Here is a 118,600-nt window from a genome sequence, read left to right as displayed (position 1 = left end):
CTTAAATTCTTATAACTCATTCATAGGCATTTCTTCAATCTTTATTTTTTTTCCTTGCAATTTATTTGTTAAAGAAGCTGGATTGTTTGTCGTATAGGGTTATATTTCACATGTTTTTATTGCCCCTGTGTTTTGTTACATTGGTAATTAAAGTCAGAGGCCAGAAAAAAAATAAAAATGCAGAATCTCAGGCCCTACGCAAACCTGAGGAATCAATCTGTATTTTAGTAAGATCTTCTGGTGATTCATAGATTAAAGTTTGAGAAGCACCAGGTCAGAATACAGGCTGAGAATCAGAAAAATCTAGGTTGGAATCATTGCTGTATCACATACTGTATGACCACGGACAAATCAGCCCCTTTGTATTTATTTGTTTCCTCAACTGTGAAATAGGGATAATTGATCTCCTCACTTTCATACTTTCATCCAACCCATTCTCCAGAGAACAGCACAAGTAATCTTAAAACATAAATCAGCTCACATTACTTCCTTGCTTAAAAACTTTCAACGGTTTCCCTAGAACCATATCCAAGCTCTAACCATGACCCCTGCGGGCCTGGCACGATTTGGCTCCTGAAACTCTCTCCAATCTCCTCTCTTCACAAACACATTAGTCTTTCTGTTTAGTTTCTGGGACACTGTAAGTTCTTTCTGGCCTCTAGACCTTTACGAGTGCTATTCCTCTGGAATGCTTCTGCCCCACACTCCCGTTCTTCCCACAGCCAGTTCTTGAGGAACTGACTTTAAAGTAAGACCCCAAATGGCTCCCCATGGCAGCCTACCTAAAGCTGGTCTAACTGTTATTCTTCTATTACAGTACTCTGCTTTTTTCTCTCATAGCAAGTATCAATGAATATAACTGGGTTTGATTTTCCACAGTGTTAAGCTCTTAGCATCTAGCACAGCATCTTACACATGATAGGTTCACATACCTTTGAGGAATGGAGTTCAGGAAAGAAGTATGCCTTGAGGGAAAAAACCTGTGATTGTCAGCATATAGAAGCATATATTGTGCTCATGGATAGGAAGAATTAACATCATTAAAATATCCATACTACTCAGAGCAATCTATAGATTCATTGGAATTCCTTTCAAGCAGGCTGACAGCTGTGGTGGGGGTGAAGGGCGGGGAGAGCCCTGAGCGATGGGTGGAAGGGTTTGAGCCAAAAAGAAAATAGAAAGTGCCCTGGCCCAGAAGTCAGGACACATACGAGAAGCAACCTATGAATGCATAAATGGGTGCAAGAGCAGATCACTCTTTCTCTCTTTCTAAAAAAATCAATAAATTTAAAAAATGCCCTCCCCTTTAAGAAAGAAAGAAATAATTGATATGGCTAACAGTGTGGTGTTTGCGGAGCGGGGAGAGTGAATAAGTGGGGATGGACCGAGAATTAACTTGGAGTGGCGAATACACAATATAGATGATGTGTTGTAGAACTGTGCACCTGAAATCCATATAATTTTATTAACCAATGTCATCCCAATAAATTCAATTTAAAAAACAAAGAGAAAATAAGAGCTCCCCAAGTGATATGTTAGTATCATATTAATTTAACTATGGTTAAGAGCCACTGTCTTTTTCCTTTACTAATCAAATGCCCTCTCTCTTATTAGCCAGTCGCTTGTTCAAGAAACCCAAGCACTTCGGATGGTGAACACACAATACAACATACAGATGATTTATTATAGAATTGTACGCCTGAAACCGATATAGTTTTATTAACCAATGTCATCCCAATCAAGTCAATAAAAAAAGAAAAAAGAAACACAAGCAATATGGCTGTCTCATTAGACCTTCTAATGAATTATTTTCTATAACTATATGAGCTTATAGCCTCTCAAACATGCCCCAAGGATTCAAGGGATAAAGAAAGCTAAGTGGGCCCCTTGCAGAAACTGAACAGCTAGTTACCACTTAGGTGGAAGATTTCAGAAAGCAGTTCAGCCCTGCCTGGTGAGCACTGGCTTGCAGACTAAAACCTCATGGGTTTGATTCCCATTCAGGGCACATGCCTGAGTTGCAGGCCAGGTCCCCAGTTGGGGGTGTGTGAAAGGGAACCCAGAGATGAATCTCACACATCAATGTTTCTCTCCCTCTTTCTCCCTCCCTTCCTCTCTCTATAAGAAGTAAATAAATAAAATCTTTTAAAAATGAAGATAGTCCAAAGTTAACTCTCCATGAAACCTCTTTAAGCTTCTCTCCACCCTTCATGATAACAATGAACACTTATTAGTTGCTTACTGTGCCAATTATGCCAAGCACTTTACTACATCACTTAATCTTCTGAGGTTGAGTGTCATTTACCATCTCCCTTCTAAGCTCTTTGTCTAATTAACCAATGTCACCCCAATACATTTAAGAAGAAAACTGCTTTCTCCCAGTACACACCTTTATTCCTTGCACATAGTAGGGACCAAATAAATCTGTTAAATAAATTGAGTCCCTATTTCATAGATACAGTAAGGGATCAAGAGGTTAAGTAACTTGTTAAAGTTATACAGCTAATAAAAAGTTTAACTGGTATTAGAACCCAGATGTTGGTTCCAAAGCACACATTTAACCACTGTTCTGTGACATCTACTATACACTTCTGCTTTCAGGGCTTTGGCCTGTTCTCTCTATCCTCTCTAGAGCCTATGTCAGGCATAAAGTTTCTCCTTTAGTGTATATGTTAAGATTCTTGTTTGTAAGTAATAGGAACCCAATTTGAACAAGCTTGAGCAAAAAGACGAATTTATTATATAAATGATGATGTCTCACAAAACTCAGGGATAATGCAGATGGGCTTCAGGAGCAATTAAATCAGGTGCTTGAATGTAGCCACAATTTTTCATCTCTCTTCCAGCTCGATCCCAAATTCTCTAAAAAAGGTACGTAACGGATGGTTCCTGCTGCAACCATGAGGATAAAGTAGAGAAGGTGGTAGAGAGGGGGTCCTGGGGAGACAAAACAAATTGTGTTTACCTATAGTTCTCCTCTTTACATCGCGTAAACACATATGCCATTTCTTCCTTATCTACAATTCCAAAAATGCCCACACTTAACATAACCCATGGACAACTGCATGTCACATGCAACTACTGATCCAGAAGCAACAGCATGGCATGGACTTGGACATGCCCCTCCCTCATCTAATTCAGTGACAATCTAAATGTGGCTCCTCTTGATCCTAAACCTTTGATAAACTTAACTGCCACCAATAGATCTAATATTCAACAGAGAAATAATTAGATTGATCATGACAAAAAATTCCCTTTTAGGAAAGGAGAGGGGCACACCATTATCAGCCACCAAGTCTGAGTATGCACCATCTCCACCTGGGTAGGAATAAAAGAACTAAATCACAGGTATAGAAAAATGTGAGGGAGTCAACTTATTGATGCACCTTCTTGCTTACCTAGTCTGTACTTGGGCCAGGGTATGCTCTAGAAGAGCAGTGATTCTCAAACTTAAGAGTGCTTTAGAACCACCCGGAGGGCTAGTGAGACCTGCAAAAACTCAACACACTCAGTTCAAACATCTGCACTGAGACTTGACTAAATTTTCGTGTGACTTTTAGCAGCCTAAGGCACAGTTCACATCTGGAAAAGGCTGTCAAAAGAATTTATGGTATCTTTTTTCTAGTAGACAACTCACTTAGGCCCCCGACCTCTCCCTTGCTTAGAGCATTTACTAAAAGAGGATAATAACTGATTTCTTTCCCCATCCCTTTAAGATGTAGATTTATCTCTCTTGGAAAGTTCATTCCTTTGAAATGCAATCATCATGAAGTCCACCCCTGGGCCTCTATCTCCCAGTCTGTTTGGGAGGATAGACACCTAACTTCAATAATTGACAGCTAGCAGACACAACTCGCATAACCGCACTTACACTGAACAACCCTTTGTAATTTTTCACTTACCCAACTCTACTGAGCCCCTGCTTGCTCCTCTCCCTTCTTTAAAATGCCCAGTCACATCCTGGCCAGGTGGCTCGGTTGATTAGAGTGTCATCCACACACCAGCAGCTTGGGGGTTTGATTCCCGGTCTGGGCACATATCTAGGTTGCAAATTTGATCTCCGGTTGTGGAGCGTACAGGAGGCAACTGATCTGTTTCTCTCTCACTTTGATGTTTCTCTCCCTCTTCCTCTCTCTCTAAAATCAATGAGCATATCCTCGGATGATGATTTTCTTTTAAAAAAGACTTTATTTATTTATTTTTAGACAGAGGGAACGGGAGGAGAAAGAGAGGGAGAGAAATATCAATGTGTGGTTGCCTCTTGTGCACCCCCCTTCTGGGGACCTGGACTGCAACCCAGGCATGTGCCCTGACTGGGAATCAAACCAGCGACCCTTTGGTTTGCAGGCTGGTGCTCAATCCACTGAATCATACCATCCAGGGCTTGGGTGAGGATTTTAAAAATAACAATAAAAGGCCCAGTCAGCCCTGACAAATGGGAATGGGGCTCAGCTCTTTCCCTTAATGTCAGTAGAGACTGAATAAAATTCGTCTTCACTGCTTTAGCTACTGCCCAGCTTTGTTTATCTTTGACACTGAACCACAGATTGCTGGCCCGCACCCACAGTTTCTGATTCTGGAGGTCTGGGGAGAGGCCTGAGAATTTACATTTCCAGTAGTTTGTATATGATTCCGATGTGCCTGTTGAGAATCACTGCTCTAGCTCCTGATCCCTATTTACCAGATATGATTTTCTAGTGCTACAACTTCCTCAGAACATTTGACTGCCTATATATTTCATTCGAGGGGATGCTAATCACAAGTGCCAAGAATCTTGTCAAGTATGCCCTTTGAATCTTCAGATCTGTTAAAGGGAATAACCTGGCTCATGCTGTTGCAGCTTCCATTTTTGAGCACTCTACCTAAAGTAAAGGCATGGCTCATTTTCCCTGCCATTCTGTTCCACGTCTGCAGTTCAGAGCTTGGACAGGAAATAACAGGCTTAGTTTAAGGCTGTGAAGCCTCTCTTCCTGAGGATGTTACACTTACCCTCACCTCGTTGCACTCCAGCTGAGACATCATCACGTTTGGGGGGAGCTGAAGAACAAGGAATAGCTTATACAGATAACCCCATTCCAATTGCTTGTGCCAGTTTTTTAATCAATGAAACTTTTTATGTAAGAGTTCTACTTTAAGTCAGCAAAGCCCACGATTGTCTGACCCTCAGCAACAGGGTATCTCTTAATACAGGCAGAAGGTCTGCTGTGTTTTGAGTCCCAAGAACAACAAGCAACAGCTTTACTGCCAGATAACAGAATGCCAAGTTCCCATTAACTGATCCAGAAGATCTCCAGTCTCTGCCAGTTCTATATTTGAGGGTCTCTGATTTGCCACACTCCATTTCTGGGTACCAGTTTCTGAATAAACATTTTTTTGTTTTAAGTAGTTTCTAACTGAACTATCTTAAACAAAATTAGTAATAGTAAGCATGTAGGGCTGCCTCAGGGAAAGCAAGGACAAGAATGCCTCAGAAATGATCTAGAACCAGGGACTTAAGCAAAATGACGACCTCCTATCTCTCGTCTCTGCTTTGGAGTCTACATTTTTTTTTTCCTACGGCCCAGCATCTGTTACTTCTGTCTCTCTAGTGGGAAAATTGACTGGTGACAGCTTCCAAAATTTACACTTAGAGGAACACACATCTCTGGTTCAATTCCAAATTTCTAGGGAATGAGATTTTGATCAAGCTAGCTTAGCTTATTTGTCTACCTTTGGCCCAATCAGCCCTTGTTATAGAACATGACAGGTTTTGCTGTAACTCTGTAAACTGGAGGAAGGCTGAACAGACAATCCTGCAGGTGTCTTATTATACTAGAAAACCTTTATTCCTCCCCTTCTCCACCCCTTCCAACCACTGCTCTCTCCTTTCACTGCTAGTTTTCAAAAGGGTTACTTATGCAGACTGCTTCATCATCTACTTATTCATTGTCAATCTGACTTGTTTTATCTCCACTATTCTTTTATGATAAACTCCTTTAAGGAGATTAAAGCTTTTGCATACTATTAAACTATTCTCAGACTTCATTCTTCTTGACTACTCTTGGGTTCTGCACTTTTCGGTTCTAATTCTGCCTCTCATCATCTCCCACTTTCCATTAAGTTCCATGCCAGTTTCAGCTACTACTCACTGTTAGAGAAAAGATTTTTTTCTGCCCTTCTGGTGAAAGAGTAGGCCCTAAATGTCAGTCAGAAGACTGGTGCTACATTGGATTCAACTGAACATGCTGAAAATATATTTTTTCAAAATATGGATTCTGTACATTTGTAATTGGAATCTTTGTGGTTATTTTGCTAGACCTCCCTGACAGATCGATTCACAATGAATTGTAAAAACAGAGGTCTTAACTATAGGACACTGTAATTCAGTGAATACCAGAAAAGTACAACTTGCAGTTTAATTTGTGTTGGTGCTTATCTCCTTGATCAAAGAGATCCTGAGGACAAGGGATATTAAATTTCACTTTTTCTCTGCATTGCCTTGGGCAAATAAACAATGTAAGTTTCACCATTCATTAACTGGGGCCAACAACCCTTCTTTAATGAATTGCAATAGATAAAAGTGGATTGCTACAGAAATGGTGGTTATTATTTTTATGTTCCACAACCGCCCTTAATTCTCATTCATTAAAAGCTATATATATTACTTTTCCCCTGAAATGAAAATTGCACCTCCTGGAGAATTTTAGCATACTTTAGTATAATTGACTTAATCCGCTCCACTTCCTTTCCCATGATGCATCACTCCTTTCCCCTTGAATCTCTTTTCCTGGGAACGGCAGTAAATAGCCTGAAGCAACTCGGTGGATGCCAGGAGTCGAAGTGCAAATGCGAAACACATATCATCACACCCCACCACTTGCGCCCTGTGAGCGCAAGGGCTGACATGGGTGGTAATCTTGTTCCTCGACTGTATCCTGAGATCGCAGAGAACACTACAACTCCCAGGATGCCTCTCTGCCCCGCCCTGTCCCGTCCCCCTTTCTTCATCTAGAAAGTGTGTACCACCAAGACTAGGCAACATGGCTTCCGGAGGTGGAAGGAAGAGGCTTCACCACTTGTGAAACGATGAAAAGCGGCTGGAGAAGGAAAAAAAAAGAGAAGTGACTAGAGCCCCCTTAACGCTTTTATCCTACCACTCTCACCTATATCGGGTTGGCTTCATCCCTCCTCTCCACCCAAATCCAGTCTGTGGTCTCTTCCCCACCCCGCCCTCACTCCCTCTCTTGCTTACCCCTCCTCTCCGGAATCCTTTTCCCGCCCCCTCGCCCCCCGCGGAGTGCGCACGCGCCCGCCCCCAGCTTCGCGCCCAGATTACCGCCTAGCCTGCTCGCGCAGCCGCCGTCTCGTCTGCCCGCCGACGAAGCATGGGCGTCCAGGGCTTCCAAGAGTTCCTGGAGAAGCGCTGTCCCGGGGCCGTGGTGCCCGTGGACCTTCTCAAACTCGCGCGCACGGTGTCGCGCCAGCAACAGCAGTACCAGCATCGCCAGCTGCCACCTACAGCAGCCCTAGCGCCCGGGGCTCCACGCGTCGCCAGGGGCTCCGCTCCCCTGCAACCGCCGCTCCCACCCGCTGCCTTGGGTGCCTACTCCGGGGGCGCGGGGCCGACTCGGCACCATCACCCCGCTCACCATTTCCACCACCACGGCCAGGGGCATTCCGGCCTGCACCCGCAGCCGCCGCCGCCGCCGCCCCCCCCGCCGCCCCCTCAGATTCCCGGGGCCCGGGTGCTGGTAGACGCGGGCTCGGCGCTGCCGCGGCTTTATGGCGGCTACCAGACTGATTGGGTGTGTGGCGGCCAGTGGAACGCCATGCTGGGCTACTTGTCAGCGCTATGCCAGGCTTGTGCCTGTTCCGGCGGCGACGGCCTGGAGCTGGTGGTCATGTTCCCCGGGGGCCTGGGCAAGGACCGGCTGGCTGAGTGGGGCCGTCGGTGCCAGACTGAGCGGCAGACAGCGCAGCTGATCGTGGGACACGTGGGCAACAAGGGCACCCCTCCTCCACGGGCCTGGTTCCTGCCACCGGCCTGCCTGAGCCACTGCGTGAGGCTAGCACTCATCCGCTTCCGGGTCAAGGTGAGGGAGGGGCCGGATCTTAAATAATATGCCCCACACCTATTCCCTCCCAACTAAACACCTAAATTACCCACCCACTTACCTGCCTCCCATCTACCCACTTACTGCCCAGTCAACTAACTCATTTGCCTAACTACCCTCGATTATTTTATCCATCTACTCACCTCCTACCTATTTGCTCACCTATTTAACCACATCTCTACCCGTATCATCCCACTAACTCCCTTTACCTTCCACTTATCCAATTGACCTATCCGTAGGTTTTATAAGAATTTCTTTTGTAGCCCCATCTTTGTCTTCTGCCTAAAGCTGAAATGCCTTTTTTCCAATTTTTCCAGTTGGCATCTCTTCTGTATGTCTCTTAACAACCTTGCAGCAAATCAGTTAAACAGATGTTAATTGAACACCTTTCTTATGCAATATTTTTCTCACTTTGACCTAGTGCTTTTTTTTTTGCCCATATGTCCATTCAACCTTTTTTTTCCACTTCAACATGCTTCTACCTCCTCCTTCCTTAGCCTAAACACAAAAAACCCCACTGATTCAGTCACTGCAGCAAGTATTAGCTTACTGAGAGTAAGAGGTTTAAAAAACATGTGAGACATGGTCATGCCCTTGGAAAATCAAATATGTATATACATGAAACATTTAATGGTATAAATGTGTATGTGATTATGCTTTATGGTACATACTGTAAGTACAGTACCTGTTTGGGGTATGTGTGTGTGTTGGGGGGAGATATTTGTGGGCTAAAGTGGTCACGGGAGGTTTCCTTGAGGCTCCTTTAAGTGGGAAAAAGAAAGTGAGCAGAAGCAAAAAGGACTATTAAGCATGTGAGGCCCAATGGGCAGTTAAGTCCAATTTCCACATGTAGTTGGTCACTGCATGTGGAGCCTGGAGAAGAGCTTGGCAGCATCCCCAGTTCTTGGCACTACTGCTATTGCTCTGTTGCTTTCCCATGCTCTTAGGTTGCAAGTTCCTACGTGTGGGGAATAGCAAGGCTTGAAAAGTAAATGAGGTGGGCAGGAAGAAGAAAAAGAAAAGTAGTGCAGGGTTGTGTAGGACAAAACCTCAAACCCATTCACAAACTAAGGCTCCTGGGGATGTGCTCACAGGCAAAAGATGGGACAAGGGAATTGTGAGAATCATGAACTAAAGAAATGGTGCTGCAGGGAGTGATGAAAAAACTTGCTGCTGAGAGACTGAAAGACCTGCAGAGAAAAGTTTGCAGTGGTCATAGAATTTGTGACTAGAGTTCAGTTATACTAGACTCCTCGTGCCCAGCATCAAATCTGTGCCTAGGCTTGGTAGATTATAGGTGATTTTAATAATGAAAAATCCAATCATGAGTTATGTCAAATATACAAAGTAGAAAAAATATATATATAACATGATCATTTTGCTTGCTTTCCTGACTTAACACTTTTCGGTAGATTGATCATTCATGGCCATTCTTTCCACTTTGTTTTCACTGGTACCACCCCAGGCAGGAGTGTCCAACTTGCAGACCGCAGGCTGCATGTGACTCAGGATGGCTATGAATGCAGCCCAACACAAAATTGTAAATTTACTTAAAACATTATGAGATTTTTTTTATGATTACGTGTCTCAATGTATTTAATGTGTGGCCCAAGACAACTCTTCTTTCTTCCAGTGTGGCCCAGAGATGCCAAAAGGTTGGACACCCCTGCTAGGACTTTTTAACTCATTGTCATTATTAACCTGGTTGCTGGCAACAGTGGCTAACATTGATGGAACACTTATTATATGCCAGGAGCTAATTTATGTGCTTTAACAAAAAAGAGTTATCTCATTTGATCCTTGTAATAACCTGTGAAGCAGTAGGATTCATTTTCCAAATGAGGAAACTGAGGCACAGGAAGCTTAGAAAGTTACCTAGAGTCACCCATCAATAGACAGCAGAGCTGGGATTCATGCCCAGGCAGTCTGGCTCCAAAGCTCATGCTCTTAACCACAGTGCTCTCTAGAAGGAATCTTTCTGAAGTGCCAATTTGATTAGGTCATTCCCACACTTGACTAAAATCTTCCCTGACTCCTGGGTAAACACCGGTCTGGGTTATTAATTTACATTATTTATTGAGTGCTTGCTGCATAGGCTGGGTACTGTGCTGGTAGCTGAGGATTCAGAAGGAACTAAGAGGAGCCCTCAAGGAGGTCAGTTTAGTAAAAGAGCCTGACTGAAAACAAAGTTGCAGATACTTTGGGCTAATTGTAAATTATGGGCCTTTGTGTGGGACATGGTTAATTCTGGGTGAAGGTGTGAAAGTTGGGGGTGGCTTCACAGATTGATGCTGAGACTTGAAGGGGTACAAGGAAGAATAAATAGTTCAGATAGTGCACAAGGATGTGGAGACCCAAAATGACTGGTTGTGAGCTCTGAATAGGCTTTGACTGGAGATTGGCAGAAGAGTTGAACACTGAACATGGGTTTGTGGTTTCCAAAATTTTGGGTTGATGCATCCCATCAATCAAAAATTTTGAGAAACAACCCTAAGATGGCCTACCGAAATTCTTCATGATGCGTAGTCTCATTTTCTTTTCTTCTTTTTTTTTTTTTTTTGGCTTTAAAAAAATTTTATTGATTATGCTATTACAGTTCTCCCTATTTTTTTCCCCTTTGCCCCCCTCCACCCAGCACCCCCTATACCCTCAGGCAGTCACCACACCGTGTTCATGTCCACAGGTCAATGCATAGGCTCATTTTCTAAATCCCAGTAGTTCATCAAAAAATAAGGTGGACAGATGGATGGATGGATGTGTGAGAAAACAAGTATAGTAAAAATAGAATTTGGTGGTGAGTATTTGCATGTTCAATGTACAGTTATTTTAACTTTGCCGTATATTTGAAATTTTTCATAATAAAATGTTCAGGAAAATATAATGCCAGCAGTCCTCTTCAGTCCCAAGAATCACTATTTGGGGAATATATAAGTCTTATTCCTCATGCCAGATTATAAACAAACTCTTTCCTCTTTCATATTCTTTATAGTGTCTTGTATATTTTAGATGCATGATACAGTTTTTTCCCTGAATGATTAAATCTGCGATCCTAAGAGAATGGAATGTAAGAGTAACTTTTAAAAGTGTGTAATGTGGCTCTTAATGTAGTGGATTTAAGAGTAGTGCCAAAATTGCATATGTAAAATATCTGTAGATGTTTCTCTCTCCTGGTTCTGGTCAATGATTTTGTTGTTGTTGATGATGATGTTGTTATTGTTACAGAGAACTTTCTGGTTTATAGCACAGACTTGAAAGGTATTAGTTAATAACTGATTCTGGCTTGCCTTTTTGGAGGAGTGTTCCACTATCTGGTAATAACAGTTTTCACTTGGATGATCTGCATGCCTACCATTTCTTTTTTTAAAATGTATTCTAGGTCAGCCCTGGCTGGTGAGGCTCAGTGGATTGAGTGCTGGCCTGTGAACCAGGGGGTCGCTGGTTCGATTCCCAGGCAAGGCACATGCCTGGGTTGCACGCTAGGTCCCCAGTAGGGGGCATGTGAGAGGCAACCACACATTGATGTTTCTCACCCTCTCTTCATCCCTTCCGCTCTCTCTAAAAATAAAATAAATAAAAATCTTTTTAAAAAAACAACAAATTTTGCATTAAGCTTGGAGATTCCCATGCGGAAACTTTGGATGATTCAGAAGACCGCAGCTATGGGCAACTGGTGATTGGCAGCTTCATCACAACAATTCGCCCATTCATGCATCATGTCTCCTGCAGTTTTTTGTGAAACATCAAATCACCCAGGTGACTCAGCTCCCCTACAGCCCAGATTTGGTGCCCTGTGACTTTGGCTTTTCCCAAAACTAAAATCACCTTTGAATGGGAAGAGATTTCAGACCATCGATGAGATTCAGGAAAATACAATGTGGCTGCTGATAGCAATTGGGAGAGCTGTGTGATGTCCCAAGGTGCCTACTTTGAAGAGGACTGAGGCGTCATTGTCCTATGCACAATGTTTCTCGGATCTTGTATCTTCTTCAATAAATGTCTCTATTTGTCATAGTTCATGGCTGGATACTTTCTGGACAGACCTCATACATTAGAAAAAAGATAATCACATCAAACTGACTTTTTCACAGCTATACGTCTTCAGAATGGAGCCAATTAAAGAAAAGCGAGTTGATTTAAAGAAATGTATTAAGATGCAATACTTGGATGTGGCAGAAATCACATTGGTGGTACGTAAATAACCAAAGTTTGAGAAGTCTCACCAAGAACTGGTGTCATTTTATGTTTTCATTCTCAAGAATACAGTATAGTAATGGCTGCTATGCCTCTGATTATTTACTTATCCTCAGTCATAGACACATTCTAAAAAGTGACTTTCTAAGTGCTCTAATGGGAAGAAAAATAATTATAATAGTAATAATTACTACTTTAGCACCAAGTTGTATATAAAGTGCTTTTAAAATGTCTTGTTTAATCTTTTTAATATATATTTTATTGATTATTCCATCACAGTTGTCCCATTTTTTTCTCCCCTTTATTCCCCTCCACCCTGCACCACCCCACCCCCCAGCATTCAACCTCCCTTAGTTCATGTCCGTGGGTTATACATATCAGTTCTTTGGCTTTTCCATTTCCTATACTATTCTTAACCTCCCCCTGTCTATTTTGTACCTATTATTTATGCTGCATATTCCCTGTACGTTCTCCCCCATTCTTCCCCCTCCCCTCTGTTTTACTGTTCATAGTTTTTGATCTTCTTTTTCTCAAATAAGTCCTGTTAACATTTAATATAATAAGGGCTTGGTGATGATGAACTCCTTTAACTTGACTTTATCTGGGAGGCGCTTTATCTGCCCTTCCATTCTAAATGATAGCTTTGCTGGGTAGAGTAATCTTGGATGGAGGTCCTTGCCTTGATGACTTTGAATATTTCTTTCCAGCCCCTTCTTGCCTGCAAGGTTTCTTTTGAGAAATCAGCTGACAGCCTTATGGAAACTCCTTTGTAGGTAACTGTCTCCTTTTCTCTTGCTGCTTTTAAGAGTCTCTCCTCATCTTTAATCTTGGGTAACTTAATTATGATGTGCCTTGGTGTGTGCTTCCTTGGGTCCAACTTCTTTGGGACTCTGAGCTTCCTGGGTCTCCTGGGAGTCTATTTCCTTCACCAGATTGGGGAAGTTCTCCTTTGTTATTTGTTCAAATAAGTTTTCAATTTCTTACTCTTCCTCTTCTCCTTCTGGCACCCCTGTGATTTGGATGTTGGATCGTTTAAAGTTGTCCCAGAGATTCCTAAGCCTCCTTTTTTTTGAATTTTTGTTTCTTCATTGTGTTCTGGTTGAATGTGTATCTCTTTTTTCTCCCAATCATTGATTTGAGTCCCGGTTTCCCTCCCTTTACTGTTGGTTCCCTGCATATTATTCTTTTATCTCACTTTGCATAGCCTCTTTTTCCTCCATTTTTTGACTATTCTCAACCAATTCAGTGAGCATCCAGATTACCAGTGTTTTGAACTGTGCATCTGATAGGTTGGCTCTCTGTTCATCGCTTAGTTCTATTTTTGGAGCTTTGATCTGTTCTTTCATTTGGGCTATATTTCTTTGTCTCAGTATGCCTGTTATGTTGGAAGGGGTGGAGCCTTAGGTATTTGCCAGGGCGGGGCAACCGAGGTCTCTGAGTTGTGATGCTCTCTGTGGAGGAAGGTTCTGAGAGGGAACAAGGCCGCTTGCTCAGCTCTCAGCCGGCTTTCAGTCACTTCCTCCGCTACCCCAAAGCAAACTGGGCTCTTCTAGTGCTGATTCCTGGGTGGCCGGTTTTGTGTATGTTCTAGGCCCCTATGAGTCTCTCCAACAGACTCTGCTGTGAGGCTGGGAGTTTCTCCTGCTGTTGCAACCCCCTCAGGTTTTTACCTCCAGAGGTTTTGGAGCTTTCTTTTCCCACACTGGAACCCTGGATTGCACGGTCTGTCTTGCTCCCCAGCTGTTCCTCCGGTTTATCCTCAGGCAAATGTGGGACCGTCTGGGTCGCCGCCTTGCCACGTGGCCTCTCTGCCCAGGCTGCCCATCTCCTCCCTTCCTGTTAGTCTTGATGAATGTTTCTTCTTTCGCTCCTTGGTTGTTGGACTTCCATACAGTTCAATTTTCTGGCAGTCCTGGTTATCTTTTGTTTTTTAATTTGTTGTTCCTTCTTTTGGTTGTGCGAGGAGGCAAAGTGTATCTACCTTGCCTCCATCTTGGCCAGAAGTCCAAAATGTCTTTTTTAATCTTGAAAAGCTTGTAAGAATTGCATGTTACTCTTTCCCATTCAACAGTTGAATAACTGAGGTACAAAGAGGTGAAATTATTTTTTACTGGTGTGGATACTAGTAAGTGGTGGATAAAAATCCTTGTTCTGGGTCTGTGTGGCTCAAAGTCTATTTCCGCAATCCTGCCACACTGTTTCCTTCATTTTGTACATTCTTGTGTAAGACTGTGTATTTTATTAGCCAGATCATATGCATAGAAATACAAATAAAAACAATAATTAGATTTATCAAGCACTTAGTTTGTGCCAGCATTGCTGAATGTATGATACTGCCAGTGCAAGGCAAATGTGTAAGCTGAGTGCCAAGTGAGTGAGCCATAAAATGATGTTATAGGAATTCAAAAGTAATAATCTCTTCTCTGCATTTTCACTCTTTCCATCTCTAGGTTCTTTCATTTATAGCATTCACAAATAACCTTTAAAAAAACAAAAACTCTACTTTGTAATTCCTTTAAGCCATTATCCTTATCCCTATACTTCCCTTTTAACCATTATTCTTGAAAAAAAAAGAGACTGTATTAATTCCCATTCCCTAGCCTATTGCCACTTGGTATCTGATGTCACCATTCTGAAGCTGCCAAATCCATTTCCATTCTTACGCTCTCTTGGTCATATTTGAGATAATTGACACTATTGAATGATCCTTTCCTTAAATTTCTACTTTGGATTTCATAATGCTGCTCACTAGTTCTTCTTCTTTCCTAAGTTATTCCTCCTCTGCCTGTTTCCTTAAGCATTGGTACTCTCAAGGCTTTTGTCCTAGTCATATTCTATTTATTTCTTGAACAATCACATCCATTGTTATGACTTTAATTATAAGCTATATTCTCATGATTCCTAGAGCTCTTTTTCTACTCCCAACCTCTTGTGAGCATTTGTCACATCTTTTCAACTCTACTACTTGTTGTCTTACAGGTCACTTAAACTAAAATATATGCAAGGTGAAACTCAATATTTCCCCCCACAAACGTACTCTGCTTTCCATATTATCTTTTTTTTTTTTTTATGAAAGGCCTTTATTGAGGCCCCAGGGTCACAGGAATTAGGCAGAAGATCACTCTAGAGGCCAGAGGAGGTGATGGAGGGGCCTTATTTAACCTTGGGGCGCAGGTTGTTGGTGTGGCCACACTTCTTGCAGCAGTTGACATCTCAGGGGTGCAGACGGGCATAACACTTGGCGGCAGATCATCTTGTCACAGTTGTACTTCCGAGCAAGCTGGTGGAAGGAGGGCTCAAGGATATCACCCTGCAGAGGAAGTACCAAGTGCAGAGTGGACTCTTTCTGAGTGTTTTAGTCCGAGAGAGTGCGGCCATCTTCCAGCTGTTTGCCTGCAAAAATCAGTCGCTGCTGGTCAGGCGGGATGCCCTCCTTGTCTTAGATTTTACCTTTGACGTTCTCAGTGGTGTCACTGGGCTCAACCTCAAGCATGATGATCTTGCCAGTCAGGGCCTTCACAAAGATCTGCATCTCTTCCCTAGCTGGTGTGGCTCAGTGGATTGAGCGCCTGCCTGCGAACCAAAGGGTTGCTGGTTCGATTCCCAGTGTAGGGCACATGCCTGGGTTGCAAGCCAGGTTCCCAGCAGGGGGCGCACAAAATGCAACCACACATTGATGTTTCTCTCTATTCCCCTCTCTAAAAATAAATACATAAAATCTTTAAAAAAAAAAGATCTGCATCTTCTGGGGAGGCAACTTCAGCCTCCCTCTTTGTTGCCCAGGCCCCTGGGTCCCCTGCTGCCTCCCACTTGATCCAGGCCCAAAGCAAACCAACATGGATGCCACAGCCCTGTATTATCTTTTTCTATGAATGTTGTCTCTCATCCATTTCAAGCCAGAAACCATGGAGTTCTCAATTCTTCACTCTCCTGTACCTTCCCATATCTACTTGGTCACTAAATCCTGTCACGTTTTACCTTAAAAATGTCTCCTGGGTGCAGCCACTTCTGCCCCTGTTGCCTTAGTTCAGGCTGCTATCAACAGAACAAAAAGACAACCAACCAAATGGAAGAAGAGATTTGCAAATGATACTTCGGACAAGAGGCTAATATCCAGAATATAAAAACTTAGACAACTCAACAGCAACAAAACCAAACAATCTGAATTAAAAAAAAAATGGGCAGAGGCCCTGAATAGATACTTTCCAAGGAAGACATACAGATAGCCAACAGACACATGAAAAGATGTTCAACATCACTAGTTAAGAGGGAAATGCAAATCAAAACCAGAATGAGATACCATCTCACAAATTTTAGAATGGCTATTACCAAGAAATAAGTGTTGGAGAGGATGTAGAAAAAGGAACCCTTGCACATTTGCTGGTGTGAATGTAAATTGGTGCAGCAACTGTGGAAAACAGTATGGAGGTTTCTCAAAAAATTAAAAATCAAACTACCATGTATGATCCAGCAATTAGAGTTCTGGGTATTAACCCACCATCACTTCTTATCTTAACCGTGAAAGTAGCCTCAACTTATTCCTTTATCACTTTGGACTATAATCTATCTTCCATGTTGCTGTCAGAGATGCCATCCTGAAAACCAAAGCGACTTTGTGTCCCAAAGATAACCACTGGCGACTTTTTGCCTACCGTACCAAGTCCAGACTTCTCAGCATGGCAGACAATGCCTTTCACAGTCTGATCCCAAACTCTCATCAGGCTTACTTCATGCTTACCCTCACTCATACCTGTTCCACGCATTGGAATGTCCCAAACATTCTGAACTTTTTTGGTTTCCGAGACACACCGTGTCTTTCCACGTATATGTTACTCTCATTTTTGTATAGCAAATTCCTACTTACTCTTCCTCAAAAGTTATCACTGTGAGTCCTGGCTGGGTGGCTTAGTTGGTTGGAATGTTGTCCCGTGCACCAAAAGGTTGTGGGTTCAATTCAGGGTCAGGGCACATATCTAGGTTGTCAGTTCTATTCCTGGTCAAGGTGCATACAGGAGGCAAGTGACTGATGTTTCTCTCGTACATTGATGTCTCTCTCGTTCTCATTCTCTCTCTCTGTCCCTTCCTCTCTCTCTCTAAAGTCAATAAACATATCCCCAGGTAAGGATTTAAAATAAAAAAATTACTGTGAAATCTTTCCCAGCCAAGGTGATTGTTACTTTCCCTTTTGCTACCAGACAGCTCTTTTACCTCTCACATGTTTTTCTCTCTCATACTATTTTCATATCACATTATAATTCTCTTTCCCCTCTCCCAATCCTATACATTACATCCATTGAAGTTATTTATCATATAACTAGAAGTTGTATATATTCCCTTGTTTTCTAAAAATTTTATTTATTGATTTTAGAGAAAGAGAAACATCAGTTTGTTGTTCTACTTATTTATGCACTCATTGGTTGATTCTTTTGTATGTCTTGACTGGGAATTGGACCCACAACCTTGGCTTATTGGGCTGATGCTCTAAGCAACTGTGCTACCTGGCCAGAGGTGTAATTGTCTTTTAGTTGAGTTCCAAGAGGGCAGGGATTTGACACATTATATACAATAGTAGTTGGAGAGAAAGAGAGAGAGACTGAGACTGACTGTAGAGGGCTTTAAAGATAAGGTAAGGAAGAATTCAGAACCAGTGTTTTATAATGTTATATGTTAATTCCATGTACATCAACTTAGACTCCAATTGCCAGACTCTGTTAAGAAAAAATAAGTTCCGTAGCTCCTTAGTAGTACATTTATAGAACAACTTCTCCTATGGTGGTAGTAATAATAGCTACCACATGGGCTTGGGTGCATTATATAGACTCATATTATTTAATCCTTAGAACCACTCCTCGCGATGTGTATTAATCTCCATTTTTATAGATAAAATAAAAACAGGCTCAGTGGCCCAAGATTGCATTGCTACAACATGACTGAACCAAATATGAACCTAAATGTATTTGACGCCAAAGTCCTTTCTTTTGTAACATATCTCAGAACAGTACAGTTGCATTTTAATAACTCTTTTCCAGAATGTTTTTCTTGTATTTAGTTTGTGTAGCATAATGACCAGGAGCACAGACCTTGGAGCCAGACTGCCTGGGTGTAAATCATCGTTCTTCCACCTATTAATTGTATAAATATAAACTTGGGCAAGTTAACCTTTCTACCTCAGTTTCCTCACCTGGAAGATGAGGATAGTAATAATGCCTATACCGCAGACTTTGTTGTGAGTGGTGTTTTTTTTTTAATATAAGTACAGTGTTTAGAACACTATATGGCACATAGTAAATGGCAGCTACCATGACTTTGACCAAAATAGCTTGTGTTCCAAGTAGGTTGTACATTGATCATCCCACACATGCTTTAAGCTTAGCATAGCACGGCATGCAGGGTCCTTCATGATCTGCCTACCGTTCTCTGGTCTCATTTCAGCCAATTTTTCTTACCAGGATAATGAATACTCTTCAGTTCAATTAACATTTTTTCAGCACCTACTCCATGTGATATCCTGTGCTAAGTACTAAGAACGATGGAATTCATTCATTCAATAAATAATTATTAGACTTCTGCTATGTGCCAGGCACTGTTCAAGATTGTGAGGAGAAAGCAGTGAACAAAACAGATTTCTGACCTCATGAAGTTCATATTCTGGTGGGGAGGACAGACAAGATAAAAAGAAAGTCTATAGTGTTTTAGGTGATACAGTAAGTGCTGTGTAGAAAAATGAAGTAGGGAAGTAAGATAAGGGAATGTTGAGATCAATAGGGTACTCTATCCCTCCAGGAGCTGATAGTACAATAGTAGGGGAGTCAATTAAGAAAATACTGGCAGTGTGAATCCCTAGGATGATATCTCTGGCCCTCTTCATAGGCCCAAGGACATAGGGGAAGTGGCAGAACTAGGATTTGCATACCAGACAGCAAAACCCTTGCTTTTCCATTTATACTGCAAAGGATATTACAAATGTTATGGCATCTATGGCAAACTGGCAGCCCATAGGCCCACACATTTTTTAAAGAAAGTAATTGATTTATATTTATCTGTAGTGTTTATCAATCTGACATCAAGTAGTGGATTTGAAATGAATATTAAGGCATCATGTAGTTCAATAAGTTTTTATTTGCCTCTATCATTTAACTTGCATTATATGAACATGTTTCTGTTTTGACAAATACAAGTTTGTTGCCAACATTTTTAAAATTGTGAAATGTTACCAAAAACTCTGATTTTTCCAACCACTCTTGAGATATCAGATCCTCTGGCAACACTGGCTGCACCCTTTTGCTGAGCTACATGGTCTTCCTTTATTGCTGTCTCTACCACTCTGTGGTGTTTCCCTGACACACTGTCCAAGTGCCACTTACCATTCATGATAACCATCTTCTACAATGGCTCCCAATGATTCCCGCCTCCTTGTATTTATACTCTTGTGTAGTTTCCCCCTGACCCCCTGCTTGTGGGCTGGACTTAGTGATTTGCTTCTAATGAATAGACTACAACAAAAGTGACGCGATGTCACTTCCAAAATTAGGTTAAAAAACCTGCAACTTCTATGCTGTTTGCACTCTCTCTCTCTGTCTCTCTGGCTCTTCTTGCTTGATCACGTTGATAAAACAAGCTGCCATATTGTGAGCTGCTCTATGGAAAGGCCCATCTGACAAGGAACTGAAGGCAGCCTCCAACCTACAGCCACTGAGGAAGTGAGGCCCTCAGTGCAACAATCCACGAGGAACTGAATCCTACCAACAGCCATGCGAGTGAGCTTGGAAGCTGATCCTTCCCCAGTCAAACCTTGAGATGACTACGACCCTGGCTGACACCCTGATTGCAGCTTGTGACAGACTCTAAGCCAGAAGACCTAGTTAAGCCACAGATAGTGAGATAATAAATGCTTTTTATCAACATTTTAGCTAAGCTAAAGTTTGGGGTAATTACCACTAAGTTTTGGGGTAATTTGTTCCACAGAAATAGATAACTAAAACAGCATTAATTGTACTTTTTAAAAAAGATTTTATTTATTTATTTGACAGGAAAGAGGAAGAGAGGGAGAGAAACATCAGTGTGTGAGAGAAACATCAGTCGGTCACCTCTTGCATGTGCCCCAGCCAGGGACTGGGCCCTGCAATCCAGGCATGTGCCCTGACTGGGAGTTGAATCAGCGACTTTTTGCTTTGTGGACAATGCTCAACCAACGGAGCCATGTCGGTCAGGGCTGTGCTTGTACTTTTTATAGCAGTTTTGATGAACATGAAGTATTTTTCGTACCCACATCTATGAAAAGTGGGAAAACAAGGTTATACAAGAAAGTCACATATTTAAAGGGAAATTGAAGAGAGCCTATTTCTTGTTTGAAGTGATGAGTATTCCTCTATATCTTATAAAATGCGTCTATTGAAAGACTACAGTTTAAGACACCATTTTGAAATGACACCATATGAAATATGACCAGTGTACAAAAATGATGAGTACTGAAACAAAAAGAACTTTAAAAAGCGCTTTGAATTTCAAAAGGCTGTGTTTTTTAATACAGACAATAAGTGAAATGCAGTTATGTAGTAAATGAAAAATTGCAGGTCTTGAAAGCCTTTTGTAGGTAGTAGTTTAAAAAAAGAGTGTCCTTTGAGTACAGCAGAAATTATGCCATAAACAAGCAATTGCAAGGGTAGGAAATACTGTTGCTGAGATACTAAAGATTGGTGGCCAAACATTTTTGGGACAAACTGGGTCAAGAGGTTATTTGAAGTTTCAGATTGCAACTAGTTAAAACAGATATAAGCACTACCCATATTAGCTATACACTTAACTATGTGCCTAGCCAGTATTTTTCAAAGTATGGTCCCTGAAAACAGCACTCTACCACCTGGAAACGTGTTAGAAATGCAAGTTCTCAGGCCCTATCCTAGACCTACTGAATCAGAATCTGGAGCTTGTTAATCTATTTTCAAAAAATATTTTGATAAGCCCTGGCTGGTGTGGCTCAGTGGATTGAGTGCCAGCCTGCAAGCCAAAGGGTTGCTGGTTCGATTCCTGGTTAGGGCGCATGCCTGGGTTGCAGGCCATGTCCCCAGTAGGAGGCACACAAGAGGCAACCATACATTGATGTTTCTCTTCCTTTCTCCCTTCCCCTCTGTCTAAAAATAAATAAAATCTTTTAAAAAATGTTTATTTTTAGAGAGAAGTGCAGGTAGGGAGAAAGGGAGAGAAACATCAATAGGTTGTCTGTTGCACACGCTAAACCAGGGATGTGGCCTGCAACCCAGGCATGTGCCCTGACCGGGAATCGAACCAGCAACCTCTGTGGTTTGCTGGTTTGCGGGATGATGCTCAACCCACTGACCACACCAGCCGAAACTGTACATCTGTTCTAACAAGCCCTCCAGCTGATTCTGATGTACACTGAAGTTTGAGAACCACTGCACCTTGGTATAATTCATGTGTTAAGAATTTTGATGCAATCTCTTTTGGACTTGTAGCCTGTGACAAGTACATGCAGAAATACCTGGATTTTGTGTGTTGAGGAAAGTCTTGAAATTTTTAGTACAAATTGGTCAAAATTAGTGAATATGACTACCTGTGTGCTTCTGCAAAAGCATTTCTATTGGGCTTAGGAAGCCTCAATTTGAAGCAGAAACAATACACATGGACTTAAAGCTAGTTGTTGTATCACTCCTTAGGATTCATTTTTTTTTTTGCACAAAAATATTCAAAATGAAACGTGTCAGGAACTAGTAATTAACATTGTGGTTTGCACCAAACACAGTTGAATGCTTTGTGAATTACTAGATTCATGTTATGGAAATCTGCCCTATTATATGGGAGATTGCTTGGCTTAGTTGAGGCATGGTGCTGAAGAAACCACAAGAAATGACATATTTGGCATCCAAAGAGCATTCAGCACACTGATAATGATTGAAATAAAATATTTGACCTGTTCAGTTGACATTTCAATGCAACTAGACACTTTGAATTAAAGCAAGATTGTTCAGAAATACCTTCACAAATAAATGTATGGTTGTATTTGCTCATTCCTAGCAAAATTATGACTTTGGGAAACTCATTTGCCAGGAGATAAACTGGATGACTTCCCTTTGCTGATACGAGTTTCCAAGAAATTAAAGTGAAGCCTGAATTACATTCCCCAAATTATGGAGCTGTTTATCGAATTCCAGAAAAGGCTCTCTGACATTCTGTTTTATGAAAATGAACTAATATTGTTCACTGGGCCTTTCTCAATGTTCATGGTGTGAAAGAAGAGCTGCAATGGAGATACTGAATTACTGTCATATGGTACTGAAAATGAAGCACAAAGTCAAGTGAAATGCCAGAATTCTACAAGTATCTTGGGAGTAGTTACCCTAAATATAAAAAACACTACAAAGTATCTATCTGTGCTTGGCAATGCCTACATTAATAAGCAGCTGCTCTCCTTAATGAAAGATGATAAAATTAATCATTCCCAGTAAAAAAGGATTCAAGGCTAAATTCTTCACTGCACATTGTAACACAAAAATATAAAACCTAACATTCACCTCTTGGTACATGAGAAAGGCATCAAACCTCCTGTTCCAACTCAAAGGATAACAGATCACACATACATTTAATGGTAAAGTTTTTCTATTTTTTGACTTGTATGTTCAGTTTTGAACTTAAAATGTAATTGCAAAGATTGTGCATATTTATATTGTTAACACCCACAGTATAGCCTAGTTAAAAAAAGTTTACATTACCAGCTGTTGATTTTCTTAACTCAACCCTCTTCACTTATGTTAGTTTCCCAGCTCCCAGAAGCATTTGCAGTCCCTGGTTCAAGGATTCATAGAAATACCTTGCTGTCGTTTTCCTTTCTGCAGTTCCTGTCTGTCTTTCCAATGTAACCCAAAAGCTCCCTTGGACTTTGTATACTTCTTATTCCTAAGGATACCTTTCATCGGGCCTTCTGAGTTTTCAATCCTGCAGATTTGCTTTGGGAAGAACAAGTGCCTATTCTGGTGGTTACTTATCTCAAATGATTTCTGATGACCTGCAGACAGTGTTTTATACCACAGACTTCATCTCTGCAAAATAAACAGGCTATGACTTACTTTGTAACCACTTCCTCAGAGCCTGTGTGCCAGGTATTTTCTAAGTCTTAAAATCAGGTAGGAATTAGCAAAATCTTCATTTTACAGATGAAGTAACTTGCCCAAACAGTTGAATTTGAACAGAGGTCCACTGGAGGTCAAAGTTCCAGCCGTAGTCACTGATTATAAAAGTTATTCTTAGAATAGCCCTGGCTGGTGTGGTTCAGTGGATTGTACACTGGCCTGTGAACCAAAGGGTTGCCACTTTGATTCCAAGTGTGGGGCACATGCCTGGGTTTCTGGTTGGGTCCCCAGTGGGGCAGCATGCAGGATATGGTCACACATTGATGTTTCTCTCCCTCTCTTTCTCCCTCCCTTCTCTTCTCTAAAAATAAATAAATAAAATCTTTTTAAAAAAAAGTTATTCTCAGAATAGAGTCTCTAGCCCATGGATGAGCCACAACAGACTAAAAAACAGAAGTTTTTCCTTTTGTTCTCACATGTAATAGGCAGTTTCACCTATAGAAATGGGCTAGCTCCCGGCAGCCTAAGAGTAATTATGGATATGAAAATTGGGTATTCACACATTAAAATTAGCACCTTAATAGCCTTTACTGAACACTGGATCCAGCTTGACTGGGATTTAATGACAAAGATGCTACCATGCATATGTATATAGATAATTGAAATTCCTACAGGAAGGAAACTTTTTTAGTATTGCCTTGAGTTGGCTATGGTTTTCAATTGCTGCTATTTTTACTTTTTAATTCTACATTATTCTTTCATCTTGTGATTGTAATTTAGTCTCTTAATGGTTGTTGAACTCCATAGAGTGTAATAATGTAAGTTTGCATCAACAGTAGTCTTGATCTGATTTTTCAGTTTAGACTTAAGTCATATAGACCTTGCAGTTGAAATATAAACCATCCATATTTCTATGGTTAAAGCAGAGTGATACATAATCTACTCCTCCCCTTTTCTGAAAAGGTAATGCTTCTTTTTCATCTCTGATTTCTTTTTGTTTTGGAACTGAGAACAGGTGGAGAAGGTAGACATGGGCCCTGTATGAGTCAGACACCAGTTTGGTGTCTTTAACATGGTAGATGGGAGTAAGGCTAGTATCCCAACGGAATTTGAAACAAGATGGAGAAAGTCAAGTATTGCAGAGGTCAGAAAGCAGTAGTGCCTCTGGATAAAGCTCCTTCTATGCTTCAGTCAGGGTTCTAGAGACTTGGATGTAACTGAAACTAACATGCTTACAATCTAGTTATCCTTTATGGCCATGTGCTTATTGTATTACTTTATGAATTGATCTGAAGTTAGTGTATGCTCGGTTTTCTAGTTGCTTTTATTTGAAAAACAACATGCATGATGGAAAGAGGGTTATTTTATTTTTCTAAAGATTTTATTTATTTACTTCTAGAGAGAGGGGAAGGGAGGGAGAAAGAGAGGGAGAGAAACATCAATGTGCGAGAGATCCATCAGTCACCTCTCACACACCTCCAACTAGGGACCTGGCCTGCAACCCAGGCATGTACCCTGATTGGGAATCAAATCAGCAACCTTTGAGTACACAGGCAGGTACTCAATCCACTGGGCCAAAATAGCCAGGGATATTTTGTTTTTTTTAAATAAGTGTGTGTGGTTTTTAGGCAAGCAGTTTTTTCTAACTTAGAGTAGGCAGTTTTCAAAGCATTACTTTGTTAAAATGAGCTTAGTGAATGATAATTTGCACTATATTTAATCTAAAATTCAGCCAAAATCAACTTGGTATTTTCCTGCGAGCATTGTGCTATCCTGCTGCTCTTTAAAGACAATTAATTTTTTTTCTTTTCACCCATTGCCCCTCCCCTTTGGCAATCATCACCTTGTTCTCTGTATCAGTGGGTGTGTTTCTATTTTGCTTTGTTTTTAGATTTCACATATATATTGAAATTATATGGTATTTGTCTATCTCTGTCTTACTTGTTTCACTTAGCGTAATACCTTCCAGGTCCATTCATGTTGTTACAAATGGCAAGATAACATTATTTTTTATTGCTTAGTAATATTCCATTATATATATTTGTATGTATATATCACATCTTCTTTATCCATTCATTTATCAGTAGACACCTACATTCCTTCCATGTCTTAGTTATTGTAAATAACATTGCAGTGAACATGGGATGCATATGTCTTTTCATATTAGTGTTTTTGTTTGCTTTGATGAATACTCAGAAGTGGTATTGCTGGACCGTATGGCAGCTCTCTTTTTAACTTTTTGAAGACTGTCCGTACTGTTTACATAGTGGCTACAACAGTTTACAATTCCACCAACAGTGTGCAGAGGTTCCCTTTTCACCACATCTTTGCCAGTTTTCATTTGTTGATTATTTTATTTCCAGTTACAATTGACATTATGTTAGTTTCAGGTGTACAACATAGTGATTAGATATTTATATAACTTACGCAGTCATATCTGTGGTGAGTCTTGTACCCATTGCCTTTTTAATAATTTTTATTTTTCAATTACAGTTGCCGTACAGTATTATATTAGTTTCAGGTATACAACCCAGGGACTAGACATTTATATAACTCACAAAGTGATCACCCCGGTAAATCTAGTATATCATCTGATACCATACATAGTTATTACGATGTTATTGACTATATTCCCTATGCTGTACTTTATATCCCCATGACTATTCCGTAGCAACCAATTTATACTTCTTAATCCCTTCACCTTTTTCCCCCATCCCCTCAACCCCCCTCCCATCTGGCAACCATCAAAATGGTCTCTGTATGAGTCTTTTCTGGTCTCCTTGTTCATTTCTTTTGTTTTTTTTTAGATTCACATTTTAAGTGAAATCATAGGGCATTTTTCTTTCTTTGTCTGTCTTATTTCGTTTGGCACAATACCTTCTAGGTCCATCCATGTTGTTGCAGATATCAAGATATCTTTTTATTTTTTATGGCTGAGTCATATTTCATGCTATATGTGCACCACCTCTTTATTATTTTATCCATTGATGGATACTTAGGTTGCTTCCATATCTTGCCTATTGTAAAGAATGCAGTGAATATAGTGTTGGGTTTTTTTTTTCAGATAAATAGCCAAAAACAGAAATGCTGGGTCCTTTGTTGTCTCTTGATACAGCCTTTCTTTTAAAGTCTATTCTGGACTTCTCGTCAAGATGGAGGCTTAGGTAAACACAGCTTGCCTCCTTGCACAACTACAACACAAATTATAACTAAACTAAAAAAGAAACATCACCCAGGATCGCCAGAAAATTGAACTGTATGGAAGTCTGATAACCAAAGAATTGAAGAAGTCACATTCATCCAGATGGGTAGGAGGGGCAGAGAGGTGCAGAGATGTGGAATAGGTGGTCCCACACCTACATGTGGTGGATAAAATTTCGGAGGGATACCTTGGGAGCAAGGGATCCCAACCCCAGACCAGACCACTCAGCCCAGGCCAGGGTTCCACTTGCCAGGAATATTAAGTCCTCATAACTTCTGGCTGTAAAAATCAGTGGGGTTTGGGTGGTGGAAGAAACTGCAGGATTCTCAGGAGTCTCATCTTGAAGGCCCACAACAGACTTAGGATTTCACTCACTCAGGGTTTCAGCACTGGGGCAGCAGCTGGAAGGGCACCAGTGGTATGTGGGGAGAAATTGAAGTGTCTGGCATCAGGGTGAGTGCTAGGGGACAGATTCCTCCCAGACAAAACTCCAGAAGCCAGGTAGTGGCATTGTCCCCTTTCTGAGCCCTCTCCCACACAGAGCCACAGAGCAGTGACACCATATTGGAGACTCCATCAACCTGGCTCACACAGGTTGCCCCACCCTGGCCATTACCTAAGGCTCCACCTCATCCAACTTAGCAGTATAGTTTTCTACAATAGGTCACACTACTAAGAAAGGAAGTGAAAGTGGCTCAACCTATTTGCAGAAACAAACACGGGAGACTGCCAAAATGAGGACACAAAGAAATATGGCTCAAATGAAAGAACAGGACAAAACTCCAGAAAAAAAATAACAAAATGGAGTTTAGCAATCTATCAGATGCAGAGTTCGAAACACTGGTTTTTAGTATATTCAAGGAACTCATTGGGTACTTCAATAGCATAAAAATGACCCAGGCAGAAATGAAGGTTACACTAAGTGAAATAAAAATTTACAGGGAAGCAACAGTGGAGTGGATGAAGCCAAGAATCAAATCAATGATTTGGAACATAATGAAAAAAAAACATTCAGAACAGCAGGAAGAGAAAAGAATCTAATAAAACAAGGATAGGCTAAGGAGACTCTGGGACAACTTCAGATGTACCAACATTCAAATTATAGGGGTGTCAGAAGAAGAAAGCAAGAGCAAGAAATTGGAAACTTATTTGAAAAAAATAATGAAAGGAACCTTCCCTAATTTGATGAAGGAAATAGACGTACAAGTCCAGGAAGCACAGAGAGTCCCAAACAAGATGGACACAAAGAGGACCACACTAAGATATATCATAATTAAAATGCCAAAGGTTAAAGATAAAAAGAGAATCTTAAAAGCAGCAAGAGAAAAGCAGAGAGTTAGCTACCTTCAAAGGAGTTTCCATAAGACTTAACTGATTTCTCAAAAGAAACTTTGCAGGTTAGAAGGGATTGACAAGTATTCAAAGTGGTGAAAAGCAAGAACCTAAAACGTAGATTACTCTATTCAGCAAAGCTATCTTTTAGAATGGAAGGGCAGATAAAGTGCTTCCCAGACAAGGTAAAGCTAAAGGAGTTCATTATCACCAAGCCATTATTACATGAAATGTTAAAGGGACTTATCTAGGAAAAAGAAGATGATCAAAACTATGAACATTAAAATGACAACAAACTCACTACTATCAACAACTGAATCTAAAAAACAAATTAAGCAAACAAGCAGAACTGAAACAATCACAGATATGGAGATCATTTGGAGGGTTATCAGGAGGGGGAAGGGGGAAAATGGGAAAGGTGCAGGGATTAAGAAGTATAAATAGGTTGTTACAGAATGGACGGGGGTGGGGGGGTGTTAAGAACAGTATAGGAAATGGAGTAGCCAAAGAACTTATATGCGTGACACATGGACAAGAACTAAGTGGGGGGATTACTAGGGGGAATGGTACGAGGTGGAGGGGGGAAAAGGGGGGACTATTAGGACAATTGTAATAGCATAATCAATAAAATATATTTTAAAAATTAATAAGGGTTGTCTATTTTGTCTGGTATATGTATTACTACTCCAGTAATTTTTTGTTGTTGTTGTTTCCTATTTCACGAAATACCTTTTTCCATCTCTTTACTTTCAGTCTGTGTTTTCCTATCTGAAGTGAGTCTCTATAAACAGCATATGTGAAAATCTTGTTTCATATTCAGTCACTGTATGTCTTTTGATTGGAGTAGTTAATCCATTTGCATTTAAGGTAATTGTTGATAGATAGGTATTTATTGACATTTTATTGACATTGATAATTTTTTCATATTTTGGTGAACTCCTTTTACTTTTCTTGTCTGGGAAGCTCTTTATCTTTCCTTCGATTCTAAATGATAGCTTTGCTGGGTAGAGTAATCTCATTTGTAGACCCTTGCTTTTCATCAGTTTAAATATTTCATTCCAATCCTTTCTGGCCTGAAAATTGTTGAGAAATCAGCTGAGTCTTATGGGAGCTCCCTTGTAGGTAATTAACTGCTTTTCTCTTGCTTCTTTTAAGATTCTTTTTTTGCATTTAACCTTTGGCATTTTAATTATGATGTGTCTTGGTGTGGACCTCTTTGTGTCCATCTTGTTTGAGACTTCCTTTGCTTCCTGGATTTCTATATCTGTTTTTTTCATCGAGTCTTTTTTTAAAAATTAATTTATTTTTTCAAATACATTTGTCTCCACCTCCCCCCTCCACTTTCCCCTGTCCCCCCTCCCCCCTCTCCCTCCCTCAATCTTTCCACACTTTGGCTTTGTCCGTGAGTCCTTGCTCTATGTTCCTTGACTTGCCCCTTCCCTTCCTGTTCCCCCACCCACCCCTTCCTCCTTCCCTCTTGTCTCTGTTGGTTTCTTTTTCCTTTCAGTGTTGCTGGTCTTATTTTCCTTGCATCTTTGTATTGTTGGTTAGGTTCCACTTATAGGTGAGATCATATGGTATTTGTCTTTCACCCCCTGGCTTATTTCACTTTGCATAATGCTCTCTAGTTCCATCCATGCTGTTGAGAAGTGTAGCAGTTTTTTTTCTTTCTACTGCGTAGTATTCCATTGTGTAAATGTACCATAATTTTTTGATCCAGTCATCTACTGATGGGCATTTAGGTTGCTTCCAGCACTTGGCTCTTGCAAGTTGTGCTGCTATGAACATTGGGGTGCATAGGTTCTTTTGAATTAGCATTTTGGAATTCTTAGGGTATAGTCCCAGCAGGGGAATCACTGGATAAAAAAGGCAGTTCCATTTTCAGCTTTTCGAGGAAATTCCACACTGCTCTCCACAATGGCTGTACCAGTCTGCATTCCCACCAACAGTGTACTAGTGTTCCGTTTTCTCCACAGCCTCGCCAGCAGCTGTTGTTAGTTGATCTGTTAATGATGGCCATTCTGACTGGTGTGATGTGGTATCTCATGGTGGTTTTGATCTGCATTTCCCTGATGGCTAGTGATGCCGAGCATCCTTTCAAATGTCTCTGGGCCCTCTGTATCTCTTCCTTGGAAAAACGTTTGCCCAGGTCCTTTATCCATTTTTTGATTAGATCATTTATTTTCTTCGAGTGGAGTCGTGTGAGTTCTTTATATATTTTGGAGATCAAACCTCTATCTGATGTATCATTAGCAAATATATTTTCCCATACGGTTGGCTCCTTTTTCATTTTGCTGATGTTTTCTTTAGCCGTGCAGAAGCTTCTTATTTTGATGAGGTCCCACTTGTTTATTCTTCCCTTTCTGTCCCTTGCTTTAGGAGACATATCAGTGAAAAAATTGCTGTGCGGGATATCTGAGAGTTTCCTGCCAATGTTCTCCTCTAGGACTTTTATGGTGTTGTGACTTATATTTAAGTCTTTTATCCATCTTGAGTTTATTTTTGTGTATGGTTTCAGCTGATGATCCAATTTCAATTTTTTGCATGTAGCTGTCCAGCTCTCCCAACAGCATTTGTTGAAGAGGCTATTATTACTCCACTTTATGCTTCTGCCCCCTTTGTCAAATATTAGTTGCCCATACAGACCTGGGCTTATTTCTGGGCTTTCTATTCTGTTCCACTGGTCTATAGGTCTGTTCTTGTGCCAGTACCAGATTGTTTTGAGTATAGTGCCTTTGTAGTATAGTTTGATGTCTGGTATTGTGATCCCTCCTACTTTGTGTTTCTTTCTCAAAATGGCTGCGGCTATTCGGGGTCGTTTATGGTTCCATATAAATTTTTGAAATGTCTGTTCTAATTCTGTGAAATATGTCATTGGTATCTTAATAGAGATTGCATTGAATCTATAAATTGCTTTGGGTAGTATGGACATTTTGAGGATATTAATTCTTCCAATCCATGAACATGGTATATGCTTCCATTTATTTGTGTCTTCCTTAATTTCTTTCTTCAATGTTGTATAGTTTTCTGCGTACAGGTCTTTTACCTCCTTGGTTAAATTTATTCCTAGGTACTTTATTTTTTTTCTTGCTATATTGAATGGTATATTTTTTTCTGATTTCTTCTTCTATTTCATTGCTGGTGTACAAAAATGCCTTTGATTTCTGAATATTGACTTTGTATCCTCTTGTTTTGCCAAATTCACTTGTTAGGTTGAGTAGTTTTTTGATAGTGTCTACAGGGTTTTCTATGTACACTATCATGTCATCTGCAAACAAGGATAGTTTACTTCCTCCTTTCCTATTTGGATGACTTTTATTTCTTTTTCTTTATCGAGTCTTGATCTCATTTAGCTGAATCTGTTTGGACACCATGCACTCAATAAGTGTTTAATATATTATTTTTATTCCCCTTTGGGAATTATTCTGACTTTCCTGTGTTCTCTAATTTTTCCATCATTATTTTTTTTAAATAAGTTTTCACTTCCTTGCTCTCTTCTCCTTTCAGCACCCCACGATGATAATGTTGGTGCACTTGAAGTTGTTCCAGAGAGCCCTTAAATTATCCTCATTTTTTTGGATTCTTTTTTTTTTTTATTTTGCTGTTCTGATTGGGTGTTTTCTACTACCTTGTCTTCCAAATTGGTGATGTGATTCTCTGCTTCATCTAATCTGCTGTTGATTCCATCTAGTGTATTCTTCATTTCAGTTAGTGTATTCTTCATTTCAGTTATTTTATTCTGACTGGTACTTTTTTATGTTTTCTATCTCCATTTTTATATCTCCTATTTCTTTTCTTTTTAAGTTCTCTCTGAGTTCACCTGTTCTCTTAAGTTTCTTGAGCATCCTTACAACCAGTGTTTTAAACTCTGAATCTAGTAAATTGTTTACCTCCATTTCATTTAGTTCTTTTTCTGGAGTTTTGAGCTGTTCTTTCATTTGGGCCATGTTTCTGTGTATTAGGTAGAACTGCTTTGTCTCCCAGTCTTGGTAGAGTGGCCTAATACAATAGGTGTCTTGTAGGGCCCAGTGGCACAACCTCTTTGGTCACCTAAGCTGGACACTCCAGGTGCACCCTGTTTGTGGTCTGTGTGCACCCTCCTGTTGAAGTTGAGCCTTGATTGTTCTTGGCACATCAGTGGGAGGTATTTACCCCCAGGCTGAGGAGCTGTGTGGACTAGCAATGGCAATAACAGAGGGGCTGCTGTGCAGGGGCCAACCCCACAGAGCAAGACTCACTTTAGTGGAGCTCTGGTGCCTGATGAATTCATCCTTGAGTGTGGCACTAATGTAGGTTGTTGGGTGGTGCTCCAGTGTGGTCTGAAGCTGACCATTTGATGTGCCGCCTCTGGGGTCATCCAAGAGGTGCTGGCCAAGGTGAGTTCTCACCTGTGCCCCACCCTGGGCCATCCCCTACAAAGCAATGTTAAAATGGCTGTTAACTTTTGCTGGGCTTGGAGGTGCATGGGAGAGGCCAAGATGTGAACTGAGGCTGGCTGCCACTGGTGTTGGGCCTGGGACCACATAGCACACCCAGGCCCAATGCTGCTTCTTTGAGAGATTTTAGGAAATTTGTACCATGAGCCAAGACAGGCTGTTTGTATGGAAGAGTCACTGGGAACAGCTTGGGTGGGACTACAAGTTGAGTGGGGTGGGGTCTCAAAGAATCACCAGATCAGGCCTAATAGTGTGAGCCAGGTTGATGGAGACTCAGATATGGTGCTTGCCTGCCTGCCAGTTCTGTGAGGGGAAGGCTCAACAAGGGAACAATTGCTTCTACCAGCACCTCTGTCTGGGAGATGGGAGAAGGCTGCCTCTCTAACTATCGCCCTGATGCCTAAAAGTTCAGTTCCACTCCATATGTCCATGGCCCTTTTTGAGCTACTATCCCAGTGCTGGATCTCAGAGCGAGTGAATTTGAATAAGGCTGTGTCTGGGCCCTTTTAGAGGAATACCTCGGACTACAGCAGCCATCTGTCTCACTCAGTTGCAATTTCCTGCAGGTTTTTTAAAAAAGATTTTTATCTATTTATTTTTAGACAGAGGGGAAGGGAGGGAGAAAGAGAGGGGGAGAAACATCAGTGTGTGGTTTCCTCTCCTGTGACCCTACTGGGGACCTGGCCCACAACCCAGGCATGTACCCTGACTGGGAATCAAACCAGAAGCCCTTAGTTTGCAGGCCGGCACTCAGTCCACTGAGCCACACCAGCCAGGGCTCCCTGCTGGTTTTTACAGCCAGAAGTTATGGGAACTTTTCTTCTCAGGACTAAATCCCTGGGTAAGTGTCCAGGTATGGGGCTGGGACCGCTTGCTCCTCAGGGGGTACCTCTGCAGCCAGGATACCCCTCCTGATTTTTATCCATCACATGTGGGTGTGTGACTAGCCTGTTCAAAATCTCTGCCCCTTCTACCAGTCTCAGTGTGGCTTCTTCTGTATATTCCTACTTATAGAACTTCTATTCAGCTAAATTTCAGGTGGTTTTGAATGATGGTTGCTCTTAAGTTTAGTTGTAATTTTGTTTGTTTGTTTTCCCACAGTTTTTTATTGAAACCTTTTATTTTGAAATATCTAGATGCATATGCAATTGTGAGCAGCAACATAGATCCCATGTGCCCTGCACCCAGTTTTCCTGGTGAACCAGAGCCAAGGCTACCACCAGGATCAACCCTACCTTTTTAAAAAACACACAATAAACACTCAGATTCATCAGAGTTAATGATACAAAATATGCAAGTACAAATTGTTGCATTTTAAAGGCTAATTTCCCTGAACTCCCTCAGCCAAAATATTTGGCTACACTAACCTATTTTTTTTTTAGTAAGTTGTATGAGTGCCTTATATATTTTGGATATTAGCCCCTTATCAGATATATAATTTATGAATATCTTTTTCCATTCAGTAGGTTATCTTTTCATTTTGTTGATGGGTTCCTTCACTGTGTAAAAACTTTTTAGTTTGATGTAGTCTTTATTTTTTCTTTTGTCTCCCTTGCTGGAGGATATATATCCAAAAAGATTGCTGAGACTGATGTGAAAGAGCTTACTGCCTATGTTTTCTTCTAGTTTTATGGTTTCAGGTCTTACATATAAGTCTTTGGTCCATTTTCAATTTTTTTGTATATGGTGTAAGATAGTGGTCCAGTTTTAATTTTTTTTGTGCTTTCCCTCTAATATCAGAAATAAGACAAGGATGACCACTATCCCCACTTCTGTTCAACATATTGGAAGTCCTAGCCACAGCTATCAGACAAGAAAAAGGATAAAAGTCATTTGAATCGGAAAAGAAGTAAAACTATTTGCAGATGTCATGATAAAAAACCCTAAAGACTCCACCAAAAAACTATTAGAATAGTTAATAAATTTAGCAAAGTTGCCAGATACAAAATCAATTTACAGAAATCTATTGCATTTCTATACACTGGTAACAAACAATCAGAAGAAATTTAAGAAAATAGTCCCAAATACAATTGCATTAATAGCATAAAATACCTAGGAATAAATTTAACCAAAGAGGTGAAATACCTGTACTCTGAAAATTGTAAGACATTGAAGAAGAAAATTGAAGAGGATACAAACAAATGGAAGCATACACTATGGTTATGGATTGTATAGATTAATGTTGTTAAAATATCCTTACTACCTAAAGCAATAGCCAGATTTGTGACAATCCCTATTAAAACATCAATGGTGCCCTGCCTGGTGTGGCTTAGTGGATTGAGTGCCATCCTGTGAACCAAAAAGTTGCTGGTTTGAGTCCCAGTGCAGGGCACATGCTTGGGTTCCTAGCTTGGTCCCCAGTAGGGGGCATGTGAAATGCAACCACACATTGATGTTTCTCTCCCTCTCTTCCTCCCTTCCCCCCCTCTAAAAAATAAATAAAATATTTTAAAAAAATCAATGGTATTCAGAACTAAAACAATTAATCTTAAAATTTATATGGAACCACAAAAGTCCCTGGATAGCCAAAGATGTTGAGAACAATGTGGGAGGTATCATGCTCCCTGATTTCAAAGTATGCTACAAAGTTACAATAATAAAAACAGCATGGTACTAACATAAAAACAGACACATAGATCAATAGATCAATGGAACAGAATAGGGAACCCAGAAATAAGTTCTTGATTATAAGGTCAATTAATTTACAACAAAGAAACAAAAATATACAATGGAGTAGACAGTCTCTTCAATAAGTAGTGCTGAGAAAACTGGACAGATACATGCAAAAAAGAACATTATTTTGTCGTCAGACCTGTGTTCAAATTCAAGTTCTGCATGGCCAGCTCTATGATTTGCAGCAAGATATTTACTTTTTCTGCTTAAAAAAAGGGGATGGTAGTGGGGACGGGGCTAATGATACACATTTCATAGGATTAGAATAATAAATATGTCTTAAATTGCTTAGGCCAGTGCCTGTTGTGAAATTATTAATCACTAGAATGTCAGCTCCATGAGGATAGAAATTTGGGGCTCTTGTTCACTGCTGTGTCCCCACGCGTAGATCAGTGCCTGGCATATAGCAGTTCCTGGCTCAGTAAATATTGGTTGAAAGTCTAAATGGTTCATTGGTTCCCTGTACAAGTGTTCTATGCACCAGAGATACAGTAATAAACAAAAGAGATCAAGAAATCCCAGCCTTCTTGGGGCTTACATTTTAGTGACAAATACTTCTAGTTGTCTTTAATAGCAAATATTCTTCAATAAAGTATTTCTGAAAGAGCCAAAATATAAAATAGATAAAATGGTGAGTGTGAGCTCAGATTGAAGAGAAAGTAGGAACATCTGTACTGTCTGGTTATTTGGTCCAGTTTTCCACTTACCCAAATCCTGGTTTGGGGAGCACAATCTAAAAGTCACTGCTTTAGACAACTTGTGATTGGAAATAACATTAAATTTCTCTCACAGAGCTAGCCGTTTTCCCTCAGAGTTTTAGAAATGGGTGTCACTTCTGGAAAGCATACGCCACTGACTGGTTAGATACCTTTCTTCTTAGTACCCATGGCACTCTGTTCTGTCTGCATCCTGGTACTTAGTAGGCCCTCAACTCATATTCGTTGGACTAAAATTGAGTCAGTGATTAAAAGCTTTAGATAGTTCAGAGTCTCAACTCTTACTTTCTTTAAAGCTCAAATGTACTTCTTTTCTGCTTGGTTGTTTGGGTATGTTGTTTAATTTCACATAAATTGTTTTAGTCTCTTGGAAAATTGCAAGGTTGCCAACAAAATTGCATCAGTTTGGGCAGGGACTGGAAGTCATTCTGCATAGGAGGTAGCAGTCATTATAAACTCCATAGGAAATGGAGCCGAGTGCTCAGTTATTCTGAGAGGTATTGTGGCTGTAAGACTTTTTCTTTGCCCTGGATGGGATTTCATTGTCATCAGTCAATATGAGGTGAAGCACACAGGCTTGTATATTTTGAAAACACTCTCCAGGTCATTGTGATTTATTTTCCTAGTGTTGTAAGAGCCACCATGTTAGTTAAAAATTACTAGTCCTTGGCTTTCTGGGATTGAAATCACTTGGATGGTGACATAATTAGCTTTATACCAGATAAAAGTAATGTGTTATAGTTGAAAGAACATGGCCCTTGGTTTCAATCTCACCCAGATTTCTCTTTCTCAGTTCTGTGGCCCTGAGCATGACACCTCACTTATCTAAGCCTCAGTTTTCTCATCTGTAAGATGGAGCTTATAAAACCTACATAGTTAGGTTACGATGATGGGGAATATATCACACTTAGCATTATGCCTGGTACAGGGTAGGGATGCTCAATCAGTAACTTGTAGGAGAGATGTGCTGGAAGAAATTATCACCAGGGGGCAGCATAAAACTGTACTACACTAACCCATATGGAGTTAATCATAACTCTTGGCTTAACTATGTTGCAGTGCAAAGTAAGATTTCTGGTTCCTTTGCCTGGATATCAAACACAGACCTTGCTTTGCTGTCTGCTTACCAGTATCCCACCCCTTGTATGACTTAATATGTGACACGACTATTTACGGTGACTAGACGCTCTTTCCATAGCCTAGCAAAAGCTTAATGCATTGAAACTCCTGCCAGACTCCAAAAACTACCATTCCTTTACAACTTAAATACAGAAATAAGTCAATTGGGTTCAAGAAAATTATCAAGGTCCATAGGCTCTAGAGCCAAAGTCCAGGTTTATTAGTGCCTTCCAGCAATGTGACCTTAAGGATAGTAATGTAAAATGGGTATAATAATAGTAGTTTTGACCTTATAAGATTGTTTTGAGTATTAAATGAGTTAATGCATATAAGGTACTTGGAACATTGCTTAGCACGTAGTACATGTTCAGTACCTGTTAGCCATTTTTATTCACATTACTGTGTTCCAGGTCTTATGTGGGAGTCAGGAATACAGAGATAAAATCTCTGTGATCAAGGAAGTGAGTGTGATGGAACCACTGTGCAGATCATTTCAGTGTGCTCTAAGTGCGGCTGTAGAGGCATTGCAGAGGAAGGGCACTTAACCGTCTGCCTCTGTTGCATAAAATATAGTGCTCTCCTGGAGGAAGCCTGGTATAATGGAAAGTGTGTATCTCATGTCAGATCAGCTTTAGTTTGAATCCTGTCTCCACGCACTCATTATGTAACTAGGGGCAGCCAACTTCATGCAGCATTAGTTTTCCCATTTCTAAAAATGGGATGAATTTTTGGGGCCCCCCCTCCACATGTTGGAAGTGCCATCACATGGCAGGAGTGCTGTCTGAGGTGTTCCTAAGAAAGAAAGCAAGGATTTTTTAAAAGAAAGTTAGATGAACTTAGACTCAGATTCTAGCTATATGTTGTTTAACCTTTCTGTGTCAATTTTCACGTCTAAGTTTTTTCATTCATAATCTACCTACCTTGCCCGTGGTTGTTCTGACAATGAGTTAATTTATGTCTAGTATATGGGGCATATACAGGTGCTAAGAAATAAATCATAGCTTCATTATCTTTCTAACGAAGGTCTCTTTTGTTATTGTTTAAAGTAAAACTTATATACCATATTAATTTCATTGTTCTTTTAAATATGCTTAGGCCTCAGGTTCATGAAAGGAGCCAAAAAAGACTGGGCATTTGAGTGAACACATAGATAATTCTGCCCACATTTACAGTAGAGGCTTTTTTTTTTAAGAGTGTTCTGTTCAGTCTCATATAATCTTAAGTTTCAACAAACTATAAAATTCAGTTACTAGACTTCCTGACTTCTAACCAAATACAGGTTGGCTTGTGTTGCATGACCTATTCTTCTCTTCTTCTCTCCTAGGTCTTTCAGAGCCTTGAAGACCACCATTTGGAAGTGGTGGCTTTTTTCAGGGAAAATGGCTTCCATGGCCTTCTTGCCCATGACTCCGAGTATGCTCTCTACAATATTCCGTTTTACTACAGTTCCCATGCTCTGAAGCTGAGCTGGAATGGGAAGAACCTCACTACCAACCAGTTCCTGATGCAGGAGGTGGCCAAGCAGCTGGGCCTGAAGCGGGTGAATTTTCCCATATTTGCTGCGCTGCTAGGTAGGTAGTCCACAGAACAGACATCAGTGATTAGTTAAATTTTTCTTTCCAGTGTTAAGAGATGAAGACCAGAGCCACTTAGCTTATCATTATTGGTTCTGAAAGTCTTCATGACAAATACTGTGCTTCTGGGTTTCTTATTAGAAACTTAGCATGTGTGTCTTATGAATTAATACAGGATATTCTAGAACATTATTTTAATTCTTGTGAACTCTTTTATTATACTCCATAACTATTTTATGCGGAGTACTATCTTAAGCCAAATGTTTTACTAGCCCTAGACAGGTTTCCCACTCAGAACATTTCCCCAGCGTCTAAGCTTAGATCAAGAACACAAATTGCTGTTTTCCTTTTTGCTTCTGCTGTACTAACATTTTATGATGAAAATTTCTGAACATACCACAAACTTGAAAGAATTTTGTAGTGAAAAATCCTGTATCTATCGCCTGTTTTCTGCCATTAACATTTTATTATACTTGGTTTATCATTTATCTATCCATTCTAGCCATCTATCTATCTTTTAAAGACATATTTCAAAGGAAATGACAGAGAGTTCATTACGTTTTGAGTTATTTTTGCAAGTATTGACAGCATGAAGGTTAATATCTTGTCTCAGGTGTGAACTCTGTTTATTATCCCAAAGGAGTTGAGCTTGGGTAATCTAATAAAGTCAGCACAAGTTTTGGAATTAGGCCTTGGGCAAATCACTGAAGTTTCAGTCTCCTTCTCTGTGAAAGGGAATACTGCCTCATGATACTGATAAGATCAAATGAAAGGAGATCTATAAAATGCCCAGCACTTATTAGGCAGGCATAACTGGTGATTGCTATAATAAAAGACAGGGTGACTAGGTGATAGAAAATAGTATGGGCTTTGGAGTCAGACAGTCCTTAGCTTCTTATCCTGGTGTGGGCACTTATTAACCATACCACCCTAGGCTATCATCAAACTTGTCCAAACCTCAGTTTCTTTATATGTAAAAGGGGGAAAATAATACTACCATTATGAAGATGATACATATAATGCATGTGATACACAGGGAATCAACACGTAGCTACTGTAGTCATTATATTAAGAATATTGACCTATGTAGATTATTGATCATTTTCTCTCCCAGAAGCCCTTTCATGCCCTGGAGGTTGTAAGATACAATCCATAAATGACAAATGTACTTTGTAGGTAACCACATTCTCCCAGATGAGGACCTGGCTGCTTTTCACTGGAGCCTCTTGGGACCAGAACATCCCCTTGCATCACTTAAGGTAATGTGCCCCATTTCTTTTGTTTTATTTTTAAGATTTTATTTATTTTCAGAGAGAGAGAGGGATAGAGGGAGAAAGAGAGGGAAAGAAACATGGATATGAAAGAGAAACATTTTGCATGTCCCCAACTGGAGACTTGGCCTACAAACCAGACATGTGCCCCAACTGAGAATCGACCTGGTGACCTTTTGGTTTGCAGGCCGGTGCTCAATCCACTGAGCCACACCAGCTGGGGTCACGTTTCTTGTGTATATATCCATGTCTAGGGGACATCACGTTTTGATTGGAATTTTGATAGAATAATTATCTTTTATTAGGTTTAAAATATTCCAAATACAGACAAAAACTTATAATTATGACCAATACCCCTTAAAAAGGAAAAATTCAGTTTTCCACCTCTTTATAGGGGAAAACCCAGTTCTTTCCTCCTATGTCTTTCTTTCCTGTGTGTCTCCTTTACTTTCACACTACTACCATACCCACACAGAGTACATCACTTCTGATACTTCTGGTCACCAACTGTGTGGGGGATTTTCCCCACATCAAGCAATTATCTGCAATAGCAGCTGAGTATCCTACAACTGAACTCAGTTTTGACATAACCTGCCTCAAGATGATATCAGATTCACAGGTTAAGGGCTAAGTCCCACAAAACTGCCCCACCCCACTTCAGACACCAGTTGTAATCCCAGGTTATCACCTGTGCTTCTGACCAACCCACTATAGATTGGGGGTTTCCACAATCCCTGCCCCTTGGGTCTGTTTAATTTGCTAGAACAGCTCACAGAACTAATAGAAACTTACTTATATTTACCAGTTTATTAAAGATATGATAAGAGATACAAGATAAACAGCAAGGTGAAGAGATACATAGAGTGAGGTCTGGGAGGGGCCCTAGCTCAGGAGCTTCTGTCCCCCTGGAGTTGGGGTGCCTTATCCTCCCAGGTTAGATGTGTTCACCAACCCAGAAGCTCTCCGAACCCCATGCTTTTGGGATTTTATGAAGGCTTCATCATGTAGGCATGATCAGCCACTAAGTCCATTTTCAGCCCTTCTTCTTTCTCAAGAGAATGGAATTGGGGCTAAAAGTTCCAAATTATTAATCATGATAGTGTTTCCAGTGACCAGCCCTAACCCAGGAGCCATTCAGAAGTCTACTCACAGTCAGCTCAATAGAACAAGAGATGTTCCTGGTGCCCTTACCACTTAGGATATTTCAGGGGTTTCAGAAGCTCTGTGCCAGGAACTGGAGGCAGAGACCAATATGTATTTTTCATTATCCCACATCCTTAATAGCTTAAGGATTTATACAAACCTATGCAGAAAGATACTAATGCCCCAATAAATGAACTGATGAACAAAGGACAGAAACAGACAATTCACAAAAGATGAAATAAAGTGGCCAACAGTGTGACTAAATGTTGAACCTCACACGTGATCAGACATGCAGATTAAATGAACGGGTGATATTTTTAAAAACTCACAGTTGATCTCACCTATAAGCAGAACCTAACCAACAAAACAAAGATGCAAGGAAAATATGACCAGCAACACTGAAAGAGAAAAGAAATCAACAGAGACGAGAGGGAAGGAGGGAGAGGTGGGTGGGGAAAGGGAAGGGAAGGGTCAAGTCAAGGAACATATAGCAAGGACTCTTGGACAAAGCCAAAGCGGGGAAGGATTGAGGGAGGGAGAGTGCAGAGCGAGGCAGGGGAAAGTGGTGGGGAGAATGTGGAGACAAATGTATTTGAAAAAATAAATTAATTTTAAAAAAGAAAGAAAAGAAAAACTAACAGTTGAGTAAATATTTAAAAAATAATGTAGCCTTTTCTATCAAGTCTATGGTGAGATTGGTACTCTTCATACACTTCTAATGGAAGTGTAAGTTGGTGATTGTATTATATTTCTCTAGTTCTTTTATTCTCCTAGACAGTTATTTTACACCTTTTCTTCTCTCCTCAAGCCTCTAATGCCCCCTCTGCCTTGTTCACCCTCAGCTCATGACCTGGCTTCCTATTTCACTGAGACAATTGAAGCAATGGGAAGAGAACTTCCTCCACCTCCCACCATTTTATCTTCTTTCCTGCATGACCAAAATGCTCTGTGCCCAAATGCTCTGCCTGCCTCCTGTTAACTGTGGATGACCTGTCCATGTTCCTTTCTAAGTCCAACCCCTCCACTCTAACACTAGATCCCATCCCCTCTAGCTAACTTAAGGGCATCACTTCTTCAGTTCTCCCCTCTTTCTTTTGCCTCAATTTCCCTCTCTTCACTGGCTCTTTCCCATCAGATGTATAAGCAAGCACTCATCTTAAATAAGACAAAACCTGCTCTTGACCTCACTCCCTTCACCCAAGCTACTGCTCCATAGTTCTTCCCTTATATCAAATTCTCCTGGACAGTTGTCTATATTTCAACTGTTTACTATCCTCATTCCCTGTTCTTGTTTCAACCTGCTTTGCTGAAATTGCTCTTGACAAAGTCTCCAGTGACCTTGATGTTAATAAATCCAATGGCCAGCTCTGTTTTTGTCTTACTTGACCCCTCAGCAGCATATGACTCAGATGCTTACTCCCTCTTCCATAGAACATGTTCTTCACTTGGCTTTAAGGACACCCCTCTCTTCTGGTTCCTTTCTCCTTCACTGGCCATTGCTTCTGTCTCCTTTGCTGCTTCCTTGTCTTCTTAATTTCTTAACTTTGGACTGTCACAAAGTCCTATGTTTAGTCTTTTCTCTTTTCTGTCTATGATACTGCCTTGGTGATTGATTTCATTTAGTGTCATGACTTTAAATACCATCTATCCAATGATGACTCCTAAATATATGTCTCCAGCTTTAACTTCCCTCTTGAACTTCAGATTCTAATATAACCTAAATATTTCAAAGAAATATGTCCAAATGCAAACTGATCTTTCCCCTAAACCTGTTACTCACATAGTCTTCCCCATTTTCATTAATTGCAACCCATCCTTCTATTCGCTTGGCTCAGAAGCCTTGGAGTCATCCTTGACTTTTCTCTCTCTCATGCTCCATACCTCCTCTGTCAACAAATACCATCAGTTTTCCTTGGTACTACCCTGGTCAAACCACCATTCTTTCTTGCCTGGATTATTATAATAGCTTATTAATCATTGGTTTTCTGATGGCACTCTTTCCTGCTACCCCTTTCTCCCAAGTCCATTCTCAATACAACTACCAGAGTGATTCTTTTTAAAACTGGCTCAGCTCATGTCACTTCTCTATTCAAAATTCTCCAGTGATTTTTTTATGTCATTCACCCAATCTTTACCACGGCCTGCAAAGCCTTGTACTATCTGAACCCCTGTTACAGCTCTGATCTCACCTTCCCTTTTCTTTTGCTCTTCAAACCTTTGCACTTACCATTCCTTATACTTGGAAGGCTTTTTCCTCCCCCACAGCTATTTCCTCACTCCTAAAGTTTTTTGCAAATGCCGTTTTCTCAGTGAGGCCTTTCTTGATCACCCAATTTAAAATTTTGTGCAGGTGCACACATATACACTCACTAGCATTCCTTAGCCCCTTTCTGCTTAGATTTTCTCCATAACACTTATCTACATCAAGCACACTATATGTTTACTTATTTATTCTGTTTGTTTGATTCTCTTCAGCACATCCCAACACACCTACACTAACTCCCATGAGGGCAGCAGTTTATATTTATTTTGTCTGTACCCCTGGTGCCTAGAATAGTGCCTACCACACAGTAGGTAGTACATATTTGTTGAAGGAATGAATGTTACATCCTTTTGCCTAAATCATTCACATAAAAATTCTTTGAGAAGTTGATACCTTTTGGTTCAGTAATTGCCATTTTAGGAAGCTTGTAATTAAATAATTGGAAAGTATGCTACAAATTATACCTATATTTTTCCACAGCATTAAAAAACATTTATTTAAAAAATTTTCAAGCATCACAAAATTAGGTAAAATAATATAATTATATAGTGAGCTACCATTGTAATATCTTCCAGCTGCAATAATTATAAGATTTGGCCACACTTGCATGGGTTACTTTGTTGCTGTTGCTAATGTATTGTATTTTATTGATTACACTATTACAGGTGTCCTGATTTTTCCCCTTTTGTCCCTCTCCACCCAGCACCCCCACTCCCTCAGGCAATCCACCCACATTGTTCATGTCCATGGGTCATGCCAGTACGTTCTTTGGCTACTCCATTTCCTGCACTGTACTTTATATCCCCTTGGCTATTCTGTAATTACCTAATTGTACTTCTTAATCCCCTCACCTCTTTACCCATTCTCCCCCTCCTCCCTCCTATCTGGCAACCTTCCAGTAACTTCTCTTGCTTTTAAGAGTCTCTCTTTATCTTTAACCTTTGGCCTTTTAATAACAGTGTGTCTTGGAGTGAGCCTCTTCACATCCATCAAAATTGGGACTCTGTGCACTTCCTGGACTTGCATGTCTGTTTCCTTCACCAAATTAGGGAAGTTTTCTTTCACTATTTTTTCAGATAGATTTCCAATTTCTTGCTCTTTCTCTTCTCCTTCTGGCACCCCTATGATGTGAATGTTGGACCTCTTAAAGTTGTCCCAGAAGCTGTTTATATTATCCTCATTTTTTTGGATTCTTCTTTCTTTTTGTTATGTTGTGTGGTTGTGTTTTTGCTTCGTTATGTTCGAAATCATTGATTTGATTCTCAGCCTCATCGACTCTACTGTTTTTTCCCTGTAATTTGTTCCTATTTCAATTAGTGTATCCTTCATTTCTGATTAGGTCTTCTTTATGCTATTAAGGCCGTCACTAAATTCCTTGAACACCCTTATAACCAGTGTTTTGAATTCTGCGTCTCATAGATTGCTTATCTTCATCTCATTCAGCTCTTTTTCTGGAGTTTTGATCTGTTCTTTCATTTGGGCCATGTGTCTTTGTCTCTTCGTTTTGGCAGCCTCCCTGTGTTTGTTTCTTTGTATGTGGTAGAGCTGCTTTGACTCCATGTCTTGGTAGTGTGGCCTTATGTAGTAGGTGTCCTGTAGGGTCCAGTGGCACAACCTCCCCTATCACCCAAGTTGGATACTCGAGGTGCACCCTTCATGTGGGCTGAGTACACCCTCCTCTTGTAGTTGAGCTTTGGTTGCTGTTGGCAGATCAATGGGAGGGATTTTCCCAGGCCGCTCAGCTGCAAGGACTGGCTGTGACCACTGACCACCAACCTCTGCCCTTGGGGGATCAGCTAGCAGGGGCAGGGTGGTGGTGCTCCCTGTGTGGTCTATAGCTGTCTACTGGGTATGTTGGCCCAGGGGTTTCTCGGGTAGTACAAGCCAAGGTCAGCCCCCACCTGTTTTGCCCTGGGCACCCTGCCTGAGCTGTAAAGCAATTGGAGATGGCTGCTCCTTGTGCTGGACTTGGAGAATCCCAGAGGAAGCCAAGCTGTGACTCTAATCTAGCTGCTGCTAGGGCTCACTGAAACCAGCAGTTGCTTTTTTGATAGGATTTAGGAGCCAAGATCAGCCATTCTTATGGAAAAGCAGCTTGGGTGGGCCCTTAAGTTGGGTGGGGTCAAACCTCTGTGGGTCTCCAAGGTGGGTCACACAGTGTTAGCCAGGTGGATGGAGTCTCAGATATGGCACCAGCCTACCTGCTCTGTGGGGGGAGGGCTCAGCAAAGGGACAATGACCTCTGCTCACCCCGATGCCAGACACTTGAGTCTCCCCATATTCCACTGGTGGCCTTCAGGATGCCACCCCAGTGCTGGAGCTCAGAGGTAATGAGTTCTGAGTAGGTGAGTCCATGTGTGGGTTCCCCAAGAGGAACTGCTTAGTGCTTCAGTGGCCTCCTCTACTGACTGAAGCCCCACTGATTTTTGCAGCCAGAAGTTGTGGGGACTTATCTTCCTGGCACTAGAATCCTGGGCTAGGGGGCCTGGTGTGGGTCTGGGACTCCTTGCTCTTGAGATAGCCCTCTCAAATTTTTATCCACGTGGATGTGGGGCCATCCTGTTCCACATCCACACCCCTCTTACCAGGCTAGATAGATGATGTTCCTGAGTGATGGTTGTTCTATATTTTAGTTGTAATTTTGATGTGGTTGTGCAAAGAGGTAAGCCATGTCTGCCTATGTCACCATCTTTACTGGAAGCATCTCTCGCTAATGTATTTTAAAATAAATTCCGTACCTCAAGTCATTTAACTCCCCACATTCTTTGATGTACATCTCTAAAAATACAAGTATTTTCATACATAATCAAAATGCCATTACTACTCCTGAAAAAGTAATGATAATTTCTTGTCATCATCTTAATATTTGGTCCACTTTTGGATTTTCCTGATTGTCTCAAAAAGCCCTTTTTGTAGTTTGTTCAAATCAGGATTCAAACATGGTCCACATATTACAACATAATCTTTAATAGCAAAAAATTGGAAGCAGCCAAAGTGTTTCATGAGAGAAAACTGATTAATTATGGCAGTGTCATAAATCAGTGGTTATCTCTCTAGTAGGATTATGGATAATATGATTTTACCTTTCTTTAATATTATTCAGTCTTTTCGAAGTATCTTAAACTGAGAATTAGGATGAAAACTATTTTTAAAGAAAAGATTTTAACTGCCTCTCAGTGGATTTAGGAACATATAGCAAGGACTCATGGACACAACCAAAGGGGAAGGATTGAAGGAGGGAGAGCGGGGAGGTGGCAAGGGAAAGTGGTGGGGGGGAAGGCAGAGACAAATGTATTTGAAAAATAATTAATTAATTAATTTTAAAAAATGAATTCTATATTTCACTCCGACCTCACCCTTTTTCTTAAGGCCCATGTCTGATGCCAGTGTTCCTTGCTTACATTAACTCTTCTAGGTCCGAGCTCATCAGCTGGTTCTTCCTCCTTGTGATGTGGTGATCAAGGCTGTTTCCGAGTACGTTAGTTCCATTAAAGACCCCTCTAACCTGGATGTGGTTGGGAAGGATGTTTTCAAACAGTCTCAGGTGAGTTAGCCTCCCCCTTCCTAAGAGTAGCCAGTTTTCTTACCTTCATCAGTACCACCAGCAGATGTGATCTTTCCTGTGTTGGCTACCTTCTCTCCTAGCTGTTTGTCTTCTCTATGCATACAGACCAGAGCCCCAGAGTTCCCTTCGAAAAACATTGCTCGGACTAGATCGAAAGGGTTCTTTACCTTTTCCCTGCTGATTATCAAAGTTATGCAAGCTCATTCTAGAAAAGTCATGCAAAATCCCATTACCCAGAAACAACTTGCTATATCATCACTGGCATATATCCTACTCTTTTTCTTTGTTTCAATGTATATTTTAATATGAAGGATATCTTGCTTATTGGAGAATATTGTGTAATGAAAAAGACTACTTAACATAGGTTCACATAAAACAAGAATCATATTTCATTGTTTATAGTGAAAAAAGAGCTCGACTAGGATTTTTGTCTTGTGAAACTAAAAGTTAGGAGAATAAGTGACTTCTATTTTTAACAATTTAATTTATACTTGTACTCTGAGTTTTTTAGTTTTATTTTCTAAGGTAACATACAGTAAAAGTGACTTTTGTATATATGTGTGTACAGTTCTATGAATTTTTAACACATGTATAGGTTTATGTAATCACCATCACACTTAGGATCTGAACAATTGAACCACTCCAAAATCTCTCATGCTATTCTTTTGTAATCACACCCAAACATATCCCTAACTCCTGGCAACTACCAGTGTATTCTCTGTCACTACAGTTATCTTTTAGAGAATAGCATGTGACTGGAATCATGCGGTATGTAATCTTTGAGAATGGCATTTTTCATTCAACATAATGTCTTTGAGAGTCTTCTGAGTTGTTGCATGTTGCATCCATCAACAATTTATCCATTTTTATTGCCAAGTAGTAAACGTTGTGTGGGTATATCACCGTTTGTTTATCCTTAGATAATATTTGAGTTGTTTCCAATTTTTGGTTGAGCTGCTGTAGGTCTATATGTTGTTTTTTAAATTTTGATTTTATTTATTTTTAGAGAGAGGGGAAGGCAGGGAGAAAGGGAGAGAAACATCGATCGGTTGCCTCTCGCATGCCCTCAACTAGGGACCTGGCCCACTACCCAGGCATGACTGGGAATTGAACTGACGACCCTTTGGTTTGCGGGATGACGCCTAACCCACTGAGCCACACCAGTCAGGGTGTTATATATTTTTGTATGACTATAAGATTTTACTTCCCTAGTGTAAACACCTAGGAGTGGGATTTCTGGGTCACGTGGTAAGTTTATGTTTAACTTTGTAAGACCCTGCCAAACGATTTTCCAGAGTGGTTGTTCCATTCCACATTGGCGCTTATTATTGTCATATTTTTATAGCTATTCTAATATGTATGTTGTGGTAGCCCATCATAATTTCAATTTGTATTTCTCACATGACTAACGATGAACAATTTTTTCTTGTGTTTATTTGCTGTCTATATGTCTTTGGTGAATGGTCTGGTCTATTTGTTAACAGTCTTTTGCCCATTTTTTAATTGTGTTGTTTGTTTAATTATTGTTGAGTTTTGAGAGTTCTTTATATGGTCTGCATACAAATCTTGTCAGATACCTGGTTTGCAAATATTTTCTCCCAGTATGTAGTTTGTCTTTACATTTTTTTGAAACTATGGTACATTATTTTCACATGGACAGTTCAAAGGAAGTTATCAGTAGCTTTTATTTAGAAGAAAACCCACACACAAAAAACAAAACCTTGGGCTTAAAGGAAACCCATCTGTCACTAGAAGCATGGTTGAAAGATTAACATTTTTAAAAGGAAAATACAATACAGAATTCTCTAGAGAACAAAGCAGTTTTAAAATAAAGCTAGTTTGGAGGTCTTATTTCCCTGGCTTAAAGTGATCCGGGGGAGGTATCACAGTGCTAGGCGTAGGGTGATGGTCTAGTGGTCACTGCCCGGGGCCTTGGAAAGAATCTTGCTGTCACACAATGCAGGTAACAGAGTGAGACACCAAAAAGTAATCAAGGTGCCAACCAACATTTTTGGACTGAGCATTCATCATGTAGCTCAAAAAGGTCTACGTAGGCATTGGTCATGTTGGTGTAGAGGAGCTGGGAACTGTCAGCTAGTGGCACAGTCTGCAGCAATTCCCCAAAGTTTCGCCACTCTTTTGGAATAAAGCCAGCATCTTTTTGTTTCCCTTGGGGTTGGGAGGGTCAGTTTCTTCATGAGCCACACTGAGTTTCCTACATTGCACAAAGAGCTTGTGGGAAGTCAGGCCCTTCAGGAACTTGAGAAAGACTTCACCCCAGCACTGCTGGTACTCCAGGTGCAGTAGACCTTGGTCTGCATTAGGTACATAGGCTGTTACCAGCACAAATGCATCAAATTCAGACACAATCACAAATGCATCAAATCTAGCCAGTGTCATGACTTTGAGTGGGCTTTGGCGGGAGATTAGGCCCACACCACTGTACCTTCCTTGTCTGAAGGAGCTGACCAGTACTGCTGGGATAGTCCAGACAGCTCTTGAAGTTCAGCTAGTAGTTTATTCTCTGAACATTTGGTCTCCTGCAGGCACAAGATATCAGGGGCTTCTTCCTTTATCCTATCTAAACCTTTCTTAATCCAAGCTCAAAGCCTATCCACATTCCGGGAGCAGATCTTGAGTTTACCTGTTTTGCCACTGGGTAAGGTTTTCTGATCTGGGGGTGGGTCCTCATACAGGACTGGCACCTCTCCTGCTGCCTCTTTATTATTTTTCTTTGCTCCTAAACCCCAACTTACTCTCCTTTTTTTTTTTTAATTCTCACCTGAGGACATGTTCATTAATTTTTAGAGAGAGGAGAAGGGAGAGAGAAAAAAATCGATGTGAGAGAGAAACATCCATCAGTTGCTTCCAGTACATGCCCCAAACAGGGATGGAACCTGCAACCTAGGCATGTGCCTTGACCAGGAAGTCATTGTCAGATAATTTCAACATGTGTGTTGTGTCAGCATTGGCACCTATTAATTGCCTTTTTTATGCAAGTTAAGATTTTCCTGGTTTTGCCCAGGCCAAGTAATTTTGGATTGGATCTTGGACATTTTAAGTATTATCTTATGGTATTCTTGGCCTTATTTCAATATACTGGGGAATGTTGATAGTTTTGTTTTAGAATGCAATCGACCCACTTTGATTCAGATCACAAGTTCTCACCATCCTTCTGTGGGTGTGGTTTCAATGTCAGTACAAGTTTCAAAGCCTTTGCAAGCCTGTTTGGGTTGGTCCTGTGTGTACGCCACCCAGTGACCAGTTTGGGACTTGGGTTGCGGTTTCTCTCTTCAGTTTTCAGAGTCTTGTTTTCTACTGTTTAGGGTCAGATCATGTGTGTGCTGCTCCTTCTGTGTGCTCTCTTCAGTACTTCACAGATCCTCTTTGCACCCTCTTCAGTACTTAACAGTTCATTGGAACAACCTTTTCCAGTGCTTGGGGCCATGTAGCAGGAGAACAAAGAGAGAAAAAGCATTGAAGGCTCACTGTACCTATTCAGACTACTGCTTCTAGGATTGGAGAGGAAGGTTTCTGTCATTCAGTTTTAGTTTTCTGCTACTTTCCTGTTGCCACTTCTGCCACTACAGGTTTGCTATGGGCTGGCACACATAAGAACAGTAAAAAGAAAAAAAGAAAACAAGGTGTTTCCGTATATTTTCTTGAATTTTTGTAGACCCCTTACCCACTTTTCAAGCCAGAACTAGACTAGGATTTTTCCTGGAGCTCTCTCTGTCCACACCAATAGATGTTTCCAGATTTCAGGCTGCATTGTATCCTTACCAGAGGATACTCGAGGAAAAAGAAATGTGCTAAATTCATCCTTGATTCAGTGGTACTTTGAATTCTAGTCTTGTTCTCCAATCCTCCTGCTACTGTTTACTTTTCAGAGTCCTAAATAGTTGCTCCTGGTTTTTATAGCTACCTTTAGTGGGAACAAAATGGAGTATGCTGACTCTGTCTTATCCAGAACAGAAATCCCTCTATAGATTTATTTAAATGAATAGAGAATGAAATCAGTGTTTTGTTTGGAGAAAAAAAAGTTTTCTGAACAAAATTTTGTTATATCCATTACCTCACATTTAACTTTCTAGCACAATCATAAAAAGGGTTGATTTTTAAAAAAATAAAATGTATACTTGAGCCCTGGCTAGTGTGTCTCAGCGGATTGAGCGCCAGCCTGCAAACCAAAGGGTTGCTGGTTCAATTCCTGGTCAGGACACAGGCCTGGGTTGCAGGCCAGGTCCCCAGAAGGGGATGCTTGAGAGGCAACCACACATTGATGTTTCCCTCCCTCTCTTTCTCCCTCCCTTCCCCTCTGTCTAAAAATAAATAAATAAAATCTTTTAAAAAATGTATACTTCAGCTTTGTTTTCCCAAAAGGTTTACACTCTTTCGATACTCAAATCATTCTCAAGTCCCTTTCGTGCCATCAGCTTTCATAATTCCGTCTTCTACCCTTCCACCATTGTTGTACACTAAGTGCACCAGATCCTCATTGTTGGTGACTTCTAACATGGTGCGAGCAGCACTCCATTATTTTCCTTGACTTTAGGAAATCCTGACTTTCATGACAGATTTGCTTATTCATGTTGTTGCTTTGCATTGTACTTTCAGCTGTCTGCATCAGACCATTAGGAAGGGTCAAAACCAAAAACAATTGACATGTATGGTAGGGATAAATGCTAGTGTTAAGTAGAGGATATTGTTTAGATGGAGAATAAATTTTCCTTCCAAATTTTTTTATTGTGGTGAAATACACATAACATAAAATTTACCGTTGTAACCATTTTGTGTACAGTTCTGTGGTATTAAATACATTCATAATGCTGTACAACCACCACCATCATCCATCTCCGTAACTCTTTTCTTCTTGTAAAACTGAAACTCTCTGCCCATTAAATGAGTCCCAACTTTTCCCCTCCTCCATAGCCCCTGGCAACCACCATTCCATTCTCTGTCTCTATGATTTTAACTACTTTTATGTACCTCATACAAATGGAATCATACAGTATTTTTTTTTTGTGAGTGGCTTATTTCACTTATCATAATGTCCTCAAGGTTCATCCATGTTGTAGCATGTGTCAGAATATCCTTCCTTTTTAAGGCTGAATAATATTCCATCACATGCAGATAAAGGAAAAAATTTATAAGTGCTCAGTTGTATATTTTTAAAATTATTTATTTATTTATTTATTATTAGAGAGAGAGGGAGAGAGAAACATCAATGTGAGAAGCATCGATCAGTTGCCTCTTCTACATGCCCCAGGCAGGGACCGAACCTGCAACCCAGGCATGCGCCCCGACTGGGGATCAGACTGGTGGCATTTTGTTTTGTGGGATGATGCCTAACCAACTGAGCCACACTGGTCAGGGCTGACTTGAATATTTTTAATATTACATCTTTTGCTTCCCTTTGTAGCTTCATGAATTTTGGAACTTGGATTATGACTTTTCTTTGTTTTTAAAAGATTTTAATTTATTTATTTGTAGAGAGAGGGGAAGGAAGGGAGAAAGAGAGGGAGAGAAACATCAATGTGTGGTTGTCTCTCATGCATCCCCTACTGGGGACCTGGCTGGCCTTCCACCCAGGCCTGTGCCCTGACTGGGAATCCAACTGGTGACCTTTTGGTCCACAGGCCGGCACTCAATCCACTGAACCACACTGGCCATGGCGGATTATGACTATTATTGATTACAAGGATCCCCTTTTTAATTTAAAAAAGAAAAACAAAAAAATAAAAGAGACTTTGCTCCTAATTTCATCCTAAATTGTTTACAATATTTCCTTGTTTTCTATATATGTATATTTTGATGTGGTAAGGTAGTCATCTCAGTGGAAAATTTTTTAATCTGCTTTTTTTTAACTTAATATTATGTCTTAAGCACTTTTAATTGTTGCTGTATCATTTTCATAAATATCACCTTTGTGGATTTATAAAAGAAAAGGGTAGGGCTTTATTAAATACAGTCATATATCAAATACTAAGTGAACCTCTATAGGCAAGGCCTCATGCTAGACACTAGGATATAAATGTAAAGAAATCATTCTTTGTCCTCATAGAACTTGAGGTTAAATTGGGAGACAGAAGCAAATAAATAAGCACAACAAAGAAAAAAACATAATAAAGGTTTCATAGAAAGGAAAGGTTTCATACAAGTTGTGCCCTTGAAGGAAGAGTAAATGTGAGTACACAGAACAGAATGGTACATTGAGGAAAGTATACATAATTTGTATTTCAGGGGATTGTGTCATAGACCTATACTCAGTGACAATGAATAGTTTATAAGACATATTGTTAAGTACAGAAAGCAGGTTAAAAAACACATGATATGGTTCCATTTATGTGAAAAAACATATTGGTATGCATACAGCAAAAGTTATGATAGGACATATGCCAAACTGGTAACATTGGTCACTTCTGGGGAGTGGAGTGGGTGCAGAGGTAAAGATATTAGGGAAGACTCTGTATAACTTGTATCTTTTAAAAGATTGTTTTCAATTATTATGTATTTATTGAACATACTAATTAAATAATAATAATAAATACATAAATAGTGAAACCTTGATACAATGGAATCATGTAGATATTCTCTAAGTAATTTGCAAACATTCTTTAGCCATGGAACCCTTTTTTCAAACAATTATATTAAGTCCAGATTTTTTAGAAAGCTGAATGGTATTGAAGAGGATTTTTAAATTACATTAGAAAAGGCTTGATAAGGAAAAGCCCCTTCTCAGTCAGCCCCATCCCCACAAAGGTAAACAGCATTTTTACTTCTGTTGCCATAGATTAGTTTTGCCTCTACTTGAACTTTATATGTACTGTTTTGTGTCTGTATTTCACTCAGTATGTATTGGAGATTTATCCGTATTGTTGCATGTATCAACACTTTGCTCTTTTTTAGTGCTATGTAGTATTCCATTGTATACATATACTATAATTTATCCATTCTTCTGTTGATATGCATTTGAGTTATTTCCAGTTTAGGGCTATTGTGAATAAAGCTGTTGTTAGCATCTTTGTTCACAACTTTTGGTGGACAAAGGTACACATTTCTTCCAAGTAAATTACTGAGGAGTAGGATTATTGTGCCATGTGGTAAATATTGTTTATAAGACACTGCCAAACTGTTTTCCAAACTATACCAATATATATCCCCCAGCAATTTCCTGAAATTCCAGTCACTCCATATCTCTACCAGTGCTTGATATTTATAATTTTTAATTTTAGCCAATCTGTGAATATATAGGAATGGCACATTGTGGTTTTGTATATGTTTAAGTGCTTTTGGTTTGAATGTTCATTCCTTTTGAGCAAATAATTTCACTTTTAGGACATTTTCCTCAGGACATAATCTGAAATCCAGAAAATCTTATATGATATGTTCTTTGCTGCATAATTTATCAAAGTCAATGTGAGAAATAACCTAAATGTCAGATATTAGGGAAGTAGTTACATAATTTATGATATATTTATAATGATAAAATATGCAACCATTGAAAATTATAATAAAAGGATACAAAATCGTACATAGAGTAAGGCATTAACTATAGAAAAATACATGTATTAAAATAGTCCAACTATATATTTCAACAAAAAAATTATTTTAAAAGATATTGGAAGGAGGAAACACATCAAAATAACTTTGGGTGGTGGTACTAGGTAGTTTCCCCCATCCTTATGTATTTTTCTAATGATCATATTTTTAAACTTAATTAAAACAATTTTCCAGATTTTATGTTCTATAATGCTTTCTCTTTATCTAATCTTTCCTGCAACATGAAAAATTACTCTCTTGGGTTTCTTTAAATATTTGATTTCTGCTACTGTTTTGACTCTCAAATTATAAATTGCATGAAAAAGATACTCTCGTGTTGTTTCTTCTTCTGAACATCTGATGTTGCAACATCCAGTCCAGGACGGAAGATAAAATAGAGCGATTCAAGAAAGCAGTTGAGTACTATTCAGTCACAACCAAACTCCCTTCGCTGCCAGTGGGTTCCTCCTCCTTTCTAGGTAAGGCTTCCATCTGACCGAGAGCTGCTCTGTCCATAGAGGAAACTGAGGTAGTCCCTCAGAAACTGCTGTACCAGAGTAGATCACCTGCTTGTATTGCATTCTCTTAGAAGTCATTCCTGTTTGATAGACATTCTCCTTTTGATTTCCATATAATAAGAGATGTTACATAAGACAGGGCCCTGATTTCTCAAATATTTAGGTGGGGTCTCATGCCATTTCCTTAGCTTGGGCTTCTTCTAATTCTAACCCCCCACTGTGGCCTAGTATATGTAAAATAGCACTATCTGTGGTGTCAGGCCTGAGTTTGGATTCCATCTGTGCTCTTTGCTAGCTGTGTGATCTTGGCAAGTCACATTTGTATGAAAGGTGACTCATGAAACCTATTTATAGGGTTGTTATCAGATGAAATAATTTATGTAAGATTCCCGGCATGACGCATAATAGCTGTTCAATAAGTTGTTATTTATTATTAATAATTTTTCAGGTGATATGGGGTTAGCAGAATGTAATGTGGTAGGATTATTAGGATTGACTAAAATATAGTTATTTCTCTTGGCTTCAGATTTTCATAATAATCGGATTGTAAATCCTCCCCTTCCACGAAGTCAAATGTGCACTATTTCTCCTGGGAAGCCAATGGTAAGTATCTCTTAAGAGGCCTGAGACCATTTGTTAGCATTATACACAGGCGGCTTCCTGATTTTTGTAATATGAGTTAAGGAATTAGGGTGATTCAATACTGTCAGAATGTAAAGACTGTATATACCTATACCACACTCTCAACTTGAGTCTAGTAGACTATGTAAACAATACATCAGAATCAGTAACCACAAATGAATTGTGAAGGTAGATTAACTAACATTGGGGAGTGGTTCTAGGAGACATGGATTTGTCCATTATCCTGCCTCTGGACAATTCTGCCCACACGTCACTGTTAGAATTACTTGTTATTCTCAGTAGGTTCTTTGTATCCCAATAATCCATGCTACTGGCGTTGTCTGCTTTGTCACAACTTTTGAGGGAACCATCTTGGAGCCTGGTAAAATGTTAAAGACCTTTTCTGTCTGTTTTATTCTTTAGTTTTCTCACCATGTGCCCCAGAAAATGAAATATCCACCACCATTCCCACTGGGACCCAACTCTTCTCTTCTCTTCTCCCCCCATGCTTTGGGGGAATCCCATGCTTTTTCTGAGGATCCTATGCTGCAGGACAGCCCCTTTGCCAATTGGGCTGTCTCTTACGACTCCTCACCACAGTTTCCCAATTACCTGACTTCCAAAGCCTCACCTCCTCTGGGACCAGACTCTTCCCACTCTTCTTCCTCTGATGGTGATGAGCCAAATGGAGTCAGTTCTGAGTAAGTATCTGTGTAGGCACCGAAGAGAACAGACTTCGGAAACATCTGTGTTCTTTTACTGCTAACCTGGACAGGGGTGTGGGGAAGTGTACATTCCTGGTTTTTCTCTGTGGCTCTTTGCTCTTAAGCAAAGTAAGAAAACCCTTTACTTGGTCACTTCATGCTCATGGTGACCCTAAACAGGTGTCAATTTTCAGATACCTAGGCCACGGAGGTAAAAGGCAGCATAGCAGCTGGTTAGGGAAGCCCCGGTATGGGTATGCTATATGTCATGGCTGTCATCCCTCAGTTTGTGAGGGGAGTAGATTGAATATAAAAAGATGAAAAGAATTTATAGAGCTGAAGTATTGGAACAGTTGAGTAGGCAGCTATATTCTGAGTAATAATTTATACAGGATTCTGAGGATTAGAATAGTGGGATTTCGTACTAGCTCATTTGTTCTTAGATTATTCCTCTAAGAAGATAATTTCTGGGAAACAGGGCTACTTTGAAGTTTCGATTGTAACTCTTTTCTTAAGCAGAACATAAGCAGACTCTAAACATGGTCTCTTACATGATGCAAAGGATTCAGCGTGGTTCCCACAACTTTTGACCACTTTGGTTTGTGTCGGATGAAAGAAGCCAGGAGGGTGATGATGACCACTGAGTGGAAAGACGTCAGGTCCATTGCTAACCCGTTGTCCTCATTTCCAGAGGGACTGTGAGAGTACTTGAGATCAGAACAGACACCTTGAGCTGGAATATTTTTATCAACCTTCCTTCTCTTATCTACATTGTCTTTCTAAATTTTTTAGTCACTTCACAGAAACGTTTCAGCAGCATCCTAGGTGGGAGGATCCAAATGGTGACAGAAGGTCCTGGGTACAGCCCATTGTTGCTGGAGTTTCAGATGCTACCCTCAGTGATGGTGAGCCCCACATCCCATCTCTGCTTTCTATGTCTACAAGGAACCACATGGACATCACCATTCCGCCCTTACCTCCAGTAGCCCCAGAAGTCTTGCGGGTTGCTGAACACAGACACCGAAGAGGTCTGATGTACCCGTATATCTACCATGTCCTCACTAAGGTAAGAGGAAGCTCCTCAGTGCCTCCCTTCTTCCCTGCTCTTGACAGGGTACTTCACATTTCCTAAAACTGTAAGTTACCCGAGAAAATTCTGCTTACTGGTATCTGAAGGGAGATAAAAGGAGACTAACTGTGCTGGGGCCTCTCATTGTATTAAGGGTCTTAGGTGAGGTGAAACCAGCAGGAGATGTGACTGTGCAGTAAATGAGGCCCCAAGAAGAGGTGTAAGTGTGAGATTTCAAAGAATATAATACACCAACTTGGTAGATTGTGGTCTAGGGTTGGACACAATATAAGAAGAGGCTTTATGCCCTTGATCTTTGCCTCTTCCTCTGTTTCTCCAGAGCTGTTCCCCTCCACCAGTCTTACCATACAAATCCGTCCCCCAGCAAAATGTCTAAGATGGACTTTCCCCATTTAGTCAGCTAATCAGTCGTCGCAGAGACTTGAAAAATGGAACATAGCTTTTAAGCTGGCTATGGTCAGCTGGGTTTGTTGTGGCTTCCTTTTAGTCTGAAACATTATTTGAATATGTGTAGAAATTTTAGTGGCTAGGCTACAGTTCTTTACTGGTCCTTCTCAATTCAATGTCAAACCTTGAGGTAACTCATTTTTTCCTTTCCCCTGGATTGTTTTCTTGTTAGGGTGAGATTAAGATCCCTGTATGTATTGAGGATGAGTGTAACATGGAGCTGCCTCCAGCTGCTCTACTGTTCCGGTCAGCTCGTCAGTATGTATATGGGGTCCTTTTCAGTCTGGCAGAGACACAGCGGAAAGTAGAACGCCTGGCCATACGGCGACGGCTACCTGTGGAAGGTAAATATGGTTCTCGCTTTCACAGAGTTCTCAGAGTTTGATGCAGAGCAAAAATGTCTGTGCAAGCTCATTATACTTTCAGCTATAGAGCAGTCTGAGAAAATGTATAATTCACTAGGATACTAACTGGTATGGGGAATGCATTAACTTAACCTCGAATTCTTTAACCATTAAACATTCAGAATAACTACTACTTATAAGAACCATGCTGGACGTTGGGAGTGTAGGGGTGTCTCTGACACAGTCTCTCCTCAGTGAGGTTTTTGTTTTGGACTTGATCCTGTAGATAATTAGAGCCATTGTTTTAAGCTATAGAGTCATGTGGTCAAATTAGTGTGTTCAAAAGAACCTTCTAGATTTCTGCTTCTGGGAAGAGGGAATACATACCTTTCCTTAATCCTCCGCCAAATACAACTAAAAGCCTAAGATACTATATATGAAATAAGGACTAGGCACTCCAGAAGGTGAAGAGAAAAAGGCAGACTGGCTGAAGGCCTTGGGTTTACTTTGCCTCATATATCCAAGACAGGGTGTGGGAGAAGCTGGCATCCCAGAAATGCTAACAGGTGCAGACCAGTGAAAACCCCAAGAAAAGTCTACTTTCTCTAGTCAAATTACCTTAAAGGAACAACCTAGCAATGCATCAAATTTTGAGATAATGATCACTATATTTCAGCCAAACACCAGAGCAAAACTAGAGCCCGTCCCTACCCCAACCAGCAAAGACTTAAGAGTCTAAACAACTACTTGTGCCAGGCTGTAATAAGGTGGGGAGCCAGGACTTCCAATCTCACTTGAAAGGAGGCAGCATCCCCCTTCGACCACCAGAGTGGTGTCAGAAAAGACCTGCTAAAACACAGTGTTTAATACCCAAAATGTCTATGTTTCAGTTGAAAAATCCCTCATCATACCAAGAACCAGAAAGACTTCAAAATTCGATCTTAAGACCGAGAGAAAATCGATGGACACCAACATTGAGATGACACAGATGTTTGAATTACCTGACAAGGATTTCAAACCAGCCATCATAAAAATGCTTTGACAATTGTGAACATGGTTATTACAGATTAAAAATAGAAAGTCTTGGCAAAGAAATACAAGATATAAAAAGTGAATGGAAATTAAGAACTAAAAATTACAATAATTGAAATACTCCATAGATGGGTTAAACAACAGATTAGAGATATCAGGAAATATTCAGCGGACTTGGAAATAGAACAATAGAAATTCCCCAAACAGAAAATAGACTGAAAAAATGAATAGGAACTATTGGAACTTTGTCAAAAGATCTAGTATTTGTGTCATCGGTGTCCCAGAAGAGGAGGAGAAAGTAGATAGGACTGTAAAAGTATTCAAAGAAATAATGACTGAAATATCCCCAATTGTGGCAAAAAAAAAAAAAAGGCCCAGAGATTTAAGAAGTTAAGTGATTTTTAAACAATAAAAACCACAAAGAAAGTCTTGCCAAGATATATTATGGTCAAACCTTTGAGAGCTAAAGAAAAATTATTGAAAGTAGTCAGAGAGAAACAATGCTTTACCCATAGGGGAAAGTAACAGGAGTAACAGCTGATCTCTCATCAGAAACTGCAGTGTCCAGAAGAAAATAGCGGAAAAAAAAGAGCTGTCAACTCAGAACTCTACTGTATTTTGCTGTGTATAATATGCTCCCACATATAATGTTCACCATGTTTTAGTGCTGATTCCCATGTATAATTCACATTGTACGATTCACATTATACATGGGAATTAGTACTACCCATGTATAATGCACATCCTTATATTTCCATCAAAAATTTGGGCAAAAAAGTGTGGATTATACACAGCAAAATGTGGTGTATCAAACAAAAATACCCTTAAGGAATACAGGGGAAATCAAAACACTATCAAGTGAAGGAAAACTAAGATATTTTTTCACAGCAGACTTCCCTTAATGACTAAATGTAGTTTTCCACACAGAAAGGAATGATAAAAAAGGAATCTTAGGACATCACAAGAAAGAAAAAACAATGGAAAGACAAAAATACGGATTAATCCAATAGATTTTCCTTCTCAAGTTTTCTAAGTTATGTTTTATAGTTGAAGCAAAAACTAGAACAAAAATTTTAATGTGGTTCTCAATGTCTGTAGACAAAATGTTTAAGACAATTACATATGGAAGGGAGTAAAGGGATGTAACAGAGGTCAGGTTTCCACACTTCAGTTGAACTAGTAAAGTGTCATCACTAGTAGGCTGTGATAAATTATATATTCGTGTGTGTGTGTGTGTGTGTGTGTGTAGTGCAGTACTGAGAAAATGCACTGAAAAATCTATGCAGAGAGATTCACTCAAAGCACTATAGATAAATCAAAATGGAATTCTAAAATAAGTTCAAGTAATGAATAGGAATGGGGGGATCAGAAAGTAGAGAGATGAAAAACAGAACAAATAGAAAAAAATAAAATGACAAGACTTAATCCCTAACTTATCAGTAATTATATTAAATATAAATACTCTAACTACACCAATTAAAATACAGAGATAGATATGCTGGATAAAAAACATGACCCAACTATATGCTGTTTACAAAAAAGTCACTGCAAATATAAATGATATAGGTGGGTTGAGAACAAGAGTGGAAAATGATATATCATGAAAACATTAGTCAAAAGAAATCAGGAATGGTTGTATTAATACCATAGAAAGTAGACTTAAGAGCAAACAAAATTACCAGGGAAAGAGAGGTACATTATGTAATGGTAAAAGGGTCATTCCATGAAGAAAACATAACAGTCCTAAATGTGTATCACCAAACAACAGAGCCACAAAATTTGTGATGCAACAACTGATGAAACTTATGTGAGAAATAGACAAATCCACAAGTATAACTGGAGACTTCAACTCCGCTCTCAATCACAAGTAAAACAACTAGACAAAATCAGCAACAATATAGAACTCAGCAACACCATCGACAAATAGGATATAATTGACTCTTATAGAACACTCAACAAGAGCACAACACATGTTCTTTTCACACGCCCATAATATGTATGCCATGATAGAGCATATCCTCGTCCATAAAACAAATCTCAGTAAATTTCAAATAATTGAAACCATACAGGGTATATTCTCAGACCACTATGGAATCAAACTAGAAATCAACAGAAAGATAACTGGCAAACCTACAAATACTTGGAAAATAACAAAGCACTTCTATGTATAATCTGAAGGAAAAGAAAGAAATACATGGAACTAAATGAAAATAGAAATAGAGCATATTAAAAGTTGTGAGGTGGAAGTAAATAATTGCTGAGAGGGAAATTTATAGCACTAAATCTTCACGTTTTGAAAAAGAGGGAAAGCACTAAATGTTCATGTTAGAAAAAGAGGAGAAAACTAAACCTGCAGCAAACCAAAAGAAAGAAACAGTAAAGATAAGAGCAGAAATCAATGAAATTGATACACCAAAACAAGATAATTTTAACAGAAACTTGGTTCTTTGAAAAGAACAATAAAATTGACGAACTTCTAGCAAGACTACAAAGAGAAAAATAAAGAAGATACAAATTGGTAATATCAAGATGTGCTATCACCACATGGGAGTGCTATAAACAACTCTGATACATAAATTTGACAATTTAGACACAATGGACCAATTTCTCAAAATATATAAACTAACACATCTCACCTAATATGAAACAGATAATTTGAATAACCCTATAAATATTAATGAAATTTGATTTGAACTTCTTAATTGCTTTCACTAGAGAATTCTCTCAAATGTTTAACAAAGAATTAATGTCAATTCTACACATTCTTTTTCAGAAACTAGGAGAGGGCACTTCCCAACTCATTCTATGGAGCCTGTATGACCCTGATACTAAAATCGTATCAAGACAGTACCTTAAAACAACACTTTAACCTGACCAATATAGATGTAAAAAATATGAACAAAATATTAGTCAGTAGAATTCAGCAGTTTATTAATAGAATGGCCAAGTAGGATTTATTCTGTGGTTGCAAGGCTGGTTCAGTATTTGAAAATCAGTGTAACCCACCATATAAACAGGCTAAAGAATAAAAATACTATGATCATCTCAATGGATTCAGAAAAATATCTGACAAAATTTGACAACTATTCATGATTTAAAAAAAAAAAAAACCTCAGGAAACTAGGAATAGAGGAAAATTTCTTCAACTTGATAGAGAACACCTACAACACCCTACAGCTAACATTATACTTAATGGTGAAAGACTGAATATTTTTTTTTCCTAAAATCAGGAACAAGAAAAAGATGTCCACCCTAACCACTGCTTTTCAACATAGTACTGGAAATTCTAGCCAGCATAGAAAGGCATGAAAATGAAACAGAAGGCATATAAATCAGAAAGGAAGAATTAAAGCTATCCCTCGTTGCAGATGACAATATAGTCTATGTAGAAAATCACAAGGAATCTATAACAAAACTTCTAGAATTGATATATGAGTTCATCAAGGTTGTAGAATATAAAATAAACATAGAGAAATTAATTGTATTTCTGTATACTAACAATGAATATGTGTAACTGACAAAAAATGCAATACCATTTATAATCCCTCCAAAGAAAACGAAATACTTAGGCATATATTTAACAAAGGGTGTTGAGGATCTATATGCTGAGAATTACAAAATGCTGATAAAAGAAGTCAGTGGAGAGACATAGATGCCCATGAATTGGAAGACTCAACATAATAAAGATGTTAATTTTTCCCAAATTACTATACAGGTTTAACACAATTCATATCCAAATATGAGCAGAATTCTTTGTAGATATAGACAAGAATATTCTAATATTTATATGGAATGATAAAGGAACTAGAATAGCTAAAAACATTTATGAAAGAGAATAATAAATTGGGAGCAGTCACTCTACCTGATTATGACTTATTGTGTAGCTACAATAATTAAGGCTGTGTGGGAGGGGCAGGTATGTGCTGGATAAGAGACAGAGGGAAGCAAGTCTAGAGCTTTGCGTGTTTTTTTCTGCCTGTGGTGTCTGATTCATTCTTAAGGAATTGAGAGCTTAATCTTCCAAAATGTCAAAAAGACCATCTTATGCCCCACCTCCCATCCCAGTTCCTATAACACAAATGCCCAGCACAGCAGGGTTTATGGGATATAATCCATACAGTCATCTTGCCTGCAACAACTGCAGTCTGGGAGGAAACCTGAGTACCAACAGCTGGCTCACAGCATCCTTGGGTATTACAATTGCAAAAGCCCCAAAGCCACCAGATAAGCAGATAGGTCTGGGACCAAGTAAAGCCTTCCAATCCTGACCTACAGTTTTGAGAGATTAGCAATATTATTGGTGGCATGTGGTGAGATTTTACCAATAAAGAAAAACAAGAATTTTAAATGAATTTGAAGCAGAAAAAGAGAGAGTATAATGAACCTATGAAAGCCTACCATAATTCCCCCATATACCTTGCAAACATAAATGCAAAGTGTCACGCAGAAGCTGTTTTAGAAGAAGAAAGTCGACAGGCTGTCTCACATGGAGAAAGGAGAACCTTACACAAACATTCAGCCTGCTGAAGATCCAGATGATTATGATGATGGATTTTCAGTGATGCATATAGCCACTGCCCATTTCCAGAGAAACCACTACCTCATCAGTGAAGTTCTTAGAGAGAGTGTGTTGCCAGACATTCAGTCAGTGTCATAACACCTAGAATGCAAGTTCTCAAACAACAGGTCAAGTCCTCAATGGTATGTCAGCAAAAACTGGAAGCTGAACTTCTTCAAATAGAGGAGCAATGCCAGGAAAAGAAGAGGAAATTCCTGGGGAGCACAAATTCGTTTAATGATGAACTTAAAAGGTTGTGTGGTTTGAAAGGAGAAGTGGATATGGAAAAACTTGCAGCTGAAATGGAACAGGCTTGCAAAGGCAGTAGGAATGGGAGAAGGAAGCAGCAGAGCAGGCTGAATGCAGTCAGAGCAGTATTGTCCCTGAGGAATAATGAGCAGCTACTAAGACCAAAGAAAACGAAGAAGACAATAGCATTCTCAGTGGAGACCTTGAAGAAACAACAGAAAGCCAACAGAATGGTGAAAAAGGCACATTTGCTCCTGAGGACAAGGAGAGCAGACAAGAGAGAGTGGACAGTATGGCAGAGGAAGGGACTAGTGATAGTAACACTGGCCCAGAGTGGAAGAATGGAGGACAGATCAACAGATCCCATACTAGAAGATGAGAAAAAAGAATATGTGTTGCCTTGATTTATGTATTCTAAATACTTTTTTAAATGAAAAAATGTTTTTGAGTTGAAAGAAAAGGACTGGTATGGGCAGTGACATAGATACATAGATAAATAGAACAGAATAAGAACCCAGAAATAGCCCCATGCAAGTATAGCCAACTGATTTTTAACAAAGCTACAAAAGCACTTTATTGGAGGAATATAATCTTTTTAACAAATGGTACTGGATCAATTGGATATCCATAGATGAACAAGTACCACATATCACAGGGGTCCCTAACCCTCAGGCCATGGGCCCCTACCAGTCGTGGCCTGTTAGAAACCAGGCACACAGCAGGAGATCAGCGGTGGTCCAGTGAGGGAAGCTTCCCTCACATTACCGCCTGAGCTCCCCCTTCTGTCTCCAACGCTCCCTCCCACCGCCCCCCCGCCATGGAAAAAATGTCTTCCATGAAACTGGTCCCTGGTACCAAAAAGTTTGGGGACTGCTGATCTAGACTAGTATCTAAAATATATAGAGAACTCTCAAAACAGAACATTATAAAAACAATCTGGTTAGAAAATCAGCAAGACCTGCACTGACATTTTACTGAAGGGGATACGCATATGACAAGTAAAATATGAAAAGATGTTCATTGTTACCCATTAGAGAAATGCAAATTAAAACAACAATGAAGTATTACTGCATACTTATCAGAATGGCTAAACTGAAAAATGGTGGTAATACCACATACTGGAATAGATGTGGAGAAACTGATCATTTGTAAATTGCTGGTCTGAATGTAAAATGATACCGCCACTCTGGAAAGTAATTTCCTTTCAAAACTAAAAGTGAACTTATCATACAACCCATCACTTACACTTTTGGGTATTTATCCCAGAGAAACGAAGACTTCTTTTCACTCAGGAACTTGTATACAAAGTGCAATATAAAGTACAATAGCAGCTTTATTCATAATACCTCCAACTGGAAACAACCCAGATAACCTTCAAAAGATGAATGATTAAACTTTGGTACATCCATACCATAGAATACTATTTGGCAAAAAAGGAATGAACTATTGATACATGCAACAGCATGGATAGACCTCAAGGGAATTATGCTGGGTGAAAATGCCAATGTCAAAAGATTGAATTCTGTATGATTCCAATTATAAAACATTCTCAAATTGACAAAATGATAGAATTGGAGAACAGATTAGTGATTGCTGAGGACTGGGTATGGTGCTGGAGGACACCAGCTGTAACCATAAAAGAGGTAACATAAGGGAGATATTTGTGGTGATGAAATAGCTCTATATCTTGATTGTGGTGGTTGTTACACAAATCTATGCAGAACTATATACCCAGTTATGCCAATGTCAACTTTCTAGCTTTGATATTTTACAATAATTATTTTAGATATAAGCATTGGGGGAAACTGGCTAAGGAGTACACAGGGACCTCTCTCTGTTGTCTTTGTGACTCCCTGTGAATGTATAATTTTTTCAAATTAAAAGATTAAAAAAAAACACTCTAGTAGTTGTGGAGCATGGTTGTGAGGAGGACCAGGCAGGATTAAGTTAAGGCAGGGACAAGAGTCTAGAGACTTATCATGTGAAAGATTATGAGTTGTACATCTCTACAATGTTCGTCATGATGAAGGAAAGGGAATAGATATAAGAAATGATAAAGTAATAGCCCTGGCTGGTGTGGCTCAGTGGATTGAACACTGGCCTGTGAACCAAAGGGTCACCAGTTTGCTTCCTAGTCAGGGCACATGCCTGGGTTGTGGGCCAGGTCCCCAGTAGGGGGTGTGTGAGAGGCAGCCACACATTGATGTTTCTCTCGCTCTTTGTCCCTCCCTTCCCCTCTGTCTAAAAAATAGATAAATAAAATCTTTTAAAAAATTATTTAACAAAAGAGAAATGATAAGGTAATAGAATGAACAGGAATTTGGGAATAACTGGATATGTAGGAGATAAAGGAGAGTAGGGACTCTAGGATGACTTAAGGTTTCTAGCTTGTGTAACTGAGTAAATGCCAAATGTCTTAAGTAATAGAGACCATAGCTTAGGAGCTTGCAGTGTACTAGAAATAGACAGAAACCATGTTTTCCTCATCTGTTACACCTTTGTAAATTTACAAGAGATTGGCTTTTTGAGAATTTTGTGAAATTCTTCTAAATTATTTTGGGGTATTCTATAGTCCAAAGCCAGGTAGTCACATAATTCTCGACTTCTTCCCTGGATTAGGCTGGTACATCTACTTAAATGAGTTTCAGAGTAATTAAGAACTGTGTGACATTGAGTATTGATTTCTTCATCTGCAAAATGAGCATTTCGTTTTGTGATGATATAGTCATAATACTTCTTTCTCAGGATTGTTCTGAGGAGTAAATGAGATTTGATTTACATTTATATGTGAAGCACTTAACACATGTCAAGCATATAATAAATGCTTACTACTCCTGCTAACAATAAAAATTATAGCAACAAAAATAAAAAGATGTCAAAATGTGATGGGTCCTGTCCCTTGTGGCCAGCTGTAGAAATGCTCAGAGGTTCGCTAGAGCCTGTTTTTCTTCAATTTCTGTTTTCCAGTTCCTTCAGTGATCCTTAAAGAGTGGTCTGCCTATAAAGGGAAGTCACCTCAAACACCTGAGCTGGTGCCTGCGCTGACGTTTCGGGAATGGACTTGCCCAAACCTCAAGAAGCTCTGGCTAGGCAAAGCAGTTGAGGACAAGAACAGACGGATGAGGGCTTTCCTGGCCTGTATGAAGTCAGATACACCCAGTATGCTCAATCCAGCTAATGTCCCCACCCATCTGCTGCTCATGTGCTGCGTACTCCGGTAAGCCATGTGACAGGGAGGTGGCCAGTTCATTTCTCTTACTTTTTGGACATTTCCTTTAATCAACTGTTTTCATGGTGTTCTGGGGTGGGAAGGTGTTTTTGTTTTGAAGCTTAGACTTCAGAAACTTTGAAATTGATTGCTGTGATAGTCTCCTCAGTTAATGATCTTTGTCATCATCAGTTCATGTATGACCTCCCTTTTATATTTGGTTTTATATTTGGTTTTTGTTCCTTTTAGTCTTTATTCCTCATCCAGTTCCCTTTTTGCTCTCTATCCATAGTTATGCACTCTGGGGTATTTGATGTGTGTCCTTCCAAGCCATCTTCCATGTATTTATTTAGACACTATCCATGCACAGTCTATAGTATCATTAATATGTATATTTTTTTCCTTTTTTACATGAAAGATATTGTGCTATACATTTCATTTTATTTTTTACTTTTTTCAATGTTATTTTTGTGATCGATCCATATTCATGTATGGTTCATTTCTCCAGACTGCTAGATTATGTTGCATCAAATACTGGTATCAGTACATTTGAGCCTTGAACAACATGAGTTTGAACTATGCAGGTCTGCTTATATGCTGATTTTTTTTCAATAAATACTATAAATATATTTTTTTCTTCCTTATGATTTTCTTAATAGCATTTTCTTTTCTCTAGGTCACTTTATTGGAAGAATATACAAAATATGTGTAATAGACTGTTCATGTGATCAGTAAGGCTTCTGATCAATAGTAGGCTATCAGTCATTAAATTTTTGAGAAGTCAAAAGTTATACACAGAAATTGACTTGCAGGTGGTCAAAGCCGCTAACTCCTGTGTTGTTTAAGGTTCAACTGTATTTTATTTGTCAATTGATAGTTATTTCTAGTTCTTCAATATTACAAACTGTGCTGCAGGAAATACCTTCATAGATGTCTCTCTTTGTGCTCCTGTGTCAGTTTACCTGAACTGTGTTCTCCAAGTAGAATTCCTGGATCCTATAAAATATGCAAATAGGTTTTTCACCAAATACTGACAAATTGCTCTAGATTATACCTGTTCTAATTTATAGTCCTGTGAACAACTACATAAGGATTTTTATTTCTTCATATTATTACCAGTACTGATCTCCTATAACTTAATTTTTGCCAATCCAGGAGGCTTCAAGTAGTACCTTTTTATGCATTTCTTTGACTACAGATGAGGTTGAGCTTCTATTTTATACATGTAGCCATTTGTTTTCTCATTCTTTGAGGTGCTTATTTATTTACCTTGCAGATTTTCTTTTAAGTTACTTGCCTTTCTTGCTGATTACAGAATTTTTTTGTCAGGTATATGTGTATATAAACACACATATATAACAAATATCTTTTCTATATCTGTGTGTCTCAAATATCTTTTCTAACAAGTCACAAACTTTTAAAACTTAATGTACAATAAAATTTGAACAAAAGTATTAAATTTTCACCAACCTTTTATTATTTCATACATATACAAAATCTGGAAGACTAGTATTGTAAACACCTGTATGCCCATACAATTAATACTTTAATATACTTACTTTATTCCATATTACCATCCATTACTAGATATCCATTTATCCATCCATTCTGATGCATTTCCAAGTGAATTGCAGATGTCAGTATACTTCACCCCTCACCAAAAAGTATTTTTTAAAAGATTTTATTTATTTACTTTTAGACAGAGGGAAAGAGGGGGAGAAAGGGGAAGTAAACATCAATGTGTGGCTGCCTCTCGCATGCTCTGTGTCAGGGACCTGGCCTGCAACCCAGGCATGTACCCTGACTGGGAATGGAACCGGCCACCCTTTGGTTCGCAGTCTGGCACTCAGCCCACTGAGCCACACCAGCCAGGGCCCCTAACCAAAAAGTATTTAATCTTGGTTTGTCGAGCCCATCAAATTGTACCTTTATGATGTATACTTTTGGGATCTTACTCAATAAATTCTTCCCTACGCCTGGATCATAAATTTTTTTTTTACATTTTTGTATAGTTTAATGTTGCCTTCCATGTCAGGTCTTTAAATATAGTGGTTATTTATTCTGTATATGCTGTAAGAAAGGATCTAATTTTATTTTCTCTACAAAATAAGCCAATTTTTCCAACTCCATTAACTAAGTGATCTCTTCTTTCCCCACTGATATATATAACCACCTTTGATATGTACCAAGTTCCTGGATGTACATGAGTGTTTTCCTGGATTCTGTTTTGTTCCATTGCCTATTGGATCCCTCTCCAGGACCATATTGCTTCAATTATTAAGGGTTTATAGTTTGCCTTAATATCAGGTAGGAGAAATCTCCACTCTTTGCTTTTCATGTTCCATACTTGTAGCTATTCCTGAACCACATGAACCTTTATTCTTCCAAATATAATTTAGAATTAGTCCACCTTCCACAGAAATCTTGTTGGGTTTTTTTCCAATGATGAACTGAATTTGTAGATTAATTTGGAGCATCGATATCTTTATAATGTTAAGTCTTCACATCCAAGGATGATAGTTTACCTCTCTCTTTATTCAGGTCTGTTCCTTTATCTCTTAGGAAATTTTTTCCATAGAGGTCTGCTGTGTTTTAAATTAATTCCTAGGTAGTTGATATATATTATTGCAATTATGGATGGTATTCTGTTTTCTATTGTATTTTCTCATTATTTATTTGCTGGTAGACAGGAAGTAAGTTTTTATGCAAAGAAGTCGGTCCCTACAAGTCACCAGAGGGTTAGAGAACATTGAGGCTGTGAAACTGGACCTTATAAGAAATACTAAATGAAGTATTATTTTTTAATCAGTTAACCCTCAGGCTTATGTAGCCAAGAAGACAGGCTCCTTCTCCTCCCAGCTCCCATTCTTGGGTTATGGTTTCATCCTGGGAAGGGAATACTGCCATTTCTTATTAACCCCAGCTCTACGTCCAGTAGGCATGGTAAAGAGAATCATCCACCCAGCTTACATTCAGGACAGAAGCTCTAAAACAGGGATCTTGTGTCAAGAATACTTGGGGTCTCAATCATCCACACCCTGGCAGATGTATAGGATGGAGTTTCCACACCTGAGAAGATCAAACCAGAAATACCAGGGGCTGCCAACTTCCCCCTATTGCTAATGCCTGCTTGTAGAGCAGAAGCATCACTCTGGGAAAAGCAGCTTATGTTCTGGTGCAGTGAGCAGTAGTCACTCTTAGCGGGGAAAGCAGGCTGCAAGAAGGAGGAGCTCCACATGTCTGCCTGAAGGAACTGTCTTTTTTGGAACAGGGCATGGAGAATTCCTTGCCCAAGAGCTTGTCAAGAACAATAGGGATCTTGATGGTAAGCAATTAAAAGGAGGCCAATAGCACCATGATACAAGCAAAATGGCAGAGCATCCAGAAGTCTTATGTAGAGAGCAAGGGAAAGAAACAGTCAAGAACCCTCCTGGGATAACAGTCAACTCTAGATGGGGGGGGTAAGGAAGGGTGTGTGCATGCACTAGATGGCACACACTCAGGAACAACCAGGACAAGACTTGTGGCAGACTTCGAATCATTCCCTAAACTACACAAAGACTCATCAACACAGGGCAGATACGTCACTGGCACAAAGGGACTGAAGTACCACCATTGACCAAACGTTAACTGAAAAATAACCTTCTCTGACCTACAGGCAACTCCGAGGAATCAAGGCTTAAAACTAAAATGAAACTCATCACTGCCCATCAGGAAGACAGAGACTACCCAAAGCCATGACTTCTCAGTAATAGTCAGAGAAGGAACCTCCAAACTATTAGTCCCTCACCAAATGTGGGTCAAAAACATATAAACTCCTGGAACTATGATAGCCTTACTTCATACATATGTTTGAGGTAAAAATCGAACTACCTCAGAGGACTTAAGCATATTCTTTGATGAGTTAGTGACATATGCAGACTCAGGGATGACATTAAAAGATTTTATTTATTTACTTTTAGAGAAGAAGGGAGGGAGAAAGAGAGGGAGAGAAACATCAATGTGCAAGAGATACTTCGATCAGTTGCCTCACACACCCTCAAATGGAGACCTGGCCCACAACCCAGGCATGTGCCTTGACTAGAAATTGAACCGATGACCTTTTGGTTTGTAGGCCAGCACTCAGTCCACTGAGCTACCAGCCAGGGCTCAGGGGTGATATTTAAAAGATAAAAAACAAGGAGGAAAACTCTCAGTAAAGAGATCAGAGGCTACACCCTGCATATGAAATAGACTTCACAGAATTAGTGCGACCAAGTCACTATAAATAAGTAAGAAAACAACGAAGCAAACAACATCAACCAGCCCTGGTCTGGAGGGTAGGGTCAGTATCCATTGTTGTTATAATATATTACCTAACTCTCCATAACTGTTTTGTAACTGCCAACTTGTACCAGTGTTTTGAACTCTGCATCTGGTAGATTGCTTCCATCCATTTTGGTTATCAGTGTTTCTGGAATTTTGGTTAGCAGTTTTCAACAAAAACGTCCAAGACATTCTAAGAAACATGAAAGTGTGACCCATATACAATGAATAAAGTAGACTTTTGAAGAAGCCTAGATGGTAAACTTAGCAGACAAAATCATCAAAGCAGTTATTTTAAATATGTCCAAAGAAATAAGTGAAACTGTGCATAAAGAATTAAAGGAAGACATGATGACAGTGTCTCCTCAAAGAGAGAATATCATTAAAGAGAAAGTATTAAAAAGAACCAAGTGATATTCTGGAGTTCAAAAGTACAGTAAACCAATAAGAAAATTTTATTAGAGTGGATCAACAACAGACTTAAGCTGGCAGAAGAAAGAAGCACTAAGTTTGAAGACAGGTTAATAGAGATTATGTGATCTGAAGACCAGAGAGATAAAAGAATAAAGGAAACTGAACAGAGCCTCAGAGAAATTAATGGCATCATTAAGTGCACCAATATACATGTAATGGGAGTACCAAAAGGAGAGGAGAGAGAAAAAGGGAGAGAAAAAACATTCCAGAAAAAATGATTGAAAACTTCCTAAATTCACCCTGGCTGGTGTAGCTCAGTGGATTGACTGCCAGCCTGCAAACCAAAGGGGTCACAGTTCAATTCCCAGTCTGAGGCACATGCCTGGGTTGCAGGCTAGGTACCCAGTAGGGGGCGTGTGAGAGGAAACAACACATTGATGTTTCTCTCCCTCTCTTTCTCCCTCCCTTCCCCTCTTGAAAAATAAATTCTAAAAAAGAAAAAAACTTCCCGAATTTGATGAAAAACATTAATGTATGCATCCAATAAGCTCAATAAATTCCAAGTAGCATAAACACAAAGAGAACCACATCAGACATACAGTCAAAATGATGAAAACCAAAGAGAGTATCTGAATGTTATAAGAAAAAAAAAAATGACTCATCACGTGCAAGGGAACCACAAAGATTAGATTCTCATCATAAACAATAGGGACCAGAAGGTAGTAGAACAAAGTAATTCAATGTACTGAAATGTAAAATTCAACTGTCAATCTATTGTTTAACATTTTTTTTAAAGATTTTATTTAGAGAGAGGTGAAGGGAAGGAGAGAGGGAGAGAAACACCAGTGTGCAGCTGCCTTCTGCGTGCCCCCCCCCCACCAGGAACCTGCCCCATAACCCAGGCATGCGCCCTGACCCGGAATCCAACTAGTGACCCCCTGGCTTGCAGGCCGGCACCCAATCCACTAAGCCACACCAGCCAGGGGTATTTTTAATATTTTTATTTTATTTTATTTAACAATTGCAGTTGACATTCAACATTATTAATTTCAGGTGTACAGCATAGTGGTTAGACACTTATATAACTTAAGAAGTGATCCCCCCATTATATCTTATACCCACCTGACACCAGATATAGTTATTACAATATTATTACTTTTTTAAAGATTTTATTCTAGAGAGAGGGGAAAGGAGGGAGAGAGGGAGAGAACCATCAATGTGTGGCTGCCTGACACACACCCCCAACTGCGAACCTGGCGTGCAACCCAGGCATGTGCCCTGACTGGGAACCAAACCGGCGACCCTTTGGTTCGCAGGCTAGTGCTTAATCCACTGAGCCACACCAGCCAGGGCAGTTATTACAATACTATTGATTGTACTCCCTAAGCTGTACTTTACATCTCCATAACTATTTTGTAACTGCCAACTTGTACCAGTGTTTTGAACTCTGCATCTGGTAGATTGCTTCCGTCCATTTTGGTTATCAGTGTTTCTGGAATTTTGGTTAGCAGTGTTCTGTTCTTTCATTTGGGACAGTTTTCTTTGTCTCCTCATTTTGGCTGCTTCCCTGTGTTTGTTTCTATCTTATCAGGTAGATCTGCTACTTCTTCCAATCTTGGCAGCGTAGTCTTACGTAGCAGGTGTCCTGTGAGGCCCAGTGACATGGTTTCCCTGTTTACCTGAGCCAGTGGATTGTGTGTGCATTCCTCCTGTGGTTGAGACGTGATTGCTGCTGGCACGTCAGTGGGTGGGATTGACCCTCAGAGTGACTTACTGTGAGGACTGGTTGTGACTACAGCAGACAAGCTGTTGTTCAGGGGCTAGCCCCACAGAGAAGAATTTGCTTTAGTAGGGATCTGGTGCCTGCCGAGTCCACCCTTTGGGTGTGTTGTTTGTGGTACTAGTTGGGTGGTGGTCCAAAGCCAGCCACTGGGTGCCCTGGGGCTTCTTGGGAGAGCCTACAGTGCAGTCCAAGGTCAGCTGCTGCCCATGTCTGGCCCGGGGCTACCTGGCAGGAGCTACAAGTTGGTGGCCTCTTTGCTGGGCTTGGAGATGCCTAGGAGTGGTTATGCTTTTAACTAAGGCCAGTTGCCACTAGTGCCAGGCTTGGGGCCGCTTAACAAGTAGTACAGACCACGCCAAGGCCAAACTCTGCTTGAGGGATTTTAAGACAGTCTATAGCATGGGCTCAGGCCCACTGCTTATGTGGATTAGCCTCTAAAAGTGGTTTATGCTGGTCACATGTTTTCAGCGGGGAGCAGAGTCTCAGGGAATCACCAGGGTAGGGCAAGAGCTGTGTTAAGCCAGGTTGATGGAGACCTACCCATGTTTAGTGTCCACCTGCGTCTGCAGGTTGAGGGGGTAGCCGGTGGCTCAACAAAGGAAGACTGGAGCCCTCTGGCACTTTAGTTATGGAGAGACTGCCCCTCCTGCCTTCGCCCTGAAGCCTGGTCATTCAGTTCTTCCCAGTATGTCTTTGGTGCTTTTTGAACTGCTGTGCCTTCTCTGGAGCTTAGGGCTAGTGTTTCTGAGCCAGTGAGTCTGTTCTCCAGCCCTTAAAGAGGACAGCTGGGTCTCTAGCAGCCCTTCCTCTCACCCGGACTGAGTTTCTGCTGATTTTCAAAGCCAGCTATTGTGGGTACTCCTCTCCCTGGCACTGGTGCTCCAGGCTGGGCAGCCCAGTGTGGGTCTGCGACCCTAGGCTAGGCTCCTCAGTGGGGACCACCACAACCAAAGTATCCCTCCTGTTTAAAAACGCCACACTGTGGGTTTGGGACCTGCCAAAGTGTCTTGAATGCAAAGTGCATTTAGTAAACGTTATTCCTGAGTAACTTATAGTTTGCTGTATATATTATAATTTAATATATGAATATATACTAATGTAAATACTATTAATAGTAATAATATAGATGCCATCTTGTCATTGAGGTTGGGGAACTTCCTCAGGAAATTAGCAGTGCTGTAGTTTTTCCAGAGAAAATCCCCAGTAGAATCATTTAATTCAAAAAATAGCACATGATATACGTCACTACATGTTGGTTGACTTAATAATCATTATTTTCTGCTGCTCATTTGTGAACCTCTCACTCTTCTGACTCCTTGGACCCTTCACACTCTGTCTCATAATTCATTCCAGGCTGGTTAAAGAGCAGTGTTGGACAAACGATACAGCTAGCATTTCCTTTTGAATATCATGACATTAACTCATTTGTTCAGCAAACATTTATTGAGCACCCATTCTGTCATGCACCATACTAAGGTTAGAGAGACATCAAAAACTGCAAATTAATATTAAAACATAAACCAAACCAAACAAACACCTCAAATCCCTAGGAATAGAAATGTCCCCTTCTCTGTGATGTCTTTTTGATTCTCCCATGTAAATTTAGTCACTGTCTCCTCAGAGCGCCCAGAACAATCTGTTTAGCTTATAAAATCACATCCCTGCCTGTCTCCCACACTTGACTACTTTGGAGCTCCTTTAGGTGAGTTTTCTTTCATAGTGGCCAGGTTATGACTGCTACAATTCTGCTTTGTAGGATTTTTGTTGAGTTTTAAGGGGAGGGTTGTGGCGTGACCTGATCGATGCATTCAGTCATTCCCCCAATAAATATTTCCCGATACTCTCTATGCTATGTGATAAGCTAGATAGTTCATAATAAATCAAAATAATAAATAAGACAGTAGACAAGGGCAAACCAACAGGGTCCTAGAACTCCTGGGAACTCATGTGGGCACTTGAAAAGAATGTGTTTTCTTTGTACAAAATCAAACATTTGAACCTTACTTGTAGTTTTGAAATCTTCTGTGACTTTACCTATATTGTAGGGATACTTTACATGTCATAGCTTGATAGTAGTATACTAAAGTCTCATAATATAATTGAATTTCTGTTCATTTTCTCCTATTTTTGGTTCACATTTTGCCAACAGAATAAGATGGCAAAATTAAAAAAAGAATGGGCAAAGGTAAATCAAGGAACTACAATTCAAAAGAAAGAAACAATATTAATAGATAATATAGTCCTCAGTAAGGCAAAAAAAGCATTAAGGAGAACAAAAGAGAATATTTTATATTGATAGAAGTTATAAGCTATGAATTATGCACTTCATAACATAGCATCAAAAAATATAAAATAGCCCTGGCTGGTAGGCTTTAGTGGATTGAGTGCCGGCCTGTGAACCAAAAGGTCACAAGTTCAATTCCTGGTCAGGGCACATGCCTGGGTTGTAAGCCAGGTTCCTAGTTGGGGGTGTGCGAGAGGCAAGCAATCGACATATCTCACACACCATTGTTTCTCTCCCTTTCTTTCTTCCTCCCTTCCCCTCTTAATAAATAAAATCTTTTTTATATATTATATATATTTATATATAACATATAGTTATTATTTTATGTCTGCTTTATATATTTATCATTATATATTATATATTTATATTTTTCAAGTGGATAATGTGCAGACAGGAAAGAAAATAATTGTGGGCAAAGGGAGGTTTGTGTGGCACAGGAAGATTCCTGCTGGAAAGCCCAGTCATGTAGAATTTAGTTCCCAAAGAAGCAGCAGGGCTTGTTGGCATGTCCTGCAATTGTGGAACCTTCCTAGATGTTTGGACTTGTAAAAAGAATAATGGCAGTGGGGTTGCCTGCTCTGTTGTGATCATTCCAGGTGAACAACAGTAGGTTAAAGATTTGAAGTCAGGCTGTCTGGCTACAGAGCCTAGGCTCTTTCCAGGGCACCACGCTGCCTTCTGGTAGTAGTAACTGGCCAGTGTCCCCAGGAACCCATCTTATGTGCCACTCAGAAGGGACCAGCTGGTGCTTTAAATGCCAAGTTTTTGAAGTTCCAATAATTATGAGTATCTCCTTGTGGGGCCTTCAGGGAACTAAGGAGTAGACCTTGTAGTGATATACTCGTATTTTTCAGCTGTCTTTCTCTTCCTTTTTCTGCATTCTCAGTGCCTAGAATAGTAAAGCATATTCAATTCATGAAATTCAATTCAAATACTCATCAACATGTACTTATTTAATTGGGGGATTTCCTATCTTGGAGAATGACTCCATCATCTCACCATTTGCCCAAGAAAGAATTCTTGGAATCTTAGACTCTTTCCCTTTTCTTTACCCCTTCCCATAGAATCCATGACCAAATTCTATGGGTTTGTCCCCTGGCCCTCTCCATCCCATCAGCCAGTACCTTTGTTTAGGCCTCTTTGGCTACAGATTGCTGCAGTCTCTCAGCTGGTATCCATACCTCTTGTCTTTTACTTTCTGAGCCAGTCAGTATCAAACCAGTCAATATCACTCTCCCACTGCCAGTCCTTTAGGATCTTCCTATATTTTCAGAATGAAGGTCCAAATTCTTTCTTATTGTTTTCAAGACTTCATGATTGATTCTACTTTCAAATCTTGTTTCCTGTAACTGCAGACCTGCTTTTAGATCCAGCATTATTCAACCTGCTATATCATATTGAACTCTATAATTTCGTGCCTTCACTCATACTGTTTCTTCACCTTAGAACATTCTTTCCCGAGCCTTTTACCTCACTAATTTCTACATGCCGTTTAAAACTCAGCTCCTGCTGACTTTTTTTTTTCCCCAGGATGCCCTTCCTTACTCTTCCACTGGTAGCCTTCTTCTGTGCTCTAATAGCACCCTGTCCATTCTTCTTAGTACTTAACACACTGTCCTGTCATTGTTGGTGTACGTGCCTGTCTCCACTACTACCCAGACTGCAAATAACCAAAGGCAGAGATTCTTTTACTTTGTTTCATTGGAATCACCAAAACCTAGCCTAGGATCTGGCCCAGGGTAGTGTCTTAGCTTAAATGAGCTTTTATAACTTAACAATGATGCTTTTATTTTCTAGGTACATGATTCAATGGCCTGGTGGTCGAATCCTGCATCGCCATGAGCTAGACACCTTCCTTGCACAGGCAGTATCTGCCCAGCTTTATGAACCAGATCAACTTCAAGAACTCAAGGTGAGTCCTGGCTGGTGTGGCTCAGTGGATTGAGTGCCAGCCTGTGAACCAGAGGGTCGCTGGATCGATTCCCAGTCAGGGTGCATGCTTGGGTTGTGGGCCAGGTCCTCAGTAGGGGGCATGCTAGAGGCAACCACACATTGATGTTTCTCTCCCTCTCTTTCTCCCTCCCTTCCCCTCTCTCTAAAAATAAATAAATAAAATTTTAAAAAATTTATAAAAAAAGAACTCAAGGTGGTTCAATCCATCCTCATTTAAATTATTTTATGAGCTCATAGCTTTACTTCGGGTCTTTTTTTTTTTTCTGGGGCTGGGGAGAAAAATAAGTTCTACAGGTAAATGTTTGATTTACTTTAGCCAAATAGTATGTCTATTATAAAATCAAGAGGTGCCTGTAACACTGCTCCCATACTGATGGGTGAGAATGGACAGAAAAGATGGATATTATGCAAGATAAATAAGTTGTGGCCCATAAACCACGGTAAAGTTTCTGATTCTTCAAGATACACTTCAGAGACTTATCCTGGTGTCCCCTTTTTGTCTCTGAGTAAATGTCCATCCTTCCCTCTTTTTTCCAGTTTTACTGAGACAAAATTGACATAGAACACTGTATAAGTTTAGGTTGTACAACATAATGATACATATATCATGCAATGATTTACCACAATAAGTTTAGTTAACACCTGTCATCTCATAGAAACAAGGGTGAACAAAAGGTTTACAGTTGTTCGTATAGAAAATAATATAATTAATAAATAACAGTACAAGAATAAACTGTTTTGCATACTCACAACTGTAAGCCTACTTTTGCCAGCCCCTGTATTTTTCCCTTGTGGTGATAACTCTTAGGATTTACTTCCTTAACTTTCCTATCTATCGTACAGCAGTGTTAACTATATCATGTCTCTAGTACTTACTTATAACTGAAAGTTTGTGCCTTTGACCACTTTTATCCAAGTCCCTTTCCCTTATCTACCATTACCTCTGATAATGTCAAACCTGATCCTTTTTTCTATGAGTTTGGTTGGGATTTTGTTTGTTTTTTAGACTCCACACATAAATGAGATCATACAGTATTTGTCTTTCTCTGTCTGAGTTATATCACTTAGCATAATGCCCTCAAGGTCCATCCACATTGTTTGCAAATAGCAGGGTTTCCTTCTTTCTCATGGCTGAATAATATTCCAGTGTATATATACCACATCTTCTTTATCCATTCATCTGTTGATGCACACCCTTCTTTTTAATAATATTTATTGAGTGTTAGAGGGAAGTCTAGAAAAGCATAAGAAAGAAAATAAATTCACCCTATAACTGGCAGTAATAGAAATACTAGGTTAGAGGGCAGGTTCTGAAGCCTTGCTTCTTAGCTGTGTGACCTTGGGCAAGTTGTTTAACCTCTCTAGCTTTAGTTTCCTTACTTGTTGAGTTATGAGGCTATTAAATAAAATAATAGATGCAAAACACTTAGAATGGTATTTCAGATACTCAATAAATTTTAGCTATTAAGGCAGGACACCCTTTCCCCAACTTCAGTAGCCATGGACCTTTGAGGCCCTAGGATAAGCTAGAAGACCAAGTCCGACAAGATTTGCAAAATCTTAATTTAAATGGGGTCAACTAAGGGAAAGATGAAATAGGTAAAGACAAACAGTAGTTCCTTTTTTAGAGTAAATATAATAATGCTTGATCCAATAACAGTTACCGACTCCAGACCACACCTAGGAGGGGACCTGCAAGTATGTCCCCTTTTCCTATTAAAGCCATCTAGCACACTAACTTGAGGGAACCACTGTGAAAATTTTTATGCTTTCTTCCAGTCTTTCATCATGCATTTTTTACATAGTAGAGATATCGTTTACATAATTATATATTGTTTTTTTACTTAATATGCCATATCCTTTCTGTCTTAACAATTTTTAGTAAATAATATTTTACCATATAGATGAATCATTTAATTATTATAATGTTGGCCATTTGGTTTCTAGTTTCCCCTATTATATGTGATATTACAGTGAACATTTTTATGCATAGAGCTTTATTCACATCCCTACTTCCTTAGAATAGATTCCTAGAAGTAGAATTGTTGACACATTTGAGTCAACAAATGTGAACATTTACAAAGTTCTTGGTAAATATTGCTTAATTGTAATATATATTCCTCATCAACTTTGTATGAGTATGCCCATTTGTTTCACTGCATCCTCATCAGCATTGAGCATTATTTTGGTCTTTAGTTTTCATTTATTTATTTATAAAATTTTATTTATTTACTTTATTGTTCAAATACATTTATCTCCATTTACCCATCACTACTTTCCCCTGCCCCACCCACCCTCAATCTTTCCCCACTTTGGCTTTGTCCATGGGTCCTTTATACAGGTTCCTTGATTTGACCCTTCCCCTTCTTTACCCGTTACCCGCCTCCCTCCTTCCCTCTCATACTGTCATTTGGTTTTTTCTTTCAATGTTGCTGGTTATATTTTTCTTGCTTGTTTTCTTGGTTAGGTTCCACTTATAGGTGAGCTCACGTGGTATTTGTCTTTTGCCCCCTGGCTTATATCACTTAGCATAATGCTCTCCAGTTCCATCCATGCTGTCATGAATGGTACTAGCTCTTTCTTTCTGCTGTGTAGTATTCCATTGTGTAAATGTACCTTAGTTTTTTGATCAACTCATTTATTGATGGGCACGTAGGTTGATTCCAGTACTTGGCTATTGTAAATTGTGGTGCTATGAACATTGGGGTGCATAGGTTCTTTTGAATTGGTGTTTTGGGATTCTTAGGGTATAATCCCAGCAGCAGAATTGATAGGTCAAAAGACAGTTCAATTTTTAGCAGTGGAATTGCTGGATCAAAAGGCAGTTCCATTTTTTAGCTTTTTGAGGAAATTCCATACTGTTCCACAGTGGCTGCACCAGTTTCCATTCCCAACAACAGTGTACTAGGGTTCCCTTTTCTCCACAACGTCGCAAGCACTTGTTGTTTGTTGACTTGTTTATGATGGCCATTCTGACCGGTGTGAAGTGCTATCTCATCGTGGTTCTAATTTGTATTTCTCTGATGGCTAGTGATGCTGAGCATCCCTTCATATGTCTCTAGGACCTGTCTATGTCCTCCTTGGACAAGTATCTCTTGAGGTCCTTTGCTCATTTTTTAATTGCATTGTTTCTCTTCCTGGAATATTTTCCTGTGAATTCTTTATATATTTTGGAGATCAAACCCTTGTCTGAGGCATCATTGGCAAATGTATTTTCCCATATGGTTGGTTCCCCTTTCATTTTGCTGATGTTTTCTTTAGCTGTGCAGAAGCTTCTTATCTTGATGAAGTCCCATTTGTTTATTCTTTCCTTTATGTCCCTTGCTCTAGGGGACATACCAGTGAAAATATTGCTGTGTGGAATATCTGAGTTTCCTGCCTATGTTCTCCTCTAGGACTTTTATGGTGTTGAGATTTATATTTAAGTCTTTTATCCATCTTGAGTTTATTTTGGTGTATGATGTAAGTTGGTGGTCGAATTTCAATTTTTTGCACGTAGCTGTCCAGCTCTCCCAACACCATTTGTTGAAGAGGCTATTTTAATCCATTTTATGCTTCTGCCCCCTTTGTTGAACAGTAATTGACCACAGAGACATGATTTTATTTCTGGGCTCTCCATTCTGTTCCATTGATCTGTGTGTCTGTTCTTATGCCAGTACCAGACTGTTTTGATGACAGTGGCCTTGTAATACACTTTGATTTCAGGTATTGTGATCCCTCCTACTTTGCTCTTCTTTCCTAAAGTTGCTGCAGCTATTCAGGGTTGTTTATGGTTCTGTCTAAATTTTTGAAATGTTTGTTCTATGTCTGTGAAATACATCATTGGTATTTTAATAGAGATTGTGTTGAATCTATAAATCACTTTGGGTAGTATGGGCATTCTGATAATGTTAATTCTTCCAATCCATGAACATGGTATATGCTTCCATTTATTTGTGTGTTCCTTAATTTCTTTCTTCAATATTGTATAGTTTTCTGCGTACAGGTCTTTTACCTCCTTGGTTAAGTTTATTCCTAGGTACTTTATATTTCTTGTTGCAAGAGCAAATGGGATTTTTTTCCTGATTTCTGATTCTGATATTTCATTTTTGGTACACAAAAATGCCTTCGATTTCTGAATATTGACTCTGTATCCCACTGTTTTGCCAAATTCACTTATTAGGTTGAGTAGGTTTTTGGTGCAGTCTGTGAGGTTTTCTATGTGCCCTATCATGTCATCTGCAAACGACGACAGTTTTACTTTCTCCTTTCCAAATTTGATGCCTTTTATTTCTTTTATTGTCTGATCACTGTGGCTAGGTCTTCCAAATACTATGTTGAGTAGAAGTGGTGAAAGCAGACAACCTTGTCTTGTTCTCAATCTTAGTGGGAAAGCTTTTAGTTTTTGTCCATTGGGTGTGATATTGGCTGTAGGTTTTTCATATATGGCCTTTGTTATGTTGAGGTATGCTCACTTTATTTCCACCTTGCTGAGTATTTTTATCAAAAATGGATGCTGTAACTTGTCAAATGCTTTTTCCGCATTTATGGATACGCTCATGTGATTTTGGTCTTTCCTTCTGTTTATGTGATATATTGTGTTTATTGATTTGTGAATATTGAACCATCCTTGCATCCCTGAGATGAATACCACTTGATCATAGTGGATGGTCTTTTTAATGTACTGCTGGATGCGGTTTGCCAGTATTTTGTTGAGGATTGTAGCATCTATGTTCATCAGTGATATTGGCCTGTAGTTTTCTTTCCTTGTTGTGTCTTTATCTGGTTTTGGGATTATGATGATGTTGGCCTCATAAAAAAGAGTTTGAAAATCTTCCCTCTTGGATTTTTTGGAATAGTCTGTGGAGGACAGGGGTTAGCTGTTCTTTAAATGTTTTGTAAAAGTCTGTGAAACCATCTGGTCAAGGGTTTTTGTGTGCTGGGAGTTTTTTGATTACTGGTTCAATTTCACCAGCTGTTACCAGTCTGTTCAGGCTTTCTGCTGCTTCTTCATTCAGTGTTGGAAGGTTATATTTTTGTAGAAATTTGTCCATTTCAGTGATGTTTTTAAAGTTCTTGGCATACAATCCTTTGTAGTAATTTCTTAACAATCCTTTGTATTTCTGTGGTATCAGTTGTAATTTCTTCTCTTTCATTTCTGATATTATTTATTTGAGTCCTCTCCCTTTTCTTTGTGGTGAGTCTGCTTAAAGGCTTGTCGATTTTGTTTATCTTTTCAAAGAGCCAGTTCTTGGATTTGTTGATCCTTTGAATTGTTCTTTCAGTCTCTATGTCATTCAGCTCTGCTCTGATTGATTATTTCCTTCCTTCTCCTCCCTCTGGGCTTTGTTTCTTGTTTCTCTAGTTCTTGAAGCTGTAGGGTTAGGTCGTTTATTTGAAATGTTTCTGTCTTTTTTTTTGTTTTGTTTTTAATGTTTTTACTTTATAAAATCTTTAATTTTTAACTTTACTCATTTGTAGTAAACCTAGCTTAAAATACAAACATCATACAGCCATACAAAAAGTTATTCTTTTCTTTCATTATTCTGTAAGATTTTCTCTGTAAAAATTTTTTATTGTTCTTTAAAACTAAGACAAAAACACACACATTAGCCTAGGCCCACACAGACTCAGGATCATCAATAGCACCGTCTTCCACCTCCACATCTCGTCCCTCTGGTGGGTCTTATGGGTCAGTAAGACACGCGCTGCTGTCATCGCCTATGGTAATGCCTTCTTCTGGAACACCTCCTGAAGGACCTGCCTGAGGCTCTGCTTGAGGCGGTGCCACTCTTTCCAGAAATATGTCCATGGTAGTTTGCTTGTAAGCAGATAATATACCATGAACATTCTTCTCTATTAATGAAAACCTTTCAGAGTGTAGGTGTCCATGGTTTCGCATTTTTCAAGGATCTTGTTGAGGTCTGCAAAAACTTCTGCTAAGCCCTTTACTGTGAATTTTCTTGGGGATTCTTCTTATGGGACCACCATCATGTGCACAGTTCATCATTGGGCAAAAACCTCGTTATACAGCACATGACTGTAATTTCCAATTTTAGCATTCAAATATTTCCCAAGCCTAATATGTCTGTCTGCTCAATACTCCTATGGTAACAGGTAGAAAGAATTTGCCTATAAATTTTCATCAATTTTCTGCACTGTTTATTTATATTATGCAGTTGTAGATATATTGAATACAGGACAGATACAAGTAGTTTGCCACGATTTCTCGCTATACTTACTTTGTTCAGCCACTTTGTTAGCATTATGAAGTCTGGCTTATATAATGTGACTCAGATGTTTAGGTGTTTCTCTAATGCTAAAATAAAGTGTAGGGCAAAGCTGGCATTGAATTGACAGTTGATAGTACTATAATCAGTGTGTTTTTTAGAAGTATTTTACAACGACAATTTCTTAAATAATATCTATGGTTATTTTTATAAAATGTTTTATAGATGGGAAGTCACATGGAAATATATAATGTGGCAGACAGATTTAGGTTTGAATTCCAAACATCTCCCTTTGTGCTGTAAACTTGGACCAGGCACATTAACCCTTTGGGCCTTTATGTCCTTTTTTATTTATTTTATTTTATTTTATTTTATTTTATTTTATTTTATTTTATTTTATTTTATTTTATTTTTATTTTTGAATTTATTTTTATTTTTTATAGTTTTTTTAAATTTATAAATCATGTTTATTCTATTGCAGTGTCTCTATTTTTCCCCCTTTACCTTCCTCCACCCATCCCTCCCCTATCCCCTACTCCCAGTCAATTCCCACTCTGTTGTCCATGTCCATGGGTCATTCATACATGTTCTTTGTCTGGTCCCTTCCCCTTCTTTCCACCATTGTCCTCTTTCCCCATCGCTTCTGGTCACTTTCAGTCTGCCCCATGTTTCCATGCCTGTGGTTTATTTTGTTTGTTACTTTATTTTGTTGAATAAAGTCCACTTATAGGTGAGATCATACGGTATTTGTCTTTCATCAACTGGCTTATTTCACTTAGCTTAATATTCTTCAATTCCATCCATGTTGTTGCAAAAGGTAGGAGTTCCATCTCTCTCTTTCTCTTTCTTTTTCTTTCTTTCTTAAATGCAGATTGCTTTTATCTATTTTTTAAATGTCAAAGTTAATTATAAAATATTTAAAAAATGTAAAACCATTATAAAGTCTCAGCAATTAAACCAACATGACACCAGCACAGAAATAATCAAGTAGATCAATGAACTATAATGAGCATTCTAGAGACAAATGTATATGTCTGTCTAACAATGTAATATATGATTATGTTGATATTTCAAATCAATGGGTAAAATAAGGCTTTTTCAACAAATAAGGTGCATGGACGACTATTACTTGAAATAAAACAAATATAGAGCCCTATTTCACACATTATACAAGAAGTATTCAGGTGAATTAAAAATCAATATGTAAAATGTAAGGAGTTTTAGGAGAAAATACAAAATTATATTTTTCATGACCTGAAGTAAAATATTCAAACCCAGAAGCCATAAAGTAAAATATTGACAATATGACTATATTAAACATTTAAGACTGTACAGTAATATACGTATAAAAAAAGTTAAAGGACAAGTAATAGAATAGGAAAGTATTTGCAATACATCTAAAAAGGAGTTAATGGTTTGTTTGTTTGTTTTTAGGGAAAAAATTCTACAAACATTTAATCAAAAAATGGATAAAGAAAACCAAAAAGTCATTTAAAGCTTTTTTAAAATAATAGAAATAGGCAAGAAATATACAAAAACAGGTTTAGTTTCAACAAATAATAAAGGAACAATTAAAATAACACATTATTGTCACAATCAGATTAATAAGTATTAAAAAATATTGGTAATATCAAGTATTGGCAACTGTGAAAGGAATTGGGTATTCATAGAGTGTTTTTCTTCATTTTCTTAAAGCAGTTCCTTTAGCACATTCTGCAGTGCTGGTTTGGTGGAGGTGTATTCTTTTAGCCTTCTTTTGTCTGGGAAACTCCTCATTTTCACCTTCCATTTTAATTGAGAGCCTTGCTGGGTAGAGCAGTCTTGGTTGCAGGCCTTTGCTTTTCATGACTTGAAATATTTCTTGCCATTCCCTTATGGCTTGTAGTGTTTCTGTTGAGAAGTCAGCTGCTCACTGTATCGGGGCTCCCTTGTATGTTACTGCCTGTTTCTCCCTTGCTTGCTTTAGGATTCTCTGTTTGCCTTTGATATTTGCCATTTTAATGATGATGTGTCTTGGAGTGGGCTTCATTGGGTTCTTCTTGAATGAGACCCTCTGTGCTTCCTGGACTTGTGTGACTTTTTCTCTCCTCCAATTAAGGAAGTTTTCCATCATTACTTTTTTAAACACATTCTCTGTCCCTTCCTCCTCCTCTTCTCCTTCTAGTATCCCTACTATATAGATATTAATTTGTTTCAGGTTGTCCTGCATTTCCCTCAATGCCTCATCATTATTTTTGAGTCTTTTTTCATTTTCTTGCTCTTTCTGGGAGCTTTTTTCTACCTTGTCCTCCAGCTCACTGATTTGGTCCTTGGCTTCATGTAGCCAGCTTTTGATTCCTTCTACTCTGTTCTTCAACTCAGAAATTGTATTCTCCATTTCCTCTTGGCTCTTGTTGATAGTGTCTCTGTCCTTTTTCATGGTGATATAGTTTGCAGTAAGTTCCTCGTAGTTTCCCTGTAGTTTTTGGTAATTCTCTCTGAGCTTACTGAGCTCATTGAGCTTCCTTAGAACTGTTATTTGGAACTCAATATCTGATAGTTTATTTGCCTCTGTTTCATTTAGTTCTCTTTTTGGGGATTCCTCCTTTCCCTCGAATGGGGAGTGTTTCTCTGTCTTCCCATTATTTGCGAGACTCTTCTTTTTTGCTTCTGATTCTTAAGTTGATCTGTCTTGACTTCCTGACTTTGTGGTGTGAACTTCTACGGTAGGAGACCTGTGAGATTCAGTGGTGCAGTCTCCTTCATCTCCTGAACTTGGTGCTCTTTGGATACCTTTTATGACATTTATGTTGACTCTCTGGAAGTAATTTGGTTTTGATTATTGTTTGGTTGTTCTTTGGTGGGTCCTACCCTTCAGCCTGTTGCCTGAGGGTCACTCTGCCCATCACATCTTGTGTGTTTATATTCAGGGTCTGCCACTACAAAACAGCAAATCCCAGGAAACAAACACACATCCACAAAAATAACTCTTCCCTGTAATCCCACTATCAACAGCAAATGAACCAGTATTAATAAGGCTGTAAAGAGATTCAGACTATTATAAGAAAGGAGAGAAATAAACTCTTAGTATAAAATCTAATGACTTAATATGCACAAACTTGATGGACCCAAAATGGACGTTAAAACCCATGTAGTAACGAAAATACCGCAAATCATGGAGAAGACCACAGTGGATTTTGTCTTGGTAGCCTCTAGTATTTACCACTGCTCTTTCTTTCTGGATCTGCCTCTGATGACATCAGGTGTTTGACCCCTTCTGACGTTAGGCAGTCCATTAGAGACTTCCAGGAATCTACTGTCTGTGGCTGTCTCTTTCAGTTGTTAATTTAGGCACTCTGCACTCAGCAGTCAGGCTTAAGCACCACCAGGCCAGGGCAGAGCCCCCTGGAATTGGGGCCATTGTGTCTTCTCATGCTGGTGCCACTCAGGGGAGTAGTCTGCCTGAGCAAGATGGCTGCTGCTGTTTGGGGGAAGAGTCAGCACCTGGATCCCACCAGCTACTCTCTCTTCTCTCCCCAAAGCCTCCATCTCCACTGTTTCCTCAAGTGTCTGTGGTCTACTCTTTGCCCCCTTTAGCCAGGGATCTACTCTCTGTGGCTGCTACTCTGCCCTCAGCAGTCAGACTTAGTCATCACAGGGCCAGGGCAAAGTCCCTCCTGGGAGTCAGGCTATTGTGTTCTCTCACTCTGCCACCACTCATGGGAGTGGTCTGCCTGAGCATGATGGCTGCTGCCATATGAGGAGTCAGTACTGGGATCCTGCCGGCTATTCCCTCAGTTCTCTCCCTAAAGCCTCCTTCCCCAGTCTCTCCTCAGGTGTCTCTAGCCCGTTCTGCCCCTGTCTTTGCCAGAGCCTAGGGTAAGTGGCTGCAAATAAAAAGTTATGCATTGGCCCTTTAAACAGTTCCTTGAGTCTCCAGCTGCCTATCTCCGGCAGAGATCAACCCTGCCGCTTTTCACAGCTGGCTGTCATCTGCTACTTTTTGTGCTCTGGGGCTGTAGGCTGGAGGTCCCTGCTTATGGTTTTGACCTAGCTCTTCTCAGGGGGATCCAATTGGCCATTTAAATATCCTTCTCATCCTGCCACCTATGGATGTCCCACTCACCTTCTCGAGTCTCTTCAGCACTCCTCACCGGTTAGGTTGTGCTAAAGCTGAATTCTCCTGTCTGTCGGAAGTTACAAAGCTCCTCTCTCGCTATAGTTCTTTTGTTTGTTCCAGGTGATTTCTCCACAATTTAGTTGCAATTCCAGATTGGTCCTGGGAGGACGTTAGTGTGATTTCCATTCACTCCTCCACCATCTTGCCTCCACTCAGTCTTTAGTTTTTCAATTTTCCTAATTTGACAAGGAAAAAAAACCTGATATGTCAAGTTGGTTCTTAAAGTTTGAAAGTAGATGTCTTTTTTGTAATGAGTATCTTTCAAACTGTCTCAGGAAAAGGCATGGAAAGAAGCTACTTTTGCAGTCAGATTTCTATATTGAAATGTAACATGTTCCAATTTAACTGGAATAATCAGCATAATGGGAATAAAAGTAAATGTAACTGATAACATTAATTTCCTAATAGTAGTTTTTCCTTTGTGGTGGTTTCAGATTGAGAAACTCGATGCCCGAGGGATCCAGCTTGCTGCCCTCTTCATGAGTGGGGTTGACACAGCTCTGTTTGCTAATGATGCCTGTGGCCAGCCAGTCCCTTGGGAGCACTGCTGCCCCTGGATTTACTTCGATGGCAAGCTATTCCAGAGCAAGCTAATTAAAGCAGGCCGAGAGCGAGTATCCCTGATTGAGCTCTGTGATGGCCAGGTACCAGCGTGTCGGGCAGCTGCTAAGAGCCATTTCTGACCTGCTGTAGGATTGAATGGGCAGGGAGGGGAGCAGAGGAGAGACATTGGGAAAGAGGTAGCAGAAGCGGGAGAATGTGTCTGACCTTGACTTAACTTGGTCGACGATAGTCTCAAAGGCCCAGAGTCTGAAGTACATGTTATAAAATCATTTGCTGGAAAGCTTTTTTTCTTCTTTTTTCTTTTGTTTTGTTTTATTTTAAATTTTTTATTGTTGTTCAGTGACAGTTATCCCCATTTTTCCTCCATTGCTGTCCCCTGCCGTGCCCATCCCCCCATGCCCATATTCAGTCTTCCCCCTCCCTCCCATTGCCCTTCTCCATGGGTCCTTTATACATGTTCCTTGATGGAAAGCTTTTTTCTTATTGTCTTCATGTTTTCATATTACTTTTCTTAATCTGAGTATTTTTCCCTGTGAAATACTCATATACTATATGTTTTTCCTCCAGTTTTTAGAATTTTATCTCCCTTATTTAAAAAAAACTATAAGTCAGTTCTGCAAGTGATGATATTTTTTTGTAAAGGAACTATGTTTAGAAATAGAAGAGGGTAGTGAAGTAGGTAATAGTAGAAATGGGAGAGTTTTGTTTTCTTTTTTTGCAATGGAACTTTCGGAAAGATAGGGGGAAGAAAGGGAAAGGAATCCTAACTTACTCCTGTATTCATTTGGGGGGAACGAGCTGAAGGACTAGAGCTGTGGTCATCAAAGTACCCCAAATTCCAAAATTTGGAGCTTTTGTTTCCATAAAATTTTATTGGAGCACAGCCACATTCATGCATTTGTGGCAGAGTAGAATAGTTGTAACAGAGACCATATGGCCCACAAAGTCTAAAATATTTACTATCTGGCCCTTTTCAGAGCAAGTTTATTAACCTTTGGAGTAGAGACATAGACTTATTCTGGACAGGTCAGGGTGTCTGATCCCAGGTATGGAGGAGAAAGTTGAAAGGCTTATGAATATGTCAGGGTTTTGTTCTTCTCTCTTTTACCTGATTCAGTTACCTCCCACTTAAAAGATGACCTATTGCTTGCCAGGTAGTAGACCATCAGTAAATATTTATTGTTATCTTTGTCTTTCTTGACCTAGTCAATGTGCCTCACAAGTCCTCAATAAGAACTAGTATGATGGTAGTACAGCGTTACATGAAAAGTGGGGGCTTTGGTGCCAGACAGGCTTTCCTGAGTGTCACCTTGTCCATTTAACTTCATGCCTTGCTTCTCTTAATGTGAATAGACTTGTGAGACTGTATCTAGAGTGCCCAAAAAATACTGTGCCTGAAATTGAGAAGTTCAAAATTGGCATTTGCTATTATTATTCTGTTTCTTGTTTGAAGGCTGACCTGGCAACCAAAGTGGAAAAGATGAGACAGAGTATCCTGGAAGGAATCAACATGAACTATCCACCACCTTCTGCTCTACTTCCATCACCTACTTTTGTGCCTCCCATGGTGCCCTCTCTCTATCCTGTTTCACTTTATTCTCGAGCCGTGAGCTCAATGCCACCTCCCCCTCAAGGAAGGAACCGAGGGTTTGCAGGTCAGTACCTAAGAATAAGGTATTTGTCATCTCCTATCTGTTTCATAATAACCAATCCAGTAATTATTGCCAGTTACAGAATTAGCAGTGCCAAATATATAGTATCTCATTTACCTTCTCTACTGTATTGTGGTAATTTGCAGAGGAGCTTATTGAGAAAAAGGGCTGTAATCTGAGGAAGAAAGTCCACTGACTTCACAGACCACTCTCCATAGAGGTGGTTGATCCCTAAGAATTTGACTCTCACCAACCAAACTCCTGAAGTAACTGATGTAGAAGCCAGGAGCTACTTAATTGCTTTTGAGAACTATAATTCACATGAACTGGATCTTCAGGGTTGCTGGTTTGATCTCTCAGTCCCCATCAGGCAGATATAGAGAGAGGAGTTTGCAGGAAGAGCAGTAGGAGGTGACAGTAAATGACCATTGTCTGCATATGAGCATAGCATGCTGTACCCACTTTCACTCTGGGGGTAGATCTGATACATTTCCAGAAGCACAGAGAGAAATAAGTTATAGAGCATGCCTTTCAGGGACTGTAGCTTAGTGGGGAAAGCACACACCAACACTCACAAACATGCATAAATTTTTAAATTATGGTGACACATGAGCTGCAGCTTAATGATGAATACACTGTCATGCTTAGGTAACTGAGATCCCGATCCTGATAATGCAAATTACTTGTTCCCTGGTAAAATAGGATATTTTAATGAGGACATTTTACCATGAAATATGGAGATTCTATGATCAGGTGGGAAGGTTATTGCTATGGTTGCTGTGGTTGAAGGTATTTGTTGTCTGCTGCTTGTCCCTTTAAAAATAAAGCTGGAGCCCTGACCGGTGTGGCTTAGTTGGTTGGGCATCATCCCACAAGGCGAAAGGTCGCCAGTTCAATTCCCCAGTTGCGGCGCATGCTTGGGTTGCTGGGGCACATACGTGAGGCAACCAGTTGATGTTTCTCTCTCACACCGATGTTTCTCTCCCTTCTCATCCTTCTAAAAATAAATAAATAAAATAGTTTTAAAATTCTAAAAAGTAAAAAAAAAAGCTGGAGGTTGAAGTTTGGGTTAAATTTAGGGTCATAGAATTCAGTATGAATGTTTAGTTTAAGGCTCTGCTTACATGCGCAGTGAGATGTCTGCTCTGATAACTCTCTTTAGCCAGCTAAAGACCAAGTCTTACAAACCAGGGAGGCAGCCATTCGTTTCACCCTTTGAAGGTGGCTTTATGGCTCTCCACTCTCATTCTTTGCTTGTTGATTTTATTGTGTTTCAGAAGACAGAATTACTACCAGGTTTATAGGAGGTCCTCACCATTGCCCCAGGTCTCAGTGATGCTTAGTCTCCAGTTATGAGTGGTTCATGAGGTGTCTCCTGCCTCCTGAAAGACCACAAGATCCCCCAAATGCAAGTCTTTCTTGCCCTCTTAGTACTAGCTAGCACTGTATTCCCTTAGATTCCTACTTTTATATAAATGAAGGGCTCATTACTAATGACTTGCTAAATGAGTGAAGGGTTAAACACATTTAGGTTTTCTCCATAAATTAATATTTAAAATTTACTAGAACTTTGTATTCTGTGAAGGATTCCTTTTGTGTCCAATTACAAATTTCTACTTTGCGTGTTTGCTCACACACAGAGTTGGAATTTCCTATTTTAAGGTGATATGCTATCTTGTTTTGAATTTGTTCTGGCTTTAAACTGTTGCTATCCTTGCTTTTTAGTGATAACTTACTGTGTAGTTTCATTGTTTTCAGTTTCATTTGGTTGCTTGGGTAATCCTCCAGGGTGTAGTGACATGTATTTAAATCAAAAGTGGTTTTGGCCTATAATTTTCCACTAATTATAAGACATTCATTGTCTCAACAAATATTGGATGCCTACTATGTGCCAGGCTCTGTAGTTGAAAAATTAATCATCTACAGCCTACTTGCTAAAGTGGGTATGTATAGATCGTCAACTTCCTGTCCCTAAATTTGCTTCCACCATGACCCTTTGTTGTTATTGTGTAGTCGTTATCATAGAGAAATGGAAAACAGCAGAGTAGGTGAGCTATAGGATCTTCTGTTCCATCTCTTACCCAGCCTTGCACTTAAATCTCATTACTGCCATTCTTCCTCTCTTTCTAGGTCTCCATCCAATCCCACCCCAAGGAGGAAAACTGGAGATTGCTGGGATGGTTGTGGGCCAGTGGGCTGGCAGCAGATCCTCCAGGGGCCGAGGCTCCTTTGGCATGCAAGTGGTTTCTGTTGGTGGGCCGGGAAAGGGGTAGGTATTCGAATAGGTTGGTTTGGGCTAGTATCAATCAAAGTACCCTTGGGAATTTTCCAACTATAGACTCCTTCTATTAAGGTAAGAGGCATTAACTAACTTTGCATTTTTAAAGCCAGTTTTCAGTTTAGTTCAGGAAACATAAACTAAATGCCCTGCCTCGATAAAAAAGTTTTTGCCCCTAGAGAAGGATGTGGGACACAGAACAGTTTAGTATGATACATAAATGAAAGAAATAGAGATTTACAGTGGTAGCACAGAGGAGGGGCATCTAACTTATAAAGGTCAAACTTCTAAGAGGACGTGAGTTGTTAACTAAGTAAAAATGGGGTATGGGCTTTATATATTCCTCATGATCACTTTTCCCCCCACTTTCTAAAGGCATGGAAAAGAACAGACTGGTAGAGGATCCAAAGGACCTAAAAAAGGAAATAAACAAGTAAGCACCTTTTTTTTTTGAGATTTTTTAGCTTCTCTTTGATAACTCTTGTCTTTTCAGCTAAATTGTAAGAGGTCAGATTAGGCATGAAAACCTGGGAGCTTTCACAACTTCTCCTGGCATTTGATTTTATTCCCCTGCTCCCTGGCTGTCTGGGGAGGAGAGCGAGATTGCCTAGGCTGTTTCCACAGGGCTGCAGAGTGTCATCCTTTTCACTGAGTTAGGCCAAGGTACAAACTTGGTACTCTGACACCTTGGTACCTTAAAACAAGGTACAGTGTTTGAAGACCTTTATGTAGCATGATATGTGCTACATGCAGCCATAAAGGGACCAGACTGAAGTTGATAGTAGGATTGCCAACAATATGCCTGAGCTTCTGAGGGGCTACCAGAGATGCTTAGAAAATTGGACTTCAGCCTTTGCTGAATATGCGCAGGGAAGAGGTGTTACCATTCTGCTTATTCTTAATGGCTTAGAATGGTCTCAAACTTTTCTTCTATTTATTATTATTATTATTATTATTATTATTATTATTTTGTCCTCACCTGAGGACTTTTTTTTCATTGCTAGAGGAAGGGAGAAGGGGGGGGGGGGAGAGAGAGAGGGAGGGAGAGAGAGAGAAACATCAGTGTGAAAGAGAAACATCGATTGCCTCCTGTACGTGCCCCGGGGAGTCAACCTGCAACCTAGGTATGTTCCCTGACTGGGAATTGAACCTGCAAACTTTTGGGGCACAGGACAACACTCCAACCAACTGAGCCACACTAGCCAGGACTTAAACTTTCTTTTAATCTACACCTTGAATTATATCACAGTCCCCACTGGTCTTCATTAGACATGCTCCCAGTCCCCTCCCCCAATATGAAGGAGTATTCTTGTAGTGATTTAAAACCTTGTATTGGACTCAAACTCCTGGCCTCCTCATAGTATAGCAGCTACCATTTCTTGAATGCATACTTTCTACCGAACCCTCTACCAAACATTTTACAGTTTCTAATCCTCACAAGGGTCACTGACTAGACCATACTGCAATGCAACTTTAATGTCAGTTCTCAATCTTAAATCAGCTCTCCTGTATACAACTAGACCTCGCTGTATCCATCCATGTTAACCCCCATTGTCTGATGTTTCCTCAAAGAATACAGATTTGCTTTAATGTTATTTTGAACCAAAAATGGAACTAGAATGGTAAGTCCCCCACACAAAGCATTTTGTAATGCACTCCAAAGCCAGAGAGCAATAACCTTGGAATTTTTCCAAAGTTTCTCAGCTTTTCCTAGAAGTTTTTTAGTAAGGTAATAGGGATTATACCTAGGAGGAACACTGGTCACTAAGATAAGCTCCCATAAGGGAATACAGTCTTGGGGAATTGACCGTGATTCAGGGTCTGATCATTAGGCATGTAGTCTGAAAAACCTCATATTTTTGGTACAATAAGAGTGGGTTCCTCTCTCGGTGGTTTATTCACATTAACCAGGATCATGGATAGTATGTGGATATGGCTGAAAGAGTAGGGGGTTAGAGATGAGAAGGGAGAGAGTGAAAGATAAAGTTATTAACTTACAATACAAGAAATAATTACCATGATATATTATACACTTATTCTATTCCAGTAATTCTTATAAATTCATGTGAAGTATTTATTATTCTTTATTTTATTATTTATTTTTAGAAAGAGAGGAAGGGAGGGAGAAAGAGAGGAAGAAAAAACATCCATGTGAGAGAGAAACAGTGATCAGTTCACACGTGCCCCAACTGTGGGACCATGACCGAATCTGCAACCCAGGCGTGTGCCCTGACTGGGAATCGAACCAGTGACCTTTCATTTTGCGGGACAATGCCCAACCAACTGAACCACATCAACCAGGCCTATCCTTTATTTTAAACAGGAGGAAACTGAGGGCTCAGAGGGATGAAGCATCTTGCCCAAAATTATCCATCAAGTCAGTATCAGAGTTGACATTTCAGCCTGAGCTGACTGAATCCAAAGCCATGTGCTGTGCCAATTCCAGCACAGTATAACAATTCTAATTGTTAGAAACGAGAGTTAGACCTTGGTCTGACTGACTCTAGTGTCTGTGCTCTTAGCCATGTCTACCAGAGCTTACTTTCTCTAAGTGCAAACTACAAGGGAGCCCACAGTATCAGAAGTTTGCTTGGGGTCATGAAATCATAATGATAAAAGTAGCTGGCATTTAATGAGTTCTTACCATGTCAGGCAGAACATGTCTTAAGTGCTTTACAGTGAGTGCCTCCTTGAACCCCTATAGGAACCTATGATGCTATTCTATTTCACAGATGAGGAAACTGAGGGAAAACCAGGGATGGTAGGTCATGCTAAGTTTCTCTAGGCTAAGCTTGCTGGGGGCACTATTATCCACTCTAGAGGTAGCCTGGTCAAGGAAGTCTTCATACTGACTTTGTTCTTAGGCAAGAGATCTTCACTGGTCAGAGCTGCCATTGATTGTCATGCTAACTCTCCTTTTTCTGTTCAGTCACTCTTTCTTCAGAGTGTAATATAATTTATTGTTCTAGCTTATTAAATCTGTTTACATTATAGTCCTGTCTTCTTGAGAGTATTCCTCGGTCGCTGGAGTTTTGTGTGTTTTCAAATTCTTAAGTCACATATTTGTAATGTTTTACTTCCTTTGTTGACTCCCTCAGGTGGCTAATTCCATCCATTGTTTTGATTTTCACTAGTTTTTTCTTATTTCCAGATTCTTGAGCAGCAGTCACAGTAGCCCCCATATTGTACAGGCTTTGAAGCCAAATGATCTAGCTTTGAATCTGGCTCTGCCACCGACCTTGGTCAAGTTATTTAACCTCTGTGCCTTAGTTTTATCACCTGTAAAATGGAAAAGTTGGTATTTACCTCAGAAAGTTAAATAAGATGATATTTGTAAAGTGTTTAGCACTGATCCTGAAACATGGGAAATACTAGATTTGTAGTTATTATTTAAAATTAACCACCAATTCAATAGGAATTAGATTTCCATTATGTATTGTATCATAGTGGAAAGATCAAAGTCTTTGGCATCTAGAGACTTGGATCCAAGTCTAAGCATGCAAATGACGTTGGGCAAGTCTTTTTACTTTTTTGAGCCTCAGTTTTCATGTCTATAAAATGAACAACAGATTATCTGGCATGCCTAACTATTTAGTAACTAAGCCGTCATTATTTGATAACATTCATCGAGAGGCAGCACTCTACTGCAAGGTAATGCAATTCATGTCATTAGCATTTCAATAACAGTCACATTCCTGGAATTGAAAGAAATACAGGTGATGTTTTTAGTTATGAAAGATTCTGAGAAATACTGCACATAGACCTCATGGTTTGTTTTCCTTTCCTTTCGTTTACATGTCCAGCTGTCAGCATTGTACAGCATCGCATGACAGTTAAAAGAATAGACTTTAGAAGCTGACTGACCTGGAGTGGAATCCTGGTCCCACCTTTTTCCTTTCTGTCTCTATCTGGGTGTCTTTGAGCAGGTGACTTCAGTCTCTCTGAGCCTCAGCTTCCTCATCTGTAAATGGGGCATGATAATATCTACCATTTAGGGTCCCCATTAGTATTAGAAAAATATATTGTAGAGCTTGTAAATGCTAGCTGTACCATTATTATGCTGTCATTGCCATTGCATTTCAGTCAGATCCGTCTGTTGTCACCCTAAGTTCTCTGGGTAATACCAGAGTGTATTAGATGTTAACAAGCATTGGGCTTTCTGGCTTCTTTGAAGAACTGAAGCAGCTTCTGCAGGCTAACTTATGAGCATGATTGGGAAGGGTCAGCCAGTTTGGGATTACCATTTCCACTGAGTATGTCTATTTTTGATGCAGGGCATTTCAGATGGAGTTTCTAAATCCCTGGAGCCTTATCAAAGTCAGTCTTGCTCACAGATAAATGGAAACAATGGCGCATTGATCAAGGAAGAGAAGAGTGATCATCATCTTCCAGCTCCATCACAGTGTGCCTTATCCAGAGACAGCAGCATGTGTAATAATGTTAACCGCTACTTCCCTGTGAAGAACGAGGAGAAGAGCCACTTGGGAGAGCAAAAGCTGGAAACTGTGGCACAACAGAAAGAGGAATAATAAGCTGCAGATGGCTTTACCAGATCAGGAAGAAGGGAAAACATGTACTTATCTGATTTTAGGCCCAAGTTAGAGGAGGACATAAATGCTTACCATAGATTTATCCAGGATTTTGTTGGGATGTTCTATTCTATCCATCTTTTTCCCTTCCCTGTCTTTTTCTGGGCCTCCACACCTAGCGATCTGCTTCTGAGGAAGATCTGGTCAAAAATGAATGACAATAGGACTGGCTCCTTTTGTCAAATTCAATATAAAATGCCAGTATTCTCTTTACCTCCCCTGGGAGCCTAGTAAGGTAGTGATTGTAAGAAATTGGTGTCATCACATATGATCCTATATAGAAAAGTTCCGTCTTTGGTTTTCTGAGTCTTCATCATGATACCCATTTATAAAACCCATGGAGTAGTAGAGACAGCTGCCTATGGCTTCCTAACTTGTTTTTGCTCTATGAACTACTGAGGCCTGTGTCTATAATCAGTATCCACCTCCTCACTCTTTTTCCCCAGTCACCAACCCCAGGATTTTGTACCATTGCCTCTAGCACTGGCCTGACAATCAGATAGGTAGATGTTTTCAGGAAAGTGAAATACTGTTGGTTATTTTATTTTATTTTATTTTATTTTTTGTTTTATTTTATACAGTTAAAAAAAAAAACAAAAACTACCAATGGCCTTTGTACTGGGGGATTCAAGTGAGTCAGAAAAGTACTAGGCAGATTTTTCCTGCCTCTGAACTAATGCATTGTTTGTAAAATAGAAGATGTGGTGCAGTTTGCCCACTCCCTGCTGCCCACACCCTAAAAGGGTGGGAATCAATGTAATGAAACTGAGTACGAAAGGGAACTCAAAGGAGTGTGTGTGCGCGCGCACGCGTGCCTTTGTGTATGGGTGTGTGCGTGGATGTATATATGAATGCATGTATCTATATGCATACACATACCCTTTATATAAAGAGACAGATCTATTTATCTATACACATTTTATATATAAATATATGTATATGTGTGTATATATCTATATATCTACATAGATATATAGATATATTCATGCATGCATACATACATACATGGTGATGTCCCAGAGGATTTACTGAATTGCCCAGAAACGCTTCCACTGCTATGGAGTGGTGGGTTTCAAAAGACCACACTTTAAAATTCTTACTAAGTCATAGCCCATCACAGTTATGAGAAGATGGGTTTCTCTAAAGCAGACAAAATACTTTCCAGAGATTGTCTGCTCAGAACAACATTTGAACAAGCCAATATTTGGCTTGTCACAAGCTTACCTTGAACTGAGACCTCACATCCCATACGGTGAAAACAGGAGGTTGGAATGGGATTGGGAAGATTTGGGCATTTCCTTACGAAAGAGCAGCCTGGATCTTAGAGAGAAGGGGTGGGAGGTAATTACCAGAGCTTGCAGCCAATTTGGAGGAAGAGTCATCTGGAACTCCAGGATCAAACTGCCCTCAGGCTAGAATTGATTGCCGTGAGTACCTGAAGAAGAGAGGACTAGCATTGGAAAGATGGGGTAGGGAAGTGTAAGGAAATCCGCAACTTGATTTTACATGCCTAGATTGTTTCATTTGTTCATCGACATTTTGACTACTGGATCTTTTCATTTGCTTTGCAAGGAAGGCCTCAGGAACTCTGGCTTGGACCTTTAGCGATATATTCTGTAAAGGTTCCTAGGACAAAGAGGCTATTCCTTGCCAGAGATACTCTTGAGATGACCTTGCATTTCCAGTGTCCCTCCTCAGCAGTCTCAGTCTGAGGGATGGGAACACGGCTTGCTACATATTAGCACTGTGCCTTCATTCAAGAATTGAGGCTTTTGGCCTCACACACCTCCTTTTGGGCTTTGTGATATTCTTGCCAGAGAAGTATCATTTCTACAGGAATTCACTTGACTAAACTTCCAGCAGGGTTCTCTTTCTTTTTGAAAAACCCCACGCACTTTCACCCACTGCAGGTCTTCGGTGATTTCTTTCCAGACAACCAGAAGGCTGTTTCGTACTACCCACTTACAATTAGTGCATCATTGAGAGATTGAAAACAGCCTCAGGCTGTTTGATCTTAGTCTGGCCCAATTTAAGAGAACCTACAATTTGCAGCAGGGAGAGAGCCCTAGAATGCCTCTTCCCCTGCCCAGACATTTCTTACACAAACCAAAGCAGGATGACAAGAGTGCACACCTAGCCAGATATAACCAGGAACAAAGTGTACAAAAGCCTCCTCTTTGGAATCGGGTTTCTAATTTGGTCCCCCCTCCTCTTGGACCTGCCCAACCTTTCACAACATCCTGAAGGTTAGGACTGCTATACCCAGCAAGAGAGGGATTTAGTAGCGAACTTACATGGCTTGGAAATTTCTTTCTGGAGCAGCCGAGGGAGGAATCCTTAGGAGCTCAAAAAGTAACCAGTCACTGAGCTGTGTTAAATTAAATCTGTCTAGATCTCCATTTTCTAATAGGGAGTACTTGGAGTTATGTGGAAAAGTATTTTCTTCAGTTGCTGTTTCTATGTATCTTGAATCTATTTGATACAATCAAATGACAGTATTGTTAACTCTCACAGCATTAAGATTTCTTATTTTGTAGGCATTCACTGTGAGAAGTACAATTGCTGCTTTGACAGGGGTGATTCCAGTTTGTCAAAAGGCTTGCTTTTCTCCCTTCCACAGACCTCCACTTTCTCCTAGCCTGGCCCAGGGTGAAACAAGTGGTTCACTTCCAACCTTGATTTTTATTTAGATTCAGTATTTTGGGTTTGGAAGATTATAAAAATGAACCATAACGGGCCATATTCATATATTTTAATTTATCTGCCAAAATACACAATTTAGAAGCCAAAAAGACTTAGGTGTTCATTACTGGGAGATGAATTTTTCTTTTTTTTTAAGATTTTATTTATTTTTAGACAAAGGGGAATGGAGGGAGAGAAACATCAATGTGTGGTTGCCTCTCGCATGTCCCCTTGTGGGGACCTGGCCCACAACCCAGGCATGTGCCCTGACTGGGAATTGAACTGGCGACCTTTTCGTTCGCAGGCTGGCACTCAGTCCACTGAGCCACACTAGCCAGGGCCAGGAAATGATTTTTTTCTAATGGAGGACAAACTGGTGAAGGCAGAGTTGATCTTTGCCATGAGTACCACTTGAAGAGACTGTCATCCTTCACTTGAGGTTCCATTTCTGACAATAATGTGGCCTCTCTCTAAGAAAGTCATATAGGAACCGAAGAAATGATCCCTTTACCTTGTAGGGCCACAAGCAAAAGCCCCCTGGTTGTATATAGACACTGATCCCCAAGGACTTGCAGTTCTTGATTTCTGCTGATGTGCCTTGGGATCAACCTGTGACTCCCGCCCTTATTCAGTGGCCAGTCTGGTCTGGACCAGGTCTGGAAAACTTCTGCTCAGTTGCGTCATTTCATTCTGAGCCCATAGGACTTCGGGCAGACTTTAAAGCCCAAGAAATGGCATGCACGTTATCTAGTGACATTTGATTTTTTTTGTCTCCATCTTGAATTTCTGGCATTGTTGGCCAAGTCACATTAACTTTTTTTTGATCACTGAGAAAAACAGCCAGACAAGGCATTAGGGAAGATGGTTAAGGTGGGGAGAGGAGGAATGCTTATGTAGGGTAGAAAGAATGTGGAAGTCACTGCTTGGTTATAGTGGTCCAGTCCATTCGAACCATAGAAGGCTCCGGGTGAGCATGTCAGTGCTACCTTTTGAGCCTCTAAGACGCCCCTCCTTTGAAATGACAATACAAGTAAACAACATTTTCAAGTAGTTAATATAATTCTACTAAGGTTTAATCATATTTGTTCACTTCCTGATGCATATTTCTTAAATATGCATGGGGTTTGGGGGTGGGGGGGTAAGTTTTCACTGTTCCATTGTATGTCACCCTATATTTTTCTCCCTCTTGTGACTTTGGCATTTTCTTTTATTTGACTTTACATTTTCTTTTCCCTTAGCTTATTGCAGTAGTCTGCTGGTGCAGGTAGAGCTCAGTGTACCTATTCCCCTGTTACTGATAATTATCTTCAGTATTGCCAGAGGTTGTTTTGATGTTCTAAGAAAGTAACTTCATTTTTCACAAAATCATGTTTACCAAGTTAAAAGCAAAAATAAAATAATCCCTTATTCTAGGGTGCTCATTTCAGGTTTTGGCATTGCTCTTGTACTCTTATAGATGCTCTCTTGCCCGTGTTGGTAGTAACTAATGACTAGTGAATTTTCATGTAAGTGACACAAATATTTCAGATTTTATTAATCTCAACCCTGCCAAATCTGATGACTTGATTTTAGTTACTTCTCAGAAGATAGTTCCCCTCCCATCTTTTCTTTTCTTTAATTCTATTTTTAGAATAACATATTAGGTAAAGAAACTTTAACTGCAAGGAGTTAATGTTTTATTTTTTTTGTGTGTGCTCCCTGATAAATGATGTTATTGTCAAAAATAAGAAATTCTTTCATTGTTTTTTCCTGTGTTAATATCTCTTTTGTGCTCTTGACAGTGTGTTTAGTGGATGGATAATATGTATCTCTCTTTCCCACTCCCAAATTCCAAATTCCCTGCCTTTTTGGCCCACCTCACCACAAAAGCTCCATAGTTGTTTAATGTAAGTTTGAATGGGTGCTTCTTAGGGGAAACTGCAGCAGTTAAATGGAAATGTTTCAGAAAGGAATGAAAATGTCTCAGGAGTTGTTCTGTGATGGAAATTGGTTTGTCGTTCTGTTAATGCGATGGAAAGAAACTTACAGTGCTTAATAAAAGTTTATTCTTTTAGTAAAAAAATTGTTGAATAACTTTGGGTGTGTGAAGTTTAATTTCTTCTCCTACTTCTGCATCGCTTTCAGCACATGGAGGATATACTTGTCTCAATGCAGAAATATTGGTCAGAGATTTGGAGCCTGTTTGTAGTTGAATATCAAGACAAGAAAGCTAGTATGAGAATCATCAAAAGGAAGGGCATATTTTGCTTCCTGCTGAACTTCTTTATTTGGATGTTCTAAAGGAAGTTTTGACTGGACAATTCCCAAACTGACCCCATCCTCTCCTTCGGAAGCCTACTCCTCTCCATGACTGACACTACCTTCTACTCAGTTGTCTAAACCACAGACCAGTGGAGTTATCCTAGACTCATGCCTTTCTCCCATTTCTCAAATCATGACAAGCTCTTTTGATAGCACTCAGCCATCCTTCTATTTCTCACGTCTGTGTCTTTTCTGTCCCTGCTGCAATGGCTTAGTTTAGGCCTTCTCAGGTGTCACCTGAATTGTTGCACTTGCTCCCCTGTCTCCCTATCCAGCCAATAGTAAGAAACATTTGTCTTAAGTGTTACGTACCTTTTCCTGGTGAAAGGGCTCATACCTTTGTTCAGGTTCTTTTTTAATTTAATTTTTATTTTTTAGAGAGAGGGGAAGGGAGGGAGAGAAACAGTGTGAAAGAAAAACATCCAAACCCCCAACACAGGCCTGTGCCCTGATTGGGAATCTAACCAGTGACCTTTCACTTTGCAGGATGATGCCCAACCCACTGAACCACACCAGTCAGAGTGCTTTTTAAAGAAAAAAGTTTTTTTAAGGTTTATTTTATTCTCATTTGAGAAAGGGGAAAGGGGAGAGAGAAACACCAATCAGCTTCTTCCACATGCGTCCCAGTGAGGGATTGAGCCCGCAACCCAGGCATGTGCCCTGACTGGGAACCCAACCATCGACCCTTCAATTACTACAGCATGATTCTCCAACAGAGCCATAACATCCAGGGCCAGAACCACTGCTTTAATCCAACCATGCTTCTCAGTTTCCAGAGTAATCTGTCCTTGGAACATGCCGCCTGCACACCCACTTCCATTGTCCCTTCATGATGTGGCCCCTGACTGCTTCTCTAGCCTCATTTCCAATTACCCCTTAGCCCCTCAAATGACACTAAAGTGCATCCCCATAAACATTAAGCTGTTAATATCCATTTCTTTTCATTTGCTTGTTGTTCCATTGCCTGGAATGCCTCTCTCCCCTTATCTCCGGTGCACTTTTGACTTGCCCCCTCTAAAATTTAGCTCCATATCTTTGTGATTCTTTCTTTTCCTGACACTTGACTCGGGATCCCTGTTATATACTCATCACAACTAGTCTCTATAGCACTTTGCTGCCTCTCTGCCTCTCAATTAAACATGACTGTCTCTGTCTTTTTTTTTTTTATTTTATTTTTTGTCTTCTTGACATCTACCACCCAGAATGTACTTAGTAAATGTTTGATGATGAAATCAAGGACAGCTAAAACACTTTTGAAAATTCTCCCTGGTGCAAAGCAGATTGTAGATTTCTGAGGCAAAGGATATGGTAAAGGTTGATGGTAAAAACACAAGATTGAATAGGAAGGAATAGGTCTGGGTGGTATTCATTCGAATGTGTTTTTAATGGGGCTCGGAAAAAAAATGAACTCTGAATCACCTTTCACAACAGAGGGATACCTGGAGCAGAGTCTGAAGCCAGAACTCTAGGGCATTTCTTACCTAACAGCTTCTGCTGAGCAATGCTAGCTGGGTGTGGCCTACCTTGTTGTCCTATGCCTTGTCTGTACAGATTACTGAAAGAAGAGCTGAGCCTAAAGGTTAGCATTAGAGGCTTACTGAAGCTTGTAAACACTTTACCCTTAAATGAAACTCTATTATTTGTGAAATAATTTGTTTTACATTCATTTCATTATGGCTATAGTTGTCTTTTCCTAGCTTTGGATCTTTGGGTGTTAGAACTCAGAATTTAGTAGTAGGGTATTTTTAGCATTTGCCTTTTAAAAGTTACCATTTATTGAGGACCCATTAGTTACCAGATGAGGTACTAGGCTCTTGTACATCATTTCTATGTACATATGAACGAAGTGATTCAGTGGTGCCCACGTTCACACACAGCTAGTAAGTGATGAAACCAGAGTTCTAAATTTAAGTTCAGCCCTGGCTGGTGTGGCTCAGTGGATTGAGTGCCAGCCTGCGAACAAGAGGGTCACTGGTTCGATTGCCAGTCAGGACACATGCCTGGGTTGAGGGCCAGGTCCCCAGTAGGAGATGCAGGAGAGGCAACCACACATTTATGTTTCTCTCTTTCTCCCTCTCTTCCCCTCTGTCTAAAAATAAATAAAATCTTTTTAAAAAAAAATCTAAATTCATTTTTATGAAGTAGATAACTTTTGTTTCTGCCTGCCCAGCATTCTTCCTTTCCAGTAGTAAAATCCAGTTTTGTTTTGTTTTTTTTCTTTGTGGAACTGTTCCTTCCTCTTGGGGTAGAGGTGAGTTGACTGTGAGTCCCATGGCTTCACCTTCCCCAGTGGGATGGATATATGATCCAAGCAGAGTCAATTGTAGGGCTTTTGTGTGGATTTGAGGGAGAAAATGATAAGGCATGAAAATATCTCTTCTAAAACCTCAAGCATGAAGAATAGTGGGAGCCTGAAACATTACCTTCTATTTGCATCTTCTACAACTAGTCTTTATTTGTGTGAGAAATATGAAAACTCTGTAGTCATTTATTAGGAGCGAATACAGAAAGTGACCTATTGAGTGTTTACTATGTATCAGAGAGAGGTCTAGGCACTTTATACTACACATTGTATACATTTTCATTTCATTCAGTCTTTATATGTTTATAATCTCAAACTCTAGAAGAGGGAATGTATCAGTCAGGATAGGCTAGGTTTTTTGTTTGTTTGTTTTGTTTGTTTTTAATCTTCACCCAAGGATGTGTGTATTGATTTTAGAGAGAGGGGAAGGGAGAGAGACATCAGTGTGAGAGAGAAACGTTGATTGGTTCCCTCACATGCACCCCGACCAGGGATTGAACCTGCAACCCTTAGGCATATGGGATAATGCTCCAACCAACTGAGCCGCCTGGTCAGCGTGAGGATAGGCTAAGTTGTGCTGCAATAGGAATCCCCAAATCTCAACATAGCAAAGGTATATTTATTGCTCATATATGTCCACCATGAATTGGCAGGGAGGTTTTGTCATCCATAGTCACTTGGAAACTCAGACTAATAGAAGCCCCATCACTGAGACAGGGGAAGGCATGTGACCAAAATGCACGCTGACTCTTAAGGCTTAAAATGTCATGGATCACTTCTCTCTTTTCACTACCCAAAACAAGGCACATGATTGCACCTAATTTCATGGAGGTGGAATAGTACCATTCTATGTGCCTGGAACAAGGGAGAGATAAGTTTGGTAAGTTGAAATAATAGCATCACATGGAGAATTTGCCCATTTCTGAAAAGGCTTTGTTCATAACCATTTAGCTTGTTACCATTACTTAACCACATGAGTCATTGTACCTAAAATTTGGAATGGAATAATGAAGATTTCATTTTCATTCTAGTGCCATAGGGATTCTCTGTCGGCTGAAGGGAATATAATCTGGTGGCAACACAAGCACTGAGTTCACTCCTCAAGCCCACCCTGTGGGGGGTTGTTGTTAGGAATAAATGACATAGTGTGTGTAAAGTACCTGGCATACAATGCAGCCTCAATAAATATAGATAAATGTTAGCCGTTGCCATGGGTTTGGGGAGATGAGAGTAAATGAAAGACTTGTTTATGCTCCCAGTCCTGACTTCTTCATAACACATTCCTTCCTAGCCTATAATCTGGCCTCGGCCCTTCCCTTTTGACTTTTTTTTTTATCTTCACCCGAGGACATGCTTATTGATTTTAGAAAGAGGGGAAAGGAGGGAAATAGGGAGAGAAGCATTGCTGTGATAGAGAAATACCTATTGGCTGCCTCTTGCACGCACTCTGACCAGGACCAAACCCACAACTTAGGTATGTGCCCTGACCGGCACATACCTAACCTGCAACCTTTCAGTTTATGGAGAACACTCAAACCAACTGAGCCACACTGGCCAGGGCAGCCCATCCCGTTTGAATGTGGCTGCTTCCCAAAGTGACCAGTGTGCTACCAGTCACCAAGTCCATTTCCTGAAACTCTCTGGCTTCCCTGACATTTCTCTGCTGTTACTGTTGTTGTCATGGCTTTGTCTGTTTGCTTACTTGCTTTTTTTTTATTGCTCTTTTTTGAAATCTTCCCCCAAGGATATGTTTATTGATTTTAGAGAGAGGAAAGGGGGGAGAGAGGGGGGAGAGAAAGAGAGAGAGAGAGAAATATCATTGTGAGAGAGAGAGAGAGAGATGTTGATCGGCTGCCTCCCGTACTCCAGGCCTAGTGAAGCAGAATAGTGTCCCAACTAAATTCATGCCCACCCAGAATCTATGATTGTGACCTTCTTTAGAAATATGGTCTTTGTAGATGTAATCATGTTAAATGAAGTCTTACTACATTAATCCAATGATTGGAGTCCTTATAAGAAGAGGGAAATTCAGAGATATAAGGAGGATACCACGTAACAATGGAAGGCAAGGAATTTAAAGGATTGCAACCACTAGAGCTGGAAAGACACAAAGGAAGGAGGCTCCAATAGAGCTTTCAGAGAGACCATGGCCCTGCCAACACCTTGATTCTAAACTTTTATTCTCTAGAACAATAAATTTCTGTTTTTTTAAGCCACCTATTTTCTGTTACCTTCTTATGGAAGCTCTAGGAAACTAATACACACTATATATCTAATTTTTAAAAAAAAGAATCTCCAAGTATGATTCCAGTACACCAACAGGGTTGAGAACCACTGGACTGAATAATAATGACCATTCTCAACTCACTCAATATTAAGTAGGAATAGAAAAACAGGATGACTGAAATAATTTTCTTTTAGAAAAGGAGGATCTGGTGTTAAGATAATCAGCTATCCTTTTGCAAAAAAAAAAAAAAGAAAAGAAAAGAAAAAAAAGTTATCCCTACAGCATATCAAATTCACTAGAATAAACTCAAAGTATTCCAGATTGTGGGGACAAGACAAAGTCTCTACTCTTATGAAGGTTGCAATCTAAGGAGAGATGTATCATAAGCAAACAAATTAGATAACTTTAGAAAGAGGTGATCTCTGAAGAGAAGGAAATGAGTTTAAGGTAGATTAAAAACCCAAATGTAGAGCACTGTAACAGAATGAGAAAAATGGTAAGAGAATATGATTGTTGCTTTGGATAAGGAAGGTCTTCTAAAACAATAAACAAAATGGAAAAGCCATAGAAGAAAAGAGTGATATATAGTAAATGATTGTACACCCATTTAAAATGTACATATGATAACAAACCATACACATGTTACATACTGTAGGAAAATATTAGCAATATACACAATAGACAAAGGGTTAATGTCCAGAAATATAAGTGACTCCTACAATTCAATATGATAAAGACGAGCAAGCCTGTAAGAAAAACTGCAGAGGTTACAGACAGTTCACAGAAGATGGGCCAATGAACATCATATGACAAGATGTTCAACGTCAGTAGTGACTGAAGAAGACAAATTTAAAAAAAAACACGAGTTACCATTTTTTCATCTATCAGATTGGCAAACAATTTAAAGGTCAGATTCTTAGGAAATGTGAAGATGCACTGCTGATGGGAGTGAACGTTGGCATAGTGCTTTTGAAATTCAGTTTGGCAGAATGTACTGAAAATTGAAAATATCCATACCCATTTCTGAGTGTCCACCTAGAGAAACAGAGAGGCCCCTGTGGGTGTGTGCCAGTCAGGGTGCTTATAAGAGGCAGCTGATTGATGTTTCCTTTTCCCTGTCTCTAAAAATAAATAAATAAAACCTTTAAGAAAGATTTTTCTGTCTTGCTTTTCTACAAACTCAATTATTTGGTCATCAAAGTTTATGTTTTTAGCAAGTTCATTTTCAATCAATATAATTGAAAGCAACATCAGTCACACTATGGCAGATAATATTTGATAACTTTTCACTTTAAGAAGGAGCTTTCTGCTAAAGCAGCTATTACTGGCTGTGACATTAGGATAGATTCCTGATAAGTTATTTCAAAATATAAATTTTAATATATCTAGAGCTGCTGATTCTTGTGGAACAATCTTTCTAAAAAGATTCAACTCAAATCAGTTTTGCATAAATCTAGTTTTTTAAAAAATATTTTATTTGTTTATTTTTAGAGAGACGCCAAGGGAGGGAGAGAGGGAAAGAAACATCGATGCTTGAATGTCACATCAATCAGTTGCTTCTGACATGCCCCCAACTGAGGACCTGGCCTACAACCCAGGAATGCACCCTGACTGGGATTCGAACTGACAGCCTTTCAGTTTGCAGGCCAGTGCTCAGTCCACTGAGCCACACCAGCTAGGGCTGTGTACATCTAGTTTTAAATATAAATTTATCTAATGATATTTAATGTTTCCTCTGACATTTCCTATAACTTCTGGAGGTCTGCTATAGACTGAATGCTTTTGTACTCCCCCTCATCCCCAACTCATATGTTGATGGTTATTGGAAGTGGGGCCTCAAGGAGACAATTAGGTTTTGAGGGTGGAGATTAGTGGCCTTATGAAAGTGAGTCTGAAGAGCTCCTCCACCCCTTCCATCACACAGCAAGAAGATGGCCATTGCTGACCAGAAAGTGGGCTCTCACCAGAAACTGAAGCTGTCAGCACCTTGATCTTGGATTTCTTGGCTTCCAGAAGTGGGAAAAATAATTTTTTCTTTATTAGCCACCAATCTATGGCATTTTTGTTATAGCAGATTGGACAGACTAAGACAAGGTCATAAAAGAAATTTTTAAATGGCTTCATGATTTATTTATAATTCAAAATACCTGTTTATTTATTCTACCACTGTATCTTCAACTACAAGGAAAACACTTTTGAATTGTCTTCTTCATTAATAATCAGTTCATCTGACACTTTCATCTAATGTATCTAACGTGACAATCTTTAAATTTAATTTCCATTTCTAAACCTCTGGATATTTGCTTTGCAATGTCGCACCAGTTTTCAAAACTGGAGATTCTAAGCTCTTCAAAAAGTGCTAATAGCCCCTTCATATACTTTACTGCGGTGTCCATGGGTACGCTTTTATTTTGTCATTTACTGGCAAAGCTTGCTGCCTGAGCACAAGTCACTGTCCTAGTGCTCAGACCAGAGCTACTATTTGTACAGATGCTGCTGGATCAGGCTCTGAGAGCAGAAAGGTAAGATTGCTTCTCACCATGGGTCCTGTCACTGCCACCACCGCTGCTGCAGCTACTGCTGCCACCACTGTCACTGGCCTAATGTCTCTCCCCATGGCCCCCCAGAATACCCCAGGTGCTCTTGTACATGCCAGGGGGCCTGACCAGCTGCTCAGCGTGCATGCTGCTTGCTGTGCCCGTGATCTCTGCGCACTGCTACCCTGTGTATATCTTCCGCTCATGTGTACACTCCATTGCCACATAGGGCTGCACTTCCAAGACACAAATTTGAAAATAAAATTATTAAGAACGTCAAGACAGCGACCACAGAGCATTAAATCAAGTCCGAAGCCCCTCCTGGGAGCAGAGCTCTGCCCAGGTGGCACACCCCTAAAGCTGGCCCTGGAGGAGTGGATTGGTGTTCTTAGCTACCTAGCTGGGCCCTTGGGGGATTATCCTGCTACTTTATATTTCAAGTGAGTGTAAACCCTATTTTGCTACTGTGATCCAAATCATGCCAGGAATCATTGATCACCTTGCCCCTTACATGGATCTTAGGAGACACAAGTTGCTATAAATCTACACCAGTGATATAATGGAATGCTGACCTCTATTTCCAGGGACCCCAGCTTGGATACATAGTGGCCTCAGCAAGAGATACAAAGTCTATATTCAGCTTCCCTATCCATAAAATGGGGCTAGTGCTAGTACCTATCTCATAGGGTTTCTGTAAGGATTGAATGAGTTAATTAATCCATGTAAAGAGTTTAGAACTCTGCTTTTGCACACAGTAATTCTCAGATAATTATTTGTCATTATTTTGTCTTCTGTTTTTCCTGTCCTTGTACTTTCAGTTCTGTTTTGGAGAAAATCTGTTCCTCCTCATGTAATTTTTTCCCACCCCCTCTTTTTCCTCACGTATTTTATAGTCCACCTTAGCCCTCATCATTTTTACATCTCAACAAATATATGTACATATGGGGGGGGGCAAAAAAAACTCAAGAGTTATCTTCTGGATGGTGGGCCCCTTATAGTACAGGCTTCCCCTGCTAGGTGAGTGTGTTAGGAACCCATCTGTATCTGTCCACCAGCTGGCGTTGAGAGGCTTCAGTGAATTTTTTTGGAAGACTCAATGCGTTTGCCCATTTCATGATGGGTGATTTATGAGTGCACCTGCCCACACCACACTGAGTGTACAGCAGTTTTTGACCAAAAATGGCGTGACCCCCGTGCCCCACCCTCCCTATTCACCAGATTTCACCTCTGAATGACTTTTTCTTTGTTTCCCCCGATGAAAAAAGTACTCAAAGGGAAACGTTTGGTCGCTGTGGAAGTGGTAAAACAAACAAACAAACAAACATACAAACAAACAAACCTGGCAGAAGCACTAAAAGGCATCAAAATAAATGAGTTTGAAAACTGTTTTGAGCAGTGGGAAAAACACCTTGATTAGGTATATAGCATCAAATGGAGAGTACTTTGAAAATGACTGAATTTTAAACATGTAAGAATAAATAGACAAATTTTTATAAATAAATTCTAGGGTTCTTTTTGTTTTTTGTTTTTTTTTGGAGGATATTCTCCCTCATATATAGGAAAGAAAGCAGAAACTGAATGGTGGTCAGCAGGGATCTTCAGCCTCTTTGAATGTTTACAATGGTATTGCATATACTATTGCCTATGTAATTAAAAATAAATGTTTACAACTGTTAGTGGACATGGGGGTAAGGGAGGAAGGTTTCCAGCCAGCCTCATACTATGGAAGCCAGTTCAGATCATCCACTGATGCTGTGAGAGATGCACTGGAGCACCCATTTCCAAGGTAGCTGCCAGCTGCCTCCCATCCATGGCAATAGCAAGATTTCCTTTGTCAACAAATTAACTGCCTCAGATTTAGTCCGCTGACAACTTTGCCTTCCCCATTACCCTTCAGTGCTCCCACTTCACCTCCCAAGAATGCTGGGGAAGAACTTCTAGGGGAAGAACTTCTAGTGTACCTGGATCAGAGGCCACCTCCTCTGAACTCTTCCCTGACACACCCGCTGAAAATATTTGAATGAATTGTGGCCCCCTTCGTTCTCATATGTGTTGCTCAAACCTCTAGGTAGCCCTTAAGAGTTTAACCTTTTTCAGCCTTGTTATTGTTCATTGAACCTTGCCTCCCCCATTAGATTGTGTATATACTTTTGGATATACACGTGGTCTCTTATTTATGTCTGGAGAACCCACCCCAACCCCCACCTGTACTCCACTGAGTCCATCATAAATGCTCAGAAGTTGTTCCTGGGAGGGTGTTTGGAACTGGCCCTCCCACCACAATAGGTCTTTTGCACTTTTTATTCCTTCTGCCCTGTCCCTGGCCAATTCTTGTTATTCTGATCTCAGCTCACATGTCACCCTCAAGAGACCTTCCTTAACTACCCTATCTAAACTAGACTACCTTACATCCAAATCTTTACCTCATACCTTGTTTTATTTTCCTTATAGCATTCACTGCAATCTGAAATTCTCTTATTTGGCTCACTTTATTGTCTGTCCCCCTCACTGGAATGTGAATCACAGGAGGGACCTTTTCTGTTTTGTTTACCCTTGAATTCCTGGTGCCCAGAACAGTGCCTGGTGTATAGTAGGTGCTCAATAAATATATGAATGAAACTGTATTTGATTAATTATTGGCTAATCTCCAGTAGAATGTCAGCTCCATGAAGGCGGGGACCTTACCTGTGTTACTCCTACATCCTCAGCATCTAGTGCCATGGCTGGTGCACAGGAGATGCTCAACAAAGAATTGTTGGGTGACTTACTGTTCCACACACATATTAACTCCACATACTCCAAACTAAACTTAATTTCTTCCCTACCAATCCTGCTTTTTCTCTGTGTACCCCAGCTCAGTCATTGACACCATCATTTACTCTGACACCCAAACCAGAAATGAACACACACTTTTTTCACTCATTCACCCACTATTTTCAGTCCCCAATCCTTGCTTGTTCAACCTCAAAAATACCCCACTTACCGGATCATTTTCTACCCCTGCTGCAATTATCTTGACTGAGGTCTCATCTTTTTTCATGACTCATGTAACAGTCTCTTGACTTAGGCCTCTTTTTTTTTTTTTTTTGAAAACTTCATGAATTTGCTTATCATCCTTGTGTAGGAGCCATGCTAATTTTTTTCTGTGCCTATCCAATTTTAATACATGTGCAGCTGAAGTGGGCACCCTCCTGCATCCTTGTGAAACTAAGAAAGCTTAATAAGCTACAGGGTCTGTCACTTGCCATATGGTCACATGTTCATGTGCTTCATAAAGTTTGTAAAATACATTTAGACCACAATTGGTTAAAACTGCTGTCCCTGTCCACTGAGAGTTCCCCTCATCATATTTTCCCTTCTATTAGGTGGTGTTGGAGCTGCCTCAGACATTTTTGAGATTCAGCTAAGTAGAAGTTTATTTGGAGCACACATTTAGTTTGGATTTAGCGAGACATTTATTAATAGGACAAAAGCCACTTTCTCAGGCTGTCTTTCCCAGAGCTAGCAGGACCCCATAAAGCATGACTGACCCTAATGGTTTTATGAGCCTTTATCCTCAGGACTAGAACATTACTGGAAGCGCCCTGAAGGCACAGAGGTTCCTGGAACTTGCAAAACAGGACATACCAGACCACAGCGACCAGTGGACCCTGCACCCAAAGATAACATCGAAACAAACAAGTTGCAGCCTACCTGAAACATCCTGCTCTACAACCACTGCACTACCTGATAAAAACTCGAAGCTCTAACCCCTCAGTGCTGGTGCTGGTGCTCGTGCTGGTGCTAGTGCTGGTGCACATCTCCGCACCTATTCCTTTCCCTCCCTTGGGAAAGTAAAAATAAAAACTTTACTCTTTGCAGTTTATTCTCTCTGTGAATTCTTTCACAGCCTCTGTCACTGACCACCCTAACATTTTGGTGGACCATACAGGGACATTCTCTATTTCTCCCTCTCCTCCATCCTCCTGAGACTTGCGACTAGGGGAGCAGTGGGCAGCGGAAGCTCGACCCGGGCTAACCCCCTAACCCTGTCTCTGTGAGGTTTGGAGAGAGGATTCTAATCCTTCTCTGTCTTTCCGGACTCGGCGGACAGCCTCCTCCTCACCCACCTCCATGGCCAGCAACCGGTAAGTCTCTCTGAATCTCAGGACAAAAACATCCTATTCAAGGTGATAGCTTATCCCCTTGTCTAGTCGTAAACCCTGGTACTAGGTCTATCACATTCGCAGGGTTTGGGCTGGAAGGGATGCCTACAACCCTCTCCTTACCAGTTCGGTATACTCTCAGGGCCCAGGGACATCTGGCTCTGAGGCAGAACCTTGTGTTCCGTCTGCCTTCAGGCTCCAGGACGCTTGGCTCTGGCCACAGACCTCTAGGTCGTTTGAGTTGGGTACGCCTTTCTCAAATCTTTCCCCCACCCTCAGTTGTTCTCATCCCTGCGATATCCTTCCCTTTAAACTTGAAAGCTCTGGGGCTTACCGACCTCAAGGCCAAGTGCTTGACTTTCTAATGCAACAAAATCTGACCTCAGTACAAACTGGGCGACTAGGTCTGACCCATGAACAAATGAATCTCTTAACTATAATACTGTCCTCCAACTTGACCTGTACTGTTGCCATCTTGATCCCCTCCTTAGGTTTAGTTCTCAAGAGCAGACAAGATTTTAACCTTCAGCAGAGATTCCTGAGATTCCAGGCCTCTTTCTTCTAACTATGCCTCTTGTTCAAATTTGCCTCATTCTAACACTGCCCCCCACCAAGACTGTAAAACACTGAATTCTCCCTCTGGAGACCTGGGAGCTGTTCAATCCTGTGAACAATTGGGCCTGCCTCTCAATGCAGACCAAAAAAAAAGTGGCATTCTAAACTCAAGCCACTTTTCTGCCCCTTCACCTGGCTCTTTAACACTCACCCCCTCCATCTCTTCTCCCTACTTCTCCTCCTTGGACCTCCCCTCTCCCCCCTTCAGATTGGGTTTCTCCTGGCCACACCCATTCCTGCCATCTCTCCCAGAAACCTCCCAAGAGAAAACTACTCTGAAAACTGACTGAATGTTCGCTAACTGTCTTTCTTCATTATTAACTTTCATAAAAGCCTCAGGGACAGCTTAACAGAGTACTCGCTCTACTTGGCATGGCCCAAAACAGCCCAGATACTTACAGGGATGCCTCTAACTCTTGACTTGCTACATATCTGTCTCTCTGAATGAGTTAAATCCATTCCCAGGGTATCTGGCTGGTGCTTTCATCACTGGTTAAGTTCACCCTCAGGCACAGGGTAAACACATCCATCCATTTGTATTTCTCTGCTGGTATGGACTCTAACTTCTAGTTCTCCATCTGCAGCATATATCTCCTGTTACCAGATTTCTGACCTTCCAGGGGGCCAAAGCAGCCCTGCCCAGGCTCTTCCCTGCTACTCAATTCTTTGGAGCTGAGACATTATTTGACTACTTTTTAACAGTCCTTAAAGTTTTTATTGAGTCTCAACAGGTCTTCTTTCTTGTCATTTAGGACTTTCCACTCCCTTTTCCAGTCTTTTTAAAAGTTGTCAAAAGCAAATGAGAAAAATCTTGTGTTTTCTCTACAAAAATTAGTAATTCAAATTATGTGTATGGTCCTTATGTGTTCAGTTTTCATGTGTGTGGCCTTTACATGATATGTTTGTCTATGTATTACATGTGGTGTTTTCTGCCTCCAGATGGCATAACTAGGGTGAAATATTTTATTAGCCTAAAGATATTAAATACTGATGGAAATTAAGCAGGATCCTGTGGTTTGGACAATTTTTAATATCAAAATTGGTTTTAGGTTTGATTAATGTCTTTTAGGGTTTTTACCAAAAAATATTTGTTTTACAAGGTTATGTTATAATGTTTTAGTTAAGCTTGTTTGACAACTTTCTTAAAGTTTGAATTTTAAAAGATCCTTTATCCAAGAAATTACTTGCATTATTCCAATGGGCCCTGGAATGCCTCAAGAATTTATTCTATCTCTTTATAAAAGATTTTTGAACTAATTAGGCCTATTTAATATGCTCAAAATTACATGGGAAGCTTTGCCAAACAGAATAATAATAACTATAGTCTATTTGTATACATATATTTTTATCAAAATAGATTTTCTAGAAATTTCAACCTGCCCCAGGGAGGAACTTGCAAAGATTCAGAGCAAGTTCAAAAAGAAAATTTTCAAGGGTAACAGGTGTCCTGTCAGTGACGCTGGACAAGCCAAAAGTGATGGTTCCCTGTGGGGACATCAAGCAGTGGTACTCTGGGTATTTGTAACCCAAATACTGGGAATTTATGAATTGTTTCCAATGCTCAATACACACTTCGGATAAGTCCTGTAGTGTTTTAAAATCTTGCACAGTTTGGTCTTTATATATTTTGAAATTTTGTGTTCAATCCAAAAATATAGGACTTATATTGTTCTTTTATGTAATTTCATAATAATTATTATTTACCAATAAATTGTTATCTTCAAATGTTGTATCTTACAAAAAAGCAAAGTTCTTTATAAGCTGCATTATAATCAAATCTATAACCGCGTCATTTTTATTTTGTCATCCATAACAGTCATTGTTTTACTCTAATACATTTGCAAATGTATCTTTGGAAAGGTTCATGAAAAGAACTCTGACTTACTTTAAATTACAGGTATCTATGCAGGTCACACCTTTAAAGTAAATGAAGATTTATGAAACCCTAAGGAATAGCTGGATTCATGGAAATACAGGCAAATAATCAAGACAAACAAATCAATTCAAAATATTGCTAATTTTAAATCTTTGTTTTCCAGATATAAGGAAACTTTTTTTTTCCTCTAGAGTAATTTGTAAAGCATACCCTCATAAGCAATATTGGAACATGTATATTTTTCTCCCTATCTAAACCCTCCAGAATTCAGCAACTCTTAATGAGTATTATTTTCATGGCAATATGTTTGTTTGCATAAACCCAGTAAGAACCTGTTCTCTTTATAATTGCACCAGTTCCCAAATATGGTCTTATTAACCAAGTCTTTGCATGGAATGTCATGACTGAAAGAGTTGTGCCCGGACTCTGGATGTCACCAGAAAGCCTCAAGGAATTAAGATTGACTTTTGAAGCCAACAAGAGCCCCTTGGAGAAGTGGCCTGGTATCTTCCTTGGTCACGTGGTTCCTGGCAGTCTTTCCAGGTAAGGAACAAAGGTTGCTTTCCTGAAAGATGGCAAGGAAGGAACCTCAAGACATTTTGGGAATCTCAAGAACTTGAGGAATCCATCCAAACTTATAGGTATTCAGGCAAAACCCGATGACCACTCTGCGGCTTGCCTTCTTTGCCCTAAGAGTCTGACTAAAGCTCAATCTGAAGGTTCTTTGTAAAATTCAAGTAAAGCCAATTTAAAAGAGCCTACATGATCAATTGCTATTCTTGTTGTGTTGATGCAAATAATCAGGCCAAATTGAAACTGGACTTAATGCAGTTTCTTTGATAAAATGAGGGTAATTTTAGGGAGAAAAATTGTGTTTCAATGGAAATCACAATGTCCAATTGTCACCCATAAACTGAATTAAATCTTAATTTTCTAGTTTTCTTCCAAGCTAATGTTTAGTTTTTTCTTTCATCCCTCGACTTGAACTTATTGAGAGCTACTGATGCAGTGCCAGCCATACAGAATTTACCTACTACCCCCACCCCTTTCCCTTTTGGGGACTTTAAGGCCAACACTTAGTCCTGGTTTTTCCCGACTGACTCCTTTTCTAGGTCCTATCGCAGCTCTTCTCTTTGTTGTTGCTTTCAGGCCATGTCTCCTAAGATACCTTATGCCTTTCATCCAACAAAGCATTCAAGCTCTAGGAGACCCTTTCCCAAAGGACCCCCAGCTACAGGTCTTGCCTTTCAGGCTGTCTAGCTCCACCCTCTCCCTCTTAACAACCCATACCCAGAGCCACAGGCAGGGACAACTCTACGTCCATAATCTGTAGGAAGTAATTCCCGAAGAAGAGAACTTCGTCCCTACTCCCCAGAACCAAAACGGGTCCAGGTCATTAAGAATAAATTCATCTCAAAAACCAGAGAGGGGAATAATAGGACAAAAGCCACTTTCTCAGGCCCTCTTTCCCAGAGCTGGCTGGACCCATAAAGCATGACTGACCCTAATTGTTTTATGAGCCTTTATCCTCAGAACTAGAAAATTACTGGAAGTACCCTGAAGGTGCAAAGGCTCTGGGAACTTTCAATACAGGACATACCAGACCACAACGACCACCAGGACTCTGTACCCAAAGACAACATCGAAACAAGTTGCAGCCTAACTGAAATAGCCTGCTCTACAGCCACTCCATTACCAGATAAAAGCTCAAAGCCCTAACCCCTCGGTGCTGGTGCTGGTGCATATCTCTGCACCTATCCCTTTCCCTCCCTTGGGAAAGTAAAAATAAAACCTTTATTCTCTGCACTTTCTTCTCTTTGTGAATTCTTTCACAGCCTACCTCACCCACCACCCTAACATTTATATGTGGTCTATATAACTTCTATTTGTAGTTATTGCCCAGAATGACTTCTAGAAATATTCTGTCTACCCTTTGAAGCTAATTTTGTATTCATAAATGTATCTTCTTTTTTTAAAGGAGTCCTACTTCACACACTATATAAGCTTCGGATCCCACTAAATCTGTATTTTCCTCTGGCTAAGACACAAATGTGACTCAGCTGCTCTTGCTTAAAGACCTTTAGTGGTTTGTTACTGTTTGCAGGATAAAACCTAATACTCAAATTCATTTTGCAAATATTTTCCTATGTATCTCCATGCATTTGTACTTGTTGATCCTTTTATCTGAAATGCTAACTTAGTTAATTTTTATGTATCCTCCAAGTCTCCCTGAAATCTTTCTTGACAGCAGAAAACAGAGGCACTTTCTTAGCTTTATTTTGCACTTTGCAAGAGGTATCCGTATGCTAACTGGACGTTTAGTCCAATTGTTGACTGGCAAGCTTGTCTTCTGCACTAGCTGGCAATTTCTCACTTCAGTTCCTCTTTCCATCATTGTATCCCCAGGGCCTAACCCACCATCATTTAGAAAACGGGTGTGTACACACCCATTTTCTTTTTTAAAGTGTGGTACCCTTTAAGAAAATGAAATAGTAAGAGGATTTCTGGAGAATATTCTAAAATGCCTGAGAGAACCAGCGCCATCTTGAAGCAGGTGTGGAGTTCCATTCATTCAACCTCTTCTCCCACCACCCTCAGGGTGGAGTCAGAATCTTGGAACCTGTGCGGGGAAATATTGAACTGTATCTGAACTGAAGCGAAGCAATGGGGTCAGAAGAGAGAGTTCCGAGAGTGCTGAGAAGTTGACACAAGCTATAAGGAGCAACGTGGGACCGAAGACAACGCGGGGG

At 39.9% G+C, this 118,600-nt stretch overlaps 1 protein-coding gene, 1 long non-coding RNA gene, 1 other non-coding gene and 3 pseudogenes across 5 annotated transcripts; 2 read left to right on the top strand and 4 right to left on the bottom strand.

Annotated features, from left to right (window-relative positions):
- Positions 1–2,774: 2,774 nt before the first annotated feature.
- Positions 2,775–7,407, bottom strand: LOC129064595 (uncharacterized). 2 transcript variants are annotated; one of them, XR_008528505.1, is made up of 4 exons: positions 7,316–7,407; positions 6,692–7,076; positions 4,990–5,037; positions 2,775–2,937 (listed from the first exon to the last, which is right to left on the bottom strand). It is a non-coding gene; the product is annotated as an uncharacterized LOC129064595 (long non-coding RNA). The 2 variants fall into 2 exon arrangements; XR_008528504.1 differs by lacking the exon at positions 7,316–7,407 and adding an exon at positions 7,232–7,256.
- Positions 7,322–100,885, top strand: FAM120C (family with sequence similarity 120 member C). Of its 2 annotated transcripts, XM_054565728.1 has the most exons (16): positions 7,322–8,072; positions 38,171–38,417; positions 39,597–39,679; positions 46,513–46,641; positions 54,581–54,683; positions 55,249–55,325; positions 55,767–56,044; positions 56,840–57,113; positions 57,757–57,928; positions 66,735–66,984; positions 77,559–77,673; positions 88,517–88,726; positions 90,100–90,301; positions 92,429–92,567; positions 92,952–93,009; positions 96,851–100,885. In XM_054565728.1, exons 1-16 carry the CDS (start codon positions 7,365–7,367, stop codon positions 97,103–97,105), a joined length of 3,300 nt encoding a protein of 1,099 aa, XP_054421703.1. In that variant the 5' UTR covers positions 7,322–7,364; the 3' UTR covers positions 97,106–100,885. The 2 variants fall into 2 exon arrangements, with proteins under 2 accessions (XP_054421703.1, XP_054421704.1); XM_054565729.1 differs by lacking the exons at positions 88,517–88,726; positions 90,100–90,301 and having other exon boundaries at positions 7,365–8,072; positions 96,851–96,991.
- Positions 15,438–15,816, bottom strand: LOC129064566 (ubiquitin-60S ribosomal protein L40-like; annotated as a pseudogene).
- LOC129064565 (DNA-(apurinic or apyrimidinic site) endonuclease-like) lies at positions 48,546–51,180 on the bottom strand (annotated as a pseudogene).
- On the top strand, positions 62,986–64,171 carry LOC129064541 (SWI/SNF-related matrix-associated actin-dependent regulator of chromatin subfamily E member 1-like; annotated as a pseudogene).
- An 11,408-nt stretch (positions 100,886–112,293) lies between the features above and the next one.
- Positions 112,294–112,401, bottom strand: LOC129064616 (U6 spliceosomal RNA). The gene has a single exon (XR_008528509.1). It is a non-coding gene; the product is annotated as a U6 spliceosomal RNA (small nuclear RNA).
- Between the last annotated feature and the right edge of the window lie 6,199 nt (positions 112,402–118,600).

This window comes from Pteronotus mesoamericanus, unplaced genomic scaffold, assembly GCF_021234165.1.
Source record: "Pteronotus mesoamericanus isolate MK-2021 breed Mesoamerican mustached bat unplaced genomic scaffold, CSHL_Meso_final contig_166, whole genome shotgun sequence".
NCBI classification, from domain to species: Eukaryota; Metazoa; Chordata; class Mammalia; order Chiroptera; family Mormoopidae; genus Pteronotus; species Pteronotus mesoamericanus.
The sequence above is the reverse complement of the archived record's forward strand: the minus strand, read 5'-3'. Positions and strand labels throughout refer to the sequence as shown.

What these genes read in the sequence shown, in the direction of transcription:
- FAM120C (XM_054565728.1), top strand. Translation starts at nt 7,365, where the DNA reads ATGGGCGTCCAGGGCTTCCAAGAGTTCCTGGAGAAGCGCTGTCCCGGG. An exon ending in TCTACCATGTCCTCACTAAG is followed by an intron (nt 57,114 to 57,756) that starts GTAAGAGGAAGC and finishes TTTTCTTGTTAG; the next exon opens with GGTGAGATTAAGATCCCTGT. An exon ending in GTTGGTGGGCCGGGAAAGGG is followed by an intron (nt 92,568 to 92,951) that starts GTAGGTATTCGA and finishes CACTTTCTAAAG; the next exon opens with GCATGGAAAAGAACAGACTG.